The sequence below is a fragment of the Haliaeetus leucocephalus genome, unplaced genomic scaffold, assembly GCF_000737465.1.
Source record: "Haliaeetus leucocephalus isolate CR32 unplaced genomic scaffold, Haliaeetus_leucocephalus-4.0 Scaffold226, whole genome shotgun sequence".
Lineage (NCBI taxonomy): Eukaryota > Metazoa > Chordata > Aves > Accipitriformes > Accipitridae > Haliaeetus > Haliaeetus leucocephalus.
The window spans coordinates 340,928-471,736 of record NW_010972662.1 but is presented as its reverse complement, the minus strand read 5'-3'; the positions used below and the strand labels follow the sequence as shown (position 1 = coordinate 471,736).

Sequence of the window (130,809 nt, the reverse complement as noted above, 5' to 3'; positions counted from 1 at the left end):
CCGGGGCCAAGGGAAACCCCCCCCCCCCCGCCCCACTACCTGAAACGATGCTGATTTACCCCAGGTGAAAACGTCATGCTGAGAAACATCATGCTGGAGGCCTTTCAGAGAAGCAGTGAAAGATTTGCTCGGAGGCACATCACAAGCAGGCGTGAGATCTGGCTCTAAAAGCTTTCTATTTCGGTGAAGGCTCCCTTCATTTCTTCTTAGTTTCAAAGAGTTATCTGGTCTCCTTTGTGCGTTACTGAAACCTGACCCTCGAACTCGTGAGTCCCTCACACTGTGCTCAGGTCCCAGATGAGGGCTGGTCAAGCTCTCCCTCCTGCCACCCTCCAGGGACTCACGCCTGCTGATCAAACATGGCTTTTTTCCTATGACCCCACTTTTAGCTCCGGAATGCCCTTTACTCCCCTGGGCTTTACTCTGAAGTGCAAACCCTGCTTGCCGTGAGCTGGCATAGCCACAGTACAGTCTTTTTCTTCCCAGGCAAACCCCTGGCTGAACCAAGATGGTATTTGGAAGTCATAAAGCTCCTGAGCCAGCACATGGCACTCCCACACTGTCTGCCCATGGCTCTCAATCCCGTCGTGTGCCATGCAGCATGACGTGACAGCCCTGGGCGAGGGGCTGCAGGGGAAGGCAAAGCCTCAGCTGCAAAGACCTTCAACTGTGTCTGCTCCAAGTTGTGCTCAACCCTGGGGCCACAGCTATTAATCCTGAAAAGCTGACACTGCCCCAGTGGTAACTTGGCATTGTTTTCAGAAAAAACAAGTATCTTTTTCTCCTTAAAGCCTTTCTTGAAGAAGCAGCTCCCATTTAACTGGCAACAAGTGGTCATGAAAGAGAAAGCGAGGATGGTGTGGACAGAAGGGGCTCCCATTTTAAGGAGATTAAGGTGAAACCCAGGTTAAACACAGCCTGTACAGAATGAGTTGAGGGCTCTATTGGGCAGATGCAGACATGCTGGGAGGGCTGTGCAGAGGACATGGGGAAAGTAGATCCCAGCTCCCATGGAACTGCATGCATGGGAGGATTTGCTTACCTTGTCTTCATGGAATGACAGCCCAGGGGCAGTGTGCCACCTGCCTAAAGAACCCTTGAGGACATAGGTATTCCCCACAATGATATAAGAGGCATCTGATGTGCCCCTGTCATCGAGGATACTTGGCAAAAATGCTTCCATCCCAATAACCGACCCAAATTGCTCCAACGCTGCCTCTCCTGGACAGGCACAGGGATGCAGTAAAACAGCAGGCAGCATCCCAACCTTGCCCACCTCCCCAGGCCAAGCGGTGCTTGTGGCCATTTCCACACCTGCTTCCTTGGACCTTTGTAGTGGTGACTTAACTGGGAAGCGCATGTGGCTGTGAGCAGCAATGTTGGGGCTCAGCCGTGCCATGGGGCCAGCAGGCCAGCCTGGCTGGGGGTGAAGAGCTGGTTAGGGTTATGAAATATAGCAAAGCCTGGAAAGGAACAGCCTTGTAGAGACAGACTTTCCTCCGGGGATTTGTTGCTGTGAGGGCAGTTGTGTTTTCACTGTGTGCATGGGTGCGGAGGCGAAGGGGGCTCAGGCTCCATCATGGTGTGAGGATGAAGGCGCAAGCGCGTCTCAATTGTCTCCGAGGATGCTGCTGTGTATTTGTGCAGCTGCTGTGTGCTGCCAAGCTGAAATAACACTGTAATTTTGTTGTCAACAGCACTTCCCCTCCATTCTCAAGGTGCTGTGTAAATGTTAAGAGTGTGCTTAATTCATTATCAGGTAGAGCAGGATTAAGAAACCCATTTTACAAATGAAGACACTACTTGAGAGAAGTTATTCACATCAAGGTCACATACTGAGACAGCTGGGAACAGAACGGAGGGCTTTTAATGACAAGTGAAGGGCAAAGAACTGACAAATGACTGCCACATTTTTGGTACATAAAATATCAGAGCCCAAGTGTCATCTAAAACATTGAATTAGCTGAAAGCAGTGATGCTTCCTCGTAGTCGCTGGTAAACACAGTGGCTGAATTCACAGCTCTGACAGGCCTTGTAGAAAGTCTGCAAGTAATTTTTTTTTCACTGTTCTCAAAACTTGCAGCTGATGTTTAATTTGGCTGCATACATGTTAAAAATGTACCAAAGCTGCACAGCATGCTGGCGTGAGCTGGGCGAGCCCAGCCGGTGCTCCCAGCCCACAGCGTGGCTGGGGCAACACGAGGTGACCTGATGCTCTGCTCTGCCAGTCCCACCATCCAAGGGCTTTTTCCCTTCAAATCGCCTCACCGATCACTTCTGCCCTGATAGCTCCCTACCAGCCCTGTAGTTGCAGGTAATTAATGAAGGATTGTCATGGCAAAGGCACCTGTATGTTAGAAGCGGGATAATGATGAAGCCTCTTCCAGGAGGCTCCCGAGTACACAGGCAAAGACAGGGGCTGTTTTGCTTGGATCCAGGCTCGACACCGCTGCATCCAGCTGATCAAAGGCAGCGAGCTGAAGCGGCACAGTCCCTGTCAATGAGCAAGCTGTAATGAGGATTTTCACATGGATGGTCTCTGCAAAGAGAATCCCTGGCGATGTATGTCAGCCTGCCGATCTTTGTGAATAAAAAAGGGCCAAATTCAAGCCAGGAGAGACAGGAAAGCAGGGGCCGTGTGACGAGAAGGCACTTGGCTCAGTGTGGCTGAGAAATAGGGGGAAGGATGCGTTTCTGGGGCACAGTTGCTGAGAAGTCAGGCAGCAGACCGTGGCCACGGAGGGATGTCTGTGCTCACAGGCTGTGCCTCAGGGACTAGGCAGAGCCCCCGCTCAGTGCAGCTGTGGGTGAGCTGTTGCACACAGAAGCACCCATGGGAGCCGGGGACTCCTTGCCCTCAGCCCTGTGGCACTACCATCCCCCTGAGCTTGGGCAAGGCTGGGGGACCCCGCTGCGCTGTATGGCACGGGGCAGGAGCCGTGATTTGGCTCACGGGGTCCTAGGTACCCAGGGCTCAGGGTCGCCTTGTTCCCCCCCTGTCCCCATGGCTTTGTGTGCCTTTCTGGCTGGGTGTTTACTTTTAAAACTCCTGGGAGCGCTTGCCTCCTCGAATCCTGCAGCTGACCCAGTTCTTGCTCGTTGCCATGGAGAACTGGACTCGTTTCCATTTAACAGTCTTTGTGCTGCTTCTGCCTTGGTGGCACGGACCAGCTCCAGACCAGGGAGGATGCTGCGATGAGCCTGGACATGGTATTCCCAGGAGAGGGGGCCAGGTTAGCTTTGCAAATACCACAGAATGGCTGGCAAACAGTTTCTGGCTGCCTTTCTCCAGGTGGGTCAGCATGTGTTTCTGCAGCTGTCTGTCACGTCGGTAATTGCTTCCAGAGCTCTCTCGTAATACAGCTTCTGCCGCCCGCCCGTCCTGCCGTGCGGTTACTGCTGAACCTGCACAGCTGATGTCTGCTGGCTTTTGGGCTGGTGCTTCTGGGTGATACTTAACATTTTCTTTGCACTCCCGTGGGACCCCAGGAGGAAAATAAACATCTCGCGGCGCCTTATGTTGGATCAGCCGATGCACTGCTTGGTGGCTCAGCTATGGCTTGTGATCTTCTTCGCAAGCAGAGGCCAGGTCCCATAGCACTGTCTGCGCAAAGGCATCACCACCAGTCCTGTGCCAGCCTCACCCCCAGACACTGGTACCCACTGGTGGTGCCTGAGATATGCTGGTCTGTAGAAACAGGAATGCTGTCGCACAAACATTTCCCTTGGCAGCTCCCCATCATTTTTATTCTGAGACACAAAGTGCTGACAATGTCCTTGCCCCCTGCACCCTGCAGCACGCTGCAGTTGGACGGGATGGAGCATCTCTGCTGTTCTCGCACCCGTGCAGTGCTGGCCAGAGACGATCGGCCACCCCAGGGGCACAGGCGCATGGGGCAGAGGGCTTCGTGCCCTGCTCCACACTGGACACTCTCACACCCTGGCCACTCCCTGCTTCCCTGTCCCCACTTGGGCCCAAATGCCAATAGACTTTGGGTGACAACCTCTGTAAGTCCCCGTTTCAATGCACCCTTTAAAATTCAGAAATATTTCAATAAAGGTTTTCTGGACTCATTGCAGTTATTGTCCATCATTCCGTAGCCAGACCAAGAGACTATTTCTGCAACATGTTAAGTGATGCTTTGAAGTGTCTAATGATCAAAAAAGCAGTCAATTTTAGGGGCTGATACTTCAGATGGGTATTTAAAATCTCAATTAGAGTTCTATTAAGGAGGACTAATTTGGGCCCAGTTCAGACAATGTAGCACAGACACTATAAATCATTTACCCCGTGTAGTCTACGAACGGCTCAGGGGTGTAATTTTCTGTTCTGTCCATTTATTAAGCTGTTGGGTTTTTTTTCTTCAACACGGAGTGAATTCATCAGTTAAAGGAATTTTCATTCATGGATGGAGGGACTTCAGCTTTGTATTCCTGGCTAGGATTATCACATCTCAGTACAAGCCATTGTTGTTAGTAGACAGGAACAGATGAGGCAGCCTCTTGATGTCACTTGCTATATAAAAATAGTAATTTGTCTGTCTCTTTGCTTCGCAGCTTCCCAGAGAAGGGGTGAAGCCCCAGGCCTCCCATGAAGTCAGTAGGATTTTTCAGCTTTGGCAAGGGATTTTTTTTTTAATTTCCTGTTTCACAAACTCCAAAGGAAATAAAAAAAATAAAAAGCCAACATCAACCTTCCCCTCAGCCCACGCAAAAAAGTGCCATTAGCCCTCACAAACCCATGCAACAGCTCAGAAACCATCCTTCTCCTCCATCCCCCAAGTCTCAGAGCTTGAGGTCTCAAAATGAGAGCCCCCGGCCCCAGAGTCCTGCACATCTATGCTGTGAGAGTGACCTGGTCTGGGGCTCTCCCCTCCTGCCCTCTCCCTGCAGAAGAAGGTCCTCTCTGGGAGCCGTCCTTGCAGACCCAGGCTCTTGGCATCTCAGACCCCTCTGCGCTGCATGCACGTACCTCGGCCAGGCAACATCCCTCAAAAACACGATCGTAGCTACCTTCATTATGCTAACAGTTTGCAGGCTGATTTATCCCCTCCTGGCTGGCTTGAGGAAGCAATTTCTAGTCTGATTTGTGGTGCTTGTGACATTGAAGCCTCATGTGTTTAAAAGTGCATTCCTGGAAAGCAGTGGCAAAGCTCATTTCATCTTCTCAGTGAAGTCTTTTTCCTTCTATGAAGCAAACTGCCATGTCAGTAATGGTTTTAAATTGACTTTCACAGATGCCCATCAACAAGAGATATTGTTTCCTAGAAACCAGAGGTTAATGGAGAAAGGCACCAAATAAAGCAAGAAGAAAGAGGAAAAAGCTCCTTCCTGCTCTCTGGCTAACACCAGCTCCTTCATAGAAATAAAGATGACCAGCAATTACATCCTTTTTACAAGGTAAAGCTTCCTTTGGCTTCCAGGAAATGTGGCTAGAGAGCACTGGACCATACACAGCTTGCTGAGCGGGCTGAAAGGAGCAGCCCCATGCTGGGGCTGGCTGCACTCATCCAGTGGTTGCCCTGGGATGCTGGCTGAAGGGTAAAGCAGGAGAAAGGAAGGTCCAGGATGATGATTGCTCTCCAGAGGCTCTGGGCACAGTCAGAGGACACGAGAGGAGACACTGCCACGTTTCTGTCCAGGGCAGCCCTCTCAATATAAGCTGACCCCTTAGTATCTACTCTCCCTTTGTCCTATAACCCCCCCCCACTCCCAGCCTTTCCCGTTGTTACCCTTGTCTCACACCAAGTGGACTGTGTGCCGAGCCACACAGTGCAACCTCAGCAAGAAAAAGCCTCCTGCTCTGCTGTCCCAGTGCCCCGGTGCTCCTCATCTCACTGGGACCATGCACTGGTCTTGTGGTTTATTCTGGAGATGCGGGTTCAGGGCCGGGCTAATGAAAGTCAGCTATGAAAAGCCTCAGAGGATAACGTGTACCTCCCTCCCACCTCTCAGACACATCTCATTTCCCTGATTAACGCAGTCATTACATGGACAATAAAGCAATCTCCGGAGTGGTGGCGTGGAGTTTCCCTTCATTCACTTGTAGTGGCAGGATGGGGAGGGTGTGATTCACAGCACCCCTGAGACCCTCGCTTTCCAAAGGCTTGCATTTCCCAGCAGCTCCCAGCCCTGCCAGCTCTTTAGACATCTGGATTACCATTCAGCCTTTGCAGTGCTGAGGCTCATTCAGCAAAAGGGCGAGTGCCCTGTTTAGTCACAGCAACATCCAGTCCCGATCGGATCCACCAAAGCTGTGATCCCTATCAGTGGTTAATCTCCTCCACAGCATGGGAGGAGCAGCATGTCTTAGACCACATCCATGTGCAAGAGGATCCCTGGCTTTCCTCCACTGCAGCTTCCCTCTGGAAGCTCTTGGCCTCTGTGTTGCCTCATGCACTGAAGTCCACAAATTGGCTGTGGGTTGAAGAACTCGTCCTTTCTGACATTTTAAAAGTTGTTATTGTGCCTGACAAAGGAGGCAAACCAGGTCTTTGCCCAAACCCTGAAATTACCGGGAGGCAGGTTTCGAAACAAGCACAAAAAATTATTTTTCTCTGATGCTGGTTCACAATTCATTGCCCCCACTGCTGCAGGATGAATGCAGGAAGTGGAGTTATTTGTGGGTGGAAATCCCCATGCAGTTAGCCTAAAGCAAAGCAAACATGGCTTCCAGCTCAAAAATGTCTCTGAGCTGCTGGCTGCCAGAGCCTGGGAGGACACATTCAGTAGATGTAAATGAATCCCAAGGTGCTGCTGCAGAATCCATCCTGCAGAAGGCTGTTGGGCTTGCTGGAGCTGAGGGCAGATGGCTGCTCCTCTTTCCTGGCAGGCTTCAGGTGGGGATGGCAGACAGTAGCTGCAGGCAGACCCAGTGTGGTTCAGCCACTTGCCAAGCACAGGCTGTGCTTCACAGTTTGCTTCTTCCTCCTCCGGGTAGAGGAGAATGGGCCCGTGAGTACAGCTATCCACAATGCCTGAGACCCTCACTCCAGAGAGGACACGTTAATCCTCTCCCCAGAATGGGAAGGGATCAACAGTAGCCGGGGTGGGAGCCAAACATGGTTGTCAGAGGTGAAAGTGGATTCCACAGGCTCTTCTGAAACTCTGTGAGGCTGCTACATCCCTGTGTGCTTTGGTGCTCTTTTAATGTCAATGAGCTTCAGTGGCTCATTAAGTGGGTGGTTCATCAGCCACTGTCTGTGGCTTGTTGTGCTCATCAGTAATTAGGACCCATAGACAAGGGCTGGCTGGTGCCTCTGACTCGTTCCGTGCCTCAAAGGGGTGTCTTGCTTGAGGCTGCCAGGTCGGATGAACCTCTGAGTTCCCTGTGGCGACTAGTGATGCTCTCTGTCCTATGAAGAAAACCTGCCAGATGGTCGGAAGAAATGGGAACAGGCTGGCTACAAGCAACCCTAACCCCTCTTAAGGCTCTTGTGCTAGCAGTATGGTGTACGTGGTGGCAGTGAGGGAGCCGAACAGCTCATCTCCCTCCAGACCCTCTGGAGCATGCAGAACTGGCACGTGTGTGCTAGAAACAGCTGACACAAGGAGGCACCATGACTGCCGAGGGGGACGTAGTTACCCTCCCCTGGGGGGGGCTGTGGGCATCCTCGTGTTTTCCAGATGTGTGTGGAACATGGTATGCACATGCATTGATGGAATTGCTTTCTGCTGGGATCACTGCCAAAGTCAGCGCGATGAAGCCTCTCGAGCTCTCAAAAGGAGCAAAGGCTGACAGGTAGCCTGGAGCCAGTGGTGGCTGGTCCTCTCCCTGTCCCCACTGCTGGTAGGGGAGCATAAAGTCATGCACTGTTTGCAATGGGTGGACGGTCCCTGCTGTTGAGTTGTCATGAGAGCTGGGTGGAAGCCCCAGCAGAATAACCTTCTGATGGGTCTAGGAACTCAGCTGACGTGCAGAGGGGGCTGTATAGAGCATATTTTCACTGCAGTTTTGGAGTTTTCACTGGGTGGGATAACAGGCAGAGCCAAGAGTGGTGCCTTGCATTTCCCATGCTAAGGCTCTGCTTTCTGCTGCTTGATTGCTGATTTGTAGCCATTCAGGTAACGTTTGTGCTTTGGAAGGTTTTATTTTCCAATTTAAAAAAAAAAAAGCCCCCATGCTCAGTCAACGCAAGCAGTCACTGGGGTGAGCATTAAACACCATCCTCTGAAAGCGTTAACGGCTCTGAGAAATGCAGCACCCTGCACCGCTGACTCCTGACAACAGTTGTATTAGCCTTCCTGTGCTTAGGTGCCAGCCCTTTGCAGAGCGGAGATAATACTGCTGCATCGCATGGAGGCTCTGGAAATAAATGAATATTTGTGAACCGCTCTGCTATCGTGGTGCCCAACACTGTAGAAAAGCTCATGTGGAAAGGACCAATTCTGCTTTCTGCACAGTGTGGAGTGCTGAGGGTAGAAAGGTTTAACAGCTGCTTCATTTCAGCGAGCAGCTTCTCTCCCAAGGAAGAACATCCTCTGTTAAAAGAGCCAGTGATCCTGTAGTCTGGATAGCATCAGCTTGTGCACAGGAGGGGACATCCAGACCTCTTGGGCAGGCCTTCATTTTGATTTTGCAATGCTAACATCATTTTCAAAGCATTGTCTCCTCTCTCTCCCCTCTCCACACCAGTTGGTAGAGACAGAGCTCTGGAAAATTGGAAGGGAATAAATGAAAGTGAGCGTGACTTACGCTCAGGGAGCAGAATCTCTGGTGCTGATATAGGAGGCAGCTCAGCACAGCCCTGTATTTCCAGAGATTGTGTGTGATTTGTCTTGATTTGTGGGCAGGACCTGTGTCCTCTTGTGCAGACTTCGGGAATAATCAGATCTTGCTCTTCTTGTGTCCTTGCTGCTCTTTGGGTGTTCACCTGGGCTTGGTGCAGGGCTGGGCTCCACGCCTCGACATCTCTCCTACTGCGGGGTCTGCTCACCCGTGCTTGTGTCACCTCCAGCTTTTTGCACATGTGTTAGAGCCAAGGGGGAAAATGGTGTCCTCTCTGATTTGGTAGCATTGGAAGAAAATTTGGGAAATTTGAGATTGAAGGAGAATCCACTCACGTTTTTTACTGATGTGTTGGGCTTGCCTTTTAAATTTTTTGGGGGGAGGAGGATTGCTGAAAGAGTTTGATGAATGTGGCTTGTGCTAAATTCTTGGTGTGTACCTGACGGCTCAAAAAAATCCAACTTTTCAGTGGGATCAAGTTTCGAGGTTGGAGTTTTGTCAGGCTCCAGTGGCTGATGCCCAGTATTCCTCCTCCTCTTGCTGTGATGCGGGTCCTCCAGCCACCAAAAAAGCTGAGCGGAGTCTCCCCTAGCCTGGAGCAGTGTCTGCTGGGGGTCTGGTCTCTGCCTCCTCCTACCTCTGCCCCAGCCCCTAACCAGGCTTTGCTAACCCACATCCACAGTTCATTTGAATTACCCATGTGAGAAGGAAGATTGAAGATGCACCGAAACATGTGATTTCACTCGCTGATACCTTCCAGATTGCTGAGAAGCATTTGCTTGGACTTGAAAGACTGAGGAAACATTGAATATGAAGAAAGGGATATTTTTTCAAAAGCCGAGGCTTACTTCCAGTCTTGCTGATATCAGCAGCACCACTCCCCATCCTGCTAGTGAAAGCAGCATTAGGCTTATTTCCTACTTAGGCTGTGTTTAGCAAGGCTACCTAGAGCAGCTGCGGTGCTGGTGGCAGCACATGGTTAGAGGAGCACAGAAGGCAATCAGAGACCTTCCCGTCTCGTGCCATTGGTACCTGCTCTCCAACTGTCCCCACTTCAGGGCATCCCTGGCAACAGAGCAGCATCTTCATCCTTTGCTGGGAGGCTGGAGGGCTGTGAGCCCAGGGCCTGACCAGACCATCAGAGTCTGCAAAGGGCTGGCTGTGGCAGCCGTCACCCATATTGAGTTACTCTCTTGCTTCTTCATGTTCTCACCTTCAAGTCTGATGGCATGTCCTTCCTCTCTCTTTGCTGTTGCAAGGGCAGAGTTTTAGCCAGGTGAGCAAAACTGCAGGTCCAGCTGGGACCATCTGCTTCCTGGTCTCCAGACCTGCCCTAGACAAAGGAGCAGCTCCCACACGCTTCCCTTCCCCAGATGCTGCAGGACCCCAGCCCCTGTCCCCCCCACTGCTGGGGTCCTCCCCAGGCTGGCTGGGCACACTTACAGCAACAGGGCTGGAACTGCTAACACCACCCAGAGTGAGACCCAGCACCCTTGGGACCCCTCTGAAAGGGAGCCAGGAAAGCCAGGGCAGCTTTAGGCAAGCCTAACCATCCCCTCCAGCCCATGGCCAGTGATGGCACCCGTCTCCCAGTGCAGGGCCCAAGCTGACTGCAGGGGCTGAGCCATCGCTGCAGAACCGCTTTGCTCTAGTGACCAAGGTAGGACACAGCAGGTCCCTGCAGGATTTGACTCTTCAGAGTGTGTCCTCGCTTTGACAAGTGGCTGGAGCTCAGGAGCACCTGCATATCCCCACTGAGACCCCCCCACCTTCAGTCACAGGACAGGCTGGCTGGAGCAGAGCAACAGGAGGATGGATGAAGGGGATGGGGCTGGGACAACCACCTGGCAAGCTGCAGGTTGTCTGGGGCTGTCTTGCCCTGCCAGGCTCTGGGGCAGGGAATGCCAGGTCTGGAAATGTGGGCTGTGACCCCTTGGGGCTGCAGCAACAGCTCGTTGTGGGGCTCTGGATTAGCGGGGTCTTCATGCTGATGGTGCTGTGTAGAAGCAGGAGTATTAACGTCAGGCCCCAGCGAGTGGCTCATTACAGGTGTGATTGTCAGCAACACCACGCAGAGAGAGCAGAGGTCTGAGATAATGCAAATGCCACAGATTTGTCCCGTAATGAAAGCAGCTACTCAATCTTGAGGCCAGGCTCCATGTGTTGGTGGTTAATGTTTAACGGGAAAAAGCCTAGAGCAAAGGAATAAAGTAAGACATATTTAATTCTACAGTGTTGGTTTGCACCATATGTTTTCCACTTAATAAATATTTTAGACACTTATGCTCAACAAAGATGGGCTCTGTCTTCTGTGGGCCTGTGTGTCTTTGCTTCCCCTTGGTGAGGCAGGTCCTGGGCTCCCCACCCTCTGCTGACACCTCTTCTCCAGGCAATCGGGGGCAGATTTCTGCCCAGTGGTCCCATCTCAGCCTGCAGAGCCCCTGCACAAGGTCCAGCTTTGTCTCAGCCAGGAGAGGATGGAGCAACACGGGGGTCCCAGCCCACCCGGGGGCCAGTGCTCTTTGGTGGGGGCCAGGGGACACCCCGAGGGATGTGCTCCTGGTTGGCCACATCAGCCCTGCCTTCTCCCAGGACCCCAGCCAAAGGGGGTCGGGGCAGGGGCTGGGTGCTGGTGGGGGCTGGGGGAGCCCAGTGCTGGGGGCTGAGCGAAGGGCCCCCTCACGTTTCTCCTTGCTGGGGCCAGCTGAACTCCTGCCTCTTGAAGCCGCTCTCTAGGGCAGGTGCAGCAGGATCAGACCCCGTGGCCCACAGCCACAGCTTGTTTTACCCAAATACAGCCCCACGTGCTGCAAAGCCTCACCTCCAGAGAAGGGCAGTGGGGATGGGGAGGATGGGTTTACAGTCAGGGTCGAGCTCCGGGGCTTGTGCAGGCAGCTTGAGGGGCTGTGCTGGGGCAGGGGGACACTGGGAATGCTGGCATGACCCTCCCATGACAGAAGCACAGACAGCAGAAAGGGAAACTGACAGGCAATGAGGGAGATGAGCTGGCTGTCAGGCGCACTGTGCTGGGGCAGGGACTCCTCGGCAGAGGGGAGAGATGTCACGGCCAGTGCTTGGCCCCACCATGAGCTCAGTGCAGCACCATGTGAAGGATGGGGTCAGCCTCCATCCCTGCCCTCCCACAGCTCTTGAGGCACTGGGGGGTGCGAGTGGGAGCTGGGGTCAAGGGCAGCAGAAACAAGGCTCCAGCAGTATCTGGCTGGCACTCAGCGATTGCCAGCAGTCCCTGTGGCCATCAAAGGGTTGGACAAGGGAAGGCTGCAGCACTTGGTGTCCTGACAACCTGGACAACGTGCCTTTGCATGACATCCTGCTCTGGGGGCTGACAGCAGGGCGCAGAATATTTACGTGTATGGACTTTTTGGATGGGGCTTTAGCATCCCATGTGACCTGCCACCCCCGCAGGCTCTTAAGTCTGGGCTGCAGCCCAGGACAAGAAATGCTGCAGTTGGGTGGTACCACGTATCCCCCTGCTCCTGCGGATGCACAGCCAAATGTTTGACAGGTCCCCCTGAGCAAATGTGACACGTAGCATCATCGCCAGGGAGAGCAAACCCTCCCATCTCCCGCTGAGCTGCCCTGTGGAGCCTGCTGTGCTCTCAGGGGCTTTTGCCAGCCAGGACTCAGCTGGGCTGGCTTCTCAGCCCCATCCTGGGTTATATTAAGTAAAGGCCTTTCCTTCTGTTTTGCTGATTTACTGCTACACCTGCACCTGGGTAACCCCGAGGTTCACAGTCTGCATTTTGTCAGAGGTCTGGAGGACGCCAACTGTGATTGCCATAGAGAGCACCCCAGGACCAGGGATGTCACACATTGCACAATCTCCGCCACACACAGACATATCCAGTAACGTATATATATTATATTATATTTTATATATATATATATACACATTAACAAAGAAGTTGCAAAAAAAAACCCAACAAAAAAGGGAAAAAAACATAACAGGAAGAACAACCCTCCCCCAAACCAAACCTGAAACAAGTATGTTACACATGGAAGAGGAGAGGCTGATGGGTCGCACGGTAACCAGGGGTTCACCACATCCCAAGTCTGTACAACGGAGTCACCGGGAGCAGAGGAGCCAGCAGCAGCACCCAGCCCACCCCCCCCCCCCCCCGCGGGGGCCGTGGGAAACGCGTTCATTCATAACCCAGGGCTGCAGAGCCCGCAGGGGCTCGGATTGGCTGAAACGACTGCTGTGTCATCATACACCAGGCGGTTTTAACCAATAGGATCGCTCGCTCGGGCTGCGGGCAAAGGCTGCGGGGGGAGCATCGCTTTCGGAGCAGGGATGGGGCTGCTTCTCCCCCCCTCCTGGTAACGCCCGGGTGGGGTTGGCTTTTCCAAAACCAGGAGGGGAAGAGGTGGGTGACTCGGAAAGGGCTCCCGTCCCCAGAACTGCCTGCTCGGGGTGCGGGGCTCCCCCGGGCGGGGGGGGCCACGCCAGCTCCCCGCTTCGTCCTCCCGCCTGGCCCGGGACGTGTGCGACGGGGTAGGGGGATCCCACCGCGATTAGTGCAATTTCATCAGGTGCAAATGTCACATTAATGGCTCGTGTGCTCGGAGTTAACGGATGCGCCGAGTCCTCTAGCAATAAGCCAGTCAAAGCGGTGCCAGTGCCGGCGGAAAGCTTGGCACCTGGATTGCAAACGCTAAAATCCATCTCCAGTGCTTGGGCATTCGTTTGAGGTTGACACATTATGAGCGGCCCCGGACGGGACCGGCACACGGGGAAAAGACTTTCATGATAGCCCCATGCGGCTTTGAAAAAACATCCAACTGAAAATGGCAACTTATCCTCTTAAAATCAATTGTGTTTGTGTGCTTAGCTGTGGGGAATGGCAGACGTGACCCTGCTGCATCCCCACCCGGTGCTCGCACTCTGGGGGCCAGAAGAAACAAATAAAACCGCTCTGTCCGCTCGGGAGGGATGCACCACCCGCCGCAAGCCCCTGCCAAGCACCACGGGAAAGCAGGCCGGATCAGAGGCAGAATCACCCTCGGCTCGGCAGTGTGGGTGGCAGATCCCTTCCCCGCAGGGGACACCCGCCTCCCTTCCCGCAGCAGCAGGCGGCCAGTCCCCAAAAACGTCAGCCAGGTAAAGTGGAGGGATGCTGTGCTGAGAAACAGACTCTTTTTATACACGCTCTCCCTGGACAAAGCTATCGCCTGGCAGCTGCCACTGCCAGACTTAATGACAAGTGACCCCCAGGCCAGGTCGCTGGCGGGGAGCACCCACTTTTGGACAGGGCCAACTGGCTCCAGCCGAGTTCAACCAGCCTCTCCCGCAGCCCTTGTGGGACAAACCTTGAAGTGCTATCACCCTGTCTGAACTGGCCACCTACCCCTGACGCTGGGCTTTGAGGTAGTTCCCTATCAGCAACATTCAAAAAAAAAATAGGAAAAGGCTGGCAGAACTAGGAGGTCTCAGCCTGACGGTCCCCGTGCAATGCCACTGAGGCACCTGACAGCACCACATCCAGAGGAGCAAAAAGGGTTTTCAAAAACCACAAACCAAAGCTCAAACACCAGCCCGTCTTGGGCCACCATGCTGCCTGACCTCCTCGCTTCCACCGGCCTCCCTGCCATGCCGTGCCGTGCCGCCTGCCATGGGTACGATGTGGCCATTCGCATGCCCACCCGCATTGAATCGTGCCACGGACCCTGGCTGCAGGTGCCCACGGTGGGTCTTTGCTCCCGGCGACACAGGGACCGGTGTGCCTGGCCCAGCTCCTCCTGGCTTTTAAGCAAATGTGGAAACTGAAGCTTGGCCAGGGGACTTGGTGCTTGTGGTTACTGGGGGCGCTGGTGGCAGCCGAAGAGCTCCCAGTAACCAGGGGCTGCAGGCCCTGGGATGGATTCAGTCCTTTGCCACAGAGAAAACAGGATGGCTCCACGCTCACACCACCATGGTGGAGAACAAACCGAGACCCAAGATTTGGGGTCATAAATTGAGATTTAGGGTCATTAAGCACAGAGATGGTCTTTGGGCAGGACTTGACCATCTGCTCAGCATGGGGAGGTGTGTTTTTTCTGCAGAGACCCTAGACATGAAACTAATGGAGGTCTACACAGAGCCGCAGGTGGTGGGGCACAGTTGGCTGGACCCTGTGTCGGGAAGGAGCATCTGCCTAACCTCTGTGCCGGGGGCGAGATGCTCCTCAGCTTGCTCCTTAAGGGTGGGGGCCTCCCTGACTCCTGGTGAGCTCCCAAAGGAGAAGACATGGTGGGGTGGGGGTCCGCGGCCAGCTGCCCTCCACTGTGGGACTGCAATCCCAGCCAAGCACAGGCAACACGGCCAGCAGCAGCATGCACGCAGCTGGAGAGGCAGCGGGACTGTCCTTCTCAGTGCTGCCTTCGCTCTCGCAGACCATCCACCACATAACCACCATCCACCTCATAACCAACGCCTGCGCTCACCAAGCACAAGGGGTCCATGCAATTATCTACCACACCAGAGAAGCTACCAAACTTCAGCCAAACAGAAAGTCCTCCCAGAAAACGATGCTCAGGTCCCCCCTGGCTCTCAAGACAAGCTACCAACAGGCTCCAGAAAGCCAATCCCTTCTGTTCCAACCTGCACCTTGCAGGGACACACGAGACGTCCCCCTGACCGCAGCAGTGCCTCAGAAGGTCACCCAAAAACCCACCCCAGCCTTTCCAGCCCCCAAGGGAAGACAAAACCATCCAGCTGACAATCCGCTTCGGGAGAGATCAGAGCACACCACCAAGGAGTTGCACAAGCCGCACACGCGCACGGAGTGGAGCTTGCCAACAGGAGTTTATTTTCAGCGTGGTTAGAGGTTCTTCCTCTTTCCCCTTAAAAAAAAAATTGAGCTGCGTGTGGGAAGGTGCTTGCTTGCTGGAGCGTTACGGCTGCACAGCGGCTCTCCGGCACGGCTGCCAGCAGGCTCCCGGCAGCCGACTCCGACCGCCGGCACCTGCCAGCATCGCTGGTGCCACCGTAGGGCACGGGCAGGGCTAGGGCAGCCTAGTGACAGGCTTTCATCCCTGATACGTACGGGGACTCCTGGGGCCTGCAGTTACACTCCTGCTGCTCTGGGTAATCGATGAAGTCTGGGGCGGGCAGACCCGAGAGGATCATCAAGGATTTGTTCCAGATGGTGAAGGTCGGACACACCGGTAGGATGAAGGAGACTTCAAACGTGTGGAGGTGGAGGGAGTTGGCCGGGTCGTAGAAGGAGAGCGCATTGTTGTCATAATCCAGGAGGACGCCGAGACGCTTCATCTGCGGGTGGACCTCCACCAGCATCTCCTTGTTGTTGTGCCTCACCACGAAGTTGTTGTTGCAGCGGGAGAAGACCCAAGATGAGGAATTCTTCCCGATCCACTCATTCTTGGGGGCCGACTTGTAAGCCACGCCGATGGCGTACCTGCAAGAGAGGAGAAACCTTGCTTAGCAACCTCCAGCCTCAGCACAGGACAAAGTCCAGCCCTGACGGCTCCTGGCACCCCATGCTTTAAAAGTCCACCCGACTGTGGAAGCAGCACAGCAACAGCTTTACATGGCTGAAAAGCCGCTTGCAGAGGCTTCACTGGGGAAAAGCATCACTCCCTCCCCATGCAACCTCCTGCTGCCAGGCAGGGCGAGAGGCAGAGGTGACACAGCTGGGCGCTTGCAGCAGGAACCGTCCATTTTACCCCCATTGTGTGGCACAAGCAGCTTTAACAACACAGCAGCTTGATAATGCTGCTGTAATGCCTCCCGGCTCAGCTCAGTAGCAGAGGCTTTCTGGGGATCTGCCTGGTAGGGGCTTTCCATAATAAACCCCAATTGTTTCACTTCTAAGCGTGCTTTGTGTGAAGGCATTTTTCAGCCTGGGGCTGGATGGGAGGCTGAGCCTGATGGCAGTGAGCACTGGGAGCGATTTCTGAGCCAGGGCTGCTGCTGTGCAGCAGGCTGAGCCCCCCTTCCCCAACAGAGAGGGGAGACAGGCACAGCCAGAAACCACAGCCAGCTCTCTGGGTCAGGGAGAGGGGTTTCTCTGTTAATGACCCCCGAGCATCAGCTCTGCTGTTCTGCCTCAGGCAGCAGCTGCAAGCACAGGGTTCAGGGAAAAGCAAGAAGTGACACCCCTCTCCTCCAAACCCCCGGGGACACAAAGCTCCTGATCCGCTCCCCCTGCCACTGCAGAGCAGAGCTGCCAGCCTGCTGCGACACCTTCCCTCCTGGGAGGAGAGCATCATTTCCCTGAAGTTTGAGTTAGGGGACACGAAGAGAGCATGTGGTGTGCCTCTTCGGCTTTTCACTGCTGCCACTCTCTGTTCTCAAAATCCCTCTGGTCAGTTGGAAGAACCAGCAAGCTTTGGTCAAGAGTGACCGGCTGGGGAGAGCAGGACAGAGAGAAGGGCAAAGCCAGGCGACAATCCGTTCCCCAAACCAGGCTGGTGTGTGCTGCATTCCTTGCGGATCTGTCTGAGGGAGAGGAGATGTGTTTTGCAGCAGCACTCAAATACCAGCTCCTCCTCGGCTGGAGCTCCCGGAGAGGGACATGGGTTTCTAGGACCATCTGAGTCCTCATGACACACCACGAAGGAGGCAGCACACGAACAGCACTGGCAGCGTTAACCTGTGTGAAAGTATCGCCCCGCCCGCAGTGCCAACAAAGGGATGGGGCGAAGCGGGGAAAGGCTGTGGGTGTCAGTGCAGGGGGCTGAGGCTTGGGGAGACGGGAGGTGGCAGTGAAGGCTGCTGAGAGCTGCAGGTCCCACTCTGCCTTTGATCAGAGCATCCTTGCTATAAGCCTCACCAGGAGTCAGGGCTCCGGGCTCGCTCTGAGTCACAGCCACAGCCAACTCAATTAACGTGGCCGTGCTCCTTCTGCATCTGAATGCACCCCTCCACAGAGCCCAAGGAGCTGCTATATATTTGAAAGCTATTTCCTCCTCTGAAGGTCTTGCAGTATTCAGTCATCAGCAAAACGCCTGGAACAGATCCATTTCTAAGAAACAGCTCCAGATATAATTATTGCTTGAGAAACAACTCACAAATCAAGTTGCTGAAGTCAGAAACTGCTTTTTAACGAAGCTTGCATCCCTGACTCATTCCTTCTGCTTCTGCCCAGATGTGTTTTGCAGGCAGGGACTTGGACTGGGGGCTAAGTCTGGGCTGGGGGCGCTTGCTGAGATGCAGTAGGGAGGTGCTGTGGGGTCAGGGATGCTCCTTGCCACTACTGGGAGCAAGAAGCTGTACTTGGGGCTGTGCTTCTGTGCAAGCATCTCTGACAAGGGCACTGGGAAGAAGGCAGCAGGCTGCTGGGGAGGAGTGGGGCTAAAGCAATCCCCGTCCTTGTAACCCCTGGGAATGCTGCCTTCATCTCCCACAGAGCACAGGGAGGCTGGGCTCTTGCCCTCTCACTCTTGCAGCATCCACCCGTGGAGCCTAGACCAGAGAACAGCCCCAGCTGAGAGCAATCACTGCAGAGGAGGTGCTGCGTCCAAGGCTGCCATTGCTCCTGGTGCTCCACCAAGCCTGGTGGCCTTCAGCAGATGCCAGGCTGCCCCAAGGTGGGGACAAAGCTCTGTGTTCCTGCCAGTCGGAGGGAGACATGGACCTGCCCTCGCTCAAGAGAAACAGATCGTGGCAATGAAGGCAGCCTCTCCCGAGGCAGAGCCACGCAGCAGCAGCACAGGGCAATGGAGAGCAAATAGCAAATGAAGCATCACCCTCTGCTTTGCTCTGCTGGCCCCTTTGCCATCACAGAGCAGAGATGAATGTCCCCACAAGTAGGGGGACCCACTGCTTGGGATGGTTTCTCCTGCCAGCCTGCAATGCTGGGGTATGAATATAGGATGAAATAGAGTGAAGCAGGCGTGGGACAGGCTCCCCCTGAGTTGCCTGCCCTCACATACTTCAGTGGCTCGCCAGGTCTTTGCAAGCCTCCCCTGGAGACACCCCTGTCTCCTCTGCTTAGCCGTGGTCCCCCTCTGCTTAGCCTTGCACGAGACAGCCCGGGGAGGGCACCGCACATGGGAAAACCAGCAGATTTAAAGCTCTGTGGCACCTCTGCTCTGCCATTGAGGTGAGATTTGAGCCCTAGCAGGCATTAGCAGGTTCAGCAAGTGAGGGAAATGAAGATACAAGCTTCACCTTGGAGCCTGACTGGACCAGACCCAAAAGCTTCTGGCAGAGAGGAGAAACTCATAAACCTTGAAAGCCACAGCCACCCAGATTTAAGGTCTCAACCACCTCCCTGCCCATAAGCAGCTCTGCCAAAATCCTGGCCTTTAACCCTAGCATGTCCCACAATATCTCTGGGGAAATCTGAGGGCCTCTAGAAGAGGGAGAGAAGACAACAGTGCTGCCTACCAGGTCGAGGATCCCACCACCACCTCCCAGTAGTGGCAGCCACTGTCAATGAAGACGTTGCCTGCTGCCCCATAGCATCCTGTCCCACTGAACCTCTCAGGCGTGTGGCTCTTCTTCAAGGAGCTCTCGTCCTTCTCCATCTGCAGCCCATCATTGGAGATCTTCAACTTCTTGTGAGCCATCTTGGGGTCCAGCTTAAAAGGCTGACCTGTTAGAAAAAGACACATGGATTAGGATTTATGCTTGTTACCATCATCGTGCAAGCAGAACATGGCAGGAAACGTCTGCCCCAGGCTCTCTGGACATCCTCTGTGAGCCGAAGGTTCCCCCACCAGCCAAGGACACTGGATTACAGATGCCCAGCAAGACGCCGAGGCTCATCCATGTGCGTTGTGCACCTATTGTCACAGGCTGACCTGTAAACCATCAGTCCCCTGTGCCCACAGTGCCTGCAGCGGCTTCCCCAGCCCTGCTGGAAAGAGAAAGCAAGTCACCGCTGCCCACGCCTGCAAGCAAACCACCACCCCAGGCACCACCAGTGAGACAGAGGGGAGCAGGGACGAGAGCAGCACCTGCACCTTGGGCTTATTCCCCAGCCTGGGAATCACCCACCTTCCCCAACCGAACAGAGGGAAAGAAGGTGAAACTCAAAAAGGCAGAGAGAAATGAGCTGCAGAGAGTGAGCTCTCTGTTCCCCAGGGAGAATCCGGCTTTGAGAGCAGCCAGGCTGGGCAGGACAGCACGTCAGGCAGGGCTGTGTCGTCCTGGCAGGGATCCTTAAGTGAGGGGCTGGGAAACATCTGGGGTCTCCTTATTGTGTATTACCCCCTTCAGATGCCTCATTCCCCATCAGAGCCAGTCCCTTTTGCCCTCTGTTAATGATATAAAATGTGGCAGAAATGGGGGGATGTTTCCAGGTAATGGAAATGGCACTGAAGATGCCATCAAGATGCACTGTGAACCAAACCTAGGCACGGCATGTAGCCTGAATTCCTGAATGGATCCATACTCCATTAGCAGTAATTAGAGTTACACGAGCACAGGGAAGGGAGAACAGATCCTTAAGTGCTAGTATAACAGTACTGAATCACAGAAGCGGTACTGCAGTGTCGAGCACGTCCCCGAATCCCCATCAGCAGCCAACGCAGACTGCTCCCCGTAGCGTGCAGGCTGCTATTACATTTTACAGGAAGCACACCCGAGGTTTTCCAGCGCTTCTCCGCTGCCAAACAAGGTCTCACTGCTTGGAGAAGATAGTCTGGGCTGTGCACGTGGTGGTGAAAGCAAATCAAAGGCGTTGGGTCCAGCCCGTGTTTAGCGGAGACTGGAAGGGAGGTGTGAGCCCAGGGCCAGCCAGCCAGCGAGCGCACGCCCTGGGGCTTCCTCCGCGATTAACAGAATTGAGCTTGATGGATTCTGCAGATCTTTAATGCTGGCCTGAAACCCAACTGCAATTCCTTTGTAATGTCACCAGCACACAGAAAACCAGACTGTTTCCTAATTGACACACGCTGGCTGTCCTGCTTGCTTTGATAAAACCCTCCTGAAGATCCAGAGGGCCAAGGGAATGTCTACCCTCCCTTGCTTCAATAAACACCATCTCTTCTGGGCACCAGCTCCGCAACCCATTCAACAGCAAGCACTGATTTCTCTGGAAGGCTCCAGTTCTTGGTGCCACACAGCCTCACCACGAAACTAACCCTCACCAGCTTCTGAGTTCAGGTCTTGTGCGTGCAGGGGCGGAGGTGGGGAGGGGGTCAGGAAAAGACTTGCAAACACAGACTTACTCAGTATGCAGGGTCGGGGGATTTGGTGCATTTTCTGCTTGGGCTGCTCGTGGCAGCCCTGCCAGTGATGCCCAGCCCCTGAACTCCCACTGCCCTGCCAGAGCGGCTCTTCTGAGCCAAGATTAGCTTTTTTTTGGGGGGGTGGAGGGGTGTGTGTGGAATTCACAATCCCTTTTGCTTCAATGCTCTTTTTTTTTTTCTCCTTTAATAATTTAGTGTCATTTTAAGACCAGATGTGGAAAGGAGAAGCCAGAAGGTTGCATTTTGAGAAGCCCAAAACGAAGACCTCCATTCTGGTGCAGCGAGGGGAGAGAGCCAGCGTGTTTGGGGAGCACCTCTGCTCTCTCCTCCAGCGTTTTCCTGTCACTCTCTTTGCTCTCAATTTGGGAGAGACTTTGGCTTCTCTATACAGCACTGCTTTTTTGGTATGGCTAGATGAGTTTGCTCAGCCCTGAGGATCTTCTGGTCTATCCCCACACAGTCACAGGCTTCAGGCACAGACCGTGCCTCAGTTTACCCCTCTGTACAACATGGGAGCAGCCCTGGGGGTGCTGAGGGCTGGTGACTGACCCTGGCTGCTGCTGCAAAAGAAAAGCTACTCTAGGAAACTGCTGCTCTATTCCTGCACCCTCCTATGGGGAGTACAGCACCCAGCCCCAGGGGAGCAGCAGCAGGGAGCCCCGGCCAAGCCTGTGGGGACCATGCCGTTGGGAAGCGGGTGAGCGTGGGGCAGTCGGGTCCCACGAGAACGGTGGGTTTTCCTATGGAGAGTCTCAGCAGGGGTGGAAATGCTGCACCAAACATTTCTGCAATAGTCCGTTCCAGTAGCACTGGTGACAATGTGTGACTGATGAAGGCACCGGATGGCTGTGGCAGGAGCCAGCTCTTCCGAGGCAGCAAGCCCAGCTGGGGACATTGGCGAGCAGGCACTCTGCTCTGCTGCAGCCCCTCATCGCTGGCACCACTGGGGAGCCCAGTGGGGTGAGGGGCGTGTGACCGCACATTAACAACTGCTGCATAATGCAGGAATAGCAGGCATAAAATTAAATTGCATGTGCAACTTAAAAAGCAACAGAACTAAATCCTGTGCTCTTGGCTTTGCAAATTTAATGGTGGTTTGTTTTTCCTTTTTTTCCCCAGAGGTTTCTCCATCTGTAATTCCCTGTTTTTTTCTTAAAGGGAACTGCAAAAGTAGAGCCCCGATATATTATCAGCTGCATGCAAACCCGTATCAACAGCGCAGCTGAGCCAAAGCAGCTGCTGAGCAGCAGCAACAGCGATCTCCTTTCCACCAGACCGAAAAAAATCCTCCGTGCTCTGCCCCAGCCCACATCGCTCCAGAAGAGACGTGTAAAATGATGGGGCTGCGTTCAGCTCTGGCTCTACCGGTAACCCCTGTGCACGGTGCACACATTGGCCACGTGTCTTCTGCGGGGCAGGGCAGCTGGGACTGTCGCGTCAGGGCCCTCGGCACAGCTCTGGTTATAGATCTGCTGCCACGATGATGTCCTCCTGCAGCGGGGGCTCGCTCTCGGGGCCGGGCACGCTTCCCACACTCACAGCATTTCTCACGGCTGCCTCTGCACACCCTGGTTATGCAGAAGTGAGACCAAACCTGGGTGAGCTCCCCAGCACTCCCCTGTCACCTGCTTCCAAAGCACAGACTTCATCTGACCTCCTTATTTTTCAATGATTTCCCTCTAGAAGCCCCCAGACTATCCCTGTTTTTGCAAACAAAACCCCAAGATGGTGTAAAGAAGCAAACCGAGTTCTAGGGGATTTTGTCACTGAGTTTTCATGCAAGATACAGTAAAGAGCTTATAGATACCAGATGGGACTTCTATAGGCACTCATCTACTTTAGCGTAAAGCAAACTGAATAGTGCAGCTGTGGCAAAACACCTTAAATAACTGCAAGCAACTTAAAAACCAGGCTTTGGTACCTGGAACAGTCCCTGGCCTGGCTCAGGGAAAGGTGCTGCGGTGTACAATGAGCTGTGCCCTCCTGCATGCTCCCGTTTTTGGCTATGGGCACCAAGGCTCGGCAAGGAGAAACACCCACGCCAATGCTATGCAGAGAGGGGGGTTCCAAGCCAGAGCTAGGAACCATTGCAAACAGCCAGGAGCATTAGCTATGGCAAGGCTGGAGAGCTTTCAAGTGCGACCCTGTAATGGAGCTCATCTGCGCTGCTCTCTGTTACCTGACGGTAGCTTGTGTTGATTTTCCTTGGAGCCCAATTTTCTAGATAATTGAGTTGAGAGACCTGAAAGTAAAGCTGCAAATTGGGAGTGACCCACCCCCTCCTTTCCTCTAGCTATTTTAATATTTCTGTAGCTATCTTTCTCCAGCAGTAATGCAAAGAGACAAGCTCTGAGGAAGCGAAGTATAAAAATACTCGGCTCTGTCAGGAAAGAGACAGTCACAGCCCTTTTCATGAAGGGGACCCCTTTTTAAGGTCAGTGTGAACAACTGGAGTCCAGCCCTTGTCACTGGTTTGTGCTGGCACATCCTGGCCCAAGGGCTCGAGTAATATCTACAGACAGCGTGCTGTGATGGGCAAGAGGGGAGTTAAAAAGCACACAGGCTGGGCTGCAAAATCTTACTCGGGACAGAGGGCGTTTCAGAGGACACAGCCGGGTGCCTGCTCCCATCTGACCCCCTTCCCAAAATACCGCCCTGGCACTGGGAAACAACACGGATTCACAGACTCTCAATGGTCCCAACCTCAGCTGCCTCAAATCCCCAGCGCATGAGCCCAGCGGGGTCCTCTGTGTTTGCGGCTGCCTGCACCATGTGCCCCAAATGATGCTGCGCTGGACAAGCTGGGTTATGGGAAGATGCTGGAGGATTCATGACTCAAGGACAGCAGAGGGCCCCTGCCATGGAGCAGGTAGTGGCAGCAGAGCCCAGCCAGGCGAGGGGGCTGCCCCACAGCTGGGGGACACTGCCAGCACCCCAACTGCACCTCTGTCCTGCAGGCAGCACAAACCAGACGTGAAGGGAGAGGAGAGAATTACATTTTTCATAGGCAAGGGAAGACAACACAAGAGAAAAGAACTGCTTGGTCCTGCCATCCAGGGTCCCCCATAGACGGAAACTGCTCTGCAATGTCTTCTGGCAGGGGGGAGCTTCGACTGCACGAGATGGAGCATGGGCAGAGCAGCCTTCATGTACCCACCCCTTGCCCAAAGCCTCCATCACCTTCCCCTTTACTCCCAGGTTAACTGCACCTCTCCAGCCCCGCCAGCCCTGCCTGGCAGAGCTGGGAGTTATGGTGGTTCCTCCTGTCAAGTTTTCATTAACGTTTAGATCCTGGCAGGTCACTCAGGTAACTTTTATCTCACAGATTAGCCTTGCTGGAATATTCCTTATAGCCTTTCACCGATTCATCCATCCATGGCACCTGCATGGGGCTTGAGAGCTGTGGGAAACGGGCCAGCTCCAGGGCTGGACACAGCAAGCTGCACCCTCCAGGGTGTTTATCAGCTTAATTACACTTCCCTTCCCTGCAAAGTCTTGAGCATTGCAGCATCTGAGCAGAGGAGGAAATCCTGGCTGGCCTTGGGTGTGCGGGAGCAAAGAGGGAGGAGGCGGCGGCCAGCACTGCTGCTAGGAAAATGTTCAAGGTCAATTAAGCAGGTCAGTGGCGTGCCGGGAATGGAGACGGGCTGAGGAGGGGGTGCTGGCTGGTGGGAGCCTGTGGAACTCCCGCCCAGCTCCCCTGGACCTCAGAGGGCTCCTGCCACCCATCCACTCCTGCCACGGAGATAAGCAGACGCACCAGCTTCGGATGCTCCTGTTTGCCCCTTGCTCCCTGGAAGAGGTGCACGAGGGAGGGCGGCACGGAGGCAGGAGCCCATGAGGCTCACCCATCCTGGGTGCTGATAAGAATATTTAGTTTTCTGTCTACCCCAGCAGCAATTTGTCTGCAAGACAAGGGCTGTTAATGGGGCAGCTACACCGCCAGATTTCCTTTTCTTGATGCTTCATGAAAGGAATCAATTACGGTGAAGCTCAGCAGGTCCTGCTAACCATGCCAGCTCCAGTGTGTCAAAAAAGCCATCCAGAGGGACAGCCAAGATGGGGCTGCGTGCTGGTTTACATAACGGCTACGGAAACAACTGGACCGAGATCCCCCAGAGGCAAGAGACGATCCCCGACATCCAGCCAAACCGATGAGGAGCGGTGAGCCCGCTCCGCTGGGTGGGTCCGTGCGGCGGTACCGCTGGTGCAGCACCAGCCCGGTCCCTGCCCCGTGGCACGGCAGCTCCCGTGCGCCCCGCTCCTCCCGCGGCGAGGGGAAGGGGACGGGGCAGAGCAGAGAGGGCAGGCGGCAGGTGACCGCGTTCGGCTGAAAGCACGCTGCAGAGAGAAAGGCAGGGATGGATATGCGCTCCCGCTCTCAAGAAACCACCTCTGTCCTCGTTGCAGGTGTTCACCACACTCTGCCCAGCAGAAGAGCAAGCCAAGCCACAGTAACATACTGCCAGCCCTTCTTGCTCTTCTTTTCTTCCCCCCTGCCCGCAGCAGCAATGTCCCTGCTCTGACCAGCCATCTAAGATGCCACTCGTACCTCATATTCAGAAACACCCTTGTACAAAACCTGATAGACCTGTCACCCTGCAGCTGGGGACTGTCAGCCTGGTCCATAAGCCCTCAGGCAGCTGCCCCGCAGTCAGAAGCAAACAAGCAGGAGGTGGCTGTGGGCCACAGGACACCTTGCAGAGTGAGCTTGACAGCTTGATTACTGTCCTCCCATCAGGCATCACCTCGAAGAAGCAAAGCTGCAGGACTTGTTGAGTTGTCAAGTCGCAGAAAAGCAATAAATCCATCCAAACCTATGAATCTTCCAACAGACTCCCTGCTGGGCCACTTGCTGAGGTATCATCCCGCTCCTTAGGAAGCGCCTGCACTAACATGATCCTGACATTAACAGGGACCTCAGAGACTATCACTCAGGCAGCAAACTTGTGCTGCAGCAAACCCACCCCTCCCGGTGAGATCCAACTGCCATTTCAGATGGGATGCGGATATGAGCCACCCTGTACAACCCAGGAGGTCTTACCAAGAGATGCATAAATCAGGAAGAGACAGAAATACGAGCGAGAATAAGACCAGTCTGCAATGGTCAAGGCAAGGACTGTAAAAACCACCTTCCTTGCACTTTATTTACTACCAGAGCTGGGACCATCCCTGTTTTCTGGCACTTTCATCCAGTTTTGGACACTTGCTAATAAATAAGACCTACTCAGGCCCAGACTCAGCAGAGGAAGGTTTCTCTCTGTCACTAAACCAAAACTATTCTCCTAAGCTCTTCCGTTCCAGCAGTTTGGGAACGCAGATTTAGTGCGCACTGACAGCACTGATGCTGCGGAAATCAATACGTGTCCTGACACTGACCTTCTGGTGATGAAGGAATCTCTCCAAACATCACTTCAGGAGCAGAGAGAGGGCTGTAAAATATGCTAATTGGCCCATCTCCTCGTCGAGCTGCTGACATTTCTGCCAAGGTTACAGCAGTTGAAAAGTGTGCGCTATCTTCTAACCGCCCACTTGAAAAGAAGAAAACCCTGTTGCCACATTAATGACAAGTGCAGGCAGGAGAAGTGGCCAGCGAGGATGTGCTGGGGATCCAGCACAAAGCAGCAGCACCTTCAGGCGGCACCAGCCCTGATGATGAGCAGCGAACACCTCAAAGGAGCCCTTGTACACTGAGGCTGGCCACAGAAAGAAAATATATAAATATATGTTATATACATTCAGAAATTCAGAAGTTTCCCTAAATGCTTTTCACGGGCTGCAGATAAATGCTGAACCAGTAGCAGAGAGGGATGCGTGCCCATTAAAGCTGTGTGCCTCTTCCTCCCATCGCCCCAGCAGGAGGTGCCAGGATCGGTTCCTTGGTCATTCGGTCATGTGAAAGGAGCTCCTGGCACATGGAAAACTATGGTCATACCTAATAATTTGTGCAGTGCTTCAGGTTGAGGCTTGCTTGAGATTTTACACATGCAGGAAGCTGCTGCAGACACATCCCTGCAACAGGGGGAGTTCAAAACGTGATTGGGCTCTTATTTAATCTAGTAAATCGAGTTCATCTCCAAAGAGGAGCCCTCAGCAGCGTGCCGGCATCTCCAATGACTGACGCTCAGTTAAAAAACCAAAAGAGCAAGCCCTGTCCCCCGGGAGCTGCTACCGAAGCAAACCGCCCTCGCTCCCCTCTGCGCTGCTGTCACAGCGTCACTCTCAGCTTCTCAAGCCACCCATTTCTTATTTCCAGAGCGAGTGCCTTTCAAAGCACGGGGAAGCACTTAAAAACAGCAACCGCAGGAGGGATACATTTTTAATAAACAAGGCAGAACTGGATTGGAGTTTGCTTCTCAGCAGCTTTCCTCCAGCCCCACCGCTACGCTGCCTTTCCTTAATTTCATTTGGTTTAAAGTTGTGCAAAGAAAACGAGGAGGCGGAGCCGATAAATCATCTCCGAAGCCTAGTCAAGGCAGGAGCGATTGCAACATTGGGAAAGGAAACACAAGGGAGGGCTGCACTCGCCGGGGCCGGGCAGAGACAGCTCAATGAACATCAAAGAGACACGGCCACGGAGCAGGCAGCTGCAGGCAGATGCCTGGAGAGCTGACTTATTTTCTCCCTCGACATTTCACGCTGGGTCTCCTGTGACGTCCCCCCAGGCAGCAGGCACTGACGGCCCCACGGCGTTTCCTGCCCTTCAACGGGAAAAGGCTTCCCTCCTCCCACTACAGACCCACAAACTCCCTCCTTGTCGGGACGGGTCCGGTTCTGCTGCCCTCTGATTTCTGACCAAGTCTCACTCTGAATTCCCTAAACATATTTAGCCCTCCTTAGCCGTCCCTGAGGTGATGGGAAGCACAACTTCTTTTCTGCTTTGCGTGCGGCTGCAAAGCCCCATCCACTACCACACAGACACTTTTCAATCTCCTTGTGACTCCCCAGAATTGCAACGGCCTGTAAGTAAAGCCACGCACAAGCACACAATTGCCCGGGGACTCCATACACCAGCCCCCAAAAGCCCAGTGATGTAAAGTGACCAGAAATGGACCTTCATGATCTCCTAAAACCCCAGCTGCCCCAGGAACCCATAGAGATGGGTGCCGACAGGAGCAGAGAGCTGATGGGAGCCCCAGGCACTGCGTGGGGTAGCAGGAGACCATCCCTCAAGGCAGGGAAGTAGCTGAGACACCGAGTAAGACGGACATGTTAAATAATTTAAATAGCCCGGGGGCCTCCATCACACTGCCAGCAACTGTGGGCTCGCAGGGAGCGGCTCAGCCAAACCCCTTTGGACTCGAGCGCCAATGGAGCTGCTCTCCCACCACCCACCAAGGCAAGGCGAGCGCCCGGGCACGTACTGTTTGTCTTGAGCCTGGCGGGTTCGCTGTTTCGGCTGCCCGCCTGGTTTATGGCCTTGACGAGGAAGATGTAGCGGGTGCCGCTCTGGAGCCCGTGGACGGTGTAGTGGTTCTGCTTGATGTTGGGGACAATCATCCAGCTGTCCATGGAGTTGTAGAGACCTGCGGTACAGGAGAGGGGGGAAGATTTATTCACAGGAAAGGTCAGAATACAAAGACCATGTGCTGCTAACACAGAGCTCACTGACCACACATCCCTTAGGCTGATTTACTGCCTGCCTGAGAGTTAAGAGCACCTGCAGGAAAATTTCCATAGATGATAAACCCCAGCAACTCAAAGAGCCTTTTTTATTATCACATAAAGGCAATGCTTGGTAAGGCAAAGCCAGGGGTGGGGCGCTGGCATCTCAAGATGCCGCCGTGGGAAGTGATGGGGAAAGGGTGCAGAGAGAAAGGAATTCAACCTTCCAGCCAGGGCAGATGGCACAGGCAGCTGCCGGTAGCTGGGAGAAAGCGATGCCCACCATCATCCTCTCACATTTCTTCGCTCCTGCAGGACAACCTCCCCACTGCTCTGGGGGCTGCAATATGCAATGCTGGCAGCAGGAAGGGACATGTTTGCACTCTAATCCTCCTCCTGCATAGCACTCAGTGCTTCGGGGTGGGAAGCAATAATCCAGGTCCAAGGGATGCTGATGCTTCGTCTCCCTGTGTAGACTGGTCTGCCAAGTGGTTCCAAGACAATTACAGCTCCCAGCAAAGGGATGCTTGGAAAACATTCAGGAGCCTAAAATCTTTCTAGAAATGGAAAGGAATTAAGAGCCCAAAGACCCTGGAGGCACTAAGCCCTAACACTGCAGTGGCTTCCACTGCCAGAGCTGCAGGGCCCAGCACATACTGAAAATGTAGTGTTGTATCTAAGGTGGGATGACACAATGCTCCAGGAAAGGAGAAAACCCTACATGGTGCCACAGATGCTGCTACTGCCACCGGCACGGCTGGGGTGAGAATAACCTGCAGACTGCACAAGTACATTGAGCAGCCAGCACTGGGGGAAAAGGATGCTGCGGGTTTCAGGAGCAACCTCCAGTGCTGGCACCAACGGGCCGGGGGCAGCAAGTGCCCAGGACCACCCGCTGCAGCACGCAGCAGCTCTGGGCTCTCTGAAAACGGCTTTGGGGCAGCTACCACAACATGGGACTGTTGCTTTAAACCAAAAGAAGAATAAGGAGGAAGCTCAGAAGCAGTATCTGGAGGCTTCTCGGATCCAGCAGGTCTGGAGGCGAGGGGCGAGACGATACGTGAGGAGCGGTTTGTGAATTAAGGGTGACTGGAGGAGGGTTTTTAGCCTCCTATTGCCAGCACACGTGCACACGGCTGGAAGGCAGGAACCTGGAAAACGCTCCACACCTCCTCTTTTAAGGCTTACATTGGGGTGTTTGTTTATTTCCAGTGGCTTGCTCAGCTGGAGGACAAGGGCAGGTTGCAGTCATTGTCAGCCTGGATTTGGTTTAAAATATACGTGGAAATGGCCTAGGGGAGCAGAGCAATGTTATTTGAAGTAGAAAATAAAACAGCTGTGATACCAATTGCATCCTACACGCAGAGCTGCTTTCATCGGAGCACACAGCTTTCAGCCAAGCACTGGTAGGTGTTATCTCCCTGCAGATAAGGACCAGCTTTGGATCCTTCATCAGAAAGGAGAAGGTGGCTGGAAGATGACAGTCTGGGAATGATTTGGCCTCCCAAGCAGGTTTCTTTCCCAAAACAACCAAGAAGGGGTTGGCCTTGAAGACTGAAGGCTTCTATCCTTGCCAAAGCTTAAAAAAAATCCTTTTTATTGCAGCTTTCGTCATCCATAAAAATGTCCAACTCCTGCCGAGCTCTTGGCTTTAAAGAGAGTGTGAAGGGGATGGTTTCCACTGGCCAACTGTGTAATCTTTGAAAAAGGTATCTCCTTTCATGGGAAGCCTCCTCGTGCTCCTGCTAGGTGAGTCCTAGCGCACTATTTCCAGTGTCTCTTCATGCATGAGTTCAGCCAGGACTCAAACACTCTCATCACCCAGACCCAACTGTGTTATTTCAAGTGACAATGTATTATTCATTTTCTCCTTTGAGATGTTAACGGATGTTTTCTTTACTCCTTCTATGAAGAGCTACCAAAGCTGGCCAAGGAAGATATTCCTGGCGTGTGCCCCTCTGGGCTTTCTTCCAGAGCTGCCCTTGCTGTTCATAGCCCCTGCAGTTTCCACAGCCCCCACCCTAATGCCTGTGCCAAACCCGCACAGCCCCAAAGGTGGGTAGGTGACTAATTCCCAAGCTCCTCGATGGATTGGAGTCCAAGCCATGCGCCCAAGGCGGCATATGGGGAGAACAGGGAGCCAGACCCTTCCCCCGGCACAGCCCCAGTGCCAGGGCACAATTTGCAGCGGGGGAAATCTTGGTTAAGTAAGGAAAAAACTTTCTAGCTGAGGGTGGGGAAGCTCTGGAGCAGGGCCCTGAGAGCTGGGGACTCTCCATCCTTGGAGATGGTCAATACTCAAGAAGCAAGCTCTGAGCAACCCGACCCTAAGTCGGCCCGGCTTACGCAGAGCTGGTGCAAAGACCTTCAGGTCCCTCCCCACCTAAACAACCCAGTGACACCAGCACGGTTCACGTTTTCTACTCAGCTGGCAGGTGCAGGGGAGATGGAGGCTGGTGACCATCTAAGAACAGAGCCAAAGAGGTTGCTGAGCTCTCCCGGGCTTTCAGAGAAGGACAAAACGCTGGAGACAACATGTTGTGGCTGGGGGAGGAGAGGAGAACTGAGCAGGGGAAATCTAGCTGCTGTAGCACTGGGTACCCATAACTAACCTCTGACCAAGAGGAAATAAATCATCTTGTTTTCCAAAATGAGGGCAAAGGCTGGGGATACAAGTTTAATCAGCTTTGAAAGTCGCAAGCAGTAACTTTCTCTGGCAGCTTCCTGCATATTTTAAAGTGCACTTAACAGCCTTCCTGTGCCGTGACACTGCGCTTCCAGCACCGATGTCTTCCTGACCAGCAAGATAAACTGACAGCGGCCCAAAAAGTCCACTCTGAAGCATTTTGTCAGCACTTCCTACAATGGTTAAGTGCTACTAAGAAAAACCAGGAATAAAACTTCCTTGCATGAGCCATGCTGGGGGATGCTGTGCTCTTCCAAAGCACTACTTCAGGGCGGACAAACTGGAAGCTGTATTTTTGTTCTCCCATTACAACATCCATATTTTTTTCTTGTATGAAACAAGCAGTTTCCCTGGACTCTCTCCTATAACCCAGCCCACAAATTAACTTTCCTCCAGAATGCAAAACCCCTCCAGTCCTGATATTCGGAAGAGTGGCAGGAGGTCACCGGGACAGAACGATGCTTTGCCAGAGTTGCTCTACCTCCCCCCAGTTTGCAACAGTCTCTGTTTTCCTCCTCAAAAAAACCACCTTATTTTCCCTTCACTGCTTCTGTCTTCCATCGCACTCAGGCAGCAGGATGAGGGGCAGAGTGCATCCCTTCAAAGTCACCATAATCACAAGCTCGCTTTCTCCTGCTCACTCTGGTTGAGCACACACCACGCCTCTGAGGGTGCCCTGCGAACAACTAGCCATCCATTGCGCGGATGTCTCTGGATCCCATTACCTCCCTCCCCAAACAGTGGAGACAGCTGTTAAATGCACTGTTAAAATATTTGTAAAATATTAAAAACCCCGTAACTACCATAGTCTTCATCAAATAACAAATACCCAGGAGGGAGCTTTGTATCTAAGAGGTTGCTGTCCTGACCTTGTGGCAAGCCTGGGGGCAGGTTCAGCCCTGTAAAACTGTTTTAAAGCTGTCCTGTTGCACTACAAGATCTCACGGCATGGAAAATGTACTGAGCATATTTCACAAATCCAGAAAGCCCAGGCTCTCCCAGAGGAGCTGGATGCTGCAACCTGAGCCACAGGTTCCTTGCTGTCCAACCACAGCACTTCCTAAGTGATTAGGTACCACCACAGACCCATCAGTGAGAGCCCTCCTCGGTCCTCAAATCCCATTCCTACCCAGCAAATTTGTGGTGGTGTGGAAAAATAATTAGGTATGGCGGTTATTTTCAGGAAAAATTACCTGGAGATGTGCCTCAATATTGTTACGGAGGGTACATAAATCACTCTTAATTATCAGCCCACAGAGCAGCCAGCACTGCCCTGCCCGTACAATCCCAGCGCGCGGTATGAGATGTACAGATCTGGTAGCTGTGAAATGGATGAGACCCTCTAATGCACCACACACTTCACCGAGCCGAGGTTGCAGACGCCAAGCGCAGGGCAAAACAATTCAGTTACAGATCCCCAGCACGGGGTGGCCCTCCATCATTTTGATTACAGCCCTGAGCGGTGTCCTCAGAGGATCCTTTGTGGCAGTTTCCTCCCCTAATTCCCAGCCTTTAAACCTGCTGATTCTCCCCGAGAACCTTTTTAGTCCCGAAGCAGACCATGGTCCTCCAAACCAAGGTAGCATGCAGTGACTTACTGATGAAGTTGGCTTGGCCGGTGAAGATGGTGTACTGCAGCTCATAGGAGCTGACGCTGAACTCATCCTCTGAGATCCAGTGGACGGTGATCGTGTCGTGGGAGGCCGTGCAAAGCTCCTCTCGGACGGACGGCGGGTTTGGCGCTGCGGGAGATCACAGATAACGTATTTTGGTAAGTTTGTGCTTTCTTTTCTTAATATACCTAGGGCTTTTTTGCTCGCTTAAGGATAGAGATGGGCTTGTGAGGGGAGCAGAGTCTCCTGACACAAACAACTGTCTCATTTTATCTATCCTTGTGTTTCCCACTTAACTAAACTTTTTAGTGCGACAAGAAAATATCCAGGGGCCAGCATGTTTTCAGATGTGCCAGAATGAGGGGTTTTCACTGCTGCCTCCACCAGGTCTGACACCCCCACCCTGAACCAAGCTGAGAAGCCACTTCAAAATCCACCTATTTCTCAGCACTGGTTGTGGAGTAAGTATTTTGTCCCATAACTGTTCTGGACACGTGTTTGTCGTTAACCTTTCATTGCAAGCTGATCTGCTTCACAATGAAGAAAATCAGATTTGGGCGAGTAATGATGCCCTCGCTTCTCCGGAGCTTTCATCCCTCCCACTGGTTTTCCAGCACACAGCACGGTCCAGCGGCAGTCGGTTGCAGCAGGGCTGCTCCTGGACACCCCGCATCATCCCGGACAAGGGCGAAAGCAGCATTCGGCCTCTGCTGCGGGCATCAAGGCAGCACCAAGAGGCCCAGCAAAGTCTCTGCCCGCAGGATTTCATAACTTAGCACCCAGAGACCCACAAAAAGGGCAGCAAAAGGGAAATGTTAAAGCATGCAGTGCATTAGAAGTACAATAATTGGTTAATTCACCATTCCCTCCCTGTAATCCACCCTCTTGGATCCTTACGGGCATCAGCCTCCTCCCCAGCTCGTGGAGACCATCATTTTTCACCTGCTTTCTGAACTTTTCCACCTGTCCTCCAGGAGAGGCAGAGTGCAACAGGAGAACGGGGACACGTCACTGTCCTGATGACAAACCTCTGCTCTGCCACAGCTGACCAGGCATTTTTTAGCGGTGAGAATGAGCGGCAACCTAGTTTGCTTTAAAATACGCCTGCCAGCCCTCAGCGGGCCGTGGGGGGGGGCTGCGGGGAAGACACAGGACGCAGGCAGTGGTCTGCATGTCTGTGCACTCACCGGTTAGATAATCCAGCCCCTCCAGCAGCTTCTTCTCTCTGGAAAAATCTAAAGCAAAGTTTTCAAAGGCGTCATTAAAATTGATATCTGGTATCAGAACCTGAGAGGATGCAGTTGCCATGGCGACCCTGAAAGAAAAGAAGAGACCATCAATACGCATCAGGGTGCACGCTGCTCTCGACACCCAGCAGCAGCGAGGTGGGGGATTAAAAGGGTGCGAGCAGCCTCACAGGGACATTACATGCTGCTGGGAAACCGGCTTGCACCTACTAACTGCTGCTCCTGCTCCAGGAGAGTGGCCTGGCCTGGGAACAGGTACCCAGAGAGGTGGGGGGGGCGCCATCCTTGGGGGATCCCAGCCCCGACTGGCCCCCGAGCTCCCTTCGGATTGGCATTTCCACCACTTTCCCCCCATGGAATGATATTTGCTCCCACAGTAGATGTTCAGCTTTGTTAGGACCTGCCATGCAACTTGTGTCCTGCGAGGGATGGGAAGCGGCGACCCCCCCAAGCCCCGTGTTTATTTGAGGGCAGCACACCACAAGGCTGCAGGGGGGAGGACGGGGCGTCCCTGGGCAGGGAGCTGCGACCAGGGGACAATGCCAGCGACATCCCATCGTTGTCCCGAGCCAAGCAGGCCAGCCCACCTCTCGGCCACGTTCCTGGCCGTCTGCAGGAACCGCGCGTGGTCGTTCTCCTTCAGGATGTGCTCTGCCTGGTTGATGAGGACCGTCGAACGCTCGAGACACTGCCGGCAGTTAGCAACCTGCTGGGCCAGCTTCCGCAGCTTCATCACCTGCGAGAGGAGCAGAGGGAAGCAAAGGTGCTCAGAAGCCAGCATGTAGCTTGAAGAGCACAGAGGAAACCAAATCCTAAGCCAGGGGCTGCTCAGGGGAAGCAAGGAGTGGCAAAACAGCACGGAAATGTCCCCAAAGGCTCTGGGGAGGGACAGCAGCAGTGCACTTACCATGTTAAATTTTGCTTACAGGTGGGAAAGCCCCAGGGAAAAGCCTTCAGACTGCTCTAAGGGTCTGTCATGATTTAACCCCAGCTGGTAACTAAGCAGCACGCAGCCACTCACTCACTCTTGTGCCCCTCCAGCCTTCTTGCTGGCTGGGCATGAGAAGCTGAAAAATCCTTGACTTAGTCTAAACGCTACTTAGCCACAACTGAAAACATCAGTGTGTTATCACCATTCTTCTCATAATGAATCCAAAACATAACACTATACCAGCTACTAGGAAGAAAGTTAACTCTATCCCAGCCAAAACCAGGACAGGGTCCCACGTGTGACCGAAGCAGGACAGCAATGCATCCTCTCTCCAGTCCTCCTGTGCAAACAATGTCATCCCCCCTGTGCGAGCTCTCAGTAGATTTGGCCGGGAGTGGAACACTCCTGCAAAGCAATTCAGCACAGGGCAAGGAAACCTCACGCTGGCTCAGCCCCAGCAGAGCTGCTGGAAAACATCACATTTGCAGCCGCAAATCGTTCTGCAATTAAAGGTGAGGTGCTGCAGTAAGACAGGACAGGAGTTACCCACAACACAGGGAAGCAGGAGCTGAAAAACCAGCCCAGGCACTCATTTGCACCCCAAAATAGGGCGCACAGCTTGAACAGGCTCTGTTCCGTCCACACAAGTGTCCTGTGAGTCCCGCACAGCCCATGCTCAGGGCTCTGCCATGTCCAGTGGAAACTCAGACCTGGCCCAGTCACCGTTCAAAAGGGGACATGAAGTGACTCCATGGAAAAGCACCTCTGGCACTTCAGTCTTTTCCCTGCAAAGCTCTGTGGAAGATATTTACTGATGGCTTAAGACAGCACTGAACAAGCCATTAAGGAATAAAGAGAATAGGTTTGATGGCACCTCTTCTCTCTTCTGCAAAGTACTGGTGCTCAGCAGTAGTGAGTGGAGCAAAGAAACCAGAAGAAACATTATTTCTTACACAAAATCTCCATATCTCAGGAGAAAGCTGTGCTGGAGCACTAGGAAAAGCCCCTTTGAAACTCCCACTTCCTTCATGCAGTCAGGGCGAAGGTAAATGAAAGGCAGGCACAAGCCCTAGGTCATCTCTGAAGCTGCTCATGGATTGCAATGGCCATATTTCTGTAGGGTCTACTCAATTAAGGTCTACAGCTCCAACAACAAAATAACCACGAGATGCAACCCTCTTCATTCCCTCCTGTCTCTACGTGAATACACAGACACGTGTGCAGCCACCCCTGGTACCAACTTCACCCCGGTAAAACTCAGTCGCCCCGGGGCTCAGACCCTGCAGCATCCCTTCATCTCCCAAAGAGCACGAACGGCACCGAGCAGGAGAGTAAAGGGCTGGAAACCCAGAAGCAATGGGGCCTTGTCAGAGACCGGATAGCTTCACACTGGAAATGGGAAAATTCAAACATGAGCCAGGAGCTGAGCAGGTCAGAGGGAAAAGGGAGGTTACAGAGGAGCTGACAGATTTTGGGGGTAGTTCTCCTGTTTAAGCTGGGAGCACAGGGGAGCTCAGGAAAGCCAGGAGCTGGAGGTGGCTGAGGTCAATGCCATGTGTTTAAAACCCGCTGTACCATTGTTCTGGCTGTCTGATGTTCCGCTGGTGCCAGAGACAATATTTTGATTTAGGAGGAGCAGTCCTGGATCCTACATCGGCACCAGAGAAGACACAGAAGAAAGGAGGCGGAATCAGCACACTGGGAATTGCGTTGGCAGCCAAGCTGGAAGTAATTCTGTATCTGGAAAAGCAACTTGAGAGGGGCAACAAGGCACTCGCTAATGAAATATAAATTCCCACTGCCCTGTTCCTGCATGCATCTGCAGCAAAGGACCCCACAAACACTCAGGGGAGGGGAAAGCAAATTTCAGCAGATGGAGCCTGGCCGGGAGTACCTCAAACAGCAGATTCTAAAATGATAAATCCCACTTCAGACCTCTGCCCTGTGCTCTGCAGCCGCATCCCACACGAGGCTCTCCTGAACATTGCACAAATGTATCTTAAAATGAAACGAGCAGTCCTCCAGGAGCATGCCCGCGGCACCAACCAGAGAAGCGCCGTTTCCTCTCACTTATTTAGCACAGACTTGCAACCAAGCATCATGCTGGACTCATCCTGTGAGAATGCAAAGGCACAGATTTAACAGTGTCCTCTCTGCTCCATATGATCACCCGCAGCTCTCCCAGCCCACCTCCAAAAGGACCAGCTAGTACGTTGTGCTGCTCAGCTGCACGCCTTCCGATTATTTCCTTGTTTCCTGTTTTTAACGAAGGAGCAAGGTATTTTGCAAGCCTCGTGAAGCCGCCGTGACAGCGGCTCCCAGAGCTGCTCGTGTGGCAGCTCCTCTCCTCACTCGCCAGCGCTGCCCTGCAGCACGCTGTCAATCCACACACCCCCCACCCCGTCTGCGGTTTGAAAATCCATCAGGAAACAAGAGCAGGAGCTCCCAGAGGTGACGGGAGGCTGCTCGAGCTGTTCTTCCGAGGTATCAGCGCTGTCAGTGCATTTACAATTAAGTAGCGTGCTAATCCCCCAGCAGACAGCAGGGCCCTGCTCCCCTTGCACGGCTGCAACCGTGGCCCCTGGCACCTCTGCAGGAGCTCAAAATAGACAAGACCAAGGGTGAAAAGCCAACAGATGAGCTCCGAGCACCTCAAGCCAAGAAAAAGCCGTGCTTTGCATCCCCCCCAAACACCTGAGGGTTTCCATTGCACCCTGCGACACGGCTGGGTGCCAGCCAACGGACCCCTGCATGACCAGCACGGCACCCACCTGGCTGCACCCACTCCAGTGCCGGCCACAGAGCAGCATGCTGGGCTGCAGCAGGAGGGGACCTCGGGGTGAATTACCAGCAAGGTGAGGACATTTGGGCGTCCTCCAGCCAGCACCATGAGCTCTGCAAAGGCACCCGGGGTGAAGCATCCCTTGGGAAGCGCCCGCTGCGTTGCCAGCACAGATGAGGACATCACCCACCAGACGTGAGGATGCCCCTAGTACCTGCCTGCTCCAGCCATTCGGCAGAAACACCTGCTGGACCCCGGCACCCATCCCATGAGATTTATTACCCCAGCCAGCCCTGTGCTGGCTCCGTTCAAGCAGCGAGGAAGCTCAGGTTAAACCCGGGAGGTGACGACATGTGGCCAGGCAGCTGTCACTTGTCAGCAGAGATGGCAGAGCTGTTAGGTGACCAAGGTACAAGGGAACCCCACACGTTATCCCTCTTCCTTCTCCCGGGCTTTTGGAGGGTGTCAGCTCCCAGCCCCATGTCCCCACAGAGTGATGCTGGGCTGCAGCGTCTCCTTGCACCCACAAAGATCCCAGATGGGGCTGACCATGCCATGGCCACGGGTCTCAGCACAGAGCCACAAGCCCAGAAGGAGCTGGACAATGGGAGCAGGCAGAGGAGTGGGGGAGAGGGAAGAAGGGAGCAGAGCACATCACATCACCGTGGTTTAATCACTCCGCTCCCCCTGCAGAGGCTGGCCAGCTCCCAGACACACAGCCACATACACGTGCAGGGCTGGTGTGCCGGTGGCCAGGAGCAGGACCAGACGAAGCAGGTAGTGCTTGTTAAGCCACATGACACTTGGATTTGTTGCCACTGCTGTTATCAGGACAAGATGTGCAGCCTGCTTCCACCGCAGCAAGAAGTCACAGGCTCTGACTTGCTATTGACTTAATGCTCAAATGTAGTTTGAACTACAGTGACAGCAAATAAATAACACTGTGAATTCAGAAACACTCCTGCCAGGGCCCTGCAAGCTGCCACGTGCCCAAAACGCTCCTGGGGTTGTCCTGCAAAACCTGGCCTCGCTCCCCATGGCCCTGGCAATGTCGTCCCCCCCAGGTCCCACGGGGCTCGAGGTTGTATGCAAACACAGAATCACAGAAGGGTTTGGGTGGGGAGGGACCTTCAAAGACCACCTAGTCCACCCCCGCGCCGTGGGCAGGGACATCTTTCACTAGATGAGATTGCTCAACCTCAACCTGGTCTTGAACACTTCCAGGGATGGGGCATCCACAGCTTCTCTGGGAAACCTGATCCAGTGGTAAAAACTCTCTCTCCATCTTTCTCAGAAGCCCCCTTTACCTACTGAAATGCCACAATAAGGTCTCCCTGCGGAGCCTTCTCTTCTCCAGGCTGAACAACCCCAACTCTCTCAGCCTTTCTTCTAGCAGAGGGGTTCCATCCCTCAGACCATTTCTGTGGCCTCCTCAGGTCCCACTCCAACAGGTCCACGTCCTCCTTGTGCTGGGGACCCCAGAGCCAGATGCAGAGCTCCAGAGGTGTCTCACCAGAGCTGAGTAGAGGTGGAGAATCCCCTTCCTCGACCTGCTGGCCACGCACCCAGGGCACAGTTGGCTTTCTGGGCTGTGAGCACGCATTGATGGCTCATGTCCAATTTTTCACCCACCAGCATCCCCAAGTACTTCTCAGCAGGGCTGCTCCCAACCCATTCATCCCGCAGCCTGTATTGATACTGGGGATGGCCCCGACCCAGATGCAGGACCTTGCACGTGGCCTTGTTGAACCTCATGAGGTTCACATGGGCCCACTCCTCCAGCCTGTCCAGATCTCTCTGGATGGCATCCCTTCCCACTGCCCCAGCACAGAGCCACCTCCAAGGGCCTCCTGGCCAGCAGATGACAGAGAAGACTTCAGTTTTGTTCAAGCCTCTCCCAATACAGCCGTCCTTTACCCGACAGCGGGTGGGCTAAGAGCCCCTGTTCTCTACTGTGCATCCTGCTGAGGGTTTGTGGTCACTGCTGCTAGACTCTTCTGTAGTTAGGACTAGCAGCCCACAGGGTAAGTGCTCAGGGCACATCGGTTTGTGAGAAAAACCCCAAAGCCCAGTCTTAGTGGTGGGACCAAATATCCAATCTCTCCCTCGGGGCAGCAGAGCTGGCACCCAAGGGCTGCACCCTTCAAAGGGCCAAGGAAGCTGGATGGTGCTTTCCCCTCCTGATACGCAATAAGTGGCAATCACCCCTAAACCCGAACTCTCCTGGCCTCTTCCCAGCAAGGTAGGGCTGAAAGCGTGGCTGCCTTGGGATCCTGCCCCTCACCAAGCCACCCCGCTGCACTTCCCACCTCTGAGGAGAGCATCCCATGGAGACCTGGTCCATCCCAGTGCCAGGGTCTGGGGAGGGCTGGGGGAAGCCATGTGGAGAGTTGGCCACCTTACAGGATAAGACATGCGTGAACAAAGCCAGCAACACAGCATCTAAACGATGGCATGGATCGCTCCATAGCCACTGCCATTTGCTTCTTGTGTCCTCCTCACTTCCCGGCACACCGGCAAGATTATTAGTGAGCAAGAAGATGTTGGCTTGGATGAAAGGCATCCAAACAAGGGAGTCAGAACCCGCGACAGAAAGCACAAGGGACAGGTCCATCCAGAGCCCTGGGGTCTGGGGGGATCCTCTCAGGCTGGTCAGGAGTTCTGCAACCCCCAAGGCCCCAGCACCAAGACTCAGGGACAGGGAGGGCTGCCACCCTAGGGAGCATCCCAGGGGTCGGCGTCGGGGGGAGAGGGCAGGGAGCAGCACGCCGCAGCAAGCTGTGCCCTGGCGGCACGTAGCGGGGAGGAGCACGAGCTCATCTTCGCTAGCAGCAGGCAGGCACAGCTCAAAATGGCTATTTGCACAAGGAAGCTATTCTCCTGCTGGGGCTTAATGGGCTGATGGATGGTTCATTTTACAACCAGCCTTGTCAGAAAAAAAATTATCAAAAGGAGAAAAAGGAAGAGAAATAAGATGACTTTTGTTTCACGGGAGGACTTGGGGAGCTGTGCAGTAGCTGTCAGCCTCAGGCAGGGAGAGGCAGGAGAGCCCCTGCCCTTGCTACAGTCACTCCCAGGAGCCACTGGCGTGCCCAGACCCAGCTCTCCTCAGCCACATCCCCGCAACGACCACAGCCTGCGGCATTAATCCCAGGCGATGCCTCCACTGTGCCTAAGGGAGAAGGAGGTGCAGATGCCCTGGCCCGAGGCCAGCCGGGGCTGGGCTGCGACACCAGCACCGGCAGCGTCCTGAGCAGGCGACGTGAGCGCTGGCACCCGCCGGCCGGATCTGCGCCGTGGCAGAGTGCTCTTCAGGGCAGCCCAGCTGCCTGCTTCCCTCCCGCTCCTCCTCTCACAACCTCCCTGACGATTTTCAATGCCTCCTGGGTCCTTCCCAAGTATCCCCACTGCCTCGGTGCCACGTTCACCACGGGGTGCTGCCCAGTCTCATGGGTGGTGGTATCCGAGTCCCGGCAGAGCACGAACCTGAAGCCCTGCAAGATGCGAGCCCAGCTTGGAGCCGCACATGGGTTCCTCAGTATCCGATCTCTGGTGGGTTTCCAAAGACATGCATGTGATGCATCCAGGGAGAGCTCTTTTTTAGCATTACTGGAATAAAAGATACCTAAAGGCTGGGCATGGCAGGTGTCACTCTCCAGGCACTCTCGTCTGGCATCCTCGCTCGCACCCATGACCACGCACAAACTTCAGGCTGCTGCTCCGGTCCTTACATCTCTCTCGCTGCCTTGTGGAGGTGGAGGAGCTCCATCTCACAGCTACCACAGCAGTCCTGGGAGGAATTGGCTGCCCCGTCCCAGGCCAAGGACTGCCACTCTTTCCAATGCCGTGTGCCACCGTGATCAGGCTCTTCCATGCATCCGTTGGGCCATTTGTCAGGAAAGGCAGCCCAGAACAAATGGAAAACCAAATGGCAATTCAGCAGGAAAGCAGTATTTCTCACTCTGCAGTTGAAGCACTTCAAACCAGGCACAGTCTTCAGCACTTCCTCCTTTCTTCTGTGTCTGGAGCTTTTTAAACTCCAATGTTTGCGGCTGGGGCTCCTCGGAAAGGCTGTTTCCCGTTCACACTTGGAAATTGTTGCTCAGAGGTGTCGAAAGCAATGGAGGAAACCTGCCCAGCCTCCCCGCAGTCAGTGCCGGCAGCACAGAGGCTACAGAGAGGCATTGCTGTGCTGCAAACCTGCAAGTTTCCATCTCCAGCCCAATTTCACTGGCAAAGAGGCTTATTCCAGTTTTGGGGGAGCTTTGGAAACCAAACCCAGTCCCCTCCCTGGTACCACTAGTACCACCGTCCCCACATCCATCTCCCACTGGTGCGGTGCTGGGTTTGCAGCTATGTGAGCACAAGCCCACTGCTCCTATCCCAGCAACGTATAAGCAACCGAGCATTGCTTCTGCTGATGGTTTTGGGCACTAATCAGGACCTCTCTCCTCTCCCCAGCTGCCAATTTGTAGGAAAATAACATCTTTGAGACATCCAGCTCCCTGCTAAGTATGGCTGAAACTGGACAACATGGTCAAAAGATGTTAGGGGAAGAAGGTGGGAAGTGAGAGGCAGACAGACAGATGGACCAGCAGAAGGCACCGTTACACAAAACATGTTCCCTGAAGTGGCTGGGATAAAAGCAGGCATTTTAAAGCTTCCACTCCTGCCAAGGGTGTCTTGAGAGTCAGGCTGCTTGCCTCTCTTGCATATGCATGCAGCACAACCTGCTCCCAAAACTCTTCCTGGAAAAAGTTTGATCTGGGGCGATGCTGCTCCCCAGCTTAGCTATTGGCACTGTGATGGATGCAGAGCTGGTCCCTAACACACGTTCAAGCTCAGTAAGAAAGGTGAAGGGCTTGTGCATGTGCACTGTAAACTCCTGTGGACGCCGCTCAGAGCTACAGCCAATCCCTCCAGCCTCTCTCCAATGCACAGAAACCACTGGGAAAAGCCAGAACACGTGGAACCAGTGGAGGAAGGGTCCAAACACCCCCCCAAAGAAAAGGGTGAGAAACCAGCTCACCTATGGCTATGCTGCAATGCAGAGTGTGTAGCCTCTCCTTTACCTGCAGTGTGGGGCTCAGATGGCCCTTCAATATTAATTCTACATTATTACATTAGCACCACCGTGTTAGAAAAGCCCTGAGGAAGCTGTCTGGACCAATCCAAGAAACTGCACTAATGTGTCATGCTAATCAATGTTCCTTCCCTCCTCCAGCCACGTCAAGCATGTGCCCTGTCTGCAGTGGAAGAGCCCTGGGGACAGCAGCAGTGAGGGACACCCAGACCTGCACACCATTTGGGGCGGCAGGGAGGCGAAGGTGCGTGCACCGATGGCTGCCCAAAACAATTCCTTCACAGGCAAGGCAACACATGCTGCTAGCAGCCCCTCTGCTTACAGCTGGGACATCCCAGCACCACAGGCTGCCAAACTGATGGGCTGTGCCCGGAGAGGAAGGGCAGACCCTGCAGCAGCCAGCCCACAGGCGCAGGAGGGGACCCTCGAACCCTGGATGCACGAGCCGGCCCTCCTTACCTTCGTCTCCTTGATCTTGACGGCGATGACCTGCTTGCGCTGGCGGATGATCTCCATGAGCTCATCACACTCCTCCATCAGCTTGGCCTCATGCATGGCCGTGTTCACCTGGCCAGGAACAGCAAAAGCACACGCCGTCAGGAGGGGACACACTCATCCCTGAGCCCAGCAGCCCTGCAGCTCTCCCAGTGCAGACCAGGAGGGATGTGATGTATATCCTCCATGCTGGGCCCCAGGTCTGCTGGCTGCCAGGGGCTGAGCTGGGCAGGAGATAACAGCCCCGCAACGCAGACAGAAGCAGGCTGGCTCACCTGCATCCATTGCCACCCCAGCTGGAGGAAGGAAAAAGGCCAGAGGAGGATGTGAAGCCCTCTTTGCTGCATGTCCAAAGTCGGCACTGGGTGGCTTGTGGGGCACATGCTCTTCCATAGGTGCCGTCCCCTCCCTGAGACCCGGAGCATGGGCTGTGGGGAGGTGGCAGCCCAGGAGCAGCAAGCCCCCGCAGCCACAGCTGCATAGCTTTCCAGCAAAACTTGGGTACCACTGGACAGCGCTGACACCCAGCACTGGCCTGTGCCCACCCTGCACAGGGATGCTCAGGGATCTCTCCACCTCCCTTCCTTGGGCAGGCTGCATGTTTTTGGGTGCTCTGCACAGACACAGCCGCACCGCTTGGGCTGCTCTCGGCACTCCCAAGTGAACCCCATCCTGCCCTCGGCTATGGGGCAGCTGGAGGTTACCCTGCCCTAGCCATCCTGCTTCGAGGTGAGCAGCACAGGCTTCTTGCAGAAGCAGCGAGCTTCACTGGCCTCCCCTCCTGAGCGAAACTCGCAGCTCTCTCATGCACCTACACCGAGGCAGTGCCCGTGTGCTAGTTAAAGCAAGAAGGGGCTTAAAAATGAATGAGTGCCCTGCTTGGAAGAGCAAGGGTGGCCGTGACTTCAAAGCATCTGCAGAAGTGAGACTGAAAGCAACCACTCGGCATGGGCAGAGGGAGGGAGCGCAGGCAGAGCCTGTGGGGAGCTGCACGGCTGCAAAGGGCACATCAGGAAACACCGTGTGGGGTCTTAATGAAGGGGCTGAACCGGCTCAGGGCAGCAACAACTATGGGCAAGTTGGGCTAGTGTAGCCATCCCACCTGTGCTCCAGCCGCTCGCTGTGCCAAGCTGCAGCCCCAAGCTCTGCAGCATGGTGCAGGGCCCCGGGGAGGAAAAATCTTCCCCTTCCTGGTGCTGCAGGATGCTCTTGGCAGGGCTCCAGCACTGGAGCTTTCAGCCCACAGAGCAAGGAAGCTGGGCAGCCGCTGGCCATGCCACGCTGGTGCTGCCAACCCAGCAGGCAGGGCCAGGCAGGCAGGCAGGGTGGCAGCCCTGGGCTCCACAGATGCCTCCATTGCCCTTATTTTCAGCCACAGCACAGTGCTTACAGTGCCTTGTGGTCACAGAGTGCTCCTTGGGAGTCTCTCTCCGAGCAAAGCCTTTTACAAATAGCCATCTTCCCCCTAAAACAATAAAAATGTACCGGATGCTGCTGGAAGCACCTGCTGCTCCAAAAAGCCCCATTTCTTCATAGTGCAAAGGTTTGGCAGGATGCGTGCCCAGACTGCAATAAATCTTTAAGCTTTCTCCAGCTCAAGGCAAATTTCTTACCGTGCTTGCAGTTCACTTCCTAAACTGGGCACCATCCCCTAATGGATTTTGTTCTGGGCTCACAATAAGGGAAGCCTGGTGATGCTCAAACCCATAATTCTCCTCCCCACACCATCCCCTCCTAACCACCGTTCCCAATGCGAGACACGCAGCTTCGGCTGGACCGGCCCCCAGCAGAGTAACGGAGCGAGCATCAAACAGCACTTCCATGATCACAGCCATCTTCCAGGCTGCTGCTGGTATTTCTCCCTCCCTAACCTCGTTCCTGGTATTTATGGTTCAGTGGCAAAAAAAATACAACCTGCTACACAGCACAACCCGTTCTTCCTCCCACCCTGCCCTCCAGAATCACTGCACCAAGAGGAGGGACTTGAGCCAGGAGATGAGGAGACCTTGTGTAGACCTGGGCACCTGGGTCAGTCCCAGCAGGGGACTGAAGATGACACAATCAGACTGGCCAGAGCTTTCCAAAAGTCACCTTCAGGTCTGATCAGCTATTGCAAACCACCTTGGACATGATGCGGTCTCTTCCAGACCAGGTCTGGTCTCCCTGTGGCCTCTGCCATGTGGACAGTTGGCCAGGATGATAATTTTGCTGCTTAGGATCTACCAAAACATGACCACGGGGAGAACACACATGCTCCCCTGCTGACCAGCAAGATACCCACCAGGCAGACAGGGCATTGCCAGCAGGCTGTGTGGCTCTCAACGTGCTTTTGGGGAAAGCAGCAAGATGACACTCAAGCTCCTTGGTCTTGAAGGGACAGATGCTGCAAACAGGGGAGACCAGCATGTGAGGCTCCTCCATTTAGCTTGGACTCTTGAGCAACCGATTCTGAAGCTTTGCTCTGGAAGATGCTACTTGAGATCATCGAGGACCAGTAAACCCTCATCACCCCAGGCTACAGAGCCACACTCCTTGGCCAAGACAAGCGTGGGGGACAGCAAGAGATGGCAGCAGGACATGATGGCAGACTTGTCCCATAAGACTTCAAAGAAGAGCAGAGAAGCCCAAGCAGGAGATCCATTGATGATTTCCTTCTTCATCGATCTCCCAAGTCCATCGGTCCCTCTGCACAGACATCACTGCTGCGGGTGCAGGAGCTATCGGTGCCCAGCCAGGCTCTGCCACGCAGGCGCCAGGCGTGTGCCAGCAGCACCGGGTAGGACACTGGGGACCTTAGAGAGCAGGAGCCCTCCCCAAGGTGATCAGAAGCTGAGATGCTGGAGGATTTGTCTGAATTGCAGCTCCTCCAGGTAAACTTGAGCGGGTGCTGCTGGCAGGAAGGTGGAGAGTGTGCCCTTCAGAGAGACAGGATGATTAGGATGCAGGTAGTGGGGGGTCAGCATGCTGGGGACACAGGGAGGTCCCACCCTGCCCCTTGAATGAGCAGAGATGAGCATGGCATCAGCCGCAAGAGGCAGAAGGAAACAGTAGCTTGCTCCTACAAAAAAAGCTGCATGTGTCCTGCTTAATTTAAGCTAATTAATCCCTGCTGGACCCCCTTTTCAGGCTTCAAATACACAGGGGTTTTTTTATTTTTTTTAATTTTAAAGCTGAAAGGAAGGCATGCAAAGAGTGCAGTGAAAGCACAGGCAGAGGTTTCAGTCCTCTGTCTCCAGGAAAGACCAGCATGCTTGGGAAGATGGATAGGAAAGGGGGGATACACTTTATAGAAGGGGAATTGAGGCCTATCACTTAAGTTAAACAGTGTACTGGAGGACATAAGTAGGTTTTCTTCATTTTGTACTCTCAAAGCTATGCGAAACGGTGGAGAAGTCTGAAGGCAACCCAGAGTTAAACACATTTGATACAAGATCTTTTTTTAAACCTGGCCAGCAGATTATGCAACACTGAAGTGGGAGACAGCTGATGGTCTGCAAAGATAACTCCACTGAGAAAAAACAGCGGATGATCTTCCAAATCTGCTGCAAGGTAGCAGAGAAGGGAAATCAGACCCAGGGTTTGGAGCCTGCAGCAATCTGTGCTGGCGACAGCAAAGGCGACGGCGCTGCCTTGCAACCCAGGCTGTCACAGAGGATGCTGGCAGCACGCTCGCCCCTGGAGGCACAAGTGCAGACAGAGAAGGCCATCACTCGAATTCCCCAGGAGCACAAAATCAGGACTGTTTTGCAACTGTTTGCAGCCACGACGCTTGCTGTTGCTGGCAGGAGGGAGCCCTGGGTGCCAGGACTGCAAAAACAACAGCAGGAGGAGAAGCAGGGGAGGTCCTTTAGCAAGTGCCAGGCTCACCCTCCAGCCTGGCATGCCAAGCAAAAATCCTGGGCTCCTCATTAAATTAATCCTAAATCTGAAAACCTACGCAGGGCAAGAAATCTGCAGCTCAGCCAGCACTCATGCTTTGGGAGACTGAAGGCAGATGAAGCTGCAGAGGCCACCACAGTCCCTTTCCCCAGCTGCCTACTGCCCAAAAAGGAGCATTTCCAGGCCAGGCTCCCAGCCCCAAAGTGCCAGCAGAGCACAGAGGCGGGATTTCAGACCAACACAGCTCTGCTGGCAAAAGCCCTGGCTCAGGCACAGCTAGATACTGGCCAAACCACTTTTATTAGGAGGAACTAGTTCCCAGGTAAATGCTGCATTTGGGGGTGAAGACTCGGCAGGTGCTACAATTGTAGGAAAGCTGGGCATGGGGAGACCTTTTAGACGTAAGTGTGTGGGGGGAATACTTCACCCTTCTCAGTGTGTGTGTGGGAAATGTGCTAGGGACAATATAGCCCTCCAATAAAAAGCAAATGGTAACACTCAAACCTGGGAAGAGCTCGCACTGCGGCTCGGGAAGGAATGAGGAACATCGTCTGAGCCCAAGGCGCGATTCACACACAGACAAACTTCCTCCTCCACACCCAGGCAGCAGGAACCCAGCTCCGAGATGGAGCAGAGGACCCTATCCTACCCCCACAGCACTGTCACCCCCAAAACCCTCAACAGGTTTTTTACTTCGTAGCAAGGCAGCCGTGCCCCAGGGGACAGGCACCAGTTTGCACCGAGGCCAGCCCTGCGGCTGCCACGGCACAGAGGGCCATCAGCCCACCTGCAAGAGCAGCTACACGGGCAGCATCTTACTGCCCTCCCTGATGGGGACATCGGGGTGGGTACCATCCCTGCTACCCACCCTGGTATTTTACAAACTCAGCTTCTTTGTAGGGTCATTACCTGCTCTCTTTGGTCCAAATTTCGATCGCTGCCACAGGATTTGGTCCCTCAGTGGCAGCCTCCCACGTGCCGTACAGGAGGGAGTCACTCCTTGCAACGCCAACGGGCAGCACAGGCTCAGTGGCTTGGGGACACTCGCAACATCCTTCTCTGGGATGCCTCCCTCTGCACTTCAGGGTGCTGGTGGCAAGGTTTCCTGGATGTAATGTGGGACTTACACTGACCATGACTTGATGGGCAGAGTAGGTTGGGATCACATGTCCGCCTATATGCAATGTCCACAAATAGCTCAAAAGCAAAATCCTCTGTATTCAGACTCATGGGAAAGCGTAGAGGGGCAGAGATATTTTCTACTTCACACTTTAATGTGCTCTCTGAAAAGGTGCCTCTGAAGGGCAGGACTGCATATTTAGTAAGACTGAAAAAAATGTATTTCAGCTGTTATTTTAAGGAGAACGACTGATAAAGCTGAAAACTCCTAAACTATGTAGAAAACAACAGCCTAGAGATGTGAAGCTTCCAGAATCAGAAAGAAATACCAAATAGCTTTCAATTCTTCACAGGTCAGTTTGTTAAGATGCTGGAGCTGGATTCAGAGGAGGAGGAGGTTTGGAAAGACATCCCACCACCCTGGCACATCCAGATGCATCCCTGTTCCATCCCTGGCAGGGTCTTGGAGTCAAAGCATGACCTGTAAGAGCAATGAGTGCTGATGACTGTCACCACGGCTCTGCAAGGATGTTCTGGCTCCTTCTCTGCCTGCAAGACATCCATTTGCTATCTCTTTTACCATAGTGACTCCAAACCTGCCAAGCCCTGGGTGAAGAGGCAGCCCAGGAGAGATATCTCCGACAAAAGCCACTGCTAGTGCAGAGCTAAAAATCCCCCTCGCCACCACAACACACCAGCAGAGAGAGAAGTGGGACAACATGAGCGACGCAGGAGCATCGGCACAGCCGCACTCGGGAAGGCCAGTCATGCTGCAAAACCCAGAGAAACTCAGACCGTGTCTCAGCTCCTTCCTCATGCACTGAGCTGCACTCAGCAGTGGCTTGCAGCTGCTGGCAGCACACACGGCACCGCTGGCGCTCTCAGAAAGGCATTTTGCACTCTTTTCCTCTCTCCAGATCATCGGGACAGCAACAAGGACCTTATTTAGCAAGTGAAGAACAAAACGCTGACACTGTCTGCAGGAAACGCGGGGCTTAGGAAGCACCTTCCTGGCCTGAGAGCCCCAGACGCTCTCCGAGATGCAGATGGTGAAGAACAAGCTGCAGCTCCCTGCACAAATACATCCCTGTGTGCTTTGCTATGGGCAAACAACTCCAGTCAGCATGTGCAGCATCCCCACATCCCTGACGGCTGCTCGGCCCATGAGGCAGCTCAGGGAAGTCGCATGGGAGGCCGCAGGGCTTGCATCCCCCCCCAGCAAGGGTTGGAGTGACCAAGGGCAAAGCAAATATCCGTCATGTTTGCCTAGGCACTAGCACCCTCCCCCCGAATCCACGTCAGCAATCCCTGCAGCAGCCTGGTGTTTTTATTCTCTAGAAAGGTGTTAGTTCAAGGAACCGCTGCTTAATTTAGCAACCAAAAAAATCAATAGCCCATTAAGAAGAAACTAATTGTGACAGCCTCTCTCCATGTATCACTTCAGTAAACAAAGCTGCAAATTAATTTGCTATTAATTGGTATGTGCACTTTGAAACAACAGTAAGGTATTAACCGCCTTCTTCCTCTCGAATGTTTTCCACAGGAGTGCATCGCTTATGAACTCCTGACTCCGGAGACGCAGCCAAGAGGCAGCGTCAGTTTGCTGGCACAGGCTCTCCCTGCATGCAGCTCGCACAAACATTTCCCTTGGGGACGCAAACAGAAGATGCCTGATTGCACACTGGGAACACAAAGAGTTTTACAGATCAAGTGGTCAAAGCAGCAAGGTCAGCTGAGTCCCTTTCTTCAGCAGGATTAAAGGTGATCTCCTCTCTTCCTTCGATGCTTTCTGTAATCCCCTCTACAAAGCCTTTCCCACTTGCTGCTGGCTTAAGCCTGAACGTTGCTATTCTGCTACAGAATTCAGGGCTCAGGCAGGAGAGATTGCAATCGCCGTCTGACAGCAGGAAGGATGCAGGGAGGCAAAATCTACACGTTTGGGAGGAGGAAGGAAAGTGGGAAGAAGACCAGCCGCTGCAAACCGGGAGAAAGGCTGAGACCAGCCTTGCCCTGCAAGGGGAAGCTGCTGTCACAACAAGGATGGAGACAACATCCCCGCCTGCACTGAGAGGCTGGGGACAAGTCACTGTGCCTACACCGCCATAGGGTGAGGAAGCTGGCCCTGAACCAAGAATGAATTAGAGAGATGAGGAAAACAGCTTTAACAAGCAGGGTGAGGTTCAGTGAGGACCAGTGCAGGGCACTGCACCATCCTGAGGAAGGGCAGCCAGGCAGCAGCCTGCAGAGAGGGTCTGAGGTGGGATGCCTCAAAAACGATGTGGGAGACATGGCTGTGAAAATTGCAGCCACTGCAATTCCCCAAATCACACCTGACCCCTCCTTTATTCCCTTGGGAACAGGAGTCCTCATTATCAGCCCTGGTTCACCCAAGCCCTGCAGAAGATGTAGACACATCCTTCTCCAGCATGAAAGACTTGCCCGCAAACGCAGTGCAGCCCCAGCTCACGGACGGTGGACGCAGCAGCCCTGGGCAGCACTAGTGCCTGGAATGTCGGACCCTGCACTGCAGAAGGGAGGGCTACATTGGAAAGACCCCACCCCAGCCCTGCAGAGGGAAGGACCATCTCACCCACTGTGCACCCAGATATGCCCAGTATTGCTGCCTGTACCTCTGTCCTGCAGGCTGACTCGAGTTCCTTGGCTTTACTCCTGAGATAGGGATCTCCTACAGCCAAAACACATCCTGGGTGAGAACACACCCCACCCATTAAATCCTTGCAAACAGCTGTGGGGATTTTATACTGCTTCTTTGCCAGCACCTGCAGACACTCATTGCTTCCCTCCTCCTCTCCAATAGGCTGTGGAGAGGACTTTTGCTCAACCCACCCCAGCATGGTGGGGTCCCACCCTCTCCTTCCCAAGAGGAAAGGGTTAAAATATAATTAACACAGTACAAGCACCCTGGAGCTGAGAAGGACCCCCGCAGAAGCTTCCACGCCTGCCTGGGCACACGCAGTTTTGATACAAGCTGCAGTTACGTGACCACAGCTCCCTTCCTGGGCCGGCCACGTGGACGGCTGGTCCTGCTGAGGCTGCCCCGGCCGTGGCTGCTGCGAGCTGCTCCAACACTGCTCTGCAGGCACAGCTAGCAATTTCCTTCTGGGCTTTCCCGGACCACTCGTCACTTTGATATCCAAGTCCTTTGCAAATATTAACCAGTTTACTTTAACAGCACCCCCAGACAAGAAAGAGGAGGTGTAAGTAGCCCATGGTTTCATAGGGAATTTGAAGCACGGAGGCATCACGGTCAAAAGGATTTGTTGTTTCTAGGAGCGCAGCTGGAGATGGCCCAGCCTTTGAAGGCAGGGTGCAGGCTATAGCACGCTGAGCATCCAAAGCAAACTCTCATTAATGCCTTCCAGCTGCTGATGAGGTTTTTCAGTACTCAGCCCCAGCGGGTCCCACCTGTGCACCAAAGGAGACAGAAGCTGCCAGCAAAACCGCACCTGAGTGCAGGAGGCAGCTACGAGAAAGACAACTCCGCTTCCCCCCTCCCCGAGAGCTGAGCTGTGTTTGCATGCTCCGTGTCACTCGTGCTTCAACCAAAAGAATCCGCCATCCCCCATGCACAGAGCAGCCAGCAGGTCCTCCCTTCCTAACCCAGTCCAGCAGCCTGTGTCTCTTCCCAGTAGCTCCCAGTCTTGCCACCTTCTCCTTCAGACCCTACAGACCCCTGGGAACCATCCCTGCATCCTCCTTCATTTGGGACTAAACTCTCTGAAACAATTCAGCCTCCCACCAGCCCCCCAGCATCAGCGATGCTTCCCACCACAAGCTCATCTCTGTTCCCACGGCAGCCCCTGGAGAAAGGACACAGGAGCAATCCCATGCATCCTGTCACTCGAGCTGGGAGCTTCCCAGTGCACCTTCCCCATCACCCTCCCTGTCCCCTGATTGCTCTCACCAACCTCCACTTGCTGGCAGATCTGTATCAGCTTGGCCATCTGGTTTTCCAGTTCACTGTTGCGTTTAACCAGGTTGGTGAGATTCGTCTCCAGGGTTTGCTGCGAGTCCAGAAATGGGAGAGGAGAAAGAGAAAAAACAAAAAGATCAGCAAAGCTGGAGGACTGTCCCCAGGCCCCCATTAGCAACCGAGAGCATTTGCCACCCAACATGCTGCCTGAGGGAGCGACGACTTGGGCAAAGGCTCTTGGGTTTCTTGGCAGCTCCTGTCCGTGCTGGTGGGTTGTGCAAGTGCTTGGCCCAAGATGGGGGCCACCGAGCTCAGCACCGTGGTGGCCCTGAGGAGGTGGCAGCGTGGGTGTCTGCCCTTTGCTGCTCCTCTGGAGATGGTCTGAGAAGCCGGGGTGGGTTGTGTTGCTGCAGCAAAGCTGAGTTTCTCCTGTGTTCCCTGGAAAACTGTATGGGCAGCTGGAAAAACATCAGGAGTATCTAAGTTTCTCAAAAATGTTCCCAAACCACTTGCTGCTGCTGAACCCTCTGACAAGGTAGGAGAGACTAAAAGTGCCCCTCCCCCTGTTTCTACCAGGAAAGAAGCCGGCACTGCTATTTTCGTCATCAATTTTGTTTTGCACGTGGTAAGGAAGCCAAACAAGAGCCTGTTGAACCATCAGAGAGGGACTTCTCTCCTTTGCAAACCATCTCTGCTGGAGCAACACAGGCACAGGCAGGGAGAGCAACGTGGCATCTCCAGATCGAGCCACGGGGACAGCTCGCCCCGTGAGGGCAGCCGGTGATCCGCAGCCTCTGCCAAGCAGCGGGGACACAATCCTCCCCAGCTCCTGCCAGGCTGCCCACTGCTGCCGAAACCTGGCTGAGTGCGGCCGTTCCCTCCCAACCACATCCCACCTTTTTAGAAGAGCATAAAGAGCTATTCTGCTTCGATGGCCAGCCAGCAAGCCTGCCTGCTCGGAATGAATCGCTCCTACTTTCCATCCCTGCTCTCCCCTCTTCATCCTCTATTGGTACCGGCAATAAAGGGCCCCCGGGAGAAGCTTGTGGTCCCCGCCGCAAGCTGCCTGCACTCCCCTTCCCATCTCCCCAGCCACGCTGCCTTTCGCTCGTGGGAGCGGATCACCGCCGGCAGATCACAACCCAAGCGGCGCGGGGATCCCCGGGGAGCACGGTCTGTTTTGGCACCCGCAGGCTGCAATATTGATGGAGCAGAACGGGATCCAGTGGAGCGCGGAGAAAAAGCCCATTTGAAAAGATTTCGATATCTGCGGACACACAGTGGACTCGTATTTCTTTCAGATATCAATAATTTACGTGACACCGCATTTCCATTAAAATACGCAGTTCCACTAAGAGGAAATGTTTTATAACAAAGCGCTCACTACCTGTTGCAACGCTTGTCGGGAAAATGATATCCTATTAATATTTTAAACTTCAGGGCTGGAAGAGGATCCCTGCGGTGTTTTATTCATCCTCGGCTAGAAACTGCAGTCCGAGGCTTTCATCAAGACTCCAGCAGACCCATAAACACGGCCTTTCTCTGCACGTACAGATAATTTGGGGGCTAGTTAGCCAAGAGAACTTGAATCGTAGTCATGAAGCACAGGCAAAGCATTCATTCCTGAAAAACCACTGGCTCCTAAAATACTCTGAGCTCATTTGCAATCCTGCAAATTGCTAGCCAACGGTGGGTGAAGCAGAACACAGAAACAGGCTTGAAAAATGAAATAAAACCCAGGGTGCCTCAATTAAGTGGAAAGTGCTTTGCACAACAACGCTGTATCGATAATGAAAAAGCCAGCTGCTAACAGTTCCTGCCACCCTTTTTCCTTATAGCTCAATATTATTAAACATAATTTGACTAAAGCATTGAACATTTAACTTGCTAATTATCTTCCTCATCACTAACTCGGCTGCACTGAAGTTGCAGCTTTGAAATTGCAGCAGATCTGCTTTAATGTTCCAGGGCTGTTGATGGAGGGCAGGAAGGGGAGGGAGGTGAGATGAGCTCGATACATGCTCTTTGAAGCACACGAGTCCAAAACACGTTTCCAGCACCCCAAGTTTGCCAGGGGACAGCATCACTCCTCCCCCATCCATAAACATGCACTAAACCTGCCCCTGAGCACTTATCCCTTCGTTAAGCGTACGCTGATACTGCAGAGATGCTGAAGCAGTGGGCAGTGTTTTACTCGTATTAATGACGGCTCAAAGAGCAAGCACCCTCTCTTGCTGCTCCCTGGTTTTGCAGGGCTTCCTTAGCGAGGCACCTCTGACTGCTGCAAACCCTTGTGCAGCATGTGAAAATGCAGATGGAACCATTTCCTTCTGTTTGATTTGCTGAGACAAATAAAATATACTAGAAGCTTTGATTACACCAGCTGGTTATTTTGTAGGTATATATAAATTACAGCAATTATAGGGGTTGTTTTTTAATTGCATTATAACATGCTCATAATTTCCCCAAACATTCACCTTCTGGCCTGAAACACAGAATAGTTGATTTTGCTACAACTGGGAAGCGAGAAAAGAGATAAAAAGGAAACACCACCATGTCCTTGAGCAAAAGTCACTGGCGTTCAGTAAGACGAAGAGGCCAGGTCACCCAGGTGATGGAAACCCATTTGCCCGGGGACAGCGGGACCGGAGACGAAGAGTGCACAGATACGGTCACTGTGGGAAAGCAGCCGAGCCTTTCCCAGTCTGAGCTGGCTGCAGCTGCACAGCTCGCAAAACACCCTGCCAGGATCAAACCCTCTCCGGCAGCTTTGACAAAGCAGCTCAGTGGCTGCACTTCATTTACCTGCAGGTGTCCAGATACAAAATAAATATATTTGGCACCCAACCAAAGAGGCTGAATAACATGGCACCGACATTCATATTTTATTTAGTTATGTGCATGATGAGCAACAACTTCTCGATTTTCTTTCTTCTCCAAATATCAAACAAGCAGTTGAACTAAATATGGATTTCTCTATTCCTGTTTGAAGATAGCATCAAGGTTGGGGGTTCAAGACAACTTTAGGAATTACAAATATTAGGCTTCCTCCTGGTCAGCTGTGCTTTGTCAAACATGACCCTGCCCGCACCCGGCAGGAGCATCCTGCACTCCCTGTGCTGCTGGGAGCTGCACTCCATGGCAGGTCCCCCCACACCAGTCTGGAAGCTGGTGTGCACTGGGAAACGCAGTCAGCCTCATGGCTTTAACCAGCTGGGAGATGGGAGCAGAGCAGCCTCTGAGCCCCAAGGAGGCTGGCAGGGGAAGGGGTCCCCTCTGAGCTGCTTGGGAGCATCGCACAGACCTGGTCTTGCTGGAGCCACCGGGTGAGGGGGGGGGTCTGATTCCCACGGGCTTTGAGCTGCATAAGCCTCAGGTCTTCTGCACCAGTGGGAACCCCTGGGCATGGGACAGGAGAATATGGAGTGCCCTGTAGCTGGGGAAAGCCTTAGACACAGGAGTGCAAAGGCTATCAGTGGCATGGGGGGCTTTTGCTGCTGCTGGTCTGTGCTGACGTTCACTTGCAACCAGCCCCAGTGCTGCTCTGATGGGCGAGAGGGCTCACCCCAGCGAGCCTGGCGAGACAGCAGGGGAGGGTGTCATTTAGCTCTGCCTTATTACAGGACCGGCTTTCCACATTTATCTTCATGCAAAGGCAGCCAAAACCGGAGAGTGTTTACTTTCAGCGATTTATTTAGGGCTTTTTTCATTGCTCTTGTTCATTTATAATTGCTTTCAATAAAGGACGCGGGTCCCTGCCCTGCTCCCTCCACGTACCACAGACACAAACCACACATGCATCCATAAACACGCGCATGCACACACGCACAAAAGCCAAACCAGCTGCAAAATGCTTCCCCGCACGCCTGCCGGCCCCAACCTCTGGGGCTGCAAAGCAGCAGGAAAACGTGTCCCTGGATGCCTACCACCATTCACCAGTTTCACCAGAACAATGCAGGGGAAGGGCACCTGCAGCAGCTGGCTGGGATTTCTGCCGGGCCAAGGATGCACGGCCAAGCCCTTGGCGACCGAGGATGTGCTGTCAGGGCTCCTGGCACAGGGAAGGATTGCTGCTGGGTGTCCTCTTTGGTGGAGCAGCACAGGAAAGCCAGATGCCACCAGTACATTGCCCAGGGTATCTGGAATCAGCCACGATCGCTCCTGCGGGAGCTGGTCAGATTTTAAAACCACAGTCAAAAGTTCTTGATGGCATCCTGCAGCTGCAATGCTGCTGGAGCCATGGGAAGCCCATAGCCATATCCCTGCTCCCAGCCAAAACGCTGCTGCGCACTGAGCTTCTGCCCCAGGCACCCGCTGGCTTTGTGGGGATGAGGGCACCGACGTGGCTCATGTCGGGAACACCAGCACGGCCTCTCCTCCTAACCGGCAGCTGGCCTGCGTTACCTGCAGCCAGGGTCAGTCCGACCCCATTTGCCTCCCTCCGAGGTGCATTTTGGGGAGGGAGGGTGATGGGGTGGTTGTGCAGCACCTCCCAGCTCCACTAATGACAGCTGCCTCCGCGCTGCCAAACCGAAAACCCAGGCGTTGGCAAGCACAGCACAGACCAGGCTCTTCTCCGTGGCCACGGCAGGTCCAGAGCGCTGGCACTGCTCCCATGCCAGCGGATGCTCCCGCTCCCATCTCCCCTCCCCGCCAGGCAGTGAGAGCACAGAGCCCACCCGCTATTTACCACCATCAGCCCTGGTAGCGACACATCCCTCTGAGAGGATGTCTATAACCAATTCCCAGCCCCCAGCAAAAAAAAAAAAAGAATCAGGGGGGAAATATGATAAGCAAGGCAGCTGCCTGCCTTTGCTAAAAGAATTTCCCCAGACAATAGGACAAGTGACAGAAAGACACGACTGAGCTGCCGAGCAGCTCCCGCGCAGCTCCCGCCTTGTGACACTAATGCATTTTAAGTCGCTTTGGAGCAAAACACACTGAGTAAAAGCTGAAATAAACTGCCAGCTTTCAGTGCCTGGTATCGCCCTAACCGGCAGAGCTGACCTAGAAAATCAAGCAATTTGTTATGGCGAGGTTCTGACAGTGTTTCTAATTGTGCTGAAGAGCGTCTAGAGCAGGAGCCCTGAGCCAGGCAAAGAGGCTCTGGTAGTTATCCCACCAGTCGGCCACCTGCACGGAGGGGGACAGGGACCGAGGGGAAGCACTTGACCGAGAGACGAGGATGCATGAGGGTGCAATTCAGTGCAGCGCAAAGACAGCTTGCAACATCCCCCTCCATGTCCCTTGCCCAGTCAGAGCAATTAAGAACGGCTCTGAATGTGTTTATCAGGTTTAAACCCTGAGCGGCTCTTTCTACGCTCACCTTCACGCTGGCTTGGGAAGCGGAGGAAAGCTCCCCCGTGGGGAGCAGGCCTGGTGGCCGGGGGTGCTGGGGACACTGCTGTGGGCATGCCACAGCACAGGGCTCCCCGCTGCATCCACCCAGGCAGCATCACAAGTCCTGCGGTGGCAATCACCAGTGCTGCCCTGGCACGCTGTGCTCAAGCAATGTCCCGGTCACCAGCCTGAAGTCTGGGGGGGGTCTCCTCACCCCACACACAGCAAGCACAGAGTTATCTCAGCCCAGCAAGAGCTGGGGCTGGATCCTGCTCTCAGTGGGGCAAAGCCACCGTTTCAGTGGCTGTGCTCCAATTTGCAATGAGATAAGAAAGAGGAAGGAATCAGCCCAGACCCCAGAGGGGAAGCTTTGCTGGGCTGAGCAGGGACATGGGTGCAGAGGGAGGGCAGGCAGGATCAGAAATAAGTGCTCCTCCACACAGCCTCTCAACGCAGACTGCATTAGCACACGCTGTATCTAGTGTCTCCTTGGGAATTTAAATTTGGGAGAAAAAAATAAAAGAAGAAAAAACCCAAGTAAACAGGGCTAACTGAATGTAAAATTTGCAGCTGTTTGTTGTGCCACTGCCCAATTAGCACATATTGGATTTCCATTTTTTTGGTTCTTCTTGAGCATCTTCTTTTGGACTGAGCTAACCAGCATTGTTTGGACTCGTCTCGATTATGGGGAGCAAGCCCCTCTTCTGTCTTGCCTTGTGAGAGATAAGAAAACAACCTGGGCGTGTAACACAGCCCTCCCCGAGCGCGCCGGGCTTTGCACATACCCCCACATCCACCCCCCCCGGGACACCATTACAGGTGCAGCAGGTTCCCAGCAGCTCTGGCACTTAATTACTGGATGGTCCCAAAACCAGCCTAATGAGAGCAGACAAACCTGTGCAGATGCTTAAGCACCAAAGCAGCAACACGTTATTTACTCCTTCCCACGGCAGCTCTGCCGAAGGGCTCAGGTCACGCGTGGCTTCTTCCCTCCATCCTCTGGCGCATCCGCGGGGCTCCTGATCGCTCCATCGCTGCAAAGGACGAGGAAACAACACACTGACCCCAGAGGGCAGGAGGGTTTGAGCTTGACTTGTTTCCCCACCAGGTTTCCAAAGCTCCTAACCAGGCACCGCCGAGCATTGCTGGACTCGGCACGGTTCTCCTCCAGCGGCGTGGCAGGCAGGGAGGCAGCTCTTGCAGGCAGCTGTATCATGCATTGGTTTCTTTTTATTTCTAGCAGTATCTAACAAGCACTGCTTTGGCCACTGGCTCGTAACATCTAGAGCTTCTCGCCACAGAGGATGCAAGTCCGTCACTGAAGGAGGGACAGGGAATCGCCACTCAGATGCTTGCCGGAGGAAGTGCCCAGTGGGCAATCAAATGTCCTGATGTCTCCGAAACGGGAGCCGTCCCAGTTAGCTGTGACCTAAATACAACGGGTTGGAGTGCCCAACCAGAGCGGTGACCCTCTGCCTGTTCACCCAGGTGCTGCCCAGGCCATGCCGGGGGGGATCTCCTGGGGCACACGGGGCAGGAGCCTGTGCTGGCAGGGACCTCCCCGGGACGCTCCTGCCCCTATCTCAAGTCCTCGTTTCCTTAAGAAAGGCTGCCAGGGGCTTCTCTTGCCAGGCTCCCTCTAAATGAGAAATGCATTTCCTCCAAGGGGAGGCAGCCAGGCTTCTCCAAACCCATCACCTGAGGAGACAGTAAGGTTTTTTTACCCTTCACATAATTGCTGTGGTTTTTACTGCTCTGGACGTCGGTGCTGCAGGTGATTTTCTCAGCAGCTCCCCCAGGGCCTGGCTACACATCAAGGTAAAATTCTTCATTAGAGCCCAAATTCCCATACCTCGTCGGTAAGAAGGGAAGCGCTCCTTGCCCAACACATGCACGCAGGCACACGATCCCATGCCTGACAGAGCTTAAGAGCAGCAACATCAAAAGGTCAGCTGATTTGGAGACCCACAGCCCCCCTGCGACCTGCCCTGAGCCACACGCCAGCAGCCGGAGGGGTGGGAAGGGTCTGCAGCCTGGAGGAAGGTGCTGAGCAGAGCAAGTGGGTGCTCCCGGGCAGGGAGGGGAGTTTTCTGCCTGCAGATGTGCTTACCTAAAAAGCAACATGTTTCCAACACATCGTCCTTCCCTAATAGAAAGGATACAGGAAAACTATCTGTTGTGGCTGACAAAACTCTTCCACTCAGCATCCAGTGCACGGCTGCAAGGAGCCCTCAGCTTACAGGAGACAAGCAATCTCCAAGAGTCATCTGGCCTGCACAAGAGCCAGTGTCTCTCTGCGGTGGGTGCAAGGCTGCAGAAACCTCAGGCCGGTGACCCCAAAGCACTGCAATAGCTGCTGATGCTTCCCAGCCTGCTGTCGGGCCATCCCCTGCCTTGCAGCGGGGCAGGAGTCAGGGGCAGACCCTGGCGTGGGGCACATGCCCCAGGGTCCCACCCTGCCTCTTCACCGTAAGTCTTCTACACCCCTGCACGTCTCCCGCGGACGTGAGCCGTTGACTGGATGTGAAACGAAGGGTCCATTAGCATGCGTACTGCTGCCTAAGTTACCGAGTGACTACGAAGCACAAACAGCAAATTGCTTCATTAGGGTGAGAGGTTTGATGCCGAAGAGCGATGGTGTTAATAATGAAGACATGACAGCAGCAGCCGCTCCTCCTCTTGGCTATGCCAAGGGATCGGAGGAAAGCAAGAGGAGCGGCCAGGGCTTCTCCCTGCACTCTGCCCAGGCACTCCTGCTGCCCTGTCACTAGCCCATAGCCACTAACGACACAGCAGTCGTTAGGGGCTCCTAGGTAGGGGAGTGGGTAAGCCTCCTTTGCAGCAGCAAAGACGTGGTAATGAGAATGGCTTGTTCATCCTTCTCAGGAAATTCCTCTTGTCCCGCGGCTTCAGATGAGCTCTGGTTTTTGGCAGGATGGGAGGGAGAATGGAAACCGTACTGGCATCGCTCGCAAGGAGAGTTATAGCGAGCCTGTTCGATTTACACAGATGCGGTTCATGACCACTGAGGCAGCTGGAAAATCCTGCAGTTGGGAGTGAAGAGGCACTTAAAATGAAAGGACGTGTCATATTTTCACTCACCCAGATTTGTAGTGCTGTCAGCTTCGCGTGAGGATGCTCACTGGTGCCGCTGAAGCAGCCCTGGTGCCACGACAGCTTTACGCCTTGCAGGGAAAGCCACATTCCAGACTCACTGCCCTGCAAAGCCACTGGGAAACCTCACCTCTTCCAAGATGTATAACACCACCTGCTTCTGCAAGTGCATCTCGTCCTGACAAACCCACGCTGCGCTAGAGAGAGGCCCATGGCTGGCCGCAGGGACGGTGCTACAAAAGGCACCTTTGGTTTTTTGGGGGAATGCTAGCAACAGCAAGCGCTTACCCCAGATGCTGGCTGGTGCTGCCAAGGGGTGCATGCTCATGGTGAAAGACCTTTAACGAATTAAAGGAGCGCTTTCCTTGCCTGTTGTTAAATCGAACCCTGCAGCCCGTCAGGGCTATAGCACCCAATGTTCTCCACGCAAGCAAGGCAACCCAGGGCTGTGGACCCCTGAGTGGGGTAATGCAGCGAGCACAACCCTGGCTCCTGGGTTTTCCCCCTCAGGACCTGCCCTGAGACACCATAACCAGGTGCAGAGGAGCCATGCTTGGGACGGGGGCCAGGCATGCAAACACACAAGCAAGTTTCCCTCGTCTGGCTCTGCTGACCTCGCTGCCTTCCCCAAGGGACCCCTCACGCCGGTGAGGCACCGACCGTATGTCCTCCCCACCGACCTCCCCCCATTGGGTGCGACACGTCCATTGGCAGAATCACAGCTACCTTTCACAACTCTTGGGGCTGGAAGCTCCTGGAAAAGAAACCTTAACACTGATGTGACCCAAGGTACTGCACTACAAAGGTTTGCAGGCTCCAAAGCACCTCGTGGACCTTTCCCCCGAGGTGCAGCAGCTTTGCCAGGGCCCCTCTCCTCCCTCTGCCACTGACAGACCTTGTCTACCAAGGAGGACACCACCTCCCACGAATGTCCAGCTGCATAATTGCACCTACACATCTTTCTGAAGCCCACCACATTCCTCCTAGAGCTCAGCCCTCTGAACATGGCTAACAGCCAGACCTCTGCATGGTCTTACTGCTGCCGGGTCTGGGACCGCTCCCAAGCATGGCTCCGTCCCTGTAGTACACCCTCGCATACCACGGGGACACAACTGAAGCACATCCTCAACTACGGCGGCGATTTCAACTTCTACCAACACACACGTACACATGCAGAGCTTTTGTCTTCTTAAGGTATATCTGGTTTCTTAACTAAAGAAATGAGAAGAAAAAAATAGCTGCGGGTAAAACTTCCTGCCTATCAATCGGAGCAACCCAGGGTCACGCTTACCTCCTCCCAGAAACTCGCTCTTTGGCCTCATTTCCCCAGGAACACAACAAAATGTTTCTGTTCCTACAGACAGGCAACCTGAGGAATGGGGTGGGGGGAGCGTGCTAATTCTCCTATAAATCAAAGCTGTCCCGCACAGTTCCAAGGGGGGGGGAGAATCACATGAAATAGTTTAATGTTGTCATTTCTCCAAAACTGCTGATTAGTTGCAGACTCGCTCTGAAGCATCGTTTTGGCAAGTTTTGCTGTCTGGCTGCTTAGCGTGCATCTCGAGGACTTACATTTCCCCTGTTTGCTCTTTCTGTCCCTGCGCTACTTAACAGAAACAGGGGCTTTGCTTCTGAAAATATTCCTTCAGGCAAAGATCCTGTAAGAGCCCTAACACCTGCAAGTCTTTGGCACGAGTCGTCCTCCTCACCGCAGAGAGAGGAGGAATGGCTCGCTGCTGATGGATAACCTCTTGCTGCTGGAGCTCATCCACACAAGCGTGTCTCCCAAGGAACAAGCTGTTCCCTGGCAAGTCACGTTGATCTGTTTTCCTGGGTAAAACGAGAAAAAGGACGAGAATAAGCCAACTGACACCCCTTCTGTTACAGGGTGACTAGACCTTCTCCTAAGTCACCACAAGGTGTGAGGGCTCCAGCAGTAAGTCCACTCGACCGCAGTGCACAGAGGGGAAAGCTGCGGGCAGCCTGCAGCTCCTGGGCTTCTGCATGCCTTGTCCCAGGAGCTGGAGGAGAAACCCAGGAGCTGCCCAAAGGAGAGCTCCGCTTTCACGCTTCCACCAAATAAACTTCCAGCAGAGGCTGGTTCCCTTCATCCCAGTGACAAGTCAGCACAGGGCACAGAGCAGCAGCTTTTTGGTGGTCTCTCTTCTGCATCCTTCATCGCTGACTGAGACATCCAGGGACAGACCTTGTCATGACATCCGCTTCCAGGCTACGGAGGGGCAGGGACATCTGGCAGCTCCCCTCCAAGACCCCAAATCCCCTGGTTGCCAGAGGGCCCGTGCCGAGGCACGTGGCTGCCCTACGGATGTGGGAGCACCACAGCATCTCTCCCTGTTAACTGGCTGCCCAAGGCCAACCCCATGGGTGGGATAACTCCTGCCTGCCAGCCAGAGTGACAGCAGGCCTTGCAGGAGATCAGATAGCCTGAGGAGCACGTCTACCCAAAGGTAGCTGTTTGCATCTGTGCTGGTTGCCCGGTTCCCCCTATGCTCACCAGAAGTGATGCTCAGAAGTGGTTCATCCCCCAGGTTTACAGCCGGCACAGAGCAGTGGAGCCACCCTGGAGCATTTGCTCCTCTCTCTGGATGTCAAGATGGTCCTGATGGGATGCTGCCACAGCGGAGGGCTGACCTCAGCCAAGACAGGGCTCCATTCTGGCCACCCCGACTTGGCAGCGTGACAGACCTCCAAAACATTAACAAGTTACAATCAGATCAAGAAATCAGAAGAACAAGAGTTATAGGTGATACCAGAAAGCTTTGATTTCCAAGGCAGCTACAAAGAGAGCAGCAGCTGGGGACCAGGCTGGACACGATGCCTGGGGCAGCCCCAAGTCACCCTGCAGTGCACGTTGTTCAGAGAAGAGCCACGCTGCCGGCACAGCCCAGCCGTACGCAGGTGTGCTTCCAGGAGCATCCCCGCAGCGCTAACGCGGAGCCAACGCTGGCTGAAAAACCCACCCGTGCAGCCAGAGAAACATTGAGACCCTTGGCCCTGGTGCAGCCAGCTTGGTCCCAGCACCCACAGCAGCCTCTCTGATCCACTTTTGGGCAGACCCTGACCGCAGCGATGAGCCTGGAGGACAAGGTGTCCCCAAGGGCTTTATCCCTGTGCCCAGCAAGATCCGAGAGGGCAGGTTACATTCAAGGTTGGACCGTATCACTTGGCCCAGTGCCAGCTGCTCCCCTTCCATCCTAAAACGATCCAGCTACAAAAAGGAGCTAACGAGGCACTACAGAGCTCGCTTAACAACCACTTCTGCAAAAATACAGCAGCAACGCGTATGGCTTATTTAGGTCCTTCAGTGTTTACGTCCTTTAATCTTTTCAAAGCAATTCTTCTTCTATTGGATATTATTACGGTTTTCTGTATCATTGCAGCAGTGTTGAAAATTGTTTAAATATTTTATTAAATTCATCCTGACTGTGACAAGCCAGTTTTTATTCCTGAAGCCATCTAACCATTATCTGCTTGTTTGAGCTGTCCTATTTAAATACTCCGAGACTTTACTCCCCGGTTCAGGCTGCGTGCTTTCAGCTTAAAAGAATGTGATTTTCAGACATCTTATTAAATTTGCTACATTTGATGGAAAAATTCCCAAACTATGGTGAGTCCTGAGCTTATATGTGTATCTTCCACTACTTTTATTTATTCCTTTAAAAAGAGCATAAGGAAAATATTTCCACTGCTCCAAGCAATGCCTTTTAACAGGAATTTTCCTCCAGTGAGTAATTTCTAGTCTCTTCTGAACCAGTACAAGTAGGGCTAGATAGGTCGTTTTCTAATGTTCTGTTGCAGGTACCATCGGCAGCTGCACGTCCCAAGGGGTGGAAGGGCTGCTGGGGAACAAACCTCCCCATCTTCCCCATCTCTGAGCCCACGCACGGGGATGGATTATGGTGTGCTACAGGAGTTGGAGCCGGGAGCAGCACCAGCAGTCCCCCCCCGCCATGGTCCACCCACGCCAGCCCCAGAAATCCCCAAGGCTCATCTCGGGTGAAACTCTGGAAGCAGCTCTGTTGTCCCCACGGGAACTGAGCATCGCCTGCATCCCTGCTTCACTGAGAAATCCCATCTGTCGGAAAAATAAGCCATTAATAACTATTCTGTTTTATTCGGCCACAGTTACGAAACCACGAAAATTGAGGAAAGAGGACAAAAAAAGAGAAAGAAGACACTGCAAATGTCCACCTGCTCCTTCAGCCCTAATTCATCAGCCATCAGTCCTTTCAGGTTTCTGTCTCTCCCATGCTGCAAAGGTGACTCCAGACCTGAGCGTCCCACCAGAGCGACTGCCAGGACGCGGTGTGGATGCGGCTGTGGGACTGGTTCCCACCGGCCACCTCGTCCCCTGCACCCATCTTCAGAAGAGCAGCCCCGAGCTCCGGTCAAGCACTTGCTTATAGCTCAGGGAGGTGTTACCGCACCTGGATGAGCACTAGGGACTTTGAAACCTTTTTGAAGCTTCCTGCAGCTCTTTGGTTTCACTGGGGTTAGCTCAGTTAATCATCCTTTTGGGTCATCATGGCAGAAAGCACAACCAGCCTTGGCAATGGTGCTGAAAGCCCTTCCCTGCGACGGCACGCAGGGACAGCATGCTTGAGACGAGAGTATAAGAGAAGGTTTGGCCAAATCAAATGTTTTCTATAGACTGAAATGAAAATTGTATTTCAATTTTGACCCACTCTAACAGGGAGGAAGGGTGGGAATGAACTAGCTGGACTTGGGCAGTTGTAACATAACCTCTACAGCTGCACAAAGTGTTTGGCCTTCCCAGATTTTTAATGGTGAGAAGCAGAAATCATTAATAAAAGACCAATCTCCCAATGCGAGACATCAAAAAGGAGTTGAGTGAACTGTGCTTCAGAAGCACCTCTCTCTCCACCTCTGAGAAAGGACATCTGATGGATTGGCTTGAATGCAAGCCCCTCCAGCACACGCGACTCCAGGCTGGGAAGAGCAAACCCATCCACAACTCTTCAAAATTCGGAAAATTTAAGGTCATTTCAAAGTCCTTCCTCCTTCTTAACAAGTCACAGTTAGGAAAATACTCCAGCAAAACGCTTCTCTAGCAAAAAGGAGGGAACCTTCAAAATCCAAGTGATTCACCACGTGCCTTCTCCCTTCCAGCTCTCCCTGACCTCCAGGCACTGAAGCATGTGGCCACGGCACCCCAGCAAGTGCCCGTCCCCTTCCCTGCCTGCTCGTGCAGGCAGTGAGATGACAAATCTGACAGCTTGTGAGAAAACTTGCTTCATTTAACCAGAAAAGCAACAGCCTGATGATTTTTCTTCATCGCTCTCTGGAGGTTGCAAGGGAACAAGCTCCTTTCACCTCTTGGAGATACTGCTGCAGGTCCCCGTGTCAGAGACAGAGGCATTGTGTGCTGGCAGCAGTGCAGATTCCTTCCTGAGATACTCAGTGGTTTAGAGAAACCCGAGGTGACCAAATCCCGCTTTGCAGGGCATGCTAGATCTCCCAGGGTCTGTAAGACCCCTGTGCAGTGGAAGGCTTACACAGTCCAGCGCCCAGAGAGCTACACCAGCAGCATCTCATGAGCCAGATAGGGCAGAAACCCACCCGATACCGAGGTCAAGGCTAGCAGAAGTTACACACACGACCCTTGGAAGGCAGAAACTTCAAAGGCTTTGCAACAAATCACAGCCTGTAATGCAGATTAACAACTCGGACATGGAGAAAAGATTAGAAATCAGAATACACTGAGCATCTGGAGGACCCCTTCTGAATGCAAAGGAGTAACTAGAGGACAAAGCTAACAACAATGCAGCTCAACAATAGATCAGACCATGAGAAAACATACCCTGCAAAGCCACTCTGTTTTACAGCTGAAGAAGGACTGTCAGACATGAAGCAGGAGTGGGACTGTAGCTAGCAGTACCCTGCTACCATTGGCTTTGAAACCAAAAGTGAACAAAACTCCTTTCAAAGTATAAAAGAGAGACAACACAGCTTCATTCCCATAAATATGTATATCCTCATGGAAGAATCGACTGGTGGAACAGAAGTTGCATCCTTTGAAGGATTTATATGAATACATGGTAGGCAAAGACAAAGAACAACATAAAAGTTGCCTTTAGAAGCTGCCCTGAAAAGGAAGGGAAGGGAAGGTGGGTGGAGACCAACTCCAGCGAACATGAGTCTTCATGGGTTCAGTAATGATAGTGCAATTATGTTAACTACTCTTGCTGCAGATAATAGTATGGCTATAAAGAGCCCTTAAGAATATTCCTACGGGTACGTGAGAATCTCATGCACAGATGGGTTTTCCAGAAAAAAAGGCCTGACAAATACTGATCTGAGGCACATGGGGAGTGTCAGAATAGCAGGAGACTAAGTGTCACTGATAATGTTTGGGATCAATTATTAAAAGCAGAAGAGGACAAACTAAAAGACCATCAACAAACATTTTTGCATTAAAGTTTCCTGAGGAAAAAAAAAAATAACCATAAATATCCTTGAACACAAAACACTAAAATGAATTTGGAGTATGAGGAAGAACAACATGTGGAGAAGATCTAAGGAGGAACTGTAGGAAGTCTACAAAGGGACAAACGCAGTCAGTGAAGTGGGATCCCAATGGCTTCAGTGGGACGGAGGCGTGGGCAGGACAACGCAAAAGGCCTGGGCTGACCATCCTTCAGGAGTCTGTTCCTACGACGTTCAAACTTGTAACAGACCAGACAGAAAACATAACCATAACGAAAGGCATAACTATCATGGAAGAGATGGAAGTTTTAACAGAAGAAGATGTAGAAAGTCCTAATGTGAATTATGAGCAATAGGAAAAACGTGCCTTTGACAAATGAACAAACGAGAAAAAAAAAGGGAAAGAAGTGGTATGGGTTGTTAGAGCAGCAACGTTGTGATAAATTAAGAACTTTTCAAAAACACTTGGCGAACTGAAACTCCAAATCAGACAGAGCCCCAGCTCCACCTCTTGGGCTACTCGCTCTTGTGAGGTCTTCCTTCCTCCCTGCCCTCCCTCGCTGTCCTACCCCCAGCTCAGCCCTCCTGCTGGAAGCTCCCCCAGGAGTGTTTCGGTGTCAATGAACCATTTGGGTTCTACCAAAAGGCTCTAATGCCTTGCTGGTCATTTCCTGAGCTGCTCTGATTGAAGGCACCCTTCGCTCCTCACCTTCTGAAGCTCTCAGTGCGATTCACAACTAAGAAAGCTTCATGAGTCAAAAGGTCGTTTGCATTTACTCTCTCAAAATTGGAGAATACACCTATATGGGAAGAAGCATTATCAGTATACCTATTTCATTGTCATGACTGAATGATAACTAAAAGTTGTAATAAGTAAGTATATAAAACCACAGCAGACTACATCAGCTCTTGTCAGCATTGTAAACACGGTCTGACAGCTGAAGTGACTGTGTAGCATCCTAAGGAGCTACGAAACGATCCAGTGGGCCATTTGCAACACAACGCTTGGTGATGGCCTTTCCAAAGTAATGATATCATCTGAAGAGGTTAAACACCCAATCTGAGGCTGCAAAAAGGAAATTTGGAATTTGGCACATAATTTACACAAATTCATATTTGCACTTAATAAACAATCAAGCTTCTGTTGCAGAAATGAAGGGATGAAATTCAATGAGTACTCACTTAACAGAAAGTTTAGGAAAGTGCTAGAGAGAAATTCATGGAAGATTCACACATTTCCGAGGAACATCTGGCTTCTACTCAACAATAAAAAAGATGCTTTGTGATTTTCGCCAGATAGATAATGGTTTTATCAAAGATTCACTAATTACTTCATTCAATTTCTATCACACCTCCCAAACCAAATTAGCAAAATTCAAGGAACAAGTAATGAAAAACTGCAAGGAAGGTACCTGTTATACCCACTTCTCCTCGCTGCCTGGTCTGCATATCAATATTTAGATTCAGCTGTTCCAAAACTGAATATGAAATGCATAAAATGAATTAGAAGTAGAATTCACGCCTAAACACCGGGGAGATATGTTTTGAATTACAAATACAAAATTAGCTTGAAAGTGAAGCTAAAGCTCCTGCATTTCAAATTATTGCAGAAAATGTATTGAATTCTGCAGAGATGAGAAAGATGCAGCATCAGAGGTCGATGACAAATGACAGGGGAGAAATCAATTCAAGGGGAGCTTGACTTGTGTTATGACCACCACCCAGAGTTTAGCTTTACTAAGCCAAAACACTGCAGAACATGATTTTAATCTAAAATATTAATTGACAATAAAATGCATAAATTATATCTGCAAATGGCTCGTCCTCTGGACTGCCTGTTAGTCCCACCTTGTGCATTTATTTGGCCTCTCATCCTCCTTGCTCTGGTGGTTTTTATTGCCTTCATCGCCACTACACTTCCATCCACCATGGCACAGGCATCCAATTCTTTCCCCTACAGTTTATTTCTGCCAGCTCCTCCGGCCAGGAGCTGAATACAGGCAGAGTCTGATACAGGCAGAGCCGTACCAAACATCAGATGGGTCTGTGCTCAAAGGGAGTGAATGCCGGAGGCGGACAGCGGGATGAGGGTTTAGGTTTAGGAGCACTGGGAAGGGTTGCCAGCACTTGGTGTCCATGACCGAGGACGGGGAGAGTGGCAGGTTCACGCCGAGGGGAAGAGCTCAGTGAGAAACCCAGAAGGAAGGAAACCTCCCTGCCTGCACAAGGGGAAGGAGAAGATCCCATTGCAGCTCCCAGATTTGAGCCTCTCACACGACCACAGAGCAGAGGCAGCTCTGGCACTGCATGTGCCGCCCACCCCTCTTCGGCCACAGCCCCCCGTTTCCAGGCAGATCAAAGGGGTTACTGAGGGCTCGGCTGGGGTCCCCCATCGCATCTCACCCCCAGCCCCAACCCAGCGGTGGAAAGGGGCTGAGTGACGAGGGAAGCCCAGCAGGCTTGGAGCCCCGCTTCAGGGCCCGGGCTGCAGTGCCACGCACACAGCTCCCTCCAGGTGGGTGTCTGGAGGGTGGGATCTAACCCGCACCAAGTCCCCGAAAACCTCTGCCCACAGCAAACCCCATCCCAGGCACTGTAGCTAGAGAAGGGCTGTCATACAGCTATGGCAGGGCAGGAGCTGCCCGCTCCGGGGCTGCAACACCCATCCCACCTCTGGGGCACATCCCACCCGTGGGGACCGGGGCTCAGCATCTCCGAGCTCGGCAGTCAGAAGCACCAGAACAACCTGCCCAAGAGAGCACCCTCCCGGCACCTGCTCGTGACCGGTCAGAGCCCGTTCCAGCACAGGGAGGGAAAGACATCGCCAAAGCTGTTTAAATATTTACTCCTCCAGCCCTGAGCTGCTCCTGCCCCCCTTTCTCATACCCTTCCACCCTCACACCCACTCCCTCTTTCAGGGTCCCATGCTGGAGAGGGGGCACTGAGGCGGCTGCAAATGAATGATAATGAAATACAGAGCCTACTATTTGGCGCCTTCCCTCTCCCAGCGTGCCCTAAAAAACTCAGCTCCCAGCTCTGAGGATCAAACAAGATGATCAAACGCTCCAGCAGCTGGTTTTTAATTCCCCGTTGCTCCAACTCCTGCGCACGCTCAAGAGGCTTTTTTTTTTTCCTTCCCCCCCATCTCTGCAGCAGAAGTAACGGGAATTTGCAGCCGGGGGAGGAGAGCAGGCTGAGGCATGACCAGCAGGCAAGAGGAAGTCAGAAATCAAATGCCTCTCTTTACCTGCCCCTATATTGAAGGATTTATCTCAGTTTAAAACCTTCTCCAGGAGCCGGACGGGTAGGCAGCGTGGATGGGCTGGCCCTGGGCAGTGGATAGAGATGCTTGTGGGATCTGGCTTTCAGGTCCTCATCATCCAGATGAGGAGATATCTGCTTGCAGGGGACAGAAAACCCAAAGTTTCCCCAAGGGCCCTCCTGGCATGTGGCTTCCCAAGAGGTAAAGCCACTGGAGACGCGCACAGGGCAAGGAAAAGGAACAGAAAGTTCGCAGGGTCTTGCAACGAGCACTGTAGGGACCTCAAGTGTCTGCGCTCACTGCAGCCAGGCATCACTTCCACGGCACGTCAGTGCCGGAGGAGCTGCAGGGGGAAAAGACTAGAAAGACCATTATTTTAATCCCAAAATAGGTGTATGGGCACCTTACTCCACATTTAGATTTGCAAAACCCTATTTCTAGCAATGGGAGAGGATCTTCAAAAATGGCAGGTGGTGATAAACCCCTCTGATGAAAGGCACACCAGGAGCAAGCAGGAACCCTCACCGGCTTCAAGTGCCCGTGTTTTCCTTGCCTCTGCCCCTAAGGAAACAACCAGTGTTGAGAGGATGGTCTCTGCTTTACACAGCCTGGCCATCAAACGCAACCGCCAGCTCCTGAGCCGGCTGTTTGGTGGGAGAGAAGGAAAACCCCTGCACTGCTGGTAAACAGTGCTGTAGGATAAAAGATGGAAAAGTTTCCTTAAAGTCAGGTTCCCTACATTTCAGCTACCTTCTTCCTCAAATTTGAAATATTTAAGCTCTTGGCAGGCGGAGAAGGGGAGACAAAAGACAGACCCCAGAGCAAAGATCTACTTACTTTATTTTGGGGGGCAGGATCTTCCAAGGGTTCCCTTCCTTCCCAGGCAGAGCCTGATGGACAGGGGACCCCAAAAATGGGGAAGATTTCACAGGGAAACGTCCCTAAGAAAGTTGCACCACTTGGTGGCATCATTCTCAAAAGCTTGGGCGAGTGGGGACAGTTTGCCTAATGGGTATCGCAGCGATTAGAAGCATCAAATTATCTTCCACAGCACACAACAAATAACACTAATGGTAGGGATAATGTCAAGCAGAATTACATTGGATTTTAAACAGCACTGATAGCACATGTTAAGCAGACATATAATTAGCACTGTGGCGCCTTGATAATATTAATAACGTAGCTAATTATACTGATATAAATAGCAAGATTAATTGTCACAAAACATCAGTATCAGGCTTTGAAAGGCATCCCTAAACCTTGCCACTGTTTGTCAGCACTCAGGCACCAGGGCCATAAGAAACAGCAGCAAAACATTCCCGAGGGCTTGATCTATCCCTCGCCGAGGCTCCCTCCCACCCGGGATGGCAGCAGGTCCCCCCTTGGCACCCCTCTGGCACACACGCCAGGGGAGGGGGCCGGGGCTGCCCACCCTGCACAGCACAGAGATGGCATTCGGTGAGCAAGGCAGGGACCACGTCCGTTCCCCCGGGAGCCGGGGCTGCTCATGGACAGGCCACCGGCCGAGCAGCCGTCCCGTCCCCTCTGTGCCCCATGGCACTCAGTGGGGTGGGGAACCCCCAGCCTTGCACCCGGCAGCACCCAGCCCCGGGCTCCGATGGAGGGAGCCAGCACGGAGCAGGCAACGGCGGCAGGAGGGCAAAGCCCAGCGCCGAGGGATGCAAAGTCCCCCCCGACCAAGAACATGCTTGAAGACCTCAAGGACGGACGGGATGTTCTCGGAGCCTGGCCCCGTTCAGCCCCGGCAGTCTTGTTTGCTTTAGATTTACATCGCTCTACTGAATGGCTCGGCTGAAGGAAATAAACCCAGCCACTTTCCCTTCTACTAACCTGAAGACAAATGAAGAGAGGCGTTGTAAGCCACTGCAGGAAAACCTTTTTGCATCACGCCATTTACTACGGGAGCAAAAAGAGACCCCGAGGCTGATTTAGAAACCCGCATTCCAGCACTGTGCAAAGGTAGGATGGTGACAAATGGGAACGATTAAGCACAACGTGCCCTTTGGGAGACTTAACCTCCCATCTGCAGTTGTCTCCTGCCATTAGGCTGCTTCGTTAACTGGAAGGGCTGGCAGGGAGCACAGCACGGCTACCAGCAAAGGATGGGCTGGAGGGCGACCGTTGCAGCGTAAGGTCTCTCCTCCTCACCTCTCTTTGCAAAAGAACAAATCTGGATGGAAAAATTAGGACGAGCTGGGCAGAAGGGGCACAAATATAAAGCCCATGGAGGCTGCTGTCTAAATCACTTCCTCCCAAATCCGTACTTCGTGTGGGACTTGCCTGCGCTGAACAAACTTTTCCACCTTTCTGGCACCAGCACATGAAAGCCTCCTGGGGCACGTTCAAGACCTCCACATTTAGTCAGGCCATCACATTTCACGGGGAACTTGCCCTGAATTTTCTCCCTGTCTCGCTCCAAGCCACGCCACGGGGAGAAGCAGCCGTTCAGCTGTGCTAGCTTTGAGGATGCTCTGGGCTCCCCCCACCCCAGCACCTGGCTGCGGGGGCAGAAGCCAGGGCCATGGGAAAGCTGAGCGCCGGCGCTGGGCTCGCTCCCCCGCTCCCATCCACGTCAGTCAGCCAGCCAAGCTTTTGCTGGCAGGGCGCATCATGAGCGTTGCCAAAGTGTGAAGAAGGACGCAAACCCTCAGGTTTCTCTTGGAAGCAGATACAATGCACCAACCAACTGCCCGGGATGGGGCTTATTTTGGCTGATTTGTTGCTTATGTTAAGCCACAGTGAGACTGTTAAAAACAGAGTTGGAGATGTTGAGATAGACGCACACCAGTACAAACTCAGCCTCAGGGCAAATGCACTGACTTCAGCAGGGTTACGCTGCAAGAAGACTTTAACTCCTTGTGCAGATGTGAGCACCAGAGAGTCCCATTCCTTCTGCCTGCTTTTTCCCTTCACTGCTGTTTTGCTGCTGGAAAAGCAAACAAAATGCCTACACCCACCAAAAAGTCACCAAAAACATTACTAAGCAATGGGACAGACGGCACTTTTGGAGCCGCTTCTGCGGCCAAGAGCCTTAGGGCTGCTTGGAGACCCTCTTTTCCCCTGCAACATGTGGGATGCTACAGCGGACTTTGTCAGAGATGCGTAGGGGACATTGCACTTGCAAACCTTGTGCCTCCAGGAGTCCCGTCAGACCAGCAGGAATCCCGGGCAAGCAGGCTCACCAGCCCGTGCGCTTCCTCCAGCACAGCCAGGGCACTGCAGGCATGACCCCGACGGGTCGAGCCCCGCACCGGCGCAGCGGGGCCAAGCCTGCAGCCTCCTCCTGCGCGTCCCTGCACGCTTTCCCGAGCTGCCCCGGCCAAACGCGAACGCCAGCCTGGGCCGCAGAGCGCCTTTTTTTCAGCTTATCCTGCAGATCTCAGGCACCAGCCCCACAGATTACACAAGCTCCGACGTCTTACAGCAACGGGCACAAGAGAAAACGTCTGAACAGGTTTTCCTTCCTGGAGAAAACAGCCCTGCCCGCTGCAAGCTGCCCTCCCCAGCCCGCATTGCCCACTGCTCGAGGGGCAGGGACACGGCACGGTGCTGGCAGATGCCCCAAAGTGCCTGAAGACAGCTTCTTCGGGCAGTCCAGACAAAGCGACCATGTGCCCAGTCCTGCCGTCAGCCAGCTCCTGGAGCCCTGCTGATCTCTCCAAAACCAAGACCCCAGGCCAGCTGGCATGCCTGGGCAGTGCTGAGCACCCCTGGAGCTCTCCATCCCGCTCCACGCTGCTGAACGGGCTCTGCTAAAGCCTCTCTGAAGGCCACCTTGAGGAGAAAGGCCAAAAACCAACCAAAGACAGACCTTTCAAAAAGTTACAACATCTGGAAAACATGGAGGGGAGGGACCGCTGGAGCCTTCAAGCCAAGTGCAAGGGTAACTGCTCATGCCAAAACCTGTTTCAGCTGCTTTAAGCTTGGCTAAAACTTCACCCAGTGAAGTACAAAGCTCCCATCAGTTCTTGTTTCCTCCTCAAGAAAAAAACCTGTCCATTTCTGATAATGAGAAAAGGAAAAATTCTCTTTCCTCCTCCACACTAGGAGGAAAAGCCCTAAAATTTCAGTTATTTCCCTAGAAAACTCAAAGGATCACTGCTCTCAGTCAAGGTTAAAGTTTGGAGGGCAGGGTTAGCTGTTCTTCTGGAAAAAAACAAAGTACCAAAGCGATGAGCTGCAGCAAAGCTTTAGTGCATCCCCCAGGGCTTTTGGGCAAGTTGCCCCAGAGTCCTCATCTCTCACATCCAGCAGCCCAGGCTTTGCCATCCCAGTGCCACCACTGCCCTCAGCCCCATCACTCTCAGCTCTCCCTTTTCCTCTTTTCCAGCTCAGCTCCTGCCTGCCTCTGCTCAAACCAGGCAGCAGACAGCAGGCAGGACAGCAAGAGCCAGCACAGGAGAGTGCAGACACCCACCTGCATTGCCCAGCACGCTGGGGCATGGACCACCTGCGCAGCACCAGGCACCACGAGGGAGCAGAGTGCCCAAAGAAAGGGACCTGGGGAGATTTTGGCTGCTGGGACCATAGCAATCTCCAGGCACATGTCACTTCAGACCTCGCAAAAGCCCAGGGATGGGGCAGGACAACAGCAGAAGGCCCACAAGACACAAGACCAAGTGAAACTGGTCTTTGCAAAGCAGGGGGCCCGTCTATAGAAGAGGCATCCGGATTTATTTTACTTGCTGTCATAACTGCCTGTGATAACCTCTGTCTTCCTCCAGCCCTGTTCTCTGATACAGCCAAATCATTCTGCAAAACCACAGAAACAAAAAAAACCTAAACCCCAAACCCCAGAAATCAAAAAACCGACATCCAATTTCAGCGTTTTACCCACATCCAAATTTCACCCTGAAGAGTGGCGATTCGGCAAAGTTACTGAAAACACCATCTAATAAAAGAAAGAAGCAGTGTTAGCAACTTGCCCAGCAGCACACACTGCTGCGGACTGGATGCACGCTGAAAAGGCAAACGCCTTTGTATGGGAGGCGAATGCCTCCTGTATGATGTACGGCTGTAACAGAGCTACAGTGCTACAATGCAGAGGCTTCAGATAAAGCTGCCGAAGCTGTGCAACACAAAGAAGTATTAACTGAGTAGCAGGTGAGCATCCGGAATAAACACAAACTGAATCCCTGGGCTTGGACCTGCAGCTGGGCTGACATAACACATTAATGCAACGAATAGATCTTAAACTGCATAATAAAAGCCCTATGGAAAGCATCTCGCTGCTACGTGCAGCGCCGGCTTTGGGAAGCACAAAATCTCGGCAAGTTCAGAATGGAAAAACCTGCTGAATTTCATGTGCGGCTGAGGCTGCTCTGAAAGACTAAGCAGCTGATGTAAACCCGCCAGCAGCATTCATCCCCCTGTACAAAGCCATCCACTGTGCTTCATCTAAGTGAGTGCCAGCCCTTCGCAGCCTCTGCTGTACGACACAGCAGCACTCTGCACTGAAATGGGATTAAGCATCGCAGTCTTTTACTCACCTCCCTCCCACCGCCAGCCCATACACTTGATAACCATCAGCCAAGTGTCCCCTGAACCATAAGGTTTACAGAAACCGGTGTTGTTCTTATCTGCTTCCTGTCTTTGAGTCTTTAAGGGTCACAAAACCCTGTATTTAAAAAGCAAGCTGAGCCTCTCCTACAGTCCCTGGATTCCCATGGCTGCAGACTTAAGAGTAATATAGATGCCCAGAGATGCAGGGAGCAGAGCATGATCCAGCAGACATCCTGCCTGGGGGCAGAGCCCCCCATCGCCTACCAGATTATTCCCAACTGTGCTGTTTCAGGTGTCACAGCTAGGTTTCATGATGCCCTGCAACCCCATTTCTGGGCACTACAGGCAACGCGCCCCCCAAAAAGCACAGCTGAGCCTGGAGAGCCGCCGCAGACCTGCTCTGCTCCGTGCTGAAAACCCCTCACTGACTGCAACAAGCAGCGGCGTTTCAGGCACAGCTTCCCCCTGCCGGACCCAGGGAGCCCTGAGGGCACGCAACAGGTCGCACCCCAAATCTGCCTGGGTCCTGCTTCCAGCTGGCAGGCAGCAGAAACCCGCACAAGGGTTTCCGACGCAAGCGAAGCCACGCCAGGACCCTCTCATCCTGGCCCCAAGCACCGCAGCATCCTCCCGCCCGGCGCACACCGGCTGCTGAGCCAGCTGCGACGCTCCTCTGCTGCAAGGAGCAGAACAAGTAAGTAAATCACGCTCGTTCTGCAGGACACAGCGACTCCACAATACACTATTTTTATTGCCCAAGTCGGTGGCTTTGAGAACAATGTTTTTCCAACGCGGGCTGGCTCCTATCATTTAAATGAAAAACAGGCCTCGGTGGAAACTAATACAAAGGGAAAGAAAGCAGCAGCACCTTCCTTTGGTTTTGCTGAACTGACATGTTGCTGCACTTGGAGGCTTTCAAATCACAGCTCAGCAAGCATGGAGGGGGTGGAGGGAGAGCGTGCACTTACCTCCCTGCTGTGTTTATATTCGGGTGTTTATCAGCAGCTTGGCGGTTGCTGCGAGCAGCCCCCGGAAAGCCGGCACTTCCAAACGGGGGGTTCATGAGCGACGGGGAATAAGGAGCGCTCACGGCATCAGCGGGCAGCGCGCTGGGAGGGGAAGTCCAGCTGGCCCCCACGAGCTGAAAAAAGGGTTCATTATTATTTGCTTTTAGTTTCTGGTGCCAAGGCAAGGGCCCAGCCACAGGCCCTGCCCCGGGGTGCCGCAGATCCAGGCTGCTGACGTCCCCCACCGTGGTCTTGAGCAGCAGTTGTGGCTTCCAGCTGCCCCAGTGATGGGGCTCTGCCCAGAGGGAGAGCCCCCCCCAGGGAGCAGCCTCTGGGCATTTGAGTCGATGGGAAAGGCCTCCAGGTAAGGTTTGTGTGGCCAACAGCTCTGCTATTCCTCTCACCTATATCCCCAATCCAATAATGGCATTATCCCTCGCTGCAAACTTTGCCTGGCTTTATCTCCAAGACAGGCACGCTGCCCTCCAGCACTCACTCCTGAAGGTTTCCCTTCAAGCCCAGGCTTACCTTGCCAAAGTAATTTTTTTAAAAATGGTCTTCTGAGCGGTCTAGCAAACCGCAGAGAGCCACCATCAGAAAAGCACTTAGTTGCAAACCCAACACCCAGCCACAGAAGGCTGCGGCGGGCGTTATATCAAAGCCCCCTCGCAGGCAGCTGCCTTTGGCTGCTAGCGCTGAACTCCCCGCAATGCTGGGATCGGAAAGCTTATTGTTTGCCTTCGCAATTTAAATCCCAAAGTCAAGCTGATTATTTCTCAGAGATACTCTGAAGCAGAAAGGAAACATCTGCTTTCTGGCACAGCTGGTAAAGGGGAGCCCGAAGCATGGCGGGCCAGGGCCACCCACTTACCCTTGGGTGGGTAAGCACTGGTATTGCCCCCTCCTCACACACTCAAACCCTCTCCCCATGCACAAGGTTTTCCAGTGTGGACCGAGCGGTGCTTCAAGCCTCGGGCAGCCAGCTTTTCACCTTGTGAGAGCTAAAGCTCCAACACCCCAGGGGCCGGGAAACTGCTACAGCACCGAGCCAGAGTGAGCATCGCTCAGGTGCGGCAGCCAGACGAAAGCTTTCGGAGGGGCACGCGGCATCCCCCGGGCAGCTCCGGGACCCAGCAGAAAGACGCGGGCTGCCAAGCCCAGGCGTTCAGTCTTGGTGAGTCAGAGCCTGAGTGAGTCACGAGACCGGCTGGAAAATCCCGAGAGTTTCAGAAATAAATAAATACCTCGTGGGTACTCTTTATTTGCCTCCTAGTTCTTTTTGCAAGCCTTTGGAGTGGATTTGAGTCAGCTTTTGAGCTTCTCTCCGAAGTCTCAGAATAACATACAAACCAGCCCTATGATGCTTTATTTGACATGAAAGCTGAGGCTCTCGCGTCCCCTCTCCTCCCCGAGGGTTCCAAAACCCCCCAGATAACTGGGATAAGCACTGGCACCGGTGGCACCGCTTGCCCCAGCAGCAGTCCCACTGGGGACTGGGAAGGCTGGAGCTTTACCTGGCTTTGGTGGGAAGCAGCTAGGCATTAACGGCACAGGGAATGATGCACAGAGCTGCCGCAGAGCATCCTGGCTCCTTGGGTTTCAGGCTTGCTCCCAAACCACGACAGACACAGAGAGGGGGGTTAGGCAAGCCCAGAAGCTCCTGCAGCAGCTCCCGGAGGAAGGTCAGCAGCAGAGCAACGACTTGGGAAGACTCTGCACATGGAAGGAATAAGGGGAGTTCCCACATCCAGCAAAATCGCAGCCTCACCTCTCCGCACCCTTTGCTACGGTAACAGAAGCACAGGAGCTCATCTGTCATCAGCTGAGGCACCGGAGGCATTTTCCGTAGCAGATCCGTGCATTATTATAAGGGAACGCTGGCACGGTAAACACACTCCCTGCCTTCTTCCCCAGCCCCCTCCCTCTTCCAGCAGCTTCTTTCCTGCACATTCACCAACGGGTCAAAAGACTCTTTCAAAATTTAGCAGTGTCAAGGCACAAAAATAAAACCACCACATTGATCTTCCTGGCAGAGCCCTCCACAAAGAGGGTTACTCAGAAAACCTTTATCTAGTTTTCTTTTCTTTCCTTTATTTTTTCCCCAGTCCCCTCATCTTTCTTTAAAAGCTAATCTTTGCTAACGGGAACTTTTTGTTCCCTCTGACACTGCTAATATATGTGTTGGCAAGCATGTCTGCGAGCATACATCTTCTGTAAGAGGCCTTGTCACAGGCTTTGAAACCAGCCCAATTAGCATTTTATTTTTATTTTTCGATTGCAGTGTTTTACAACAGTTTAAAAAGCAGATATTGAGCACTAAATAACTCTCACCAACGGATAATATTATAGGTGTAAGGGATCTTTTTGCTTATCCAAGAAGAATTACCCAACGTTAAACAAAGCTCAGCTGTGGATAACTTGAAAGATAAACTCCCTGGTTGGGCATGACTTAGATTTAAATTCTTTCAAAAGCCATCACTTTTATTACTCTCTATTCTCCTTACTTTTCCCGGCTTTCCTTGTGCCTCAGCCCAGCAGTGAATGAAGCTCAGAGCCGAAGCTGACCTCTCCAGCAGGACTGCCACCGAAGGCCCATCGTTAGGGAAAGACCCTGAAGTGTACAAACCCATCTGCCCTTGCCACATCACCCCCAAAATAATCCATAAGCTCTACAGACAGCAATTACAGCAATTTTAGACCTAACAGCCTCTCCACACAATCCCAGCAGTGGATGTGCCACTGCCACAGCGATGCTCGGAAGGAAACACCCTTCAACCACACTAAAACCAGCAAAGTCTTTCCCAGGCCAGGAGCTTTGCCAAGCTGAGTTACCGTTCCTGCAGCCCGTCCTGCCCGGCGGGCGCTGCCCCTGCCCCGGCCGAGCCCCGTGGCCGGCGAGCCGGTGCTGGTGCCTGCCATGGGAGGCTCTTCCCAGCAGGATGGGGAATTTTAGGAGACCTGCCAGGGAAGCTGCTGTGACCCAATTGCCCAGCAAGAGGGAAACCTTGGGGCTCTCTCCCAGTTCATCCGGGGTTTGGCTCTGTGCAGAGAGCCAGGGTAGAGCTGTGGAAGAGCTTTTCCCTCCTGCAGGCACCCAGGAGCTGCTGCCTGCCTCCCCACCGCCTCTCCTCTGCAATAAGCCATACCCAGGGGTATGGCAGCACCCGTCTTCAGTGAACTACCCACCAGCTCCACAAACCCAGAAGCCCACACGCGCTTGCAGCTTTGCTGCGTTAACCTCCAGCGCTGCGTGGAGCAGCCCTGGTGGCACAGCCAGCACTGGCTTCTCCTTGCAGCTCCGTTACAAGCTTTCCACATGCAGAGGCATCACACTTTAAAAAGATCAACCCGTTTAAAAAAAAATTTAAAAATGCACAGGTTCCAGAGCGGGGGTTTGGGCATAATAAGGACTTAATGGAAGCACACGTAGGTCGGGGCAGTGCCTGGCTTTAGCTTCTGCCTTCCCCACTCTGCTCTCCGAGAGTGGCCAGCAGTCCCAGGGGACATTCCCATAGGCTCTGGCACAGCACAAACAGATTCAAGCACCAAATCATGTCCAGATCCTGGTACAAACGAATTTTTAATTCTCTTTGCTTCACTTTCCTCACCAGCAAACTCCCGGGGAGCCCGCAAGAATTGCTTGCAGCGGTTGGACGCTGCCAGGCAAAGTCCCTTGCCAGAGGTCGGTGAGATGGGCTGCGCGCGAGCGGACCTCCCGCACGCTGTGGATTTGTACAGGCACACGCTGGCCTCGGAAGATTTTGATTCATCCCTCCCCGTACCATTTTAGACAGAAAAAAAAAGGACAAGTTTTGCAACAGGAATAACATCTCCCTCCCTCCAAATACCATGCACGGTCCATCTGTTACAGAAATGCTATTTTGAGAGGGGTCGCGGCACGCTGCCGCGCGCTGCCTGCGCGCTCGCCCTGCCCTCTGCTCCAGCCACGAGCAGAAAGGAAGTAAGGGAGAGGTTTCTTGCACTTCAATAAATAAAGCTTCAAAACAGGCCCAAGCTTTGCATCCCACGGGAAAGCTCCCTCCCCCAGGGAGGGAGAGCTTGGTCTGTCACTGCAGCGAAAGCACCAGCTACAGCACCCCCCCCCGCCCCGTTTCTAACCCACTGCCAAATCATGCTCGCGCACTGCTGCTGAGCAGCGGGTTTGATCTGCTCCCTTCGACACCAAAGAAGCCAGGTTTTTCTATGCAGAAAAGAAACAAAGCTGAAGAGCCACAGTATCCCTGGGGGAGGAGGAACAGCTATATCCCAATACATCGTCCCTTCTCCTCCTTGGCAATATACACTCAAAATTGTTGGGGGTAACACTTCCCCACCCCCAGACTGCAGCCTGTGTGTCCCCCATTCTCACTGCTCCCAGCAAACACCTTCATCCCTTAATTATACACGAAGGGAAGACTGCATCACCTCCTTACTGAGGCAAACTCAGATAGGAAAAGGACCCCTAAGTTGTTTTTAAAGGGTCCATTGCAAATGCAAATGAACTCAGCCTAAGGACACCAATTCACTCATAAATGCCCAGAAACTTTTGTATGTCCAAGCAGCAGTTCTCCACGGGACATGTCCTCTGCCCGAGAGAGCTGTTCAGCTCCTCCCAGCAAGAGCACACGCTGCTCCAACAAGCTTCTTGGCAAAGCCTCTTGATAAAAAAGAAAAAAAAAAAAAAAAAAAAAAAATGCAGGTGGTTCTAGACCTGATTCATAACTGCACTGCTTTGGGTGGGATACTTTGCTGTGTTTCAAAAAATTACTGCGTATCCATGTGATAACCCCATGTTGTCCTGCTGCTGAGGCTGGCCAAGCCCCGGGTGCCCTGCGGTGAAGCAGCTCTGCAGCAGAGCACCTTCCCGCTCTGCTCAAACCTGAGTTTTGATGACAGGCAGTGAGGGGACACCCCAGCCTGGCCCCAGGCCATCTGAGCTGGGGTCAGGTGAGGCTGGAGAAAGCTCATGCCTACCTTCATGCTGCCAAGCCCCTTCCAAAGGGGATGGGGGGAAAGATGGGTGGGAAACGGGGTGGTTTCATCAGCTTTCCATCTTCCTTTTCCAAGGCTCTGGTCCAATATGAAAGGGGCTTTGTCCATGCTGCTGTACTAAAACCGCACAGCTTCCTTTCCCAGGACACCACCAAGCAACGCTAGAGTAGAGGAGCTGGTTTCATTGATAATTTATGAGACAATTTATTTCAATGATGTGATTGAGTGCAACACCTCACTGGGGGCTGCCCATTACCAGCAGACTGAAGAATCTCCAGGACTTGTTCAGAGCTTGCAGCAAAGGATAAAACACAGAAATAAGGGCTGCGAAGCAGCAGGGAGATGAGAGCAAGGCAGCCCCGGCAAGCTTCAACATGCCAAAATTGAACATTTCAATGGCTTATTGGAAAGACCGGCCCACACTGACTTTCGGGGGAAGGTTTGGGTTCCCACGTGAGAAGCCCGCTGATCCCCAAGCATGTGTGTCCTCCAGCAAATCCCTCTTGGGATGCACAGAGATGCTCTAACTGAAATCCCTCTTAGCAAGTGGTATAAATTCAGCACATCGAAATCCCGTGCTCAGAGTTTTGACCCAAAGGCATCATCCACCTTGTGCTCCATCAGAGCAGTGTCATCAAGCCAATATTTGCCATCACCCCAGAAGTTGTGACCCAAGGGAGAGATGATCCAGCACCTCCGTGAGAAGAAATAACCATTTTTCTTTCCATCTGTCAAGGGATACCTTCTGCTTAAGGATGCTCCTCTCTGAAGCCCCAAAAAAGCCCAGAGGGAGAGTCTGGGCCCAAAATAACCCACACAGCAATGCACGTGCACCTCTTGGCTTTCGGCTGTGACTCAACCAGCAACAAACCCAAAGCGGCTCCGGGGCAGTCTGGCATGTGCCGCGGTGAAGGAGAGGCAGAGCCAGGCGCCTGGCCATAACCCAAATGAAAATCCACCCTGAAACCACCTCCCAGGCAGCACAAACAGCGACCTGGCCGGCGGCGAGAGCCACCCCGCAGAGGTGCTGCTTCACCTTTTCATCCATTCTTCCCTCCAAGTGGAAAACAAAGCCGCCCTGATTTCCTCGGAGCCCATTTTGGGGGATGTTCAAAGCACTCCACGCTGGTGAAGACGCTCTCTCCAGCAGCACCTGGCTTGCGACAGCAGCACAGTAGATTTTCCTTTACATCTGGGACAGTGTAGACAGCAGCTTGAGGAAAAGCCACCCCACACCAGGAACAAGGAGGAGAGACCAAGAACAGCCTCATTCCCCCCCATCACGCCTGGGAGCCACGCAAGAGAGCAAAGCACATGCTTAGTATTAAAAGCAGCAAAGAATTGCTCTGCACTTTCGCTTCTGCGGCCCTGGGAAAGGGGACGAGGACCTTTGGCATGGGATGCACGTACAGAAATGCGCATGGGCTTCAGTGTGAAACGGGGCTGCTCATCCTTCCCTGCCCTCTGCAAGGCTGTCCAGGGACAGCAGCGGTGACCGTGCACCAAGCTGAGCTCTCGCAGCCTCCCAAAACACTTGGCCAGTTACTTTCTGGCACAGCATCATTTTTCTGCTCCCAGCCCTGCTTCGCCCTCTTTGCAAGCGGCGGCTCTGAAGAGAAGCTGAACTGCAGCACATCAGGTCAGCGGGGCAAGGGGAGGGTTTCGCTTGTCCAGGCATGGGGAGAGGTGAAGCCACATGCCCTCGAATTCCCAGGGCTGTCACGGGTTGTCATCGTCCCTCCGTGGCCACCTGGTCCAGCTGGTGAGGGAGCAGGCACCCCTGGAACAGCCCCGCGTGGCTCTTGGGGATTTACTGCCCCTGCCGTTCTCAGGGTAAAGGCTTCAGGGCTGGGAGGTTTCCTGACAGCTCAGAAAGAGATGCTGGAAAAGTCACCCACGAGCAGGTACATTTTAAGAGAGGTTGGCTGCAACCAGGTGGCAAGTGCTGCGAGAGCCTCACCCCCCTACTTCCCAAACAGGGGGTTTGAGCTGCTATTTTTGGCCTCCTCCCCTCCTTTTGGCCCTCCTGTTACAGCACGCTCCCGCGGCCACAGCAGCACCAACACGCTTATGTATTGCGTTAATTAAGCCTGAGTGGAATATAAAATAACTCAGCATCTGTCTGATGCACAACCCCCAGCTAGCACGACCTCAGACCAGAACTCAGAAACAAAATGAAAGAGAAACAAAAAAAAAGAAGAAAGAAAGAGGGGGAAAATTGATTAAACTCCAGAGTTCAGTGAGTGACGTGTTTAATTGCTAATGTGGGTTTGGGATTATTCTTTTTTAAGATTTTTTTTTTACCAGCCCAGCTGGTGTCATCCTCTAATACCCAGAGAGCAACAAACAGATTGCAGGAGACTACTCATTCTCTCGCTGTGCTTTCTGCTAAAAAAAATAAAAAATAAAAAAGATAGATCAAAGAACTGAAAAAACCTTCTGGTAATTTTTTTTTAACTCTGTTTTCCAACTGGTCCCAAACATATTTCCTGCTGGGACTGACAAGGAACACTGTCAAATTAAAAATCACAGCTTTAAGAATCAAGCGGCATTAGATTGAACAGAAAGGCTACTTTCTAAGGAAGGGATGATGCGGAAGGGTTTGAGCAAATGCTGCAGCCAGATGCACAGGCAGCGGCCACGCAGCAGTGCAGGTGCAGAGGGGGTCCCTGCCGAGGATGGAGCCCTCCCCCTCCCTGGGGATCTGCCCCAGCGCTGTGCCACCCTCCTTCACCTTCCTCCCAATCCTAAACTTTAATGTAAAGTTTTTCCAAGCGGCCACGCATCCTGTGCATCCCCTGCAACTGTTTCTGGCTGGGAGTGTCAATTGGACACGGTTACCTCAGTGCCGCAGGGACCGCATCCTGCCCAGCCGCCACCGGAGCAGCACTGCAGGGACAGCAACCGCCCGGCGCCCGTGCCACATCCCTGCCAAGGTGCAAAAGTGGCACCGCTGTGCCAACCTGCAGCTGCAGGAAGATGCAGCCAGAGGCGCAGGCGCTCCCCGCAACGCCGATGCCATCCCCGCCACTGAAGATGACAGCATCTAGGAAGCAGTGAAAAATCAAGATCCCGATTTACTCCCCTTTGAGCGCCTGAGCAACTACACCAGTACGGGCTAGCAGCAAGGAAAACTTGATGCATTTGCCTCATGTTTCATTGAGAAGAGCACACAAACAAATGAGCTCATGAAAATAATTTGTTTCTCTTCTCCTAGGAGGTAACAGCTACGCTAGGACTGAGTTAGGTGTCAGGGCTCAGAGAGCCGGTGACGAGGTGGTGAAAGAGGAACTGGGACGCCCAAACTGCAGGTCCTGGGAGCTCTTGCCACCCCAAAACCAGCCAGCGCAGCCCAGCAGAGCCATGTGGATGTGTGCTGCGGGGCAAAAGCTGCCCCATGGGGCTGGGCTCCCCCTGAGAGGAGCAGACCCGCCGTGCACAGCCTGGGAGATGTGCCTAAGAAAAGCCAAAACAAGAGGTGAAGACCAAGAAATAAATAACCAGCCCTTCGTCTCCAACGGAAGCATCAGGCCAATGGACAGACAACGGGATTCCTCTCTGCGCGCTGCTCTGGTCCCAAGCAACCGACACTCGTTTGCATTAGCACAGCTCCCGCTCGGGGCCCCAGCGACGCCCACGTGCATGCCCTGATGGGAAGGATGAGGAGATTTCCTATGGGAAAAGCTCCGACCCCTTTGGTGGACAAGCCAGCACGTTGCAGCTCACGTCTGGGGCTGGGGTTCAGAAAACTTCTGAAGTCCCTTCAGCCTTGCACGCATCACCTGCAGCTCGGCTCTGCCCTTGAAATCCTAAAATTCACCCCTTCTTCTTATGACTTTTAAGATTAAAGCAAAAAAAACCACCCCCCTTCCAGAGCTCCAGCACTGAAGGAATAGCACCAGCCCCCTCACAGCTAGTGGCATTGCAAAGATAATCATAACGATGAAAATCATCTTTGCTTCTCATGCACTGTAAAGAGCTGACATTTAGACAGCGCAGAAAGCCTGTGAGCATCTGAGGAGTAATTTGCCACTGGGACCGCATCAAAGTGGTGACTTGCCAAGCATCGCACCAGCATGAAGCCCGTGCAGGAGAAGCTGCTGTGGATAAACACATGCTCCGGCAGCAGGAGCAGGCAGAGGCCAGCCTCACCTTGCGAGCGGACGCGGGCATCTCAGGTCAGAGGAAGCGGACACGCTGCTCCATGGCCCCCGGAGGGGCGGCCGAGTTCCCAGGCTTCCTGGCTCGCCTGCGTCCCGCAGCTTCCCGAGACTCCACACGCAGCTGAGGACAGCAGACGTTGTGACCCCTTGGCTTCTGTTGGCAGATCGATGCTTCCCGAGGCACAGCATGAGTGCAGCTGCGGGGGAAAGAGCCCAGCTGTGCAGGACGGTGAATCCCAGCAGAAGCAAAGTTCAAGCCAATGCTGGCAGCATCCTCACCCATCGCTTCTTCAGGCATGCACTAATCCACAGAAGGACCAAAGAGGCACTTTGAATGCCTGCCAAGCAAGTGCTGGGTTTCTCCAGGTTCCTCCCTGCTTGCTCCCCAGAAGCGATGCTAAGGGCTGGTCGGAGCAGCCCAAGAGTGACCACAGTAGAGACTCTCGCAGACCAGGCTGCTGGGATGCGGCCAGATGGAGCCGCACTGCTCGAGGTGTGGCTGTGTACCCACCCCAGCCAACCCAAACTGCCCGTTCACTGTTTCCAGACAGGTCTGATTCAGCCTCGATTTATAGGTCGGACTTGAGACACAAGATGCATCAAAAGAAGGAGAAGGCAAGACTTTCCCTCTATTTAATGAATTAACTCAACTTTTCTCAACCCAGGAAGAACAGATGGAGCATTGCCAAGGGTGGGGATACATCCATACGCGTGCTTTGGTGCACGTGGAAAACCTCCAGTACAGCTGGTGCTCTCCAGAGACAACGAGACAGAAAGCAACCCCGAAGGTCTCCACGCCCAGCGAGCAAACGAAGCCCCTCTTTGCCTTCCTGCATAGTATTGCTCTTTCTTTTTTGAGCTGACAACAAATGACCCAAAGAGGTGGAAAGTATCTTGCTCTCCAGCATGCCTCCTGGGTGCTGACTCTAGAAAGGTGAACAGCAAGACTTTAAAACAAAAGTTGAGACAGCAAATCGTTAACAGCACATAACATTTGGTAAAAAAACTGACAACTCCATTCGAAAACAAGGTAAAGAAAAATCAATAGCTCTTCCCTTCACCAGCTGAGCTCTGAGCTCTGGAGATGGTGTTGCCCTTCAGTAGGAGCTCCTCTCAGCCATCTTCCGCCTTTCAAATGCCAACCTCGAGTAGCACTGTTTTAAGGATGGGAAACTGAGGCAGAGCAATTAAGAACTTACCACAGGCAAACAAGGAGTAGGATGCTGAATTACCGTAAGCCGTTTTGGGGGGGTTGCAGCCCAAAATACAGCTGGTAGAGGACAGCCCATCCAGCTAGCGTGAGAAAGACCACAAAAGCGGGCTCACGGTCAGGGACGAGAGACTAGGACAGCGCCTACAATCTTAAGAAATTAATCCAATCAATCCTGGCAAAGATTAAGTTCCTCCTCCAACTCAAAAGGCTATTCAAGGCAACAGGAGGCTTCAGGGCAATAGAGAAATTCTCCAGGCTGCAGTCCCAGAAGACCGTCACCTCCAGGAGCCCAGTCCCCCAGCACCCATCCCTACTCCCAACAGCAGCTCTGCTCACTAAGGAGGGGAATCCAAGTCCCAGACGAGAAGCCACGCCAGGAGGTGGTGCAACACCCCTCTTCCGAGCAGGCTGGGGGAGAGCAGGCCCTCGCAGCTTACGCTTCATGCCCCAAACCGCCTGGGTTTCACAAAAGCAAAGACCTTACAGCTAATTTTCTTAGTGAACGCTTGTCAGATCAAAGTGCAGCAAGAGTAAAAAGCTGAGCCAGCTGCTGCTTGTGAGAACCAGTTTAAGCTGCTTGAATGGCTCTTGCTGACATCTTTGCACGGCTGCTTTTCAGGTGGACTGCAGAGATGGACAGGCACGGGCCAGAAGAGATTCCCCTTTGCCCAGGCAGCACCAACGCATGCCTGCAAACCCAGCACTGCCTCTTTTCAAGTCCTCTGCTAGTGCAAGTCATACGCTCAACAAATCAGGCAAGTGGCGTTTATGATTTTTTTCCATGATGGGTCTTCAGCCAAGACGTGTAAGCTTCATATGGAAAGGGATGGATGGCGCTGGGATGATCTAATGGCTTCCAGAGCCGACAGAGACAGGTGTCCCAGGAAAGATATAATTTCTTGCAGCTTTTGCAGCAGGTCTTGATCTCACTGATGGATGTGCCAGCAGCACCAGCAAAGCACGGGAAGAGGCCATTGCCCAAGGTACAAGTTCTAGCAGCCGAGCCAGAGGTGCTTAAGGAGTCAGGAAAGATACATCACTTCTCTGGAAACAGAGTGGGTGCAGATCTCAGCCCATGGCCCAACAATTACCAGCAACTGTATCTCCTTCCCTGGCCCTACCTCTGGATGACAACACCCACCACGGTCTCCATGCCAGTGCCTGACAGCATCTGGGGCGAGAATGCAATGAAAGCCATCATGCGTTTCCTACCTCCCATCTCTACCCCTCAAATGCATAAGTAACCTTCTGCATTTGTCCTCGCCTTGCACGTTCAGTACGCTCACATTGCAAACAGTGTTCTTAAAATAGGTACCCCTCGGCCCAAGCTCATTTCTCCACAACACGGTCTCTAAGCATCTTTCAGTTTTCCAGCCTGCTTGGCCTCCTGCCGAGGATCCAAGTGTCAGGAGTTTCTGGTAAGAAAGGCATTGCTGTCAGAAGCTAGGTGTGGCTGGAAAGAAATTCGGACTTAAACTCTCTTGGCTTTAACATAGCGATTAGTCTCATAAAAGATCAGTGTTCCCCAGACACCGCTACAGCTTATGGCTTCCCCGAGACCCTTGCCCAGTTTTACGCCTGCAGATACCATCAGAAAATATCCAGCTTTAAACTTTTGCACCCAATAAACCCAGAAACCTCCATCCAGCATTAATAAAAAATGGTTCCCCACACCAGTTATCTGGGAAGAATACCATTTTAAGCAGTATGGAAGTGCTCAGGGTAAGTTATTTTGAGATAAACCTTTACAAATACACTTTGGAAAGAGCTTTCAATTTTGTTAGGCGCCACGCTGCAGACCCCATTACCCTTGAACCACTGCTCTTGGAACCGTGTCCTTCTTCATAGTACTGGGAGAGCTTCAGGCAGGACATAATTCCTTCCTTGGGAGGCCAAAGAGGGGGCATTTTTTTTTTGATGTTTTACATTATAGGCTGGATTTTTATGGATCACTCCACCACAAACGTCAGACGATTGCCAGGACGCGGAGCTGCAGTGGGCGTATCCATCAGGCTCCTTCGCCTCGTGACCTTTATTTTCCAATCACCGTCACCGTAAAAAATAAATAAAGCCAAACAGCACACGCTGAAAGACAACCCATGCACGTTTTCTCTTGGATGCCGGATGTTTGGTTCCCAAAAACCCTTTAGAGAAACAAGGAAGGACTCTGGATTTATTGCTTTGGCACATCCCGCATGACACACGCCTTTTTGCACATTATTTTCTGGGCTTATCCCATAAATCAGAGATGCCCATAGGAGTGGAAAGGGGTTCAGCAGGCTCTCAAGGATTCAGCTGCATATCATGCCGATTTTGAAAACTAAAATGCCCAAATCCCGGCCCCTCGCAACCAGATGTGCCTTGAAAGTCGCAGCACTGGCTGCTCAGCCGGGGGACACCATGAAACCTTCCTCCTTGTCCTACAGCCAGCTGGCCGAGGACGCAAACAAGCTGCGTCAGAAGAAGCGTGCTTCCTCTGAGCCACGCATTTTCCATCCCTGAAGGGAGGAGTATCGGCACACGGAGGATGAGCGGGAAGCCAGGCCGGTTGCTTTTCGGATCACAGCACGGGTGAGGCTTCGGAGCCTCCCTCCAACGAGCGGAGCCTGCCAAAGCTGTTCCACACGCGGCTCCATCCTCCCGCTCGGCTGACAGGGCTCCGAAAGGGCTGCGCTTGGAGAAGACAGCAGGATGCAGCTGATTAATCCCATCGCTTTCCCAGGTGGAGAAGGCATTTCATGCGAGGAGCATCCCAGCCTGCTGCTCCCTGGCCGCCCGCACCACCGGACAGGAGCGCGTCCTGCCCTCAGCTGCTTGGGTCTCCCCTGCAGGAGCCCAGGGTCTCTCTCTAGAGCACACTTAGCGAAGCACTGCTGCACAAGGCTGACGGGATCGGGCGCCGATCAGAGCCGTGTGGAGCAGCACGCAGGCGATGGTGCTAGGTATCCCTCCCGAGGACACTTTCTGGGCAGGTTCCCATCAAAGCAAAATACACTCCCAAACCAACCAAATAAAAGGAAGGCAACAGGCAGGAGCAGAAGAGACACCTAATCCATGCCTTAGAGACAATCACAAACATCTGTGCTCTTCACATGTAAGACTTCTTTTGATCCAAGCAGCAAAGACAAGCAGGGCGATCTACACCCCAAAACCAGCACGTCGGCTCCCCAGCTCCCAAAGTCACACGGCTCACACAGACACTTCAAGCATCTGAAGGCAGCCCTGACCCTGCTGCGTACGGCCAGAGCCCCGTCACCAGAGAAAGGCAGGTCAGGAGGACTGACCGCCTCATCAGTTTAATTAGCAAGCAAGAATTCACTCTCAATGCTAGCTCAGTGCTGTCATCCAGCTCAGCTGCACGGCCCACAGCAGTGCTTCCATCTTCTGACACAGATCCTATATGTTACAGATTGGTAGCATAGAAGCTATATGCTTACGTTGCACCTCATATACCATTATACAGTCACAACATCCTGTGGCCTCCTATGGACCACCCAGACAGGAGCTCTGAAAAAATATTAGAGGTGCAAGAATGTGTTCATCTAGAAGCCAGCTCAGGAGATTCTGGGGACACACCTCTGCTTTCCTCATCACAGACATACCTGTTTATAGATAAAGATCAAAATAAGGTGGGTTGATCTACCAGCCGTTCATAGAATCACTTAGGTTGGAAAAGACCTTTAAGGTCAAGCGAATGGTTGCAGCACCCATGGCGAGCCAGAGCCTGCCAGCAATGTGGGAGGTGCTCAGCTCCACAACGGATAACGTGCACCTTCCAGCAATGGGACTGTCTCCATGGAGCTAGCACACTGAAAAGGAGAAAGCCCAAAGCAGGAGCTGGGACACTCCAGGGACCGGCCTGCAGCCGGCTGGAAGAATGGAGCCAGTAACCCCCCGCATCCCTCAGCATAAGGTACCAAGATCCATTTCCACTCCAAATACAGGAGGGTTTTTATCAGCAGATGCACTGCTACTGTACATTAATTTCTATAAAAGGGCACATCAAACTACACTGATAGGATATTCAAAGTAGGTTTTTTTAAAAAGCATGTCAGCCGTCATGGTAAAATCACTTAATAACACCTGTAAGCCTATTTAAGGGTCTAATGTGATAATAATAGCAATATTCAGCATCTCAGAGCATGACTTCAAGCCTGCTAAGAAATTCACGTGACGCTCGCCCCAGTGCACGCAACCAATTCTCCAAATTACTTAAAGATACTGAACGTTGCTGGGACACATTTTCCAAGCGAGAGTACGCACCGCAAATAGCTGAGCACAGGCCTAACGAGAGCCAGTGCCTTCCCAATTGCACACGGAGCATAATTAACTGAGCTATGCTAATTCACGCTCTTGAATATTCATTATGCCCATAACGCAGTATATCCTGAATATTAAACAACAGCTACTCGGGGCAGGAATATTAATCCTTTGGCAAAGCTGCCGGCTGCTTCAGCGAGCGGAGGGCTCCGGGTGCCAGGCAGGAGGGAGAGGGCCAGCGTTTCTCCCTAGGGAGCCGCACGCTTGGCGAGCTGAGCCCGGGGCTTCTCTGCAGCAGCCCCGCACCCCGGGAACCACAAGCTCGCGCCGGGCAGGGGAGCGCGCAGCCCCGCGCCGAGCAGGCAAGGAGCACGGTGGGCAAGGGGGCAACGCGACCCACCACCCTCGGCGGTGATGCTCGTGGGGCAGCAGTGCAAGAGATAAAAGCAGGGCTACACTCTCCAAAACTGCTGGCTAAGCACTTAAAGAGAAAGCGGACTTTCCCTCCAGTGAGCATGTTCACAAGGTGCCACCTTCCAGCGCAAGCAGCCTGAGACCCATCTCCCCTTCCCAACGAGGTCTGCCCACCACAGTCTGATTTCAGGCAGGGCTTGTCACCGACACGGCTGAAGTCACCGCACAGCGTGGGTAACTTCAGAAAGGGAAAAATCCTAATAAAGGAGAAAACGCAGCAGCTACGAGCTCTCCAGAAACACAACCATCAGACGAAGGAGCATCAAGACTCATACCCTTCTTAGCCCATGAATGCAAGAGGGTCACCTGCAAGAGAAGTGGTGCCTGAACAGGGCCAGGCTAGAGCACTGAACAGCTTAACCTACAGCTAAGGGAGGAAAAAGCAAGACAGATAATCAGACTCTGCTGAAGAAACCTAAGGACATGCTGCAGAAAACATTTAGCGACAAGAGTGTCGCAAGGAAAACATACCTACAAGTCCAAAAGAACAACTTGCCCCATCCTGAGACCCCTGTGATAGACCTGAGGCTGTGGAGTCAAGCGTGCAGCAGGGAACGTCTTGGGGAACCGCGGAGAGCTGGTGGTGCAAGAATCGGGGACAGGGAGCGAGAGACTGCCAGAAAACACTGCTGAGAACTCAGGAGAAGCCACGGGAACACAGCAGACCACAAGACATACCAAGTGCAAGCTCCAAGGGATTAGGTTACCAAAGCCACAAAGAGGAAAATTCAGAGTAAAAGCTCAGAAGAAAGAAAAAAAAAAAAAGGCAGCACAGGTAGCATGAGCTTGCTAGAAGCAGGAGCACTGCAAGATAGCTGAGAATAAACAGTCTTAAATACCATCCTGCCCTTGAGCAAGGCTCAGATCTCCAAGGAGCAAAACCATCTCACAGGAACCCAAGGAAAGGGAGCAAGAAGCAGAAAATGCACCCAAGCACCCCACAGAAGAGGTCCCTGGGGGACAGGCCACAAGGTAACGCTGTGCAGCTGGTGGAGCATCACCTCCCACACAGGGAATCCTCCACTGCTGCAGACTTGCCATGGGATCTGGAGTTGCACTGATTTTTTTTTTTTTTTTTAAGAAAACCTATTCATGCAGAACTGAAAGAGCTGAAGTTCCACTCACACCCTTAAAAACATCACAAAACAGAAGCCTTGAAAAGATAATGGCTTGCAGTTGTTTCAGGAAACAAAAGTACCTGTTCTGGGAAGGAAACCATGTGCAAGGGGGTAAGTTTTCCCTGAAAGAGTTTATATGGCAGAGAAACAGCAGGAGTACATGGAGACAAGAATCAGGATTAAATGGAAATTTAGAAACTGCAAAAGATAACAGAGATTTGAGCCATCCAGAGAGATCCTATAAAGAAAACTCTAACATAAAAGTAACTGTATTGTCAACAAGTCTGTTGACAGAGGGGGGAAAAAAATATATCTGTTAAATCACATGACAAGGGATGACTGGAACATAGATTAGGTTTGATGGGAAGATAAATTGGCTTGAAAAACTACAAGGCCATGGCTCAAGGACTGGCATGGATTTGTTTATGCTGGAAAGTCATATTAAGTATTAGATCTCAGAGATTACTCCCCTTCTCCAGAAATAGCACTGCTAAACTCAACTGCTAAACCTGTCGCCTCACACACAAGCCCGTTTGATGGACACCACGCTAACTGCAGAAGAGCCCAGTAAAAGCCACAGCTGGACTCTGCAGCATTTGAACACATTATTTCAGGTCCACAGCAACCACCACCTGATGGAGTTGTGCAAAACAGCATCAGGAGTAAAACCTATTGGCACAACCAACAGGGCAGCATCTCCCAAACTCAACGTTGAGTTGAGGTTGCCAGACTGCTGTCCAGACGATCAAGGCACCAGCACTGCCAGCGGTCTCAAAGAGGCGGCCGCAGCTGCGTCAGAGGCAGCGACGAGGTCCCAGCACGGACCTGGGCCACCACAAAAAGCCCAGCTCCCAAGCAGGATGCATGCTGCTGCCTAACATTTTCCTGCTCGTTTTCATGTCTCCCTCCTCCTGGAGCCCAGGGATATACCCCTCTCCAAGGAAGTGAGAACCAGAGACTTTTTCCTGCTCATCATTAGTGTTCTTGGCAGTCTTCAAGCCCCAAGGTCTAGGACACGAGCAAGAAAACATTCACAAAGGGTCATAAAACCCAGGTTCTGCCAGGTTCTTGCAGCAGGGAGAAAGCTCCTTCCCTTGCAACGTACCCCAGCTCCTCCACAAGTCCTTTTCAGCAGGAAATTGTGTACCTCCAGCACCGGCATTTCTCTCTACATCCTGCCCAGCGCCAGCAGGAGGCACGAGCAGCACCTCCACACAAATTATTCCCACCCAACTAATCACTGTGTAAGAGTCAACCATCGTAAGGTATAAAGTTAAGCAAGAGTTTAATACCTAACGATCAGGAGCTGCTGTACTCATACAATTTGATGCACGTATAAATTTTTCATTTCTGATTTACTGGTGCAACAACGTCTGCCAAAAAAACTCCCCATCCCCCTTTGGTAACTTGGATGCGTTTTCATTTCTGGTTAGCCCCCTGAGTGGAAATGTCATGTTTCAAGTCCTATTTATTTACAGCATCCTTGAGCTGGGTACCTGGCAGTGTGGTAAGGAAGTGCAGACCCCACCAGTGCAAAACACGCCATTTTCCACCGGGAAAGCAGCACCAGAGGCACAGCAGCCCCTGGACCAGCTGAATGGCTCTTGGCATTGCACACTGGTATTTTCAAAACCTTGTCTGGCCACTGCCCATGCCAGCATCTTGCCAGCAGCCCAGAGAGGAGCAGCTAATTAAAATTAAAGCAAACCACCATTGCAAATACTATTTGTAAGGAGTGCAAGGGATGGCACAGGGACATCAGTGGTGTCCCTGCAAGTGATAATGTGGTCCAAGCATCCTCTGGCCTCATCCTCATGCACAAGCAGAAACGTGGCCCACACGGACTCATCCTGAGTGTGTTGCCAATATTGATGGCAAAAGGTTCAGGGACTTTTATTTTATTCCTCTTCTTTGTGCTTTTGAAAGCATATCTGATGCTTTGCTGTTGCCACTACGAAGGCCTGGAGGAGCCCTCAAGCTGGGAGAAGCTGGGAGGCTGCAGGCGAGGCTGCGGCAGGCGCGGGCACAAGCTGGTTGCAAGATTGCAGAGATGCGGCATTCAAGTCAGCTGCATCCTTTGAAAACCATCCCGAAAGCCAGGACACGGAAGATGCTGTCTGACGCTCTTGGCAGCCCCTCTCCCATCAAAAGCTGGCGATTTCCCAAGTGAGACATCTCCCAAAGCAAGGAGCTGAAAAGCAAGGAGCTGAAGGGCCAGAGCTGCTGCCTGGATACCCCAACATCCCACATCTGCCCTTCCCTTGCTCCTCTGACCTTGCTGTCCTGGGCATGGCCGCTCACCTTCTGCCACATCCCTTAACCGAGGGATCTGTACCGAGCGCTGCCAGGCAGCGGGTCAATGGCACATTCCTTGTTGCCTTCATCTCTCCAAGTCAATTCTCCAAGCCCACCAGCCCCCACGAGCATCTTCCCCAGCAGTGTCCTGCGCTCACAGTCCCACACTCACACAACTGATAAGAGCCATGAATTTTGGTTTATCAAGCCCAACAAGGGTGAAATTCATTCATATCCTTAACCATCACCTTCATCACTTCCTACTGCTTGAGGCTGATGCAACAGGTGAACCGATTGACCACCAGCCACTTCTTGAAATTAAGGCATTTGGAGGGGAGGGGAAGTTAATAGAAGGTGACACCTATTATTTAAAAATAAATTCATCTGCTTACCATCTTGCTTCTTCCATAGACTTCAGTTCTGGCCTGCTATCTCGCAGGACACAAAGGCTGGAGATTAATCCTTTAGCCTCATCCCAAACACAGTGTTGTGAGTGATTTTTGCACAGCTTTGCACTTTCATTTTCCAGCTCAAGCTGCTCTTGAGATAGTAACACTGAAATTGGCTTGGATGTGAAAATAGTTTTGGAAAAAGCAAGAGATTAACCTAACCAACACAGTTCCTCAAGTCTGCTATCTCAAGACTCGTAATAGCTTAGTTTAAAAAAAAAAAAAAGGAAAGAAAAAATCCAACCCCTTCCCCCCTTCCCCCCAAGCAGATTTCTGGGGAAAAAAACAAAACAAAACAAGGATCCCAGCACTCAGTGACAATTTCTGGTCCCCGTGACCTACAAATGATCGATATTTAAGCAGTTACCAACACTTGTGCCCTCCATGCTAACGGAAAACTTAAATTGGGAGCTACATCAGACACCAGGGCTCATTTTGATCCCACTCCTATCACGGGGCAAAGCAGCCAGGAAGATGTTGTGTTTCCATAGGACTCATACTAAATGCTACAGCCAAAGCAGTGCCGTGCTCCCACCTGCCCCAGGGCGCGTTACGCTGTGGTGGCCGACTGGGTGACGTGCTCCTGCTATGCGCATCAAGTGAGCGTTTTCAGTGCAATCTGAGCAAAAGGGTAAGGGCAGCCCCGGCTGCGGGGAGGTGACGCCAGCCCCAGACGTACTCATGAGCCTTCTCCTGCCTCTTGGGGCTTTCTCCGACCCCAGGGCAGCAGCTCGAAGGTGGACAGACCCACGTGCAGACCACCCTGCATTGCTGATGCTTCCCACTAGCATGCAAAAAAAAAAAAACCAACAAAAAACCCACAAAAAACCCACCAAACCCCACCAGAAAACAGGGCCACAGCTCTAAGCTTTACTTTCAACCTTATTTATTGCCAGCCTTATTTCCACAGCTACAGCTTCCAGTGCATGGAGCTTCCCTGCATCCGAGCGGCCTCCACGTCCCTGGGGAGAGGACACCACATCCTGGGGCCTGTCCCCTCCATGGGGCCGAGCACGGCTGCAGGTGCCCTTGGCTCATGCAGGTGTGTCAGACCTCCCAGGACCTTTCGCAATTTCCCATTAAGGGGTCCTCAACGGGTTGCAATTTCGGCATCCAAGCCATAGCCACGACTGACTCCGGCTGCATGACATCCAAAGGGCACACTGCACTGCTAGACAGAGGCAGGGGCAATCCCTTGATATGGGAACCTGGCCGAGGATCAAAGGCCTTTGTCTGCATCAGGGACAAGGCAAGATGCTCTTTTGCATGTGTTCAACATCAGTTAAGTGCTTGCTGCTTTGCAAGGCATTCAGTTGCCACTGCAAACAAAACGATGGGACCGATAACCCTGCACTGGGGACCCTGTTTTGGACCACAGGTTTCCCCTGCTCAGAAACATCTCTTATAACCAGTCACTAGATTACAAACTCAACCCGAAATAATAATAAAAGCACACCATGGTTTTCTTCCCCCCCACTGTCTATGTGCCTTAGGAGAAAAAAGACGATGCTAAAAAGCCTCAGGAGTTTGCTGGGGAGTAGAGATGCCTGGACTCGAGCAAAAGAAACAGCAAGTAAGGCTGAGGAGCCAGCTGGCAGGGGAAGGCAGGGGCTCTGCTTCCCCCAAAACACCCATCGATAACCTCAGCAGCTGCAGCCCCAGTTCATCATCCCAAAGCTGTGGCAGGTCACAGTGCAGGCACCTGGCTCTCCAGCACAGCTGCGAGGGAAGGACTTGCCTGCACCAGTACTGCAACCACTGTAGGCAAGCTTGAACTGTGGCTAAGCCAGGGCTGCAGCCAAGGGGGCTCAAAGCCCCTCTGCCAGCACAGCTGGGGCTGCAGCATCCGCAGGTGACCACGTGTCACCCTCCCAGGGTCCCCAAAGCAGCAGGGCCAATCCAGCTCCCACCACCACAAACCTGGTCTGGAGCAAGCCTCAGCTGGGTTTGCATGTCCTTCTCTAAATTGGTCTCAAAGAGAAGCAGCAAAACCATGTCTGCTGCTGGTTAAGGGTAAAGGAGCTGACAGCTACAACACAACCACAGCTTTCTCTATTTTTGCTGGTAACAGCCCCCCATGTTCTGTGTAGGAGTCACAGCAGTCACAATTGTAACCATCATTCTCAGCTAACTCTTCTTTGTGTGGGGGAAATATATATATATATGTATAAAAATTCAGTTTAGCCCCATGGCAGCACAGTAAATTATAAATTAAGCGGCAATCTCAGTGACTCACACAGCGCAAGTGAGAACATGTTCACAAGTCCCAAGGTAAAGAAGTCCTATATTGCAGCGTGAAGGAAGTTTTTTTTCCTCATTTTTCTACCCCACCACTCTCTTAAGAGCCTTGGAATAACTATCAGCTTTCTGCATACAATTTGTCTAGCACAGGGAGTTTTTTGTTTTTTTTTAATCTTGAGTCCCACTCACATAAACCCACTGGAGGCAGCATACCTCTCTGAAGCATAACAGACAGCGGGGCTTTCCACCTGGCTTATTGCTCTTTCTTTAGCAAAGAGCGGATATAAAAGTGGGACAAAACACCTTTTTTTTTTTTTTGTATTCCCAGCCTGTCAATCAACAGAAGCCTCAGCAACAGCAAAGGAAAAGCCTCCTCTGAGCTGGCCCTTATCCGGTTCCTGCAAAGGGAACAGAGCAGGTGAGAGCCAAAGGACAGGAGAGAATAATTAAGGCAAAATCCTTTCTCTTAAAACTCCTTCCACCACAAATCACAGACAGAAGGAGCGAGCCAGAGCTCTTCAGTCAAAGCCTTTCTTGCTGTAATGTCTCCCTCGCAGGGAGTCACTGCGCAGCGTAACCTCGTGCCCGGCCCCGGCACGGCGGCAGCCACTGCCAGTGCAGGCAGGACCCGCGGCAGGGCAGCGCTCCGCAGAGAGGATTGTAATTATGAGTTTCAAGCAATCTGAATTTATAATTGGCCGAGATTTTACTCGGCAGATAATGTGCTGCTGTCCTAGGCGCTCGCTTTATCTAGGTCAAGCCATTAGTTTTGCTCTTAATCTACATACATTTTTAATTTGATCTTTAATGTCGATTTTCAGCCATCAACCCAGGCTGATGGACTTCTTTGCCACTGATTGTGTTCAACATCTCGACCCTTCCTGAACATGCAGAGAGGGAAAACAAGCACCAAAATCCTGATGCACTTCGACTGCTCACAGCCAAGCTCACGCATCGGGAGTGCCCGCGCTGCCCGCTGGGTTGGGGAAGCAGAGGCCAACGCCACCAACGAGCGAGCCCGGTCCGCACTGCTGGCGGATGCTTCACCACCGCAAGCAGGGCTGCACAACGCGGCAGGACTGGTGGTCCAAGGCTGAGCAAGGGCACTCCAAGCAACGCACATCCCAAAAGACACGCTCAGGTGGCACCCCAGGACCTCTGAGAGCTCATGCCGGGGGGGCGTTTGGGCAGCCAGCGACCTGTAAGGTGAGCAGCAAGAGGACAAGAGATACCAAGACACCTTAAAACGTGCAATGTTAACTTAGGCCCACTTTCTGAAGGCACCACCAGGTTCTTCTCCCAGCTGAATGGGTGCCGCTTCAAAGCCGAGCGTTTGCTGGAGCTGCCTGCTCTGCACAGACATAATTATGTCACCAGATGAGTCCTCAACCAGCAGCACGCCAAGTCTCTGCCTGAAGAGCCCAGCACGTGCCCTCTCTCAAGGCTCTGGTTGGGCAGGCCAGCTTGAAGCAGAGACACATGCCCGCACTCCCTTACCAGTGTAAATGTTAATGTGAATGCCACCTTGCCTGGTGAGGGAGAAGGGAAGGAGCACTTCTTTCTCTACCCATTGCACCTGTAAATGAATAAAAGGCGGCAGCACGAGGCAAGCCTTTCTGGTTGAAGAGAAGTATCCATCGGCGCAGGATTATACGTGAATATTTCAGCACGAGCCTCAGCACCGTGGGTCACACTGCAGCAGGACCCACTCAAATAGGTTGCTACGAGCAAACACCGAAACCTCGAAGCAAGCAGAAAACATGGGCAGAAATCCAACCTCTTAAAAGCATCGTGCCTCTCACTTGCCTTCCCTCCGGGTCCCTCTCGCATCACCTGCTTGCCTGTCCTTACCCACACCACTTGCCTGGCAGGATGCTACCACAAAGTATTTCATCTCCCATATCTGCAGTTCTCCAAGCGCTCAAGTGCAGCGCTGGGAAATAGCCACTTTATTATGAAGCACTTTTCTATCCAAAGAGCTGGTTTTCCCTTCCCTCATCATCTCTGTAGCTGACAACCCTTGATGTGGAGCCTTCCCAGGGAAAAAGGATGCTGCTGCATCCATCTCAGGCATCCCAGCTTTGGAAAGCTCCCAGACATGCTCCTGCACCGCACGGGCGAGCCCAGCACTTCAACCTCCGCCCTGTCCTGCCTGGCATACTGCACGGTCCCCTCTTAATTTCAGATGCTCCCAGACCCTGGTTCCCATCTGACAATAAGGGCTAGGCTGCAAGTCCCAGTAAAGGAGAGGGGAGCTGGGAAAACCCTCTCTGTCCATCTTAAAAACAGGTGGATGCTTTTGGCACAGCAAATCTAGCAGTGTTGGACAGCCAGGGTTGAAAATAACTGCGGTTTATCCTGCATTGTCAGCATCTCTGGCGTTTGCATCATTTCTGCCAGCGGCTGCTGGCGCTGGCAGGCAACTGCCAATGTCCGAGGTGAAGCACACGGCAAAGTTGCTTTTATGGACGAGCCAACTCGTGGGCTTGAAAGAACAGGGTGCAGAATTATGCACTGGCAAACAGCACCATAATCAGAGCAAGAACTACTTTATCCCAAAGCAATGGGTATTATGTGAGCAACCACGGGGCAGGTCCAAAACCTCAGCCCAGCAATGTTCACGACTCGGATTTACCGCAGTTCAGGAAAACTGCTCGCACTTACTAGCTTCTTTATAATATAAACAAGTGGAGTTGAAGATGCACAAAGTAAAAATCCATAATATGCGTTAAAGGGATTAAAGATGGTTCCTAAAGCACCTTGAGGTGTATAATATGGTATGGACAGATCATTGCAGAGCCTCTCCATGGGAAAGTCACACTGCAGGCACGCACTAGAGATTTCTGATGTAAAATAAGCTCAGAGGGGAAGGGGAGGATTGGGAGATGGTTTAGGGTTTAGACACAACAGTATGGTTTTCAGGCATTCAGCTCTTCTAAAGAGGAAAAAAAAAAAATTCCCCACCAAAGATTTTTGTGGAAAGCACAGCCTGTTTGACAAAATGAAGTTACTCGGTTCAAAACCCAATTTTCCATTAAAAAAAAAAACAAAAAAAACCAACTTGAAAGGCGTTTCCAGCTCACTCTAGCTACAGGATCAAAGCCGGAGATTAAGAGCAACTGCTCGCTGCTTGACGCCCAAGCGTACCGCGGAACTTCAAGAGCAGGCTGGCTGCAACGTAACTCCCTGATTAATGACTTAAAGAGAGAAAGGAGGGGGCAGAGCCCTGCCGTGGGGCACGGGGGGGGACTTCGGGCAGACCTGGGGGGCAAGGCGGCTGCAGGAGAGAGCAGCCAGCTCCATCAGCTGCAGCTTCCTGGGCAGCTGCATCCCGCCAGTGCTCCCATCCCAGCACATTTTTAATGATTGCAAGTATTTTAGATCCTTGCAAGGATTTCAAATATTGCCAGAGACCACGCTGTGGTCAGAACTATAGACGGAAGCTGTACGAGGAAGACGACACAAAATACTAATGCAAATATCGACTCTGCCGGTAAAGCTCGGCATTGATCCCGTGCAATTCCTGCGGTGGAAGTAGAGCATTAGGAAAAGCACCATCCAAAAAAAAGCCCAACCGATGCACGGCCAGAGGCAGGGATTACAGACACGCAACTGAGGTCCCCCCACACATAGGATAAAGCCACATCTGCCACCAGCAGGCAAGCTCAGGCAGAGGCAGCGTGACTGTCCTCTCCCCTGTCCCCAACTCAGCTACAGCTCCTGCAGTGGAACGGGGAGCTGGGAAGGATGAATAGCACAGAAAGAATGTTTCGAGCAGAGGAGAGCTTCCCTCCTCATCCAAAATCACTTAAGACTGTTATTAAAAGAAAAAAAGTAAATGGTGTTCTGGCAATGTGCAAAATTTGGCTGGTTGAAGAAACGGTTTAGGTTGTCAAGCATTTTTGTCTTCAGATAAGTTTGCCTGGCTAGCTGACACGGGCCAGATTAGGGGGAAAATATTAAAAGGGTTTTAATTTCTATCCCTGGGTTTTACTGCACGCAAACATACATGGTCATTTCTTTCTAAGGTTTCCAATTTGCTAATTGAGACATTTCCTCATGGAAAAAGAATGTCCTGGACTAAGGACCAGGCTGCTGGCACTGCTCCACACACCAGGGGAAGCTTAGGTGAGGCAAGATGCGAAGACGAGACAGGCACACCGAGGTCTGAAGGCAAATATCAGCCACCACGGACCCCAGACACTTCGCGGGCACACACCGGCACCATAACCATTTGGCAGCACCTACTGAAAGGCAGGCCTTGCGGCTGGAACATGGTGGGAGACAGAAATAAAGTACGGGACATCCTACAGCACGCTCCTCCTGCCGCCACAGATGTTTTAAGTCACATCACTGGGCATGTCACATTGGGTTTGAGAGATTTTGGAGAAGGGCAGGTGGGAAACCAGCCCAGGAAACTGGACATCTAGAAAGATTTTTTTCTTTTAAACAAACTGATGCCCAGAAAGAAAAGGAAGAAAAAAATAATCTGGCCTGAACATAAAAAAAGTCTTCTATATTTTTGCTAAAGTGATAGAAATATTTCTTCTGCCCTTAAAAAACATAACAGCAGACAGATTAATTTTGTTCAAAACATTAACAAGACAAAGAACCAAGAAAAGCATTTTTGGGTCAGAACAAGCCCAGAATGTTAAGGGAGAATGGACCAAGGAAGAAGCAGCTGGAAACACAGGAGAAGGGTTATAATGGGAATATGACTGCTGCCACAGTTACAGCCTCACCAGCGTGACCTCTAATGGGACCAGCTTTTTTTTTTTTTAATTCCTCTTTTTTTAATATTAAAAGTGTTTTGCAGACTCATGTGGAATGCACAGGGGACAGAGAGGGATTTCTAACTTTATATAGGTCAAACATCATCCATACGGGTTCACACAATATTCAGTACAACCGCAGCCACTGCATAAAAATTAAGCTTCAAAGTACTCCAGAGGGATCCCTGGGAAGTTTGCTCTCTCCTACCTGAAGAGCAGCAGAACAGTAATTCAGCTCGGATCAATACATGCTACAAGCGAAGGGAGCTGGAGAACGATTGCCTGTTTCTGCCGCTTCAGCTCAGGGGAAATTAGGATGGAAAGCATGGGCTGTCATAGAGAAGAGGCTCCCCACCACAGGAGCTCCCTGCTGCTGGAAACACTGGTCTCGGGAGGACGCAGGTGGAAGGGAGACCCCAGCCAACAGGACCGGGGGGGGGGGGGGGGGGGGGGTCTTCAGAAGCCTCCAAATCCTGGCCAGCCTCCAGCCACCTTCTCCGCAAGACAGCACCCTCCCTCTGGGAGACACAGAGGACGGGTCAGGACGGCCCCTCCAGGGATGGCATCTGCAAAAAGCTGAAGCACTGAGATCCCGTGGGAGGGTGAAGGACAGAGGAGGAGTCTGGGGTGCTTGGGAAGCAGAGGAGAGCTCCATCGCTGCCTCACAGCAGGGTTTGGGTGGGGAGGGACCTTCAAAGACCATCTAGTCCGCCCCCACTGCTGTGGGCAGGGACACCTTCCACTAGATGAGGCTGCCCAAAGCCCCATCCAACCTGACCTTGAACACTTCCACGGATGAGGCATCCACAGCTTCTCCAGGAAATCTGTTCTAGTGTCTCACCACCCCTGTCATAAAGGATTTCCTCTTTATGTCCAACCTAAACCTACCCTCTTTCAGTTTAAAACCATTGCCCCCGTCCTGTCGCTACAGGCCTTGGTAAAAACTCTCTCTCCATCTTTCTCAGAAGCCCCCTTTACCTATTGAAATGCCACAATAAGGTCTCCCTGCGGAGCCTTCTCTTCTCCAGGCTGAACAACCCCAACTCTCTCAGCCTTTCTTCTAGCAGAGGGGTTCCATCCCTCAGATCATTTCTGTGGCCTCCTCAGGTCCCACTCCAACAGGTCCACGTCCTCCTTGTGCTGGGGACCCCAGAGCCAGATGCAGAGCTCCAGGGGGGTCTCACCAGAGCGGAGTAGAGGTGGAGAATCCCCTTCCTCGACCTGCTGGCCATGCACCCAGGGCACGGTTGGCTTTCTGGGCTGTGAGCACGCATTGATGGCTCATGTCCAATTTTTCACCCACCAGCATCCCCAAGTCCTTCTCAGCAGGGCTGCTCCCGACCCATTCATCACCCATTACTTCCCAGAGCCTGGCCCTCTTCTCTCACAGTGGAGAAGCTTTGAGCAAGCCGGCTCGAGGAGGACATGAAAGCACTCCCCGGAGCACTTCTTGGGGGACAGCGGTCCTCAGGCATGGGTAAAGCCTGCAGGGGAGGTTTTATGGACAACAGGAGGGTTCCCACACACCGCAGCCTGCAGGCTAGAAGCCTGCAGAGTGGCTTTCCAAGAGGCAATGCCCACAGCCCAACCTGTCCTGCTCCCATCCTCCAAGAGGGCTCAGCAGGCACAGCCCGAGCGCAACAGCTTCAGGGGATCATGCTCACAGGTTCCCCCAGGCCACTCTTTGCCACCCCAGCTCTCACAGGACAGGACGAACGCTGGGGGAAAGCCACCCTCCTGAGGCAACAGCCACAGGGCACCTCGGTGCCTGATGGTGTTTCGCTGTCTGGCTGTTTGGGGTGAAGGTCCAGTGCCTGGGCTTGGCACACACACACCAGCAGGAGAAAAAAAAACTGGCAAAGACTTTGCTCTAATTGCACAAGCGAGACCCAGCTCAGCCTCCCAGTACCAGGGTCCTGGCAGAGCCCACAAGCTGCATCCTACAGCCTACATCTTTCAGGAGTCGTTTGGCTTAAACCAGAGGTGCCGCCTGGGGCATCCGGAACCAGCTTCTGCTCTGACAACCATCCCTCAGCAAATACCGGCCCCTGCAGACACCCTCGCCCACCGGCTCACTGCGGCCGCGCCGGGTGCTTACCTTCAGCTTCTCAAAGCGATCGCTGAGGGATGCCACTTGGTGGTCCCGGTGGCGGCCCACCAGTTTACATAAGGCACAGATGAGCTGGTCGTCAGCAACACAGTACATGTTCACCTTCTCGTTCTCGTGCTCCAAGCACGTGAGTCCTCGGAAGTGCGCGTCGGGCACGGGCTCCACCAGACGGTGGCTGGTGAAGGGCTTCTTGTTGGGGTGGGTGGCCCGCAGGCAGCGGTCGCAGTAGGACACCTCGCAGGTGATACACGTCTTCACCGCGTCCCGCGGGGGATCCTGCTCGCAGAACTGGCAGGCGATCCTCTCGCCGGCCACGGACATGGTAGGGCTGTTGCGGTATGTCCTCTCGCGGCGGCTCTCACTGGGGGAGTTGGGGCCGCTCAGGGATGCCTTCTGGAAGCGGTCAATGATGTTTTGCAGGGTCACATTCCTCTTGAGGCCCTCCAGGCCCCGGTGGTTGAGGGAGATGACATAGCGGCACGTGGGGCACTGGAAGGCAGTGATGGGCTCGATGGACTCGCTGGAGGAGCAGCTGGAGACGAGGATGCGGTGGGCGCAGCTGAAGCAGAGGCTGTGGGCGCACGGCAGCAAGAGAGGGTCTTCGAATAACTCCAGGCAGATTGGGCAGGTCAATTCTGACTCCAGTGTTTCCATCTTTAGTTAAAACGATCCTGATTCAGCATCAAAAACCAGGGAAGGTGGTCTGGTACCTGGGAGAGAGGAGAGCAGAGACGTGAGAGAGCAGCTCTCCCGGGCAGCTCCTCTCCACCAGAAACGGGTGCCCAGGGGAGTCGGGCACATCACCCCAACACTGCTACTACAGCCTGGCTGAAGCATCTCACCACACTGTCCACCTGAGCCGAGCCACCAGCTCGGACCAGAGCCCAGGGGTGCTGAGGGACAGGAGAGCCGACTGGAGGGGAAGGGAGAAGGGACAGCAGCAAGCTCTTCTCCATCAACTTCCAGCCCAGCCAGGGAAGAGGACTTGGACAGCAAGGCTGAAGACCAAAACAGGAGAAACCACATGATTTCATGTTTCTTTTAGTGAGTGCTGCCCAAGACGGGAGCAGGGGGCTGTGCTGGTTTCCCATGCATAAAGGCTCTGCTGCACAGCAAAGATAAATCTCTAAATATCCCCTCTAGCAGCTACACAGCCCTGTCTCCTTTCGGTGAAGGGGAAAAGGTGAATCATGTCCTGGAAACTCTGAGCAAAGTGGGTCACGAGCTCTAACATACCATCCTCCTGCTCTGTGTTTCTCCCGGCTGTTGCCTTTTAGGAACGGGGTGGGGAAGGAAGAGCAGCGAAATTACAGTCTGCAAACTTCCATCTCTCAGCTGTCCTCCACTGCATTCCAGCAACAACCAGGGATGCCCAAATCAACTCCAGCTGGAGGCAAACAAGCTTGTATTTTTAGATTGCCTCCCCTGCACCAGGCTGGAAACGGGCTCTCTGCAAGCAACCGAACCTGCTGTCTTCACTGTTTCCAAGCTCCGGTTTTGCAGAGCACCAAGTTGCACCACAAGTGCCGGCATCCCAGCACGCTCCCAAATGCTGTCCCCTCCACGCACCCGGCAGCCACCGAGCTCCCTCTCCACCCAGGCTGCAGGACATTTCTCCATCTGGGCTGGAGCACAAGCAAGCAGCAGGCACTGGGAGAGCACACCAACAGCCCCATCTTAATAAAAACCCCACCGAACTCTCAGCGGGCACAGGCTGCGAACCCACCTCCAGACCTCGTGCCAGCTTCTGGCAGGTCTCCGAAACAAAAGGGGAAGACAATAGCAGCCTGGCAGGTGCCGAGAAGAGAAACCACACGCTTCCCTCCCCAGCTTCACCACAGCCATGCACAGGGGCTAATTAGCGAGGAGGGGGACGGGGTGGGCTTCACAGCAGCCCCGCTGCCTCCAGCTCTGCTCTGCATTAGAAGCAAACCAGCAATCAATTAATCAGCCCCGCTGCTTCTCCACAGGGACCCGGTGGAGGGAAGCACTTGTAGAGCTCTCTCTGCTCCGAATTAGCGTGCCGCTGCTCCGGATTGACACCGGCTGGGAATATCTCCTGCAGAGGAGAGGGAGTGTTTAATTATCTGGAAAGAGGGAGCAGGGCAGGGTCCAGCTGTGCGGTGCTTGGAGCCGGGAGGTGCCGGCAGGAGCTGAGCCCTCCCGGGGGATGCTCCACACTGGAGGGCACAGACAGCACAAGCAGGGCAGCAGGAGCTCCCGGACGAGGAAGTACAGAAGGGGCAGGCGGGGGATTTCTTTCCAAATTCATGACAAGATGGCCTTTGACGAGAGGGATGCCTACGAGGAAAACGGCTTGGGACTTTGGTGCTGGTACTCCAGAGGCGGGAGAGGTGAAGCTGGGTGTTACTGCCTGCTAGCCGCCATCCCAGACAAGGGTGCCCAGCCCCAAGCAGTCACCTTTTTTTCAAGCCCAAAGACCCAGCCCAAAATGCATTCCTCTCTCCAGCCCACACTCCAACAGCCTTCACCAGGAACAAGGCTTTGCTTTCTAATTAAATCAGAGTCAGGAAGAGACAAACAGCAGCAGCAGCAATCAGCTGACGGAAACCACACACTGTCATCCCCGGATCCACCTGCCCTGACTTCTTCAGTTGTTTCATTCCCATTGCACATCACCACCTCTGTCCCACCACAGACCAGCAGCCATCATCAGCGACAGCTCCCCAAACTCAGCTATGGGCCCTGCAACCCCTCGCCAACCTACAGAGCGTTTTTCACCTTGTTCGCTCGTGGGAAGCGCCGCACTGGGCGTTATGGCATCCCACTCCCCTTAACCGAGGAGTTCAGGCATTGCATGATAGACCTTGGGCCAGAGCTCAGTGTTGCTCTGCTTGCCTACAGACACCAAACAGCCACCCAAAGTCAAGACCTGGGTAGCAGAGCCTCAGTCCGTAACTGCGCCCTCCCAGCGCACCCCATCAAGAGCATCGGGAGACATGAGCAGGTCCAGTTTGAGGGTGACTGCCTGTCCCACTGCTTGCTGGGCCAGCAGCGTGGCCCTTTGGCACCTGCACACTGGTTTCTCCCAGCAGAGATGCCCCAGAGCCCAGGGGCAGAGCCTGTCCCTGCCATACTGCAGCCTTCCCAGCCCTACCCTACGCCACCCCCAAAGCAAAGGGAGGCAGCCAAAAGCACGCAGCGACACGGGGTTGGATTCAGCCTCTCCTTTCTCACCCGTGCTCCAGATCGCACCCGACACCCAGTGCACACACGGTGCCTCCAGGTCTCCTTCGGCCCCGGCTCCGAGCGATGCCCACTGTGATACCCACCCCTGTATCGCAGCCCAGCAGGAACCCCCTCACCTCGGCGCTGCTGCAGGAGCAGCCCCGATGAAAAGCAACACAGTGCCCAGCCCGGCCACGTTTCCACTCCAGAAACACCTCGGCAGGGTGCATGGACTTCCGTTTGGGGTGAAGAGGAAAAACACTGTCAAAAGGGGCTGTAACCTAAGCGTGGATGGGATGAACCAGCAGAAGCAGGAGAGAGTCTGGCTGCAGAAGGCCCCAAGTCGTCCCCCGGGCAGGCAGGGGACGTGGCAGCGGGGCCAGCCAGCGCCTGCGGCTCAGCAGCCGGGGAGCAGTCCCACCTTTTGCAGGTATTTTCCAACCCACCTCCTCCTGCCAAGCGCCTGCAGAGCCTCAAGCAATCCCAGCACTCGCAGCGTGCTCCAGGGCCGGCTCCAGCCTCACCAGTAAGCGGTGCTGGCAGCTGTCCCCAGCCATGGCAGGGGGACTCTGCCTGCCCGCCCCGGGCGGACGGCTGCTTCCAGCACCTGCAAATGGCAAATCACACGGGTGCCCTGCTGGGACCTGCCCGCAGTCCCTGCCTATCGCACCATCTCTTCCTAATTGCCTGAAATAGGATTTGCAAGTGCCTAGAGATCTTGAGCTCTTCCCTGCACCATTTCAAGGGACTTATAAAATTAAGCAATTGGATATTTGGATATGTTAATGCTGCAGCAACCTTATCAAGGCCTGCCCAAATGCAGCCTTGCACATCATATATACACATATTTTTACTTCTTTTTTTCCCCCCAAGAGCGACAGTGGAAAAGCAGCTGCATCCAAAAAAGCTGAGGAGCGCAAAGGCTCCCAACAGCTTCCTCTCTGTGGCCCCTGGTGCTTTTCTCAAGCCTCGGAGCCCATCTCAGCCATGGGAAAGCGGCGGGGAGGAAACGCTCCTGGCCGCCTGCCCAGGAACTCTTGCACACTCCACAGCAGCCGTCCCCTGCCGCAAGCCGGATCTGCTGGGCTCCCCACTGTGCTCCAAGCCTGGCAGGACGAGGGGGCTCCTGTGGCACAGCCATAACACCCCCCATCACCATCACTGCAGCCAGGGGCAGCTCCCCAGCACTTCCTTTTGAGCGCTCACACTTTAAAAACTTACAAAGTGCCTTTGAATCAGGGCTGGTCCCTTGCTTTGCCAGGACGCTCCAGGCGGAGCGGCTGCCTTGCCGTAAGAGCCCAACGCTCCCGGCTGCACGGGGAGCGGAGCACCCCTCACCTCCCCAGTTCATCCACGGATTCTCTCTGGCCAGCAAAACACAAAGGGGAAAAAAAAAGCAAAGGACAAGAACACGGTTTGTTTCAGAGTCTGACCGACATCAGGAAAAGAATTTAAAAACAAGGATTGGCGCGAGAAGCTCCCCAACAGCCTCTGCAGGGCAGAGGGAGAGCCGCTCATCACCTGGCCAGCCTCCCATGGCACAGACGCCGCACGCACCACGAGCTCCCGCCTGCCTTTGAAGCGCCCAGCTTCGCTGCCATCTGAGGTGAAAAGATGCAAAAAGTTTAAACAGCCTTTTGCTTTGTTCCTGAGGGCCGTTCTTATGTTAATCTTGTTTTCCTTGCTGGGACAACATCCTTTAGATCCAAGATAACTGAGAGGAGCCTCAAAAACCAGGCTGGGGCAGAAGCAGGGACGAGGAAGCTCGCTCAGAGATGCACCTGGGTGAAGCAGTTGGCGCTGCCTTCGAAGCCTTTCATGCCTCTCACTTTGATGTTCGCTTTGATGTCCAGGATTGATGTGGCACGAGGAATAGCTGATTAGATTAAAATCTGCTTTGTTTATAGTCATTAACTCCCTAAATATAAAAGTTATAAAATATTAACACAGTTTACAAACAACCCCGTGTCACTTGTGCCCAAGGGTCAGCCAGCCCCGGCCACGCTCACAGCGGCCCCTGGGGAAACTCCTGGCAGCCAGGCAGGGCTGCGACTACAAGCAGCAGCAGTTTAACAAAGCAGTAACATAAAACTAAAAATATTTGCCGTGGAAACGCCTGGGTGGGATTTCTCCCATTGCGTGGCACACAGCGTCCTTCCAGCACACGTGCGGCGTGCCTTTGCTCAGCACAATGGCAGCGAGGAGCGGCTTTAGGTGGGTGCCAGTTGGCCAGCGGGCACCTGCGCTGCTGAAGGTCAGTCTGTGCAGCAGGTGAGATGTGGGCAAAGCCCCCACCTGCATCACTGTGACCTGCCCTGCCCCGTGCTGTGGGTGCGTGCAGACCCCACGGGTGTCACGCATCCCCACGTGCTGCTCCGCGCCTCCCTGCTTTCGCTTCCTGGCTGATACGCAGGGCGTGAGATACAACTCAGAGAGGACAACCACAGGAGAGATGCGCACGCCTGCGGCCCCTGCATCCTCGCCACTGCTCAAGGTGGTGGGAGCCCGACGCATGCCACCCGGAGCCCCCGTGCCAGCCCAGCAGCAGGGAATGGCGGTTGCACCCCAGCCCTCCTCTGCCCAAAGGGACAAACCTCAGCAGCAGCACTTGGTGTAAACACCTCCAGCCTCTGCAATCCTCCGACACCACCGGCAGCCGGCACGTCAGCCGAGAGCAAGCACCTCCTGCTCGCGGGATAAAACCGACCCCGATGACAGGTTGCTGCTGACGCCGAGGAAAAGAATTGGCTGCGTTAATTTGAGCTCTGTTCAAAACCCAAGGGAAAGAGAAAAAATAATAAAAAATAAATCAATGACTGCCAAAGAAACAAGGGCAGAGCCAGAAGGAAAGGGGCAAGGCAGCAAGCACCACGGCAAGAAAAGCGATGCTGTGGGTGCTGCGGAGCCGGCGGCAAAGCCAGCCACCGGCTCCACCAGGACACAGAGCGACTGGTGCTTTCACTTCGAGCCCAGCTTTTTGACAGGCTCTGAAGCCCATCTGCTGACTCGGAGCAGCACAAGCATGGCAAGCCCCAGGGGTGCACAGGATATCCTTAGCAAATTATACCAAGAGCCGTTTGATACAAAGGTTCCCCTACTGCCTCTCACAAATTATTATTTTTACAAGATCAAAGCCAAACATGCTTCATTGCAACTCAAGCTCAAAGGTTCATCATCAGCGATGCGGAGGTTTGCGACCAAGGAAAGAAGTGAGGAGAGAGAGAAACAGCAGGAGGAGATGCTGCTCACATCACCCCATCTATACCTGGGAGGGGACATCCCGGCGTACATCCCCTCAGGCCACGGTCAGCCAGCCCCAAATTCCCCCTGCTCCTTCTGCTTGTGGTTTCCCCTTGGCCCCTGGTGCAAGAAAGCTCTTGCTCACACAACCATGCCACGCAAGCCCTGTGCCGTGGAGTTCGGATACGAAAAATCAATATGACACATTGTATCTGTGTCCAAAACTGACAGCTGCAATTTCTTTTCATTTCTTGGGCTTGGCCACAACTACATCTTGAAGTTGCCCTCCTACCCCTGCCCACGGCCAGACACACGGCGCAAGGAGTGCCACAGCTCTTCCCAAGCCCCGCGAGTTATGGGTTTGATTTATTTAGGATGCAGTTCTCAGTGCTCTACAGGCATACAATTATTGTACAACTGCAGATGGTTTACCAGGCTAAAAAACCCAAGTCCCATGCAGCGTTTGGCTTCGCTGCCATTTGGTGGTGACAGGTCAATCTGCCTTGTGCTCAGCGAGCTTCAGCCTTTGCTGAGCCAGACACAGCAGCACCCACTTTCCTAAAGTTACACAGAATTTAAAACCCAACAAGGTACGTCTGCAGGTCACATTTTGCCCTCCAGCACACCCTCCTGATCTCTGCCAGCCCTCACTTTTACCAGTGTTTGCTAAGTCCTCCCGGTCTCCCCCAGCACCAAAACTGGGCAGGGCTTTGCCAGCCTTTCAGAGCCCCACATTGCAAACCACCTCTCCTCTCTGGAGCTGCTTAGGCAAATGCTAACAATTCAGGTTGATATTTTCCACACCAAGCGTGAATTTTTTTTGTTTTTTTTTCTTCCCCCCCCCCCTTTCTCCACCCACCCACCCCCCCAAAAAAACTTCAGCCCAAATTGCTCAGCCACTTCCAAGAATGAGGCTTTAAAAAAGCTATGTTGCTCCACCCGTACATTAAAAAAATAAATAAAATATGGCAACCCTTTCCTTAATTGGCTCCACGACAGCAGGATATAAAATCTGGGCAGCAGTTGTCTGTGCGCTTTTTGTTGTCTTCGGGAAAATTAGCCCAAAATTGGATCACTGTTCAGGGAAAAATAAAAAACCCCATCCAACAGTGCCGTCCCATCCCCAAGAAGCCCAGGCTGTCCAGCACAGCTCCCACTCCGGCTGAGCAGAACCCTCCCACAGCAGCAGGGACCCACACCCCAGTTTGTCAGGGGAGAGGGGGTCCCCCTCTGCTCCCCTCAGCCCTGCTGACAACACCACGCTCCTGCAAACATCAGCCTTTCCAACCAACTGCCCTAAATTTGCCCTTGGCACAGGTCTGTCCCAAGAGAAACAGGGGTCCCACAAGGAAAAATAGCCCCCAACCGTGTCATTAGCAACAGCTTCCTACTTAATGAAGATACCTGAGGGAGAGAGAGAGGGGAGGCAATCAGGCTCATCCAGCCCATTTAGACATGGCATTACCTAATTTTTCTGTGCTTGACTTGCAACCTTGATAGGTTGGTGCGTGTGGAGCTGCTAGGCATATTTAACACTATATTTCAAGCTTAAAGCCCCAGCTGGTGAAGAGCATCCTTCGGCCAGGCCGTAGCTGCGGCACGCTCCTCTTTGCTCGCTCTTTCCTCCCAGTAAATCTGAAAACATCGAACAGAATTTGGCCTTTCCTCCCACAGCTCCTGCCTTAACAGTTCCCTCAATAACAGCAAATTTGTCCAAGGCTTTCTGAAAATCCAAATAATTCATCTCCCAACTGCTCTCTGCAATCACCTTATCACAACACTGAAAAAAAGAAGAAAAAAAACCCCGATTAAACTGGATTTCCTGTATAAAAGCCATGCGTTGTTGTCCCTAACCTATCACACTGAAGCACAGGCATTTCCACATGAGCTTTAATTATTTTCTCAGCCAGTTTGCTTGGTGCTAAAATAAAGCTAGCTGCTCTGTAATTCCCACAGTTCTCGTACCTCTTTAAATTAAGGACAGAGCAGAAGAGGCTGTGCTCCCATGCAGCAGTTGCTTTTAATGAGAGATTACTTTTTGCTGGCAGTTCAGCTGCTTCATTGTTAAATTCCTTCAGAAGAGCTGGCTGGAGCCCACCGGGCGCTGGTGATTTGTTGCTCTTTAATTTCTCCGTTTGCACAGTACCTTATTCCCCAAGGGAATTTCATCTTCGTTGCTGCCTATGTTGTCTTGACTGATGGGATGAAACTGGTTTGCTTCATCACAACATCCTCTTTCTCCCTGTCAGGCTCCGGTGACAGAGCAGAGCTCCCAGGGCTGGGAAGGGCTCCCACGACCTGCTCTGTGCGCCCCTTAAACACCTCTGCCCTCACAGCTTGCACAACTAGTTTTGGTTGGGTTCCCCCCGCCACCCTAAAAAGGGGATTATTCCCAATGTGTGAACTCTGCACAAGCCTTAGTAACCAACACGCAGGTACTGCCCCAAGCCAGGGCGCTCGAGCCGCCCCATCAGCATCGCCAGTCTGGCACGGCCGTCCCACCGGCCACTGCTCCCATCCCCACTGCATCAGCTCCAGGGCTGCCCCTCAAGCTGCTCTGGTTTGGGGGGCTGCATCTTCCACCCCCCCCCTCCTCTCTTCTTTCTTCCTGATAACATCTCTCCGTTTGTCAAGTGGCTCCACAAGCCTCCACCACCCGTCACCCCCCAGGGATTTCTGTAGTTTTTATATACGCAAGAAGCCTTTGCCCCAGCAGACTCTCCCCAATATTCCCCCAAATATGCTGCCCCCAGCTCAGCACCTTCCACACCCAGCATGCCCCACCATCCCTTTGCTCCTGCCAGCATCAGAGCTGAACATTTCCCATTGTTTTAAATGGCTAATAATACTTTTACAGCTGTGCAGAAATCAATTGATTACGCTATTTGTTCTGGCAATGCAATGAAACCTTCCCATCTGCAGCCACCTCCGATTCACCCGGTGTGAAATGAAGAGCCACACTCCTGGGGGCTGGAAAGTACAAGGGGAAGGGCTCATGACAATAGGAGGTTTTTTGGCCTAATGTTAAACTGTCAGCTGCTAATGTCATATTTGTCTAGCCTGATAGGATTGCAATGCAGGATGAAGTACAAAGGTTTTAAGTCAGTCATGACTGCACAAGAATACAAGCCATCACTCAGCTGTGCTCCCCATTCACCAGTACCAGGTGCCAGCCTCACAGCACATCATCTGGATTTTGTGATCTTGAAAGCACCCCAAACCCACCAGCATCCACAACAGCCCTCTGCAGATGGAGCTGAATGCTTCACCCATAGAGGCAAAGCCTTTGGTGCGAGCCCAGCACCACTCACATTTCAGATGAGCTCACCAGGGAGCAGAAACAGCTCCAAGGAGCTTCTCTTAGGGTACCCACATGGGGCAAGGATGCTCCAGCCAAAGTCCACAAGGTCTCCACCAGGGAGAGACCTCATTCACCTCCAAGATGTCAGGGAGGCAAGCACCAACCAAAGTTCGTCTGTTTTTAATCCACTTACGTCCTGGTCGAAGGGAAGATTTTACCTCTTTCCTACAAATGGTGCCCGGCTCAGCAGCATGCACAAGGCGCTGCGCTCTGCCCTGCTCGGCAAGGCGACAGTTCCCCGAACGCTCCCACGGGACCTCAGCACAGCATGTTCCCACCAAAGGCTCCCAGGGGATCCGGCGTTTGGAGTTTACGACGTGCAAGGCAGATCAGGGAGAGATTTCCTGCAATTTGCTCACCGGCTCTTGCAGCCGCGCGTGCAAGAATCGCACCATACGGATTTCTCAGCAGCTCAAGCGGTTCAAAGAAACGCCACACAGCAACGGTGCACATCACCCTCCTGGAGCCTTAAGGGGCGATTCCCACAGACACGGCATGGAAACCTTCCCCTGCCACCTCCTTCAGTGGCCTGGGAGTCGACAGGACACAACAAGGTGCAGGGCATCTCTCTGGTCCCCTGCGATTCGGCAGGTCCCTAGAGCGCAGCACGGTTGCTTTTGATTCCTACTGAATGCCGCAGCTCCCCAGGGCCCTCTGCGCTCCGGCAATTAGTAAAGCCAGGGACTGCAGCAGCCAGGCTTACCCTCAGGCAGGCAGCAGCCCATCGCAGACCTCCTCTCCACGCACTGTGCTGTGTCCGTCTGTCCGTCCCAGCCTCCCCAGCTGTGCGTTTCTGCCTGGCACTGCCAAAACCCAGCAGCCCCTGCCCCTCTGCCAGCAGCTGCCACCGCAGCTCGGGGGCCAAAGCCCTGCAGCCGGGGGGTCGCAGCGATGCCGGGCAGCCCCAGCCTATGGTGCCGGAGCCAGGGACATCTGCAGGCGCCCGGCTCCGAGGGCTGCAGCGGCAGCAGGAGCAGCCCCACCTTCCCAAGACCGGTGCAGATGTGAGCAAGCCACTTCCAGCCCGGTCACTGAGAAAAGCAGCTGGGGACCTGGCACACCACCAAGCTGGCACGTCCGCCGCTCCCGCGGCCCTGGTGCCGGCAGCCCTGCCATCCCCCTGCAAATCCTCCTTCCCCTGACCACCAAACCCCTCCTCTGCCCCAGGTCTCGCCACCTCCCTCCTTCCTTCACCTCTCCTGCAGTTATTTGCTCTCCTGCCACCCTGGTCTAACGGCTTCTCCTCCGCTGCCCAGCACGGTCAGCTGCTGTAAGGCAGGCGAGCAAAACGCAGCACTTGTGTCAGCACCAGCAGCTCCTGAAAAAAGACCTGCACCCGGCTGGTTCCTGCCAGACCACACATCGCAGCAGCTTTTTGATCCAAGCCTTTCTCCAAGTGCACCCCGCAGCTCTGCGTCCTTCCCCTCTTCCTCAGGCACTGCCTGCAATGCAGCTCCAGCCCAGCAACGTCCCTGCAAGCAGCCAGAGGCCTGTGGCCCTGCAAGGACGACAGGAGGGCATGGCTGCAAATGCAGTGCAGCAGCAGCTGATGCTTTATAATAACCTTTTGGGCTCAAGAGCGAGTCACAGCTTTTATCCCTCAGATGGATGCTGCACGGGGAGGCACCCAGCCCTGCACAGAGCTCCTGCAGGCAAAGACCCAACTGATGTAGCACCACGTCAGGCACTGCCAGGGCCCACAGCCATTAGCTACAGAGCAAGCAGAGCCCCCCACACCACCACCCAGCACCCCACTTTCTACCTGCGCCAACCGTGGAAGCTCAGCTCCTTCGCTAAACCAGAAGCAAGGCGAGGCAGCGCAGGCAGCTGCGCATAAATCCCCCAGTTTTCTGGAGCAGCAGCGTGGCCGAGGAGAAGCGTATTTCGAGGGTGAACCCCTCAGTCTCTCCGGAGGCTGGAGAAGTAGCAGCCCACACCAGTGTTCGCAGCCCCGGCAGCATAGCGGGACATGAGCATCCTTCAAGGACTGCGCCCCATGAGCCACACTGGGGTTATCCCCCCTCCAGACTGGGCCACCAAGTCTCAACGCAGGACACCGGCACTGCTCACCCGCGAGGGAGCAGGGTTTAAAGAGGTGCTGAGAAACAAAGCGAGGCAGCGAAGGTTAGGTTGGGCTCACGGCAAAGTCCAGCGCAGGAAGGAGCCAGAAGAGACAGACCCAAACCTGGGAAGAAACCGGTGCTGCTGCAACACAAGCATGGCACAGCAAGGAGCTGGCCTGCCACTGGTGCTCTCCAGGGACCCTCACGGTGTGCAAACATCGAGGCTACTACTGGAGGGATGTTTATTGGGGGACAGAGTGAAGACAGATCCTCAACCAATGAAGGGGTTCCTCCTGCACAGTACAGCCCCATCCCAGCGAAGGCACAGAGCCCAAGCGTGCAGCCCAGTGCTTGGCATCAATCCCCCCGCTGCACTCCCCGATGCATGCTGCAGAGCAGCACTGGGCAGCCCCACAGGAGAAGGGAGAAAACTGGAATGGGCCACACAAGCAAGGCATGGCTCCAAAAGGGCCAGGAGCTGCTGCCTGGACCAAGGTTGCCATCAATGTCTCAGCCCGCTAAGGGCTACGGCGTGTCCCCAGAGAGCAGCTCAGACAGCACTCTGCAGAGCACATGTGCTGCGGCACTGCGTCAGCCCTGCAAGCCCATGAAAAAGCAAGCTGCAGACGATGTTGCTTCAGTCCCATTTTGTTGCTCAGCACTGCTAGCAAGAAAAAGGCTATTCCAACCTCCCTGCAGAGATCCCAACCTCGCGCGCTGCTAACTGGAGGTTGTGCAAGTCAGCTCAGAGCCAGCCGCTGCCACAGAGCCTCGCTGGGCTGCCCCAGCCAAGCATCCGCTCCAGCCTCCAAACCCCAAAACCACTAAACGCGATGGCCACGCTCGTGACGGATGCCACGGGGTCGGGAAATTCAAAGGCTATTGTGCTGCTTTGTGCAAGTTTAAATATATCTGCACAGGCTCCTTGGGGTTGCATTCCTGGTGAAGCGGGTAAGATAAACAAGGCTTCCTGCAGGAACTGAAGACAATGGGGGAATAATTAGCGTTAATCCCCAATGCAGAAACAATGCAGGTAGCAGATATTTTGGACTTTCCCACCCTTCCCCCCTGCCACATTCAGGAAGAGGGGCCCAGGCTGGCGTAGCTTGGCCTACGGGCCTCGGCTAAGACACAAACTGTTTAAAAGGAGGGAAGCAACACACCACCAGAGCCAAGGGATCAGCCCGGGGCTTTGCTGTTTCAGGCTTCCCTTGCAAAAGGGGGCTGGGCCCATGAGGCACATGTTTTGGAGACACGTTTTTCCCAGCATAAGTGGCTCTGGGCACCACCTGGGCTCACCCACATGCCGAGGGTCCCAGCGCAGAAGGTTTGGGGACAGAGTCTGCAACCGTGCCCCAGCCCAGCTTCGCTTCCAGCATGGCACAGCCAGCGATGCTGTACCGGACCAGCTGCAGGCAAGCTCCGAGGAAAGCTCCCGTGCTGCTGCAGGGCTCCAGCAGGGAGGGTGCAAGCCAGCTGCAGACCCTGCTGCTCCCTCTGCAGCCGGGCTAGAGCATGTCGGAGACCCTCTGCAGCTACAGTTACCACCTCTTCATTTCACAGAGGGACAAAGGACAAATCAAGGCTTGTTTTCAAATCATGGCAATTTTTTAAACCGTTTCCCTACACTCGACCCTTGGGAGTACTCCGTGAGCTAGATTTCCCAGTCCTCCTCCCGGCGCTGCAGAATGACAGAGGGACACCAGCGCTCCCTGCACATTTTGCCAGTGCATTAAACGGGTCATTTGAAGCCTTTCAAGACGAAATGCTCCTGGCCTCCGAGGTGACTCAGAACTGTTAGCATCCCTTTGGAGAGGGCTCTCCAGCCCTCAGTCACTTCTGCACATAAGCATTTTTACCCTTCATCTCAAAAAAGAAACCAAAACAAAAAAAAAAACAAAACAAAAGAGTACCAATTCAACTGGCTCAGCTTTCCCTCAGCCATATTCCACCTAACACTGAGATTATTTTGCAATTGTATTTGCACCGCTTCACTGCCAGGCTCGCCACACTTAGCCTGGGGCTCACAGCAAGATGCTCAGGGAGCCCAGCAGCCAGCCCCTGCCCTAAGCACCCTGCTACTGGATCTACCAGAGGCACAGCAGCAGGCACTGCATGCACCCTGCCACACCAGCACAGTTCTGCTGGCAGGTTCGTAGCTCCTGCATCTCCCAAACCACTGACCGCTGGAGAGGAAGCGGCGCTGGCTTTGTAGGAGCTGGCTGTTTTCTGCTTGTTGCTGCTATCAACACTGTGCGATGCCCACCCACCTGCAATCGTTAGGCTCTGCTTTCTGCAACTCCAGCTCGGCTGGGTTTTATCACCCAGCCTACAGCACTGGCTTGGAAAGATTTGAACCCCGCATCCAGGCAAGATCCAGCCCAGGCCCCAGGGATGGCTCAGCGTTACAGGACAGGGGGGTGCATGGGCATGGCATGAGCGGCTCAGGCAGCAGCAACGTGCTTCCAGCCACTCGCATGAGCCCCTCTGTGCTGCCCTGAACACCCTGGGCATTTATCAGTGTGGCATGCTACTAGGTAATATCCCTGTGCAAAGGAGCTTGTGCTCTACAGCAAGAGCAAGGAGGCTCCAGCACACAGAGGGGACTGGTATGACAGAGCCACCACCTGCCCCCATGTCCCACCCTCTGCTCTGGGTACCACCAAACACCCACAGCAGTGGTCCCTCATGCTTTGCGTGGCACGTCACAGGATGCTCCACCAGCAAGGCAACACTCAGCATCCTCCAGGAGCAGCCCTGGGCTCGGTCCCCTGCCACCAAGAAGTTTTCTGATCAAAGCCAGGCTATCAGCAGGACACCAGTAAGGCTACGCTGCTGCGGGACACCATCCGCCATATCCCACGGCTCGTGCCAGGATGGGGATTAAACACCGAGTGGGCAAGGCAGGTCCTGAGTGCACACACCTGGGTCAGAAACAAGCAGCTCACCAAGTCATCTAAAAGATCAGATTGCGGCCAAAGACAAGGGCATAACCCTTGAACCTGCTGCTCCGAAGCCCAGCACAGGCTGCATCCCAGAGCACACTGAATAATTACACAATCCCACTCTATTTCCCAGAGGATTACGACCACACCAGTTGCCTCCATCACCCCCGGTCCCCAGCACAGCAGCCCACGCTCCCCAGCCAGCACGGCTCTGCCATGCTGCATCACCCAGAGCACTCCTCCCTGCTCCAAAGGGCAACCGAGATAGTTTTGCCGGCGTGCAGGGGCTACGGATCTCCCTGCCATCCCTTTCAGTTCCCCTTAGATACAATTCATGAGATGAAGCAGGTAACTACAAAGGTAATTTCCTCCTGCCATCCCTACTCCCTCCCTGCCTGTGGGCTGCCGGAGGGAGGCAGAGGATGGCTTTTAGCAACAAGAGGCACAGCACAGACAATACCTGCTATGTAACACTGAAGGGTTCTTTTAATGATCTGAAAGAAAAAGAAAACGCTCTGTATTTTGCATTTGTAATAATCACAGACCCTGCAAGAGGCTCACTGGAGACAGGGTTTTACACGCAGAGGCGCCTTCGCCTCCGAGAGCATCTGACTGCCTTGATTCTCCACGGGAAGCCTGCTGTGTCTTGCAGGCGGATGCCAAAGCTCACGGCTGGTGAAGAATAATAAATGCACGCAAATCCCAAGGATGCTGAAGGGAGCACAGCACTTTGCAGGTCACACAGGGACCACACCAGTGGCCAGAGACTTAAGAAAGTATTGGCAGGAGTGAAAGAGTTTAAAAAAAAAAAAAATTGTATATATATAAATCAATTCAGCCTGACATGCCCAGACCATGGTCTTTCTCAGCCAAGGGCTGGAGCGTTGAGCAGCTTTTCAGGCAGCAGGGAGGAAGCTGAGCCCCCTCTCCTGCCCGCTGTCATCCCCACATGCAGAGAGGACGCTGGGGCCAGTGTGGGAGCTGGATCCTCTCCCATGGCAGCCCTGGCATTGCAGAGGGCATCACGACCCTGTGCTTTGGGGAGACACCAGCCCTGTGGCATCTTGATCAGTGACACACGTCACCCTGCCACTAATGACCCTCGCAGACCAGCCGGAATCACCTCCCAACAAGCAGGGCGATAATGCTGCTTTGTGATTATTCAGGAGATGAAGCACAGCTAAAGGACTTCAGGAATCAGGTAAAAGGATGAAAAAAGGCTGAAATATTTCATGCCAGAAAAATGCAAACGTGTCACAGATGGAGACAGGGGACCAGGAAGGCAACAGCAGCCAGCACCCAAAAAAGCATCCTCTGATGACACCCAGAAGCTGGGCTCCCTCATTTCAAAGCATAACGAAGTCAAAGACCAGTGCAATATTATTCTTGGAAATTAAGTTTCGTGCTATATGCAGATTCTCGCAGCTGGCACACCAGCAGCCCAAACACTGTGAGTCCGGGCAGGTGCCTGGGATACCAAAAGCAGAAGCCACAGCATCCCTGTCCTTTGCTCGGTGGCATCAGTGCCCAGGACTAAGCCAGCAAGGGCACGCAAGAAGGTTTAGCAACCTCCTCCTTAGCAGCAGAGCTTGGCACCCCAGCTTTGCATTTCATGCTCCCCGTGTGAACACGCAGGGACTTGCTGCTTCCCTGCAGACCCAGCACCCAGCTAGCTCTGCCCACGTGCGTGGCCTCCCGGGCGCTCGCTTCAGCACGCAGCGGGTCAGGGCAAGAGGCGAGCAGCAGAGCTCAGGAGTCGTGCCCAGGCTGGGGGTGGCAGAGGGGGAACAGCAGAGCGGGAAGCATACATAGGGCACGGTGCAGGATGTGGCCCTGGCACAGCAGGAGCAATCGGGAGGCCTTCCGTGTCAGGAGGGCAGCAGAGGCTTGGAAGGAGAAAGGATGGGGAAACCCGGCCTGGGAGCCACCAGTGACGGGGAGAGCAACTGCAACAGGCTTGAGAAGAGATAAGGGAGACCAGGACATGGTGGTGGAGAAATGGGAGCGGAGGTGCCAGGAGAGAAAGCAAGAGACCCGAGAAGAGCTGAAACAAGCCTGCACTGCAAGCTATGAACAGGAGAGTGCAACTCCAGCAGGGCATGAGGAAGAAGTCCTCCTGGTCCAACCACGAAATGGCTGCAGAGCATTTATCTGAGGCAGCTGTGGGTGCCAGGGAGGGAGGGCGAGTAGCGGAAGGCAGGGAGACAGGATGGGGCAGTATGGAACTGTGCCAGTGAGGCAGATGCTTCAGGAAGCGGAGCGAAGGACCACAACTTTGAGGGAGAACAGGGAAGCCAGGAAGCATCGAGTCTGGTTTCGGGGGGCTGAGAAGAAAAATCCCAGACAGGATGAAGAAGAGGAGCCTGTCCCTGGGAGAGGCCAGCCCTCATTGATGAAGAAATGGGAGATTTCTCAGGAGGAAAGCAAGCCTGAGAGGCGAAGCACAGAAGAAAAGGGGCTCAGGAGAACCTCAGGCATGGTTGTGGGGTCAGCAGAGGTCCCAGAGCTCCACCAGCCATGGAGAAGAAGGAACGTGCCAAGCAAGATGATGATTATGGCCAGGATTGCTCATCATAGAAAAGGCCCAGTCGTGCAGCTCTGTACCTACCACCCTCCTGCAAGACAAAGCTCAACCCGTTCCTCCTTCCTACAGGCACACAAATGCTTCCAGCATCAGGGAGCAAGAGATGGAGCCACCCGCAGCCAGGAAAACCTTCAGGGGAGGGGGGGGGAAATAATCAGAGCGCATTTCTGGGAGGGGGAAAAAAGCAACACACGCAGGCAGAGGCATCGGCAGAGAGAGCAGAGGCCAGGTCCCAGCATGCCGCAAATATACTGTGATGCAAAGCGCAAGCCAGAAGAAATCAGGGTGAATTTGCTAAACAAATGCAATTGAGCTTGGCTTACTCTCCAGCACTCTGCTGCAGCTCAGGATCTTGCAAGCAGAGCTCCAGAGCCGACCGGGATCCTTGCTCTGTGCTCCAACTCCTGTACAAAACATTCAGCTATGGCAGAGCTGCTTGCAGCAATGAGAAGACAACGCGAGCACTAAAGCAAAGCAACCAACAGAGAAGACTTTGGCAACATGAGCACTGCCTAAGCGAGCCTGCTGTGTTTACGGACAGGGTTCAGGAGACAGCCGATGTGCGTGCAGGCTGCTCCCAGGACGTGCTGCCGGAGGAACTCCAGCAGCTCCCAAGCGCCAGCTTTAAGAACACATCAGATGCTTGAAGATAAACAAAATGCCTTTACAGGGCCTGAGCCAATACATTTCTGCAACAATTCAGAGTTTCTGGATTTCTTCTGCACCTGGTGCATACCAGCCCTGCGCCTGGAGCACCCCAGCATCCAAAACAGACAGGAGGAACTGGGAAAAGGCAGCACAGCTCTTCTGCCCCGCTTCGGGTGTAACCCACAGGTGACCCTCAGCAGGGCAGGGCAGCCATGCTGGGCTTTGCACAAGCTGCAGCTCCGATGCTGGCAGGTCCCGTGCCCCAGGGACACCCACACCGCCATCCCTGCGGGCACATGGGTGCTGAGCTGGAGCCTCCCTGGGACTGCGACGGGGGACACCACGTCATTACAGCCAGCAGAAGGCTTGTTCCCAGGTGGCAGAAACCCTCGGGTGACCTTGAGACCAGCCATTTCAAGGCCAAAAGGCCCCTCAAATGGCCTGATCACAGACACATAACAGAGGCCACCGCATTTTGCCCCCAGCTCAGGTTTGCCTCAGCACTTCCCCCATTGCCCGGATGCCTTTGGGCCCTGACGGAGTACATTTCTGGAGCATCGCCACCTCTGTTTTTCCAGCAGTTCATCATGCACACCACTGAAAATCCATGCCCTGCTTCTCATCTGAATTCCCCAGCTATTCTGGGGCAGCTGAGCAGGCAGCAGAGCTAGACTGACCATGCAGAATGACTCCTCTAGACACCACTGCTGCCCTTACGGGCACCGGACTAAAAGATTAAAATAATTCCTAAATGCAGGATGCTTTCCTTGCTCAGCTCACCCATAACTGCCTGGAAGAGTTTTTTTCTCCTCCGGCCTACGAGGCAGGCTACAAAGCAGGAACGTCCGATGTCTGCCCAGCGCGTCACCCATAGGGTCACCCACACCCCCCAGGGCCCCTTCCCTCAGCAACATCCCAGCCCTGAAGTGGTTTATTATTTTCTTCGATCTCTTCCCTCCCCAGCCATAAACCCAGCTGTCTGGGTAACCTCTGGACCTGGGGCATCATCTCACCTTTCCCCTCTGTATTTCAAGAATTGTTCTTCCAACTGCATTGCTGACGAACAGCCCCATGCTCACATGTGCTGGACCCACAGGGACGGCTCGTCCCCTCCTTCCTCACCCCGGAGGAAGGGGCTCTCAGCAACGCTGTCCCTAAAATGGAGGGTAATCAACTGTCCCTCCTTCGCCAGGAGCACACCCGCCAGCACCTCACTCCCCCTTTGATGCACATCCCCTCCAGACTGGGGTCCCCGATATTAAATACCCTTTCAACAGCTCGGCAATAGCCCCTTCCCTTCGTGTCTGGGCTCCACTCGGTCCGAGCAAATCATTCCAAGGAGAGACATCACCTCTAGTAATAACCACACAGACTAAAAGGCTGAGGTGGGTCTCTCACCACTAAATCCTACGAGACGACAGCGCACGGCCATCAGCTCTCCCAGACTTCTGTGTTGCAAGGCAAGCGCAGAATCCACCGCATCCCTCCTCCCCGGGGACCACGGGGCACGGCGCCATGCCACCAGGCCCACCACACTCCCAGGGACTCTCAGGTGAGAGATCGGGTAAGCCACAGAAACGCTGAGGTCTGCAGGGACCTCCGAGGATGGAGGCCAACCCTGGCTCACACGGGGTTACCTGGAGCAGGCTGCCCAGGACCGTGGCCTGTTGGGTTTTGAATATCTCCATGGATGGAGACTCCACAGCCTCTCCTGGGCAGCCGGTGCCAGGATTTGACCAATCTCACAGTAAAAAAAAAAAAAAAAAAAAGGCATTTTCTTGCACGAGATTTCAGCTGAATGCAAGAAGTAAGAAGAGGTGCAGATACCTCATCCAAAGCCATGGTACCAGGGCAGACATCACACAGCAGGTACTGGTTCAAGGTCAGGTCCGACCAGGATAAACCCCCTCGTGCAGGACTTCTGAAGCCTGGATCCACATCTGCTTCCTTGCATGGGCAGCAGGTCCAGCTCCACAGTTTTGGAGCACTTACAGGAGGAATGTGAATCTCCTGTCCCTGTCCTGTCCCCCCTGCATGGGGACTGCAGACCCCTGCCACCCTCCCTTGCCCCATTCCCTCTCTCCCAAAGCATCTGCTTACAGCCACCGCTGGAGAGAAGCTGCTGAGCAAGACAGACCGACAGCAGGTCCCACACACATGCCAGAACCCTGGACACCCTGGCTGGGCAAAGCAAAGCCCTGCGGTGGCAGGGGGTGCGCAGCATCTCTGGCAGCAGGACCGCAAGCACAGCAGCTAGCAGTGCCACTGTCACACAGTGTCACAGTGGGGCTCAGCATCAGCACCCAACAGCGGGCATGGCAGGCTTGCAAATGCCTCCCAGGACACCCAGCCAGGGCAGCAAACCAGAGCGGCTGCTCACAGCCTCACGTCAGGGTGCTCGAATGCCAGCGTGGCCACCCCAGCCCACCCCCTGCTTCGCGTACTTGGGCATCATTAGATGGCCTTACCCTGCCTAATTTTAATCAGCACAGTTACACAACCAGATTTAGTAGGGTTCTTCTGATGATTGCCCATGAAACACATTTAACTTGCTCTGTGCCTCTTTGAAAAAGCAAAAAACTAATTTATTCCACGTCACCTCTGACTTGCTCCCGAAGGATGCTGCACAGCTGCATTTCAGAGGGGTGCGCGTGTATGCATCTTCTTACTCCCATGCAGACCTTCAGCCAGCTTACATTTATTATGCTGTGCTCAAATCCTACTTCAGACCTCTGCCTGCTGTCTGAAGTTCATTTTTTCCCTTTGGTCAACCAACTCAAAATTGGGTTTGCGTTATTAAAATGAAATTTAATTTCTAGGCCATTACCCCAATGTGGTCTAGCTCCTGTGCCTGCAAAATGAGGAATAAACAAACAGACCTAGCAATTCATTTCCCTCTTAGACATGAATTCCAGTTATAAACAATAGTAATAACATTCTGCAGAGGCACAGAGCCCCTTTCATTTCATTTCAGGATCCCAAGCCACGTCATGGAAAGCCAGCAAAGCCTTGGGACTCCTGACGTATGCCAAGTCACTCATGTGCAGAGCTGGCACACAGACCTGCTAAATGTTTTCTTGCGTGGTCTGAAAAAAGCATCTCTTGGATTTGCCCTCAGTTTCTCACTGACATAGCAGGTTTTCTATTATTTTTCACATTGGCTTTTCACAAGCTACTGGGTTTTCCTTTTCCCTCTCAAGTAGAGAGTCCAGATAGAGAGATACATAAAATAGTTTTCAGACCTGAGAGCTTGCAGCATCCAACTCTGCAACAGCTGTAAAAAAACAAACAAAAAAACCCAAACCCAAACAACAACAAAAAAACCCACACAACAATCCCCCTTTCTCTTTAGTCTCTACTCTTAAATTCTGAGCGCAAAAAAATCCAGCATCACTTTTAATCTGCATGGGTGAGAGCAAGAGTCCCCGCTCATCCATGGGGCACTCTGGCTGAAGATCGCATTCGAACCAGATCCCATCCGCACCCTCTTCCTTTCGAAGTGCGGAAATCCCACGGGAAATGCCCCAAAGGAAACAAAACCAGCTGCCAACACCCAGCCAGGGAAGAGCAGGCGTCCGCATATCAGGCCAGGTTGCTTGCAGCAGGCTACCGAGCACACTCCTCCACTTGGACACATCCCAGCCAGCACAGTTTTAAATAATAAACACTGTTTTCATCGGGAAACACCCTCCGAATCCCACAAGCCGCTTCCACTGCAATTTGAAAGACTCCTCCAGTTCAGCACAGCCCAAAACGTGCTGGGACCGTCCCAGGGCAGCCCTGGCCGAGGCAGGGAGCAGCCTCGGAGCACGCCAGGCTTTTCCCAGGCACCTGGGAGATGGGGGGAAGCAATGGCACCTGCAGTGGCACAGCATCCCCTCCCCGCTCTCACTGGCACGACACCGGGGGACACCGGACAGCCCATGTCCCCTCTGAACACCCCTGTGCAGAAGAAGGGGACATCACAGGGGGAGGGAAAGGGTGACATTGCCAGGGGTGGGGGGGGACTCGAGAGGGACGACAGCTTGAGCCTGGCTGCCAGAAGGACTCCAAAGGCAAGCGAGGAGCAGGGGAAAGGGGCAGCAGAGGGATGTCCCCGGCCCTTCCGGCACCCGGAGGCACGTCAGGTTTGTTTGCTCGGGGAGGAAGCCAGGCCCAGCCGGTGACGTGGGGACAAGTGAGCCGTGTGAAGGCAGACCAGCACCACCGAGCCGAAAGAGGGCATGGAGAGAAGACAAAAAGAGGTCCCAACTCACACGCCGGCATGCCTGACCCCCCACCCCGAAACCCCACGCCAGGTCCGGGCGCGCCCCAGCCGCGCGGGGCAGGCTCTTACCCAGCACAGAGCAAGGGGGCTGCAGCACGGCCAGGCTGTGCAGGGCAAAGAGCTTCAACCCTGCGGGCGAGGGGCAGCTGGGCACGCCAAGCTTCTCATCACCAAGACTCGTCCCCACACCAGGGTGGTCCTGCGGGGCAGCACCCTGCTCCTCTCCCCGCTGTGCTGGTGGGGGGGTCTGCCTTCCCCCCCGCCCCCAGCAGCGAGTCGGGAGCCCCAGCTGAGCAAGGGCAAGGACGTCCCCGTCCTAGCCACTGCCCCCCGGACACGGGACCCGCTCGGACCCGGGGCCTGGCGCTGCCCGCAGCGGGCAGGGCTGATGGCAGCCCCCGCGCAGGGACAGAGCGGAGGCAGCGAGCAGAGGCGATGACGGAGCCTGGCGCTGCCAGCGAATACAATAAGCTATTTCCTGAGAAAGGCCAGCGTGTCCAGAGGCACAAAAGGGGCTATTCTACCACCGGCCCTGCTCCCCAGCCTGCTCGGGGCTGGGACGAGGAACAGGGGGGAGGGCAGATGCCGAAGCCACCAAGTGCTGCATGTCTGGCTGATGCTGGCAGGGCCCCGCCACGTTCACCCCACAAAGCCGGGGCTGCAGCGGACCCAGCTCTTGCCCCCGTGTCACCTCCAAGGACCACGCAGGCCACGGGCTTGGGGCTCAGCACCTTCCCCCTCTCCGCACCCAGCGGACAACGGGCAGGCCCTGGGCCACTGGCAAAAAGAGCTAACTCCATGTTTTCTTGAGGCCACGCTTAAGAAAACAGGAAGGCGGCACAGGATCCGAGGGGCGAGACGCTCCCTCCCCAGCACCGCTCGGGCTGCCAGAGCCCCGCCAGCAGCCACGGTCAGGGACGAGCCACCCTCGCACGGCACAAGGCAGCTTTCAGCGGTGCACAGATGCCCCATTCTCCCCACCGGTGACCTCCCTGCCCTGGCATTTTTGGGACTCCAGGCTCCGCACTGACAAGCAATCGCACTGGAAGAGGCAGCCGAGGGAGGCCAGTCATCGGAGAGGCCAACAGAGTTGCTCATTTGCAAAAGATGACAGTAAAGCCAGGCACTCATTAAGCTGCAACACGTACTTGTTTTCCAGGGCAAGAACATTAAAAACAAGCAAAAAAAAAGCAGCACAGGTTCAAGCCCTGGCAAGGAGACCAGACCCTGACCCCACACCTCCCCAGGGCTATTTGTCCCTCCCAAGGAGGATGCTCAGGGGAGCATCCTTCAGCAGCCACAAACCCTCCTGAAATAGCCTGCTAGCTCGTGCCGAAGAGGGGAGCACCAGCCTAAGAGAGATTTCAAGGGAGCAAAGGTGGGTATGTTATTGGAAGCAGTAACTCCCTCCAGAGGTACAAAATAATCACACTGCTTATTAGCTTCATTTAAAGAACTGGCTGTGCAGCCTGCAGAGAAAGTTCTGGTTCCAGCATCTCCGATGGGACAGCCATGGTCTCTCCAGCGACCAGCCTCCCAGAAGTCAGGAGCTGACCTCAGAGGTAACAGGCTCAACCCCGACCCCCCCACACACTTCAGACAGTCCAGCAGCCCCAACCACCGACTCCACAGAAACCCACACTCAGAGCCATAGTCCAGGGGATTCGGGATGAAAAACCCAAGTGCGGGTTTGGAAACATGCCTCCCCATCCCCTAGAGGAGATGATCAAGGGACAAGACAATCCTGATTTTAAAAATAAGTCATTTATCAATCTCACATGGTCTCAGGGATGATCCCACCCTGCTTACAAACACGTATATAAATGCAACGACATACAAACTGTTAGCACATCAGCCCCTCGAGCTGTGCCTGTGCCAACAAGGCCACTGGAGCGCAGCCTGCCTGCAAGCACACTCTTCAAGGGAGGGAATTTATCACCCACTGCAGCTTAATTTTTTTCTAAAGCAACATTTACAAAACAGGCAGCACAACTCTCAGGACCCTGGCTGTATGCACGCACTACTTTCACCCAATGCCGCAAAAGGCTCCGCAGGGCACAGACCTGTCTCTAATCGCTTGCGAAGCAGCCGGCACACCCAGGGCTCTGTAGCAATAACACCACCTGCCTGAATAGATGCAACTGCTCCTGTCGCTGACGTTCATTCTTCCTCCTCATACTCCTATCCCACTCTCTGTCTTTTCCCAGGAGCATCCTCAAGGAATATCCCCTTGGGTCCAAGACCACTGCCCAGGGCAGGGAAACTGCCACAACCAGCCTCCCTTCCTCCCATTTTGTGGCTAGTTTTATTGCCCCTTCGTTAGGGGCAAGAGCCAAGCAAGGAGTTTCGAGCGTGCTCCTAGCAGGCGAAACACAGCAGCAACAACCACAGTGCAGAGCCCACAGCACCCACAGAAGCCGGGGGCTCTGCCGGCAGCCTGCCCACCCAGCCCTCTGCGGGCAGCTCCACCACGGCCCCCCCTCCTGCACAGACCAGGGGCTACCGCACACCCCCACCTCGCCCGGAGCAGGGGGAGATAGGGAAGGAAGGGCACCGCTGATCTTAATATAAGGGTCAAGTAGCAGCTCAAGCCCCCGCTCGACCCCATGCATGCAGGGTGATGGGCTGGTGGCACTTCCAAGCTTCGTCGGACGCTGCCCGGCGGTGACGTGGCCGCTGAGCCGATGCCACCCGGGAGCCAGCAATGCCCCAGCACGATGTGCAGCGCTCCAGCTGCTGGCTTCAGCCTGGCTGCAGCAGCTCCTCAAGCAGAGCCGGTCTCCTTGAAGCCGCCTTCCGACAACAAAGGCTCAGTCGAGGTTTCAGGGCTCGCTTGAGAGCGCGAGGAGACCTGGGCAAAAGCCAGGCAGGGCAGGCAGAGCCGGAGCCATTAACACCCCGGCGTGTCAAGACTTGAGGAAATTATGGAGCAACAAGAGCCATTTGCCCTCTCCAGAAACTCCACAACCCGTTCAGCAGAATGGCCCTTTGCCGCCGAGCTACGTTACAACCATCTTTTAGCTGTGCACATTAGAGCAATAAAATATGCGGTTGATATGTTTTTGGAGGCAAGACACATAAATAAAGCGTGAGGATGAGGAAATTCAGCTCTCGCACGTCACTCAGGCGCATTTTCTAACAGCTCAACAGATTCTCAGCGCAAGCAAAACATGCTCTGCTTCAAGACTAGCAATAATGCCTCTGAGAACACAGGCAATAAAATGCCAGAGCAATATCCCAAGAAATACTGCCCAGCCTCTCAGTGCAACGGAGGGGTCTGCAGTAGCAGACACATTACACGTGCCCGTTTCTTCCCTCCTGCTCTGCGTGACTCCCGAGGACGCCAGGCTCGGGAGAACCCGTTACCTTTTAACTTCCATTTAAGTAAACTTTATCGCGCCCAGGGCCGTGCCGCACTGCCGGGAAGGAGAAGGGGAGCGCTCGGGG

General features: G+C 53.5%; 1 protein-coding gene across 2 annotated transcripts; it reads right to left on the bottom strand.

Annotated features, from left to right (window-relative positions):
* Window positions 1-15,743: 15,743 nt before the first annotated feature.
* Window positions 15,744-105,769, bottom strand: MID2 (midline 2). 2 transcript variants are annotated; one of them, XM_010567098.1, is made up of 9 exons: window positions 105,054-105,769; window positions 52,260-52,355; window positions 43,297-43,404; window positions 34,629-34,777; window positions 33,982-34,109; window positions 32,780-32,923; window positions 28,255-28,416; window positions 19,083-19,290; window positions 15,744-16,146 (listed from the first exon to the last, which is right to left on the bottom strand). In XM_010567098.1, exons 1-9 carry the CDS (start codon window positions 105,717-105,719, stop codon window positions 15,744-15,746), a joined length of 2,064 nt encoding a protein of 687 aa, XP_010565400.1. In that variant the 5' UTR covers window positions 105,720-105,769. The 2 variants fall into 2 exon arrangements, with proteins under 2 accessions (XP_010565400.1, XP_010565401.1); XM_010567099.1 differs by having other exon boundaries at window positions 105,168-105,719.
* Between the last annotated feature and the right edge of the window lie 25,040 nt (window positions 105,770-130,809).

Excerpts from the sequence above, each read along its gene's own strand:
- MID2 (XM_010567098.1), bottom strand. The coding sequence starts at position 105,719 with ATGGAAACACTGGAGTCAGAATTGACCTGCCCAATCTGCCTGGAGTTA. Across the intron at positions 52,356-105,053 it reads ATCGCTTTGAGAAGCTGAAG|CAAACCCTGGAGACGAATCT; the intron begins GTAAGCACCCGG and ends CTGGACTCGCAG. Across the intron at positions 28,417-32,779 it reads CGGCCAAGCCAACTTCATCA|GTCTCTACAACTCCATGGAC; the intron begins GTAAGTCACTGC and ends CCTGTACCGCAG.